This window comes from Lytechinus variegatus, chromosome 12 (assembly GCF_018143015.1).
Source record: "Lytechinus variegatus isolate NC3 chromosome 12, Lvar_3.0, whole genome shotgun sequence".
NCBI classification, from domain to species: domain Eukaryota; kingdom Metazoa; phylum Echinodermata; class Echinoidea; order Temnopleuroida; family Toxopneustidae; genus Lytechinus; species Lytechinus variegatus.
This window is the reverse complement of record NC_054751.1, coordinates 18,596,386-18,740,564: the sequence shown is the minus strand read 5'-3', so window position 1 is coordinate 18,740,564 and position 144,179 is coordinate 18,596,386. Positions and strand designations below refer to the sequence as shown.

General features: G+C 35.9%; 3 protein-coding genes across 13 annotated transcripts; 1 reads left to right on the top strand and 2 right to left on the bottom strand.

Moving 5' to 3' along the window:
* Nucleotides 1–41,356: 41,356 nt before the first annotated feature.
* LOC121424647 (ribonuclease P protein subunit p30-like) lies at nucleotides 41,357–59,282 on the bottom strand. The gene is given in 10 exon segments (XM_041620378.1): nucleotides 41,357–42,744; nucleotides 45,154–45,233; nucleotides 46,631–46,668; nucleotides 47,394–47,435; nucleotides 47,438–47,542; nucleotides 47,858–48,013; nucleotides 49,214–49,288; nucleotides 49,724–49,774; nucleotides 50,525–50,583; nucleotides 59,144–59,282. Coding segments are annotated over 10 exon segments (960 nt in total). The 3' UTR covers nucleotides 41,357–42,529.
* A 60-nt stretch (nucleotides 59,283–59,342) lies between these two features.
* LOC121424645 (kinesin-like protein KIF20A) lies at nucleotides 59,343–102,878 on the top strand. 10 transcript variants are annotated; one of them, XM_041620368.1, is made up of 36 exons: nucleotides 59,345–59,493; nucleotides 63,268–63,527; nucleotides 64,081–64,339; nucleotides 64,964–65,172; nucleotides 65,633–65,777; nucleotides 66,459–66,686; nucleotides 67,119–67,230; nucleotides 67,709–67,780; nucleotides 68,372–68,521; nucleotides 69,198–69,363; nucleotides 70,065–70,379; nucleotides 73,141–73,289; nucleotides 73,727–73,895; nucleotides 74,460–74,549; nucleotides 76,682–76,798; nucleotides 77,553–77,666; nucleotides 78,050–78,166; nucleotides 78,953–79,069; nucleotides 81,079–81,195; nucleotides 81,905–82,021; nucleotides 82,551–82,667; nucleotides 83,039–83,155; nucleotides 83,331–83,447; nucleotides 85,266–85,382; nucleotides 86,634–86,738; nucleotides 88,751–88,861; nucleotides 89,609–89,800; nucleotides 90,450–90,560; nucleotides 91,112–91,180; nucleotides 91,831–92,021; nucleotides 92,559–92,673; nucleotides 93,414–93,527; nucleotides 93,905–94,031; nucleotides 95,902–95,913; nucleotides 100,290–100,534; nucleotides 101,694–102,877. In XM_041620368.1, the coding sequence occupies exons 2-36, from the start codon at nucleotides 63,291–63,293 to the stop codon at nucleotides 101,790–101,792; spliced, it is 4,959 nt and encodes a 1,652-aa protein (XP_041476302.1). In that variant the 5' UTR covers nucleotides 59,345–59,493; nucleotides 63,268–63,290; the 3' UTR covers nucleotides 101,793–102,877. The 10 variants fall into 10 exon arrangements, with proteins under 10 accessions (XP_041476307.1, XP_041476308.1, XP_041476310.1 ...); XM_041620367.1 differs by having other exon boundaries at nucleotides 63,265–63,527; XM_041620371.1 differs by having other exon boundaries at nucleotides 59,346–59,493; nucleotides 63,265–63,527; nucleotides 100,341–100,534.
* Nucleotides 102,879–110,921: 8,043 nt separating this feature from the next.
* Nucleotides 110,922–141,625, bottom strand: LOC121425424 (AT-rich interactive domain-containing protein 5B-like). Of its 2 annotated transcripts, XM_041621471.1 has the most exons (9): nucleotides 141,577–141,625; nucleotides 140,990–141,247; nucleotides 119,697–120,003; nucleotides 118,379–118,615; nucleotides 117,448–117,548; nucleotides 116,315–116,540; nucleotides 115,758–115,908; nucleotides 114,699–114,882; nucleotides 110,922–114,182 (listed from the first exon to the last, which is right to left on the bottom strand). In XM_041621471.1, exons 1-9 carry the CDS (start codon nucleotides 141,595–141,597, stop codon nucleotides 112,224–112,226), a joined length of 3,444 nt encoding a protein of 1,147 aa, XP_041477405.1. In that variant the 5' UTR covers nucleotides 141,598–141,625; the 3' UTR covers nucleotides 110,922–112,223. The 2 variants fall into 2 exon arrangements, with proteins under 2 accessions (XP_041477405.1, XP_041477404.1); XM_041621470.1 differs by lacking the exon at nucleotides 141,577–141,625 and having other exon boundaries at nucleotides 140,990–141,525.
* Nucleotides 141,626–144,179: the final 2,554 nt, after the last annotated feature.

Below are 144,179 nucleotides of genomic sequence, written 5' to 3'. Positions count from 1 at the left end.
CACATGTCATGAAAGAAAAGGGAAGCTGTGGTGTGACTAATAAGGGGGGAAGGGGTGTACGACAATTCATTTTTTCCCCTGTTTCGTTATATTCATCATGGTTACTGACACGCATCATTTCAAGAATGGATATATACTGAACGCATTTGCGCGTAATCACCAATAGTATTGTATTGGAGCTTTCATCTCCGCTCTATTCTGAGTTCTAGTTTACCAGTGTTTGAAGCTTTTTATTTTTGTTCGTGTTGTCGGTGTATCCACAATAGTGTCCATTCATCATTCAAGTGTAATGAAAGCGCCTTTTCATGAGAGGCAATAAAATGCATTTTAGATGCAATGGGCCGTAAATAATTTTCTGTGACCTAAAAAAGTGACGGGCCGTTCGAGGATGAATGTTTTGCCTGATTCGTTACCCGATGGATTTGGGTCACTTGGAATTAATTCAGCTTAATCGACCTGGTTTAGATATCCTGTGGTTTTCTTGACAGATGAAAAAAGTAGAGCGACGCAGAATCAATGCTGAATGAAATAGAAGACATTCGGATTGTATTTTTTATGTGCCGAACATTCGAACATATTGAATAAATATACCATTTGCTACGGCGACGACTGCTTCCGTGGTAAATCCGCACGTTAAGCCACACCTAAAACCCAAATTCCAAAACTAAATAAACCCTAATTATTACATATACATTATTCTGAACCAAAATCCTTTTTTCTTATCCTGCACCCTTTCAGAAATTAAGACCGGAACAAATATCTCAGGAGCATGCATGACCGCACGCAGATTTTTATTATTTCCTAGGGGTGGGGGTAAGACGCAGAACAAAAAAATCGATGAAACTCGAAAGCGAGGGAGTAAAGCGTTTTAGCTTGTAATGGGGGCGTCTTTAAGTTCATTTTTAGTGATTTTCAAATATATATTTTTAATTAAAAAAAATGAAGATTTTCAAATATATTTCGTGGAAGGGAGTACTGCCCTGCCCCTTCCCTCCCGCTGCGCACGGTAGGGCTTCTGCGACAAAAGCATTAGACGTGTCACCACTTTAAACATAATTAAACAGCTTAATTTGCAGAGTGAGGAACACACTACCCACCTTTTTGTAAGCAAGGGAGAGATAGATAAATGATTAATAATGAGGACTAATTGAAGTACAAAGAAAACGAAATGGCAGATAAGACATGGGTAGTGGTAGAAAAAAAATAAAGAACGAAAGAAAGAAAGAAAAAATGGAAAAAAAGAAAGAAAACAAGGGGAAGATAAGAAAGAAAGAAAGAATGAAAGAAAGAAAGAAAGAAAGAAAGAAAGAAGGAAAGAAAGAATGAATGAATGAAAGAACGAAAAAAAGAAAAGAAAGGAAGGAATAAAGTCATGAAAGAAAGAAAATATTGAATGAATGAATAAGAAAAGAAAGGAAGAAAAAAGAACGGAAAGGAAAAGGAAATTTACAAACATCAAACATACAAATATACGAAGAATAAAAAAGTTTCGATTTTTCAAACTAGTATTTAGTATCTTTGATTGATTACATACTTGTACTTTTTCTGATTAAAAAAAAAAGCAAACTCAGAATAGTGCAGAAAAGAGTAAAAAGTTGTTCCTGTGGCTAGAAAGAAGAGTCAGTGACAGTAAAATTTAGAATGGGGCTGCATCAGAGAGGGGAAAAAAACTAAACCAGTGGTGGTAGAGAGGGACAGTGAGAGAATGCGTGAGTGGCAGTCGGAGGGGGTGAAAAGGGGGAAAAGAAAAACTTTAAATCGAAAAATATATACAGAAATATGACTGTATATATTCACTGTCGTATTCAGAAAGTCCGCCCAAAGATTCAATAACACTTTGTGACCTCAGACTATCTGGGGTTTTCAAGGATTCTAGATTTGAGACAGATAATCCCCCGGGATTAGGGAAGCATGATGAAGTTATAATTATTTTTGTTTCGGGTCATACATAATAAAAGCTGAAGAAGATGCCCATTTTCGCCTTTTCTTCCTCATGTCTAGATTGCTTTGAAATAATTTCCATGACAGATCACCCGTGTGAGTTCAAACATTCACCGACGTCTATAAATGAAAAAGTTGCCCCAAAAGAAAGATCAGCAAAATTGAATACGGTGGCGGAGAGCGGGCAATAATTCAAAGTAAAAAAAAATAATCCTTTTGTTAACCATCATATTTTCCATCTGTTAAAGGAGGTTAATTACTTAAGGGAACATCCACCCTGATAGCAACATGATTTTATTTTAAATAAAATACACAGACTTGTCAATGAAATTTGATAAGGTTATTTTAATTTGATTAAAAGTATGGTATCCATATTTTTAATATTTCAAGTTCCGCTCAATCAGACGAAAACATCCCAAGAGGTCGTATTTCCCTAAGTAATTCGTTCCTTCATTTTCCTTGGTCTACAACCCCCGTAGCGAATACAAAAAAATATATATATACTCGGTTGGCGATGATCATGCAGTAAAAGAATGTAAACTTTTCTCAACCTAGGTATTTGTGGGCTAGCTTTTGTAAACATATAGGAAGAGATAGTTTATCTTCAATATGTTACAGTGATCACAGGAAATCCCGCTGCACAAATCCTGTGACCGGTCACTCGGCTGGAGGATATTCACAAGGCTTGCCCGTAAAACTTTTTTTATTCAAAGTTTTATTATTAAATATTTTATAGGCAAAAAAATAAACTACTAAATGGAAAATCAGTTGAACGTCTTGTGTGGTCTCATTGACTTTCATCGTGAGGATGGTTCCAATTCAAGATACTCCCTTTGTATGTAAAATCGATTACCTTTTAATGATTGCACATCGGATGGAATCAGTATAGTGAGCAAAAAAAATCTGAAGGGGTGGGGGCAGAAACATTTCATAAAAGATGCAATCGAGCGAAGTGTACGAGCAAAAAATTGACCCTTTTTAATACAAAAAACCTATTTTTTAATAGATTGTGGCATAATATTCAGGAAATTATATATTTTTACCGTATTTTACCTTTCTTCTTATTTTTTCCTCCTTTTTTTCTGGTTTGGAATAAAACTGGGGGTTCCATTGCATCCAAGCCCCCCCCCCCACAAAAAAACCCGCCAGTGAAAGAAATTAATAATGATGGTAAAATGTCGACCTTACAATAATCATTCACTCTATATGCAATTGTGCTAACCCCTTTTCCAATGTTTACTTTTTTGTGATTTCAAACTCTTTCTCCTATCTAAATGAGAAAGAAACGCCTAATGATGAAATGCGAGGTGAAGTAACTAACTCAAAATATGAGAACAATTTGTATATAGTGTATATGCGTTCGTTTTTGGACTTATTTTCATCGAGCTTTGCTACGAGCAACACGTTTAATTAGCCGATAGACAACCAACTGTTGTGCGACGATACTCCGTGGAGGTTTATGCACACTACTGGAAGAAGAAGAAGTAACAGTTGCACAAAAGGAAGATTGACGAACCGCCCTTTCGACGATTAAAAAAATCCCAAAATTTGCATGATGATTCCAGTGAAAAATAAGGCTAATGACGAATATTTAGCACGTGTGAAACCAAACTAGAACATAATAAGAATCACGAACGCTAATCACAATCACGAATTCAAATTCTACTCCGGAGTGAATTCCAGTTAACTTTCCCTCAAATTACGGTTAGAATTTTGCGTGTGAAACATTTTTTCGTTTGCGGAGCTTACAAGCACTTCCGAAGATGTCATGCTCATCATAGTTAGTATTTGCGATGCAGTGCTTTGACAAGTCACCAAGGACACATACCGCCTTTGCTCGGGTATTCGAACTCAAATCACAGTTTTCGAGTGAGCGTGTGAAAGGTCCGATGATTCTAAAGAAGAATTGCAAATCATTATCACAATGATTCGAATCACTCGCAAAGAATGAGAAACATTTCAAACCGTTTTATGAAACTGGGGAGATGTCAAACCTTCCATCTCATCAGGTCTTCTGTAACAACCCCCATAGGCGCTATTATAGCGTCTACTTGGAGGTTGTCGCAGAAGACAGTGTGAGTGAATCTGGACGGTATATTATATCGTCCTTCAACTTTACTATATAGCCCACCCCAGACAATGGCTAAGCAAGATCAGCCCATCAACACGAATTGGTCGTTGATATAATTGCGATTAGCAAATTGGCATAACAACTTGAAAGCTTTCTGGATGAGGAACTGTCCAACATCATTACAAAATGAAAATTTAAATCTATTTTTCTTCTTGATCAGACTGCTTCTTTGCAGTGTCTTTCAGACAGTGACATTTCAAAAGGTCAACGGTTTGATCTAAAACTTTCTTGACATTCTAAGAACATTGAAGAAAGGAATGTGCATTCACAATTTCACTTTCTTAAAACTATAAAGACAATATTCGTCATGGTATTTTGAAACTTTTTTAGGAGTCAAAATTGATATTCTTCAAGGCGTACACCTATCTGTTTGGCCTTTGATCATATTCCTCCCTCTTTCCCCCTCCCACCCCATTCTATCGCAACCCCCCTCCACTATACTACCTCTTACCAATCATCAGGGGCCCGTTGCAAAAAGAGTTGCAATCAATCGCAACTCTAAAAATCATACGCAACTGGATTTTCAACCAATCAACAGCGCGCATTTTGGACTTGCGTTTAAACGCAACTCTTTCTGCAACGGACCCGATACAAACAAGAAATGAGTCAATACGACAATAATAATATGTAGTCTTTTTTACGTCCAGCATGTTCTGGGACCGTAAACATCACATACACCAGTTGTTTAATTGACACTAATCTTCTCTCATCCCCTTCCTCTGATTCCTTGATCTCGATCATTACATGTTACCAATTTTACCAGATATCCTTTATATTTGCCGCAATTTTTTGGCCTTAGACCAATCTTTAATAGTCTTGCTTCGCTAAAGATGTCATGTTTTAATGTGGAAAGGGCAACATTATTCCAGCAGATGGTAGGGGGCTCACCATGCTTACCGGGATGGATGAACAGACTGATTCCTTCCGATACACTCCCTTTATTTTCCCACCAAAAATAGTTTGCTAATCGTTTAAGCATGTTTATGTGGAGAGAATGTAAAATGCCCCTGGGCACAGATTGAGACACCAACCCATGACATCCATGACAGAGGTTGTTAACATTCGTTATGAGACAATCTCGTTATAATCTCAAGAGATCACAGATTGCCTGGTGAGGCTATATACCCGGGCGGCTTGGTGTAGCCAGTGATGGGTGGGGAGGAGAAAATTGGCGCCGTGGCTGCATCCATGTCAACAGTTAGCCATTTCGTCATTCAGGGGCCCGTTGCAGAAAGAGTTGCAATCAATCGCAACTATAAAAATCAAGCGCAAGTCCCAAATGCGCGATGTTGATTGGTCGAAAATCAAATTGCGCATGATTTTTAGAGTTGCGATTGATTGCAACTCATTCTGCAACGGGCCCCTGGTCATGAAAGTCATGCATGGAGCTAATGTTACTCCGGTCGGTTTGGAGTCGGTTTTGTTGATGTGCCGGTAGCATTCCTTTTTTTTCAATAGCGAGTTTTCGCAGTTGTAACGGGGACGGATTCTAGAACAAAGGAAATCCATTGAAAATACCCGTCAAATCACTATGAACAGCTGAGATGCATGTATTTGTCGAAAATTGGTGAACCGGACCCGGGGATAGCAAATCGTCCTGAGATCCGAAATCTATGTCGTTCGTCCAGATTCACTGACGAAAAACTGCTGTATTTATTCACCAATGTTCGACAAAGACTGTTTTATCATAAAGGACTTTTGACAATAGACTATGTTCTAGAAAGCGTCTGTGTGGTGGTTGTGAAAAACTCCTTATTTTCTTGACCAACGACGTTACATGTACGCAAGACTGGTTCCATATAAGTCATAAGTGTTCCCAAGATGCGGAGCGACCTTCAGACAGATGTAATTACTACCTTTAATTCAGTGTTAAATCTCCAAGGTTCGCCCACTTCGGTGGACTGGTCACGCTAGATGACTGGATAACTCACGAAGCAGATGGCAATAACATACGGGTCATTGATCGAGGATGGCATTTCATACGTAGCAACTCTATCGCGGTATGGACCACCTCTTACAAAAGACAAAAGCGACGTAATATTTCTTCAGATTGGAAGAAATAAAGGTAAAAAGGTTGAATACATGTAATAGAGGGGGAAATAAAATTGTAAACAAGTGGAATGCCTCTGGCCGTCTCACCTGCATCACGCGATTCAATATAGCAGCAGTGCTGACTTTGACTACTACTATAACTCGCACAAGATGTTCAGTGATACTTGGTTACTTTTATTTCGACGTTTTGTGAACCAGACCAATACACTTACAGAGATATGATGGTAATTCAGCAAATATCCCCAATGTGGCCAATTAAAGTTCATTGACCTAACATGACCTTTGACCTTGATCATGTGACCTGAAACTCGCACAGGATATTCAGTGATACTTGATTACTATTATGTCCAAGTTTCATGAATCAGATCCATAAACTTTCAAAGTTATGATGGTAATTCAACAGATACCGCCAATTCGGCCAAAGTTCATTGACCTTTGACCTTGGTCATGTGACCTGAAACTTGCACAGGATGTCCAGTGATCCTTGATTACTATTATGTCAAAGTTTTATGAATCAGATCTATGAACGTTCAAAGTTATGATGGTAATTCAACAAATACCCCTAATTCGGCCAAAGTTCATTGACCCTAAATGACCTTAGACCTTGGTCATGTGACGTGAAACTCATGCAAAATGTTTAATGATACTTGATTAACTTTATGACCAAGTTTCATGAACTAGGTCCATATATTTTGTAAGTTATGATGACATTTCAAAAACTTAACCTTAGGTTAAGATTTTGATGTTGATTCCCCAACATGGTCTAAGTTCATTGACCCTAAATGACCTTTGACCTGGGTCATGTGACATGAAATTCAAGCAGGTTTTATAGTCATGCTTTATTAATCTTATGGCTAAGTTTCATGAACTAGGTTCATACTTTCTAAGTTATTCTGTCATTTCAAAAACTTAACCTTCGGTTAAGATTTGGTGTTGACGATGCCGCCGCCGCCGTCGGGAAAGCGGCGCCTAAAGTAAAAAATGAAGACAAAAATGAAGTGCTAATATAGTACTTACAGTGCCTGTATGAGTGCTGATTTTTTAGTTAAAATTTAAACTAGAAAATCAGCACTAGTAGTACAGTCACTATTCAAGCACTTTAAGTTCTAAAATAGCACTTCATTTTTTACAGTGAACAAAAACCTTGAGAACAATGTGAAAATAATTTCTAACCTATAATTGCCATGATATTGACCGCAACTAATCAGCTGCCAAACTTTTCCCCAACCCCGCTCGCTTACCTTTTACTTTCAAATCTCACAGAACTTTTAAGACCAAATTTGCGACACGGAGTTACGCGGTTTTAAAGTTAACATTTAATGTAACCAAGGGCGCCGGAAGCGGGGGGGGGGGGGCAGGGGGGGCACTTGCCCCCCAAATAAAATTTTGGGGGGGCAAAACGAGATTTTGCCCCCCCAACTTGCCCCCCCCCCCCCTGAAAGATGAAAAATGATAAATTATTTAAGGACAAAAGTAAATGAAGGCACTTTTCTGCCTGAAAATTGTCATTTCCATTGTCAAAAATGAAATTTTTTTGGCAAATACATTATCTAGTAAGCCTCGCTTCTTTTGACGAACAGTTCCTCTGTGAAACATAGCTTTGATAAGCCACTTTTCCATCTTATTACAGTGTGATAACGTTTAACCTTTTAATGAATACATTTCAGACTAAAAGCGAATGGCAAATTGATAGTGGTCCACCAATGATTAGGTTTATAATTCTATGATGCTGGCTGTGTCGTCTAACAAACGCGCGGTCGCCCAGAAACGCTCAGACCGGACCCGATCATAGATTAGGTTTATATAACTCTATGGACCCGATATAACTAACGCGCGTGAACCCCGGTGGGGCATACATCTCGATGCGGTGGGGTCACTCACCCGCAAAGGGGGACGCGTATGACCGTTACCACAAATGCAAGCAACCCCCTATTGCAGTCAATTTCAAGGAAATTTTGTGAAATTTACCCCCCTATTTTCACGCAAAACAAGAACAAAATTGTGGTTAAATGGTACCTTGAAACACCCCTAATTATAAGATTGTAAGGACACTTTTGCCCATTTCGCAAACTTAACCCTATTTACCATATTTCAAGGACAGGGCACTTACACCCTTTCCTCATTAGAGCAAATTGCAACACAGGCGTCAGAGTGCTCATTCCTTAAAGATGACCAAGAGCCATACATGTATACTGATACAATAATCCAGAAGAACTTTATTTTTCTTGAAAAATAAGAAAAGTAGAATTCTTTGTAAAAAATAAATGTAGAATTGTACACATAAAGATACAGAGCATGATGAGCGTGCCCTCTATCTGCAGCTGGTGACTCGGCGACGGATTTTACTTCTCGTGATCGTTCTCCCCTTTTTCCTGACCCCTATTTCCATCAGATCGAGGACGGTGAGCACCCCTATTTTCACTACTTCGAGGAGTGTTCTGTCCGCGGACATTCCGTGAAATTGACCCCTTTTCCCGCGATTTTGGTAACGCTCATGCGGTCCCCAAATCATATTGAGTGACCCCACCGGGGCGTGAACACTAGTTACTCGAGCAAGATATGGAATCTATGTCATAGCTGTCAAGCCCAGAAACCATAACATCTCGAGAAACTTGTTTCAATTATTTCATTTTCAACTAAATATAAATTGAGTTAATACAGTGATAACAATTAGAGAGTCGTGTTGGCTCAGTCGGTAACGCGTCTGCCCGTCGAAGTCGAACCAAAGATCGTAGGTTCGAGTCCACCCTGGGCGGATGACTGAAGTCAGTGCGTTGTGTGTAAACGTCTCTCCCATGTTTCATAGATGCAGGCTATGTTACAATGGAAAACACTCCGTCCCTCGTCTAGGACGTTTAATGGAGGCCCCGTGTAGAGGAGAGTCACCACCTTTGCAAGTTAAGAACCCACTGCACTATTTGTATGAGAGTAGGGGGAAACCCCGGTGTCGAGGTCCACCTGCACCCCCCCCCCCCCCAATCAGTTATATCGGGAGGAGAGACCTGTGGATCATAGTGATTCAGTTCGCTTTTCGCCTCCCAGGCACAGGTGACGCCAAACAAATAATAATAACAATTCAGTGCCCTAAAGAAAATACCAAGGTCATTTCAACTCAATATAGACATGTTATCAGAAAATTACACTCAGAATAATCATGTGTAGAGGATTATAATTTATAATTTGTAAAAATGGTGAATCCCATTCGAAAGCAACTTAGAAATAATGTTTAGACATGAAAAAAATAAAATCATCTAAAAAAATAAAAGTGTCTTCTTGAACGGACTCATATTATCCGAGATATGAATAAATATGTAAAGAATAAAAAAAAAATTAGCGTTACAGTAGTACTCTACTATAAAAAAAAATCTTAAAGATATTTTCACAGCCCCGTATTTTCCTCTATTCCTTTTCATTGGCATGATTGGAAGGCGTTTTGTCTGATACTATTTCAGCTCATATATAGCACTTATGTATTTTAGATTCCAAAACTTCTTCCCATGCATTACCTGTTACTAATCAGATCGAGATGGCAGCTATGTTCTCTGGTTCATCCCAGCTTTTGTTATTCATGGACGTTTCAGCAAAAATAAAAAAAAACAACAACCCGGGAGTGGGTGGGGCTGCAAGACCTAAATTTTCGAAGAAACGTAAGAGCGAGGGGATTTGTGATGGGGGAGCTTTTGCATTTTCTAGAATGAAATTGAAGGATTTCGTGCACACTTTTGGTGAATTTTGCCCTCTCGATCGGCGGCCCCCGGCTGCGTACGGTCATGTTTGTCATCTTAAAGTCTTTAAAAGGCCTATATTACACTGGTTTGAAACAATTTCGTTTGCAATAAGGCTCGTAATTTGCTGGAACTGCGACCCTGGTCATGAAGAAACACCAGGCTGGGTCAGAAGGGAGGAAACAGAAGGAGCAAAAAGAACTCCAAGACTGTTTAATTCTCAAGAAATTTATTTTTGAATGCACTTAGAAACGCAACTTTTATACTCCATTTTTACACAAAATCCTTACCGTGGGGGGGTCCCATAGCCTCTCCCGCTCGATCGCTTCGGTATCTCACGCTGTCAAAAATATTGTGCCCCCTTCGGGATTTTGCCCCCCCAAAACTGAAAGTGTTCCGGCGCGCCTGAATGTAACATTTTGTCAGTTCAGACCCAAATTTGCTCAAAAACGTGATTTCACCTACAAATCCGATGCAAATTATTCATGTACCTAAAAATCATAAATATATCATTATTTTTTACTAAAAGCGATAGATATCATGTTATTCATGACTGAATAGTGTTGCCGACGATTTCCAACCCAAAAATACAAGGAAAACATTTAATTGAAAAAAACACACAAAGATATACAACAAGGGGAATGCCTCTGGCCGTCTCACCTGCATCACGCGGTTCAATATAGCAGCAGTACTGACTTTGAACACTACTCTAACTCGCACAAGATGTTCAGTAATACATGGTTACTCTTATGTCCACTTTTTATGAACTAGACCAATAAACTTACAGAGATATGATGGTTATTCAACAAAAAAACCCAACATGGCCAAAGTTCATTGACCTTACATGACCTTTGACCTTGATAATGTGACCTGAAACTCGAACAGGATGTTCAGTGATACTTGATTACTCTTATGTACAAGTTTCATGAATCAGATCCATAAACTTTCAAAGTTATGATGGTAATTCAACAGATATACCCTATTCGGCCAAAGTTCATTGACCTTTGACCTTGGTCATGTGACCTGAAACGCGCACAGGATGTTCAGTGATACTTGATTACTCTAATGTCCAAGTTTAATGAACTTGACCAATAAACTTTCAAAGTTATGATGGTAATTCAACAGAAACCCCCGATTCGGCCAAAGTTCATTGACCCTAAATGACCTTTGACCTTAATCATGAGACCTGAAACTTGCACAAAATTTTCAGTGATGCATGATTACTATTATGTCCAAGTTTCATGAATCAGATCCAAAAACTTTCAAAGTTATAATGGGAATTCAACAGATATCCCAATTCGGCCAAAGTTCATTGACCCTAAATGACCTTTGACCTTGGTCATGTGACGTGAAACTCATGCAGGATGTTTAGTGATACTTGATTAAGCTTATGTCCAAGTTTCATGAACTAGGTCCATATATTTTTCTAAGTTATGATGACATTTCAAAAACTTAACCTCAGGTTAAGATTTCGATGTTGATTCCTCCAACATGGTCTAAGTTCATTGACCCTAAATGACCTTTGACCTTGGTCATGTGACATGAAACTCTAATAGGATGTTCAGTAATACTTGATTAACCTTATGGCCAAGTTTTATTAACTAGGTCCATATACTTTCTAAGTTATGACGTCATTTCAAAAACTTAACCTCAGGTTAAGATTTGATGTTGACGCCGCCGCCGCCGCCGTCGCCGTCGCCGTCGCCGTCGGAAAAGCGGCGCCTATAGTCTCACTTTGCTTCGCAGGTGAGACAAAAATTGAACTAAACAAATACAGAGAAAAACGTTGATATTGCCCATTTTTATTATATACATTCGATGATTATGCTAAGAAGAGTGTCCCCACTAAAATCTGGAGGTTTGGGGGCTATATTTAAAGATATGCAGCCAATATACGATTTTATGCATTAATTAGCACATTTTGATAAGAAAATGGACAATTCCATGGAAAATGATCACTTTAGAGAAAAAATGAAGTTTAAGATTTCACTTCAGCAGTCAAATTTTCTTAAAAAGTAAAGTCTCAATTTCCAATAGAAAATTCGCAATATTGATAAATTTTGTAGTTTTTTCCATCATAAAAAAAATAGAATAGTAAATTGCAAACTGTAAAAAATGTGGCTATTTTTAAAAAAATTCATCTTTCCTGTCTTTACTAAAAGCAAACAAGGTCCCAGAGGTCTCTTTTAACTTTTGAATAGTTGATTAATGTTTAAATCAACAGAAAATAATCGTTAAATTTTATGCCATTCATCAATTTTAGAGAAATCTGTCTTCAGATTTGTGTGATTTCTTTACCATTATCAGTGTCATGTCCGTTACGTTTTTCACTTAAAGTTTTCACAGCTTACAGGAAATTTGTCTAAAGGTACTGCAGATTCAGATTCTATGTTAGAATTAAACCCCCTACCATGTGTAGCAATCATTTTCCCTTACCACTTCTCATTTTCATAAAAATGGCGTAACGGACATGACAATTCGCGTAACGGACATGACGCCTTATATATGGAAAAGGCAGCATTCACAAAAACAAAATATTAGGCTCAGTGTCACAGACTGAGGTCAGCCTCAATTGTTTGAGGATAGCTGAATGTAATATTTCCTAGAATCTGCATGTCTTTCAAGCTATTTTTAGAAGTTGGTGAATGATGAAAGTTCAGCTCTTGTTCTGGTAGATTTTTTCTGAGAATTAACGGTATGCCACATGATATTAGGATAAGATGCAGCTAGATCTGGCAACATACTCAGATCACAATCTGCATCATTTGTGTTTGAACAAACATTTGATTATCTTAGGTTTTTGCACTGACAGTTTGGAGCATTATAAAACTCCAACTTGTGAATTCATGATCATTGATGATATCACTTCAAAGTATCTGACTTTCACCAACCTCGACATACTTCTTCAGTGATGGCATGGGCTCACATTTAAAAGCAAGTTTGTATTCGGATATCTGTGTTACATGATGTAGCTCTATGAATCCATGAATCTACAGTGGCACTTCTTTGCAGTATCACAAAGCAAAGGGGCCGTGGAAAGAATGTGGCGCGATCAATAAATTATGTCATCATAGTAGTATTTTGGTCAGCCATAATCAAGATTTGAATGATGTATCTTCAATTGTACACAAGCAGCGCGGACAATACAACAAAATTAGATACAGCCACATTTGTCAGCAAGCAAGATCGTACGATTAAGAACATCCAAGATTTGATGAAAGGATGATTATACTCAGGATGATAGTTATTTTGAATGAAAAAAAAATCCCAGAAGCTATTTACAAACATTCTGATTACCTTTCAACTCATACATAATCGATAATGAAAAACCGGTTTCCAGGTACTGCTATTAAATTTTTATTAAAATACCTTTTAATACCATTTTTTGTAATCTTAAAACTGACATTAACACTAGTACATGTTCTTTATCATACAATACATTCCATAATATGTTCATCTTGGATTTATACAGGTCTGGTATATTTTGTTTTCTTCTCACAAAAAAATGAGATTTGGTCTGCTCAGTGTGCAGTAGTGGTATGATAAACATTGTATTCAATATAAAATTATCACTAAGGCTATAGCTATTAAATTAATGATACCTGCTAATAATATCTACATATTTTTCTTTAGAGTGTTAGTAAAGGTACTTTGCTGTTACATAATTACTTTCATTATTCATATTTCTTTCATTTTCAAACTAAGAAGTGCTGGTGAAGTTCACTTCATAAGGGTGTCATGTCCGTTACGCTAGTATACTATCAATTATTAAGGCATGAATGAAAAATAATCATTTCTACCAACTTTTTCTCCTTTAATTAGGTGTGGTGGATGGTAGTAACTTGAAAATACTCATTAACTGTTGTTAACCGGTGTAAAATTAATTTTTCTAAATATTTTTTTGTTTTATAAATATTGTACAAAAAGACCCCCTCTCAAATTGCAAAATAATAGGAGATATTACAGATTACCAGTTATCTCTAACCTCTAGCCTTAACATGTAAACAATTAGACTTGTACCATATCTTGTAACAAAATAATTATATTCGCTTACAAAAAGTGGACGAAACTGTCATGTCCGTTACGCTTCGTGTGTCATGTCCGTTACGCTACATTTTGAGCTAGGAATACAGAATGCACTGCAAAACTGTTGTTAAACACCATTTTATGGATAGATCATGATCTTAAGATTAAATTAACACCAACGTCAGGTGCATGCAATCTAAGAATTCACAGGAATTTTGATAAGCAATAGGAGGTAAAAATGCTTCGTCCATTTCGTGTCATGTCCGTTACGCTCACGGAGAGTGCAATTTCTCCGCAACTGTTCAACGAAACGATTTGAAATTTAATGTGTATGTAACAGATACTTAAATGTGTCTGATAAGCTTAGTAACAATTATCAAAAGACTGCTGATTCTACTGTATAACTCTTTGAATTACAAAAATTTGTCTGAACGTCATGTCCGTTACGCTGGAATTGACCAAATATATATCGTTAATTTTAGTACAGTATATAATTGCATTGTGGAGATTACGTCATGGGTGACGTGCGTGCAAATTTTCGTTGCGATCAACGTCCGAGATCTCAGGGAGGAGCTGTTTTGCCTCCCCCCCCCCCCGTCTATGCAATCTCAAAATAGCCAGGGTGTTTCATAACGCTATTCGTCTTTAAGAACGACTGGTGATCCTTTCTTACGCGCTTTGTCAACGCGCTTTGTCAACGCCAATATACTATACCATTTACCACCAAGAAAGGATCACCAGTCGTTCTTAAAGTCGCTCTTAACTTACGAACAGCCTTATGAGACGGCTCCCTGGCTATACAGTGCGTATAAAAAAAAACCGGGACAGATTTGACAAGTCTATAAAATTTATATTTCAAACTATGATCTCTATATTTTGGTGTCAATAGGTGCTCTGAGGTCTTATCCTTCAAATGCCATCAAAATAATTTAGTTTTGTTCATGCTTGAGCGAACACGAAATGTTTTTGTCTGGGGTTAAAAAGGAGGTTTGCGCCAAAATGGCATAAAATGATAAATATGATGGTCGGTCGGACTTCTTGCCAATCAGCAGACTTCCTCTTAACCTTTTCATTATCTTTGCCATAATTTTGGAATTATGCGGTCAAAATTCGTTTTCAAAGCTACTTAATTGCTTGAATAGTTATGTTGTTGTTCGTTTTTAATGTTATCTTTCAGCTTTGAGCAAAAACAATTTTTATTTCAAACGAAGTATGGGATATAATTTTCTGAATATTATGTCAAAATCAAAAATTGGATATTTAATAAAAAAAGTGGAAACTTTTTGCTTCCTCGCTTCACAACTTTTTAAAACATTTTAACCGATCTGCCTTATCTTGCTCCTTCAAAATCGACTCAATAGGCTACACCATTGCCATTGAAAGACACGAATCCTATCCTGTTTGTCCTGCCAAGCACATAATTAAATTTGAAGGATTTAATAACCCCTTGAAAATATGATTCATGTCTTTTATAGGTATCATAACATAATTTGTTTCACATAATAAAAGGATTTGAATAATTACAAATTCTCCCAATTAATAATGCAGATCTTCTTACTTGAGTTGACAAAAAGTCTTCTTTTCTTACTAATGAAGGAAAATTCAAAGGTAAAAGAAGTTTAAATGAAAAACAAAATAATTCAGGTAAATAAATAAATTTGCAAATGAAATTTGACAGCATAATTCGAAAATTATGGCAAAGACAATGAAAAGATTAAGAGGAAGTCTGCTGATTGGCCAAAAGTCTAATCAAGTTTCTCATTTCTGCCATTTTGGCGCAAGCCTCTATTTTTTTGCCCCCGACAAAAACGTCCCATGTTCGCTCAAGCATGAACAAAATATATATTTTTAAATTGCATTTCAAAGATAAGATATCAGAGCATCTATTAACATCAAAATATAGATATAATAACTTATAACAATTTTAGTATAGACTTTTCAAAACTGTCCCTTTTTTTGATACGCACTGTATAGAGCTTAAAGATAAAAATAAAATAATTACGCAACAACGATTATAATATCAACAAAATCCTTTTGAAAAGCCATCAAAATGCATTGCGTGTAGCAACTATAAGACCTCTATACTTTTTACTTGATAGTTAAAATTCAAATGTATTAGATTATTATCTCACAAGAATTTGACAAATGAGTCTCTAAAACACACCCTACAACCATTCCACCATCTCCTAAATGTTAAGTCCATATCCCTGAAATGCTTTAATGGCTTATCGCCAAACTTTCATTGATATGTTTCTTACATCCCTCTTCTAATCCAACTTGATGTCAGAATGAATTTCTCCTTGAAGTATTTTTCAGTTGACATGGTAGATACATCCCTCAAATTGATACTGGATTATTCATCCACGTTCCAAGGAATAAAAGCTCCATATGTCGGAAAGCTGAATATCAAAATAAATGTCTTCGTTTCCTGGATTGTATTCGATGCAGTGTTACCGAGGTAGTTGACTCTATCTTCTGCTCGCTGCCTTAAAGGCGATTTATCCTTAATGTAATACAACTTAGACAAGAATCTTATCTACTATAGCTGCATACATCATGTTGGCATTTAGAAAATATTTTTCATATGAACATGCCCAAAGCACATGTATAAAAATATCGACGATTAGTTCTCCCAAGTGTTTACAATTTATGAAAGGATGTGCAAACGATGAAACCAGTAAATTGAATAAGGAATAGACATTTATTGACCCCCCCCCCCCGAGATTTCTCTCCATATTCCCCCTGCCTCACAGACGAGAGAGAGAGAGAAAAAAAAAACTTCAAATTTTCACCAAAAGATAGAGGGCGACATTACAACAAGTGGAACGTCTCTGGCAGTCTCGCCTGCATTCCGCGATTTGATATAGCAGCAGCGCTGACTTTGAAAACAGCTATTGAATAATTATTCAGAAACGAAAACATTCATAATGATAAAAGAGTATGTCCATGGACCCAAAATGACATTTGACCATGATCATGTGACCTAAGACGTGTGCAAAATAGTCATTCATACCTGATTACCCTTATACCTATGTTTCATGAACTATAGATCCATGAACTTTCTAAGTTATGATGCCAAATCAACAAATACCCCAACACGGCCAAATTTGACCTTAAATGACCTTTGATCTTGGTCATGTGACCTGAACCTCGCACAGCATGTTCAGGGATACTGATTCCTCTTATGTCCAAGTTTCATCAACTAGATCCATACAATTTCAAAGTTATGATGACAATGTCACAAATACCCACAGCAGAGCAAAAGTTCATTGACCCTAAGTGACGTTTGACCGCGGCACTGTGACCTGAAACTCAGGCAAGATCATCCGTGAAGCGCCATAACCATTATGTCTTAAGTTTCATGAACTAGTTCTATACACATGATATACTTTCTAAGTTATGACGATATTTTAAAAACGTAACCTTGGTTAAGATTTCGATATTGATTCTCCCAATATAGTCTAAGTTCATTGACCCTGCATGACCTTTGACCTTATTCATGTGACCCTAAACTCAGGCAGGATGTCTAGTAATACTTGATTAGCCTTATGTCCAAAGTCTATAAACTAGGTCCAAATACTTCTTAAGTTATGAAGACATTTCGAAAACTTAACCTTGGTTAAGATTTCAATGTCAACGACGCCGCCGCGCCGTCTGAAAAGCGGCGCATGTAGTATCGCTCTGCTTTTCAGGCGATACACAAATTGAACGGAGTTTTTTTTTTTAAATCACGGACAGGATATCAGTCAAATATCGCCTAGATTGTGCTTTTTCTTCATCTTCTTAACGTTTCCTCACTCTTGTCGGAAATGCCGTAAGAAACATTCTGTCAGATATCTCTCTGATGGTGCGGAGTTCAACTGAGCTAACATACCATTCTTGAAAAACGGAGAAGCAGAAAAAAAAATCAAATTATATTTTTTTTATGTTAGTAGAAATCTACCTGAGACCAAGCCTTAGCTACTTAACTTGATGTCGCCCACCATTATAGTCAATTTTCTTCCGTACAAAATATTTGTTTGCTTCCGGATAAAAGTATATTGCTTTTGACTTTAACCTACCACAACAGTCTTAAGGATTTAGATATCATAATGCATGACACGCTCATAAGACCTGTGTCGTTACTGACCTTTTGCTTAGCTATACGAGCAGAAAGATCTATATCAGCTAGCAGTAGCTGCATGGAATGTAATTGCGCGGCTTAAAATTCATGTAGTCGGTAAAGAGACAAAAAAAATATCATCAGGTGTTGCAACTGCCATAACTGATTGGAAAATGAATATTTAAAAACAATCGTCTGACTGAAGCCCTAGGGGGAGCTTCCACCATCTACAGACTTTAATCATTATTATTTCACGCTACGTTCAATAATGCCAAACTTCAGTAAATGAGCTCAGAAAAGGCATGCGGGGGCAGGTGCCCTTCTGCTTAGAGGGGCATTGAACTGTCTTCAAATATGGTTATGGTATTACACACTCATCTGATTAGATTTGATGATTGAGACAACAAAGGCGAAATGCTGGATGAACAGCTTTTGAGATTTCTTTTTGAATTCGTAATTCACATTCTTATGTAATTCTCATATAATTCGCCAGACTTTTGACTTGTAAGCTGAAAATTTTGTGTACTGCTCCAAACATGGGAATGACGAAGAAAACGATTTTTTTAGGTATAAGCTATGGGTGGGTAGGAGAAAGGTAATTTTCATCGCAAGTATAAAATAAAGACCTCGGTGAGCTTGTTGGGAGTATTGAGTAAGCTTCTAATTTCACACTCATCTATATCAGTGGCGTACCGTGGGTCACGGCATTGGGGGGGGGGCACAAAAATTTTTGAGTCACTTAGTGAGCGCGCGAAGCGTGCTGTTGCGAGGTATACTGACCTAATATAAACACTTTAAGGACAGTGTCATTAATTAATGTATCTCACTGATAAAATAATGTGAGCGCGAAGCGCGAGTTTTTTTAATATATATTCAGACCTAAAAAAAGGACATTATAAGCAAATTTTTGTAATCATGATACGTGTCTCAATTAACAAACAATGCGAGCGAGAGCTGAAATTTTTATATATATTGACCCCAAACAGGGACATTTTAAGGACTATATTTTAGGAACATATCTCACCATAGTCATTGTAAGTGTGACTAAGGCATGTGCATGTGGGCTAAGTTCAAAGGGCCATTATGTAAGCGGACCACGTAAAGTACATCAACTGGTAACGTATGCTAATTATCCTTTTCCATCGACAAGCCTAAATTTTTCAGCAAGGTTTACATCATCGGCGATGTCAAAGACTTCTTTTGATCGATGAACGTCCTTCCATCCAACTCATGCCCCCCCCCCCCCCGCCCCCTCCACCTAGGCCGGCTTTGGATGGGAAAAAAGCTTCTTTCGCGGTAAGCAAGGTGCAGAAATCAACTCGTCAAACAGAATGCCGAATTAGACATGTTAGAAGGCTGTCGTTTCATTGACTCTAATGTTACAAACGCATGTAGATTTCTATTATGCACTGGCAGGTAATAGAGGGGAGATGTACTTTCTTTACATATCGACAACACCCCGGCAGCCAGACGTAGGTGGACGAGACGCACTCATCTTCTGATTTGTGAGACTAAAAAGGTGTGAAAACTGTTGAAGTGGACATTGTTGAATAATTTATTTCTAACATCAGCGAAATCTCGTTCTGTCATGCCGGTGTTTACCAGCTGAAGGAAGCATTTCAGTGTATACCATGCATGTAAATTGATCTTTTGAAGTGCTTTGAGTCAAAAGGTTTTTTTTTTTTTACTTTTTTTGGATATATCCCATTATGCTCTCTTGCCTTTTCTGATCTTTAAAAGTGAGGGTAAAAATCGAGGACAGTTTGAATTACAAATACAAAACCGATGTCCTTGACATGGGTATGGGGATATTAATTGCTGAATTTAACTTGCATGATTATGATTATAATTAAACCAATAATAAAATTATCATCCCGAAATTAATATAACAGTGATAATGATAATATTTATAATATCAGAAACGGGAATGCATAGCAGAATAAGAATGGATAAATCATTCTTAAATCTCTGATAAGGAAAAGTTGGTAGCATCATCCAACATTTGAAGAATATATTTTTCATCAGGTTCATACTTACAACACATAATTATTTCAGCGCATTCACTCTAAAAAAACACTGATTAAATTTTACCCAATATTGGGTAGAAAGGGAACATGCATGTTTGCCGCTTGGTATTTGTTTACCCCATATTGGGCAAGGTGTATGTTCAACGCAACATTGCGTAAAATCTACAAAATATTTGGTATCTTTTACCCAACCAACCTTGCGAGGTGCTCAATGCGCTCCTATATTACCCCGGCGAAGCTAGTCTACCAATTCCGGTGCTCACAGCCTTTGGGGGAATTGCTTCCTGCCGGTACCCACGTACCTCACCTGGGTTGAGTGCAACACAATGTGGATGAATTCCTTGCAGAAGGAAACACGCCATGACTTGGAATCGAACCCATGTCCTTCAGATTGAAAGACGAGAGACTTAACCGCCACGACGCCCCCACACCTATATATATGCACAGATCCTTCCCTCAAAACACCCTTTCATACCCCGCACACACACTTACAACGAAGACTTATACATACCTAATACTCGGCAGAATAATGCAAGTGAAACATGTCTTTCTTCTTCTTTTCTATTCGTTGGAGGAAAGAAAGTACCACGGGCAAATGGCTCTAAAAATGGCTGGGCTATTATTTTTCTTCCAATTCTTAAACAAAAATATTTGTTTAAAATCCCGGAAAAATCATAAAATCTTCCCATGAAAGCGTCCGCTCGGAAACAAAAATGTCGTCAAAGCGGTTGATCGCATACAGCATTATGATTATAAATATCCCTATTTTGATTTGTCATCTATTTCAGTACGAGGCAAAAACAACGAGATAAAATATGATTTATTTCGTCCGTATCATAGTTACTTAGGGATGCAGTTTTCACGGATGGTTGCAATAGTGTTCAGAAAATACATTAACCAGACGTAAATTCATCACAAAAAACCATACCAAATGTCATTTTAATAGCGTTGCTTTGATAACTTTCTCTGTAATGACTGTGATGAAACTGACAAATGATGATAATCCTGAGGATCTTAAGTTTTTATTCATCATTGGGTTGTTTTGAAATCGGCTAGTGGGTTGAACATCGCATTAGCATTACGAATTGCTCTTACCTGCAGGTCTAGCTATGTCACCTCATACGGCGATGTCATGATTTATTCCCCATAATGATGCCAAAAAAGACAAATTGTGATCCTTACAGGAGTGTCCTTAAAATTGGGCCAATGGGTTGAGCTCGTACTGGGGAGCTCGTATAACTAACTTAAAACATGATTAATCTGTTGCGCAGTCGGCAAAGTACGTGAAGCGTATGCACATTATGGGTGAAGAAGGCGTTTGTCAACATCATTTCAGTCCGTGACGCAGGTAAGATCACAAAATATTTTCAATTATGCACAAGTAGTATCATGTTGTAAGTCTTGAATTGCAATCAGTTGTTCTGCTGACAAACTGAAGGCAATGTGCGACAAAACTTGTTTGTTAAAAAAAAAATCCGATCCACAATAATAATAATAGCCAATTTTTATAAAGCGCTTTTCCCAGAATGACCCAAAGCGCGTTGTACAGCATATTATTACCCCGGTCATTGGATTCATTTCTATCAAGCACGAAAAGTGCACAATTTCCACTCCCTGGGGAGCATTCCTTGCATTCGTCGCAGCCACATTATGGTAGAAAGGTTAGCGATTGATCGTACGCTTGATTTTGACAATTGATTGCACAATGTAGTCAATGGAATCAATCGTAGAAAAAATATTGTTCTACGATCATTGCTAAGCTTTACGGGACCCAGAGGTCGCTGGAGTAAACTCATGGCGAAAATCGACTTTTCATATCCTCGCTTGCCCCCTCCCCTCCCTCCTCCCAGGCTCTCGCTCTCATTCTTTCTGTCTCCTCCCACTCCCTCAATTACTCCTTCTCTCCCTCATCTTCCTCATCTTCACCTCGTCTTGGTTCATTCGATGTGTTCACTTCCTGGGACTATGTATCGACAGTCTCGTCTACCTAATTTCAGGGGGAAGTGTTGGTTGTTGCTCTGAATAATGCCCAGTTCAACAACACAAAGTGCAGTTCGCCTCCTCACCATCCTCTAGCTCCGTAGCTCTTCAAAACGCCATCCTCCGATTTCCTAAGGTGGTAACGACTTTCTTTATTCGCGGGGGAGCAGACGATAAGCCCTTTGCAATCGCATTTAATCAATATTGACCCAAATAAGGGCGCGAGATTGATGTCGAACCAGCCCATTTCGCGTTATTGATTGACGGGAACCTTATTCCCTGAGTGGATGCAATCCCCTAAATTGTACGCTGCCCTGTTTCGGTGAGAGGAAGCCATGACCAAAGAACTAAATCATATTTTTATTTTATATCTAGCTGTACTATTCAAGATCGAATTTCATGAATGAACATTTCTTAACTGCAGATGTCGATGGCAGGACACCGTGGCAATAAATTGGCATTAGTGTACACGACCAACACTCCTAGGCCCTTTCTAGAAATGTCACTTATGTTACTTGTTACCTTTTAGCAAATAAAGGCAGTATAGTCTCATCATTTATGACCCTGAATGTGATATTAACTTGTAAAGCACATCTGCAAGGTCGGAAGTCGATATAAAATACCATGTTGAACCTGACCCTCATTTAGTAAATGATGTTACAACTAGGTCACGAGTCAAACTGTAGAAAATACACACCTTAGGATATGCTACACGCGGGAAATAAATAGTGGAGTCAAAACAAAGAAGGGGATTTTTTTTAAGTGTGATGCAAACGGATCTCGGTAATCGGTAGCATGGGCCCTGGAAACGATTTTTTTACCAGGAGGTGCTGGTTTCAATTTGACAAGCAAAAGAAAGTTTTATTTCACTAAAAAATGAAGGTTAATTTGTTCAAGAGAAAAAATAAAGGTTTTCATTAAAAATGTAGGTCACTTTTGTTACATTTCTTCTATTCATCAAACCTACCAGATTTCCAGGGGGCACTGCGTCACCTTTGATTCCCAGTCCCATGATCATCGGGTAAATTGCATATTCGTCTATTGCCATTTCGTCTTCTCATCACATGGTCTAACCTTCGTTTAGTTTAATGCCATTTCGACCATCAACATTTCGCCTCACAACCATTTAGTTCAATCACCACTTCGTCTAATCACCGGTTCGTCTAAGACCATCTTAACCAGTTGGTCTAATGCCCACTTTATTTTCATTCATTGCGCCCTATTAACACTTAATCCTATTACACAAAACGGTATGTGGAATAACTGGCTATTGGACCATTTTTTATGAGACGAAATGGCAATGATCCCGTGTGGATAACTGATGGTAGACCACACACTCTATAAACACTGAGTAAGATTTTACCCAATATTGGGTAAAAAGGGAATATGCATGTTTGCTGGGTATTTTTTTTACCCCATATTGGGCTATTTCAAAGCAATATTGCGTAAAATTTACACAATATTTTTACCCAACCAACACTATGTTCCCAGTTTACCCAATATTTGGTACACCCACGTTAGAGTGCAAATGAAAGGGATGAAGTTAAATATTTTGTGCTTCTTTATTGTGTTGTCTTTTACGAACTGCATATGAGCCATGGTTGGACCGTACTCGTTTATGGGGTTTTTGTCGTTTATGTTCTCCGTTTTTGGTTGCATTTACAAATAGAAGACACGATGAAATAAATTATCATCAGGTAACACAGTGGGGAGGAAAAGGGATTCTTGCAATGTACCGTGCTAATTCCCAAAACAATTATTACAGATAAAGGCTTATAAATATTTTATCTGAACATGGTAAAAGCCGAAACGCAATTATACACTCTAAAAATATTTGGTAAAAGTGCTTCATGAGGGTAATGATGTGTCCAACATTGGACAATTCTTTGGACAATTCTTTGGGGCATTTTCATTTATCCAGTGTGATGAAAATTTTGCCCATTCTAAAGTAATTGTTGCTTATTTTCCAAACTTACCGGACAATATGCTTTCCGCATTGGGTAAAATACTGCCCAAACTTGGTTGGACACATAATCCCAATATTTTTTCATTTTATCATTTCATTTCGTTTATTTCCACAATAACAGCAAAGATAATTATTTTACAACAGAAATGTGAGTATAGAGTAAATTAACAATTAGAAATATTGAAATAGTTCACAAAGGTCCAGTACACAGATATAATGTATAATTGAATTTTAGAAAGTTCAGTTTTAACTTAAATGCTAGCTGTATATTGTGGGGGAAACCTTGGAAAGCGGAGCTTGTAATTCAGGTTCCCCAAAATAATATTACAGTATCATTAATTAATGAAAATGGTATAAAAAGATACAAACTAGACGGGACGATACAAGACTACACTAAACGGGACAAGTACATCAGAACAACTCGAGCACAAACATGGGACAATGAACAGCCTCCTGCAGGAAAATCATAGTGTAACATTATAGTTATTTATCAGTGTAGTCTTAAGCTTATGTTTGAACGAAAATAAGCTTGGTGTCAGTTTTAAAGATTCATCTAGAGAATTCCAAAAATGGGGACCAGTATAAACAATAGTCTTCTGTTTGTAAAAAGTTCTGAGCTTCGGAAGATGGAAAGATGACGATAATCTGGTGGGGTAGCTGTGCAAAATCTCGTTTCTTAAAAACAGTAAACTTAAGGAAGTTGGCAGCTCTCCTTGGTTTAACTGAAACATAAAGCAGCCCAGGCCAAGAGAGTACAAATCCTGTATTTTTAAAACTTTATTGGAGAAGAACAATTGATCTGAGTGAGCTAATCTGTGTTTATGACAAATGATTCTCATTATTCTTTTCTGTGTAAGTAGTAGTCTATCCAACTGATTTCTAGAGGAACTGCCCCAAGCTAATATCCCATAATTTAAGTAAGAAAGAATAAGGGTATTATACAAATTTGATAAAACGTTTGGAGGCAAAAAAGTTTTTAGTTTGTTTATGACGCCAACATTTCTAGATAAAAGTTTTGATAAATACGTAATGTGCGGCTTCCATGAAAATTTGTTATCTATATATAGACCAAGAAATTTCGTTGAATCGACAATATCGATTAAAATATTATTAAGAAAGACGTTCCTGGGTAGAGCTGTGATTGAATTACTAAAAAGCATGCACTGGGTCTTTGCAACATTTAAAGAAAGTTTGTTACAACAGATCCATTCATGAATACATCTGAGTTCAGTATTTACTATGTTTACAAGAGTATCAGGATTTTTATGTGAAAAGAAAACACTGGTGTCATCTGCATATAATATGAAAGACAATGCCTTTGATGAATCCTGAAAATCGTTGATATATAGAATGAATAATAATGGCCCCAGAAGCGAACCCTGGGGTACTCCGCAAATCATGTCATTATAATCGGAATTAGAATTGTTTATGAAGACAAACTGCTTTCTTCCAGTAAGATAACTTCTGTACCACTCCACGGCCTTCCCCCTAATTCCATAATGTGATAGTTTAGACAATAAGATTTCATGGTCAATGGTGTCAAAGGCCTTGGAGAGGTCCAGAAAGATACCAAGAGTGTGAAGGTGGTCGTCAACAGCAGTCGCTATATGATTAATGAAATATAAGATTGCATGTGTTGCTGAATGCTTTTGCCTAAAGCCAAATTGTGATTCTGATAAAAGACCAAAACTCCTCACAAATCTAATTGTACGAGTGTATATAATTTTTTCTAAGACTTTGGAAATAGAAGATAAGAGAGATATAGGTCTATAATTACTTATATCGGACGGATCTCCCTTTTTGTAGATAGGAACTACCTTCGCAATTTTCATTCGGTCGGGAACTATACCATTAACAAGAGATAAATTCATGACGTGTTCTAAAGGAATAATAACAATTTCGTTAATGATATCTTTTAACAAGTCATTACTTATTTCATCATAGCCTGGACTTTTTTTTACTTTTAAGTTCTTTTACTATCTTTATGATTTCATTAGCATCGGTTGGAATAAAAAATAGTGAATGTGGGTTTTGGTTCTTTAGAAAGCATTCAAAGGTTTTATCTGTGTGTGGTATTTCGTTGGCAAGATTTGGACCAATGCCTGAGAAATAATTATTAAAGTTCATAGCTATATCAAAATTATCATCAATAACTGAATTGTTGATCTTCACATGTTTTATAGTAATGCGATCTTTTTCTTATTTAAGACATCATTGATTACTTTCCATGTATCTTTTATATTATTTGAACTCGCTGCAAATTTAGAACAATAAAATTTCTTTTTTTCAGATCTCAAAAGAGTTGTCAAGGTGTTTTTATATTTGACGTATTTTTCACGAGCAGCATCTGACGGGTTTGCACGATACTTGTAATAAAGGTTATTTTTTCTATTGATAGATATTAAAAGTGATTTACTAACCCAGAGGTTTCGTGGTGTCCGTTTGTTGTTTGGTTTATATTTTACAAGAGGGATACATTCATTAAAAGAATCGAGAAGGATAGTCATGAAATTATCATATGATTCGTTAACATCGTTTGTAACTAATACTTCGTTCCATTTGAGTGAACTTAGCTTATCCTTGAGTTTGGCAATCTTTTCAGGGGTAATTTTCCTAACCATTTTTACATGAGAAGAGTACGAGTTGTTATCAAAGAGAGATAGTATCCTAGCGAAAATAAGAAAATGGTCAGAGATGTCAGACAGAATGACACCAGAATCAATTTCTCTCTCAACGTTTGAAAAAATATTGTCAATTAAAGTTCCTGAATGAGAAGAAAATCTTGTGGGTCTGGTAATCAACGGAATAAATGAAAATGAAAATAAAGTGTTTAGAAAATCTTGAGAGAAATTATCCTCTCTGCATTTTAAGAGGTCAACATTAAAATCGCCCATCAAAAAGCAATGTTTATTTTGAAGCAAAGGATTAGAAAGCAGTTGTTGTAATTCATTTAGAAACGTATTATGATCGGAAGAAGGTGGACGATAAACTGTACCTATAACTACGCTACGTTTTTTCTTTTGGATAATGTTATTTCGATAAAAACCGTCTCTATCGTTTCATTCATCAGATTTAAGTCATGAAGTACAATGTAATGCAGGTGTATTGGAACGTACAGTGCTACTCCACCACCTCGCCTATTTACTCTATTATTAAATATAAGGTTATGCTGAGACAAGGAATGTATAGTGTGAGGAACATCCGTAAACCAGGTTTCGGTCAGGCCAATAACAAAATAATCTACTTTAGTATTATCTAATAATAAGCTCAGTTGTTCGAAAATTTTATTTGCACTGCGGATGTTAAGATGCAAAAGGTTCAAGTCATTCTTTCCAGCTGACTTTAAATTGTTGACAAATTGGTTCTGGGTGTAGTATTGAGATTTAACAAAGGATTTGTCATTGACATCAAAAGTATATTCAAATTCTTCTACGTTGTTGTTCATAGTGTCAGAAATATTTTGTTCATATTGTTCGTCAGAAATCGAAAAACTGCCAGCATTTTGCTGTAATTGAAAAAGAAGGTTCAAATCAAAGTCACTGACATCACTAAATGGAAAACTACTCATGCCAAGTAAAACAAGACTGAAAAATGAATATTTCCAGGTGAAGCAAGACTACATAATCAATTGAGGTTAAACAAATAAGGAGCACCAAAGAAACTTCAGGCAACAGCTGCAGAAGGCCACATAGAACGAATAAACAGAACATGAATTTGAACGGAAAATTTAAGCACATATAACTACAACGATAAGCATACGTGTAGATTTTCCTCTGTAGATGGCAGCTAAATCAGCTGTGGCTTTCAGCCTATGCCCTATACATGTATACAAAGATCAATATCAATTGCAATTAAATCTTGTAATAATCTTGACTGAATGAACTTAACAATTATGTTATACAGTACCATCACAGTGAGCATGATGAGAGAAAAAAAATAGTGAGCACATTGTAGGTAAGCATTCCAATAAAAAATTCATACTTTTCATGGTGGAAAGGAAAAGAAGAAAGAAGTAAATTGAAAGAGAGAGAGAGAGAAAGAGAGAGAAAACCACGCATACGATCTGTTACATAATTATATACAGCATTAAAGCTATAATCTTTCGGTGTTGATGGAAATTCAAACGAGTGTTGTTAGCGGTATCATTCCCACCATGATACTAAAATTATTTTTCTTTTCTTACTCTCTCTCTCTTCCTTTTCAAAGACAGCAACTAGAAAAAAAAAGCTCATTCCCAATACGGAAACACCCATTCTATATACTTAACATTAGCGTTTGACTAACCAAAACAGATCTGGCTGTGTGCATCAAAGTTCACATGTTTACGAATTTACTTTTACACTCCCCGAGCAACCAACCAAGAAGCCACCGAGTCGGCCAAGGGACGAATCCGTCACAATTTAGTACACTGTTCTACTCAATTCTTCATGCTTTAGTTTCCAAGTCGGCAAACTCAACCCCAATCCAGCCTCACCGTGGGCTTATTTCGAAAGGGTGGGTGCTGTCGCGTTAGGGTGCGTCAACGCGAACGCGAAGATTCGTCCAAAGCCCCCCGGTTTGGCCGAAAGGGTGCGTTGGGAGCGCCACGTCGCGTCGCGTTCACTCGAACGCGCCCTTTCGTCCAAAGCTCCCCCGGTTTGGACGAAAGGGTATGTTTAATAATAATGAATAAATAAATACAAATATTTATAAGTCAATATGCTTCTCGCGATTAGAATTTTCATTATACGTTTTAGCGAGATACACATACCGCGTGTTCATAATTTTCATAAATCAAAAGCTTTCAGCTCGTGCTACGCGCTCGCAACACTATTGTTTAATCATATAGTCATCCAGTTATGATTACAAAAAGTGCTTAGAATGTCCAGTTATCATCTCAGGATATCAAACATTTTCAGATCGCGCTTCGCGCTTGCATTATTTACTTCAAATTATTTGTTAACATTCAGACCATGACACTGACGTTTTACAAAGCACTTTTTAAATATCAATTCGTAAATCGCACAAAATAATGAAAGTTCGATTTCCAAGATGAAATATGTTTTGTATATTGATTTCCAAACTTGAAATCTAAACTCCATATTCAACAAAATATGAAAATCACCTAATATATGCGAGCACGGAGCGCAAGCGAAAATTGTATATTAACATGAAAGATTCTTTTTATTTCCAAGTCTTCCCCTCATCTTAGCTTATTCACTTGTCTTCTTTCTCTTCTTTGTTCTCCTGTCTTTTCCCTCCTTTTTTCTTTTTTTCCTTTCTTTCCCTTTTTTTGCTGAGCCAATGGGGGGGGGGGGGGGCTCGCCCCCTGAATCAGTGGATCCGCCTATGCATTTACTGTTAGTTCCCAACAATTTTTGTCATTAATGACCTGAAAGATTTATGTTAAGGGCTTATTTCGAAAGGGTGGGTGCTGTCGCGTTAGGGTGCGTCAACGCGAACGCGCCCTTTCGTCCAAAGCCCCCCCGGTTTGGACGAAAGGGTGTGTTTAATAATAATGAATAAATAAATACAAATATTTATAAGAAAGCTGAACAAACAAAAAAGACGAGTGATATGTGAAATTTGCATAGGAACATAAATCATCATATGGCACACACATTCTTTTTAAGGTAAAAAAAAACAATGACGGCATGCTGCATGAGGATTTTTCGGTGGAAATGTTTTATGGTGTAATATTGATACATGTAAAAATTATGACTGATTTCAAGGTTCTTTCAAATAAAAAAAAGTAACTTACCTTCAATTTTATACTTTGCAGGTGTGTATTTATTACAAAGGAAAACATTCGTATACCTGGAGATATTTGGTGTCCCCCAAATTATAAAACTTACGGCAGATGTGTCCTGGAAGGGCAAGGCCAAAATTGATGTCGGGTCAGCACTCACAACGTTTAGCTCTTCAGACCCTACCTTACTATATTTTACACTTGAGACCTTGCCTCAGTATATTTTGTGAGATGTATCTGTTGTGTATGTGTGCGTGTTGTGTGTATAATAATAATAATATATACGTGTTGTTTGTATAATAAAAATAATAACAATAATAATAATAATACTTATAATAATGATAATAATAATAATTTCACCCCAAAGAGTGAATTTATGGAAATGAATTTGGAGTGAAAAATTGGCGCCAAGTGGCTTATTGCAAGGGTGGGTATCTGATTTTATTATCATTATTATTATCATTATTATTATTATTATCATTATTATTCTTAGTTGAACTTTTCTTTCTTTTCCTCAAATTGTCAATGCTTTAAATGATTGAAAATCCACTATTTTACGTGCAAATTGGCAATGTTTGACAAAATACCTTATATTCAGCTTTCTTATAAATATTTGTATTTATTTATTCATTATTATTAAACACACCCTTTCGTCCAAACCGGGGGGGCTTTGGACGAAAGGACGCGTTCCAGTGAACGCGACGCGACGTGGCGCTCCCAACGCACCCTTTCGGCCAAACCGGGGGGGCTTTGGACGAATCTTTGCGTTCGCGTTGACGCACCCTAACGCGACAGCACTCACCCTTTCGACATAAGCCATCCAGCCCGACAAATCCCAGCCAATTGCTCGAAGAGTGTGACATTGAAAACTAGGCCTATATGAAAAAATGAACATGTTATAAAGAAAAAAAGAAAAGGCAAACAAACAGCCTTGTAAGGCTATTCTGTAAAGAATGTACAGTGTACAAAGCAAATTAAAGCAAATTTAAGCTTAGAACATCTCACTTCTCTATTTCAATTATAGTTTTAGTTGAGGCTCTGTTATTATGGTTATCGGTTTGTGGTGTTCGCAATTCAGACCTACAAGGTCCATGCAGTGTTTGGCCTCTGTGTCTTGTTTTATTTGCGTTTAATGGTATTCATGAGATAAAAATGATATAAGTCCTGATATAAAAAAAAGCTTTAATAGAAGTTGTGTTTAATGACCAAAAACTGAAAAGGAGACACTTGTTCATCATAGATGTCCTATAACCTAAGAACAACTTCGTTACTTATTATTCAGCGGGCTGACATGATTTATTGTTTGCAGTTAAAACAATCTTCCATGGAGAAAATGAATTACGACAGCCGTGAATCTAAAGACAACTTTATTCTTAGAGCATTTTATTGATCCTTGTGTTCTGAAAGCGGTAACCAAATGAAGGAAGCGTGTCCTTTTACATGGGCGCACTTGAATGTTGCCATAATTATTTCGCGCTCCGTGCTGTGTGGGCGACTTTGCGTTGTTTGCTATGTCTTGTGAATTATTTCTCGTGGTCGTGGATAATGAGGGGGGAAAGGGTAACCAGAAAAAGCCCGTAAAATGACGACGTGAGCGACAGATCAATTGCAGCTACCCCGACTTTTAACGACTTCACTGATGACGATATTTATCTATTTGTAAAAGGGGAGGCTTGACATTTCCCGTTTTGGATAAAGGCCGATTCCCCTTGCCCTCTCGGATATGTTTTCTGCAAACAAGTTTATTTTAAATACTCTCCTCATGCTCTTGGTGTCATTAAAGCAAGAATGACGTCATTATCACTTCGAAACATTGTTCGGTTGCCAATGGCTGAGTTTACATTACACCTCGAAGTTCGCATTTTTAAGCACTCGTTATTCTTCGTTAACATTTTTATAACTAGAAAATGATGTTGAAAATATCTAAATTGCACTATAGCATGGATAGGTAGCGATTTGATGGAAACGCTTGACATTTGCGTTTTTCCTTTAATAGCTTTTTATCAGGAAGTGACGGTTTTCATGGTTTTGAACAAATATAATCAATAAAATAATGGTAATATGAACGTGAAAAATATACACCCAAGACCATTGCTCTGCTTACACGTTCTGACCCCTCCCCCCCCGACAGTATGGAGTTTATGGCACAGACCTGACACAATCGCAGGGGAAGGGGTCATTCGCCACAAAACTACCCACCCATCGATCGACTTTGGGTATGCAACCTAAATGGCGGAAACACAACAAAGGGGGGGGGCGGCGGCACATTATCCAAAGGAAAAATTTTACAGGCAAAAAAAAAATGTGCCTCTCGAGGGGGGGGGGGGGCGGGGCACGGGCCGACTATGCCCCCTCCCTACATAACTCCCCAAAATGAATACTTGACAATTCATAACTAATTCTATTAACACATACCAAACGTTAAATTCTACGGCTAAATGGTGGTAATCTGTACAATTAAATAAGCACACCTAGGTGGCACAACGAGTGAAAAAAAGGCGTTCGTAAGTAATTGCAGGAAAATCATGAGATTATGCTGAAAAAACCGCTGAAAAAAAACCTCTCCAAAAAAGACAACGACGTGTGAGAGCTAGAAGCGGGGGACCCTTTCCGTGTACGTCAAAGTGTGGACAGTGATACCACACCACCTGAATTGCTATAGCACCCTCCTCTTGTCCTGAAACATGTGTTTACCGTGGCAAAAGGCAAAATTTACATATAATATGAGGTATGAAAATATTAGGAAAGTATTACCCAAAAACCATTTATAGCCGCGTGAACATTATAACTGGTGCAGATACATATAAAAAAAAACCAACTCATGAGAGCAAAAAGTTGAACAAATATTTAAAAAAGGATGGACATGACCTCCTATCATTTGACCTTATAACCCCTAGATGACCTTTGACCCCATGATCCTCGTGAACACACATGTGATATTACACAATTGATGTAGAAATAAAGAAATGAGATCAAGACAGTGAACAAAAAACTTTTTTTAACAGACAACGGACAAACAGACCAACAGGAACAGTGATCATGATTACTAGGTCTCTGCTCAGGTGAGACAAAAAGGCTCTAATGTGAACGTCCCTCTGGCCGATTAAGTGCCACTTACATAAAGACTGAATTTGCTCATATAGCCAGGCGGACACTCGAGTCTGATGCCATTTATTTAAGATAACAAGCAATAAATCCTTATATTTAATTCAGTCTCAAATACATTAACTAAAAAGAAGTGGTCTGTTTGTAAGATAATCACTTGATAAGACTGAGTGGCGGAACCAGGGATTGAACATAATTTTTAAAGGAAATAGAATTGAGTGTGAAATATATCCTCTTGTTAGGTTTATGAACTCAATTGTCATTTGGCAAACATTAAAATAATAAGCAAAGACGGAGTAGAAAATAGATACCAAGGCAGGAGAATAAATGTCAATTAGAACAAGTGAGTAATAGACCAAGCAAAGTTGTATAAAACCTGATAATTGCTATTTGTGGAAATGGAAACTAAAATGTCTTGTTGCTTGCATATTAACATGTCACATGATACTCGTTGAAATCAAATCAGAGGAAATAACACGAATGAATTATTCATCAACTGAACTGATAATATCAACGGTTCAACGGTTCAATAACTCCAGAATCCCCCGACGGATAACAGCACATTTCATTTTTACGTTGCTATGGTTATGGATAAATTGATCCTGGCCATATTTCGGAATTACATGTGCACATTCGTTTAGCGTGAAGACTATGTGCATTTATTTGTCAGCTGTTTATTTATTCGACTGACCTAGAAAGCGCTATCCAACGGGTGGAGCTCATTACACCTTCAATTGATAATTAATATGCTTGGGTCTTTATCCCCAGGCCTATAAGCATGCGTTATAAAGGGGTACCTACAGGTGACTACTTCTGTCCTTTCTTATTCTTCTTACGATTCCTCTATATGCAATTGGAACATAGTGTAATGTGAGGATTATCAAAATCATCTGCGAAGATGTTTTTTGTGATATCGGAATTGTGATCAGAATCCTCCATTATGCCCAGTTTAATTGCTGATCTCAAATAATCAAAAGCTTGTTTAAAGTAGTGAACCGTAATCCAATCAGTCCAAAACGGAATTATAAATGCACAAATATGCCCTAATGTTTTATTTTTCTATTTTGAAAGACACCACTTTACCGAGGACCAAAGGGTATAGGCCTATTTCTCTTTGTAAATGGGGCAAAATTCTTTATACATTTAATACCATCTCACAGTAACAGTGTAGCGGTGTATTCACGTATCTCTAAAATGTGTTGCCCCCCTCTCTATCTATCTATCCACCCATCTCCATGATCTATCTCTCTCTATATATATCTATCCCCATGATCTATCTATCTCCTTCTATAATAATTCATGATCTTTAATAAACAATCTCAACCGATCAGTGTAAGACAAGAGCTAACCGATATACACATGAGAGACTTAACATAATTACCCTAAATAATTTTTCTACAATCATTTTATTGCGGGCTTCCAAGTACTGTCTGCCTTTGACCGCGGGTAGGTATTAACCCATATAAAATAGGTTTATTCCCCTGGCACATTCACTTATCTAAACCAGGTTTGCTTAAACTATTTTTACTCTACCTACAGCGTTCTCTTTTCTTTTAACCCCCTCCCCCTCTTGAAATAATAAAAAATATGTTATCCCAGCAAGAAATTGTGATTATATTTGACAAAAAGGAGATCATTCATTTAGAAAGGTGTCGAGAGTTTGATAAACATATGGGTCGCCATTGACCTCCGACTAAAATCAAATAATCGGCGGGAACGTACACTAACAAGATAACGTGGTTAATTAAATATATACATATATCTAAAAAATAAATGCTAAAAAAATTACAATAGTGCAACCTCTCATGTTGAGGTGACGTGGCACCCATGCACATAAAGCATATTTAAGAGTTAACGCGCTTTTTACGCTCTATCACATTTTTATGACAAACCTGCATGGGCCCGTAACACAAAACTTAGCAATGATCGTAGAACATTTTTCTACGATTGATTCCATTGACTACAATGTACAATCAAGCGTACGATCAATTGCTAACCTTTGTGTTAAGTTATTTTATTTCAATTTATATTGATATTAGTGAAACAATATTGTTGAATGAAAACGCATTTACAGATCGAAGTGCATTTCCATTTTCGTTCCGTTTTATTTCAGAAGCGTAAAAATACACAAAAGGCAACACAACTTTTTTGGAATATAATATGCAGGCGACCAGAAAATTTGTAAATCGGACAGTTAATGACACATTGGGCCTATAGGGAGCAAAAAAATGGAATTGATGCATTTCTTTTCCTCACTGGTTTCTGACGATCCGAAATTTTCTTGAAAACGTTTGTTTATGAAGTAAAATGCATGCATCAAGTTAGTAAATACACATATTCATGCGCTTTGGATGTCATGCATGATTTTAATTTTAAAACCCATGATCGCCCGGGTGTACAGCAATATAGTTGGGTGTCCATAACACCCCGGGGACTAAATAGACCTAGGAAAATTGAATTTAAACGGGAAAAAAACTTTCTAGTTTTCTGACATGTCGATTATGGTACATCCATGACAAACAGTTTCCGACAGCGAGGGAGATAGCGGTTAACCCATTCCTGAAAGGAAAAACCCCAAAAGAAAGAAAATGTCATTGCAAGAGAAAACTGATACATTGATCATTCCATGTGGTTTTTGACAGTCGATCCAACCCCTTCCGGATTGGTGCGTCCAGTTGAGTGTTGTGTGTGTGTGTAAGGGGGGGGGGCGATTGTAGAAATCGATAGCTTAAAAAAAAATTGAAATGAAATACTAAATATAGTCCCTATTTCATATGTAGAAATTGTTCTCTTTGTTTACGAAAATCCCCAGAAAATTGATATCCACACTTTCGATGTTATTATCTTCCGTAACACTCTCCATAATTCATGTAATTATCATTGACCTCCTTGTTCTCATTATTATTTTAAGAAACTGCAAATAAGCGTGAACAATAGCACCATCGGGCATAAAAAGGCTGTACAAACAGCGAAAACACACTCAATGTATACTTGCATATACAAATATATAAAATAAAATAAAAATCGGTCCAGAGTGTGCCTAAATTATGTCCACGTATACAACGGTGATGAGGGTTTTAAGATGATCTTTTCTGGGTACACTCCATTTCAATTTAATGATTATACGTTAGAATGTGGCATCCCTCATGATCAGGATGTCTCCTTTGTCCTATGCATTATGCTACCACCAAATTTTGGAACTTGATATATATACCGCATCATGAATTCCTAAACATGATTATGTGAAACCCACAAAAACAATATCCATCATTCCTGGTAAGCATCCTGTAATGGCGCTGTCTTCTCCTCAGTGGGGGCAGGGGGCGGCCGCAATCCTACGATCTTTCAAGTTTTTTAGAGAAGCGAAAAGGAGGGAAGATTAACATGAAATAGACAGCTAGTTCTGGGTCGTACTGTAAATTTATCAAAAATTACCCGACTATTCAATGGAGAAAAACTATGACGCTACCATTTCATAGATTTTCTTGCCCACTTTTAAAAAGGTCCGGTGCCACCTATACTCATGCAACGCACACTGAGACGGCGCCTCTCGATTACCTTCGTATAGTCACGATTATATTCGTATTTTGGTTTTGATCAAATGGCGTATCAAGGGAGCAATAAAAACAACACAATGAGGAACCAAGCTCAAAACCGAGTTGCCGGCGCAATGAGAAAATAGAGGTAGGAGATGATGGCAATTGGTAATTAAAATACCTTAAAAGCGATATTGCAATAAATTGTTTTTTATATTTATGTATTTATTGGAATAAAATCAATCTCAAATCAATCAAAATATTTACGAGTGATCCATAATTGGAAACAATCATTTACATGTACATAATTATACAAAAAGGGGGTGGTTGTGGCAGAATAAAAGCAGCATTACAAAATATTGTTCAGGCACGAAGGACTTCAAGACATACAGTAAAAGTTATAATCATGGGTAGGGGATAAACATACAAGTACATGTTACATTCTACTATGATCGAAAGATGGTCCTATAAAATAACAAGGGGGTTCAAATCTCAAAACGCCATTTCTTAAAATGAGTACACAGTTTGTGATTCTCCTTTGCTAAAAATATTCTATATCTTTCTGTTTAACAAAGGATTTAAATTTAACAATATTATGGAGACTATTATTGAATTTGCAGATATAAATATGATATTTCAATAACAAAAATAAATATTAACAAACCTGTCAGTACAAATCCCAAATACTTTTTCGAAGTTGGTATATTGCAATAAATCATTGGTCTACTACTTACTTTTCTTTACCTTTATTATAGAACAATGGGACTTTTTTATATTTTTTTCAAAAATTACTAGTAGACCCTCCCCCCCCCCAGGAAATGCATCTTTACCCCCCCCCCCCCGAAATTAATACAGGCTACAAATTGAAACATACCAACCAACTTTGGCATCAGTCATTCTGCGAACATACAAAATGCATGAGAGCAATCTGTCAAACTCGATTCAGGACACAAAATGATCCGATGATAATCAATGCTCACATGTTTGAATAGACACGACAGCCTGCTTCGCCAGCGCAACATATGATCATAACGAGGAAGGATGCAAGAGAGGGAAGGTGTGGGAGCCGAATGCAGCAAAGTGGGCTAATACCTGCCAACCTTACTAATGAGCCACAGGTCTTGTGTGATGGAATTGTGTTAAAGAGTAGTAGAGTTACTCTCTTTTCTGCAGTATCATTTTTATAATTTCACCCTTTCATACTTTGCTGCAGTTGGATTGGCGACCAGAGGATGCATCGCGCTCCCGTCCCTTTTGCTTCACCCCATAACGAAACTACCTCCTAAAATACTCACTTCCCCTTTCGCTTGCTGTTCTTATTTTCCTCAACTTTCAGTTTTGATGCGTTCACTCTGATCAGGTATCTGAAAAGATTGGCCCGTTATCGGGTCGATCTATCATCATGCATATTCAGTTGGCTTACAAATCTCTCTGCTCTTCAATAAAAAAGTAAAGAAGGAAAAAACTAAATTAAACGAAGCGAGGAATTGAAGAATCTCAAGTTTCCTTCCATCTTCCAGTCTAAAATGGGACGATAGGTTAGGTTTTGGTTTTATCTAGATTTCCGGAAGATGGATCTTTCTTGATATTTTGGCATGACTATAAAAGACAATATACATCAGAAAAGGAGGAAATAAGGGAGTCGATGGTATAAAGGTGAATATTACATCGCTTTCATAAAAATAAAAAAATATATATATCTTGTAATTATTTATTTTCTATGTTATTTTGCTTGTCGAATTGCCAGGATAAAAAAGTACCTCCTTCAAAATAATATTCCGGATCCACGGGTGATGAGGACTTTAAAATGCAGGAACTAATGATTTTCAACTTTGGATTAGTTCAAACTAAATTTGCGGTTGTCTAAAAAAGTCTTGCGAACCTAATAGACGGATGCATACGATACCATAAGAAAAAGAAATGTGATAAGGTCTCCATGCAGATGGAATCTTTTATACACGTTCCATTCTTGACATTAATTGAAGTGTATGTTCCTAGTACAGACGATTATTAAATTAACTCCTCTCTCCTTTCTTCTCACCCTCCCCCTTTGTCTCCTTTAATGTTGTCTCGTCGACCTATACCACCCCGCACCTCGCATGTTGTCTCCTCCTCTCTCTGCTTTCTTACAATTCCATGAAAGCCTCTGTTGGATATTTATCCCACGAAGTCTTCTTTATTTAGCAGTTACCATTGTACCAGTCAAACACACATGCTTTTCAACCACTTGAGGAAAATTGTTAGGTGACAGATATTGATGACACTTTCACATCAATAGAAAGTACTTATGTACTTCAAATTCTTTCTTAGAAAAGTTAAAGAGTAGTATGCAGAAAATACCCAGAAATGATAAATAAATATTGATAATTCCCATTATGTCAATATATTATAGCACATGTATTGTATTACTTTTTAGTTTCAAACGAAAGTAAATTTGAATTTTGGTGCAATATAAATAATGCAGCAGCTTAAAATAATTCAATTTACACCAATGTAACCATCATACTTTTAAAACCGTCTGTAGAAAACATTATAAAGGAAACAAGAATGACAATTTAACTCCAATGACATCAGACTTTGAAAAAATCAAAACCACATGTACACACACCCTCACACACACACAAAAAAACCCCAAGCACATGACCAATAAGCACAGATTGTAAAAGTTGTTTTTTCATTTAATAATAATCTTTTATTTTTCTTTGTATGTTTTATCTGTAGGCCATCTATATATAGGAATCTACATTCCAACAAAACAAAAAGAAAATAAATTCAATATTCTTGTTATTGCAAAAAATGACATATTCTAGCCCCAATAATTCACTACCAGTTTCAAATCTCTTCACTGCTGTTAGGAAACCTTTGTCATCCTATGCCATCGACCCAAAACTTCTGTTTCCAAAATAATTTCTCTCTTTGAGTATCCTGTAGCTCAGCACAGAGTTTCAATTCCCATTTTGCATATCATCTCATTATTCGATACATATATAACAACCTTTAAATGACTTCGATACCTCTGTGACATGTAAAGCGATTGACTTTTGTCACATCACTTTTCTGACAACTATAATCCTCTTAGCTGATAAGTTAATCCAAAGCCACAGGAAGAAGCAAACAAGATTTAAGAATTAAAAAAAAAGATTTATGCATATTTGATCCCCATCTGCACTGCTACAAGCGACAGGTGACACTCGATAGCCAAAGATAGTTTCTACATGAATATTATGCTAGATAAAGAAGACTTTGTGGGATAAAATATCCAATAGATGGTTCCATGAAATTGTGAAAGATTGGGTAAAGCTTTGCAATAGATAAATTCATAAATAAAATAAAGGGGATGGTACAAATTTAGTCTCCTTCTAGCAAGAAGGGAATAACAGAGGATTGATATTTTCTTATTACAAGGCACATTTCAAGGCAGAACTTGGTTAGAACCAGACTGGTTTGAACTAGATCTTTCTTTGTGAAACAGTCCAAATCAAAAGGTTGAGAGTATGAATCCCAGTCACTGTGTTAGTTTCCCTCAGTTAGGGATTTATCCACAATGTGCTGCACTCAACCCAGGTGAGGCCAATAGGGATCTGGCACGATTCATTCCATGGATACGTATGCTGTAAAAAGGATGCAGACTCAAAAGCTCTAGGGTAATAGTTATACTATCAAGTGTTTTGGAAACGCATAGGACATGGTAATGTGATATGTACTTTTATAAAACGGGTTCAAGGATGTAGCCAATGGTGAGTGCGTATTCAAGTCACGTGTTCATGCTTTAATTATGCGCAACCTTCCAGTCGTGCATTTTTCGTGCAGCACTGTGCATTTTTTGTGCAGCATTAGTTCCAATAGCACGTAAAAACTGATACGCCTTCAGTAAAAGAGGCTGGCAAGGATTTTGACGCGCTTACTTAGGCGCGCATAGTAGATACGCCTGTGATGTCATAATTGACAGTCTTGTGATCTCCTTGTCTGTGCGATCGTACACAAGTTGGAGGGATTGGAACAAGATTTCCATGAAAAAAAATCATTTTGCCGACCCGTTTTATAAAACAATTAATGCACATTTTAAGATTTGTGATGTTGGTGACGATGCGAGCAACTCTCGGGCATTCACAATATTATGCAAAAGCACTCGGCGCAAGCGCCTCTTGCTTTCGCATAATTGTAAATACCCTCGAGTGTGCTGCATCGTCATAACACACTCATAAATGTGCATTAATTGTATAATACTAAGCTGGTTTATTAAAGTTAAAACTAAGAGAGCAAAATTTGCAGCAAACAATTATTTTATGAGAAAGCTTTTAAAAGCAAGGTTAATTATCATAGATCTTTATCCCGTACATTGAAATCAACTCATCTTTGTGAAGTCATCAAATCTTAGTTGAAAACCGATTATTCTGATAACTAATACAAAGGCATATGTGGGACAGTGTATCATTGCTTGCCCAACATTTTATGGAATTTTGTGCAATTTTACTCATTTCTCAACAATTACCCATTTTTTCCGGAGCCAATTTGCACAATTTTTTTATTTATACATACATGTACAAACACTTGGTTGGTCATTTTATTGGATTCTTTTCGAACTCATTTTGAGATCATTACCACAACAGGTATCTATCTTCAGTATCATTATTATTGACAAGTGGAGCGCCTATGGTAGTCTCGCCTGCATTACATGATTCAATATACATGTATATAGATTTTTTAATATTCATTAATGCATATAGCATTTCCATTTATTTTAAAGCGGGATAAAAGCGAGTTGTAGATTAAATGCCATGCTCAAGGGCATAGGTGCCGCGGCCGGGATCGAACCCCGGACTTTCCATGTATAGCCAGACGCCTTAGGGCCACCGCACAGCTTACGACCCGACTGGTCTGCGACTGGCTTGCGACTGAGGGGAGATGAATCGCAAGGCAGTCATAAGCCTCGACACCACACACCTTGCGATCCGATCTGCGACTCAGGCCTGTCAATGAAAGTCTGGAATCCAATATTAATCCAACATTTTTAAGGAGATATTACAATGAACATCAATGTATAGCAGATGTAAGTTTTGTGGTTGTTGCAGGTCTTCTTTAATCAGAATCGCTCGGATATGAGTATGAGCAATCAAGGGGCACTGCACAGACTAAGGGCACCTTACCACACATTTTTGTTTTCCATCATGCAGTTTTAAACTGTCAAAACTTCTCTGCACTGGGAGTATATCAAATATTGATCTAACATTGATGAATACAGTGTCAATTGATCTACCTCGAATACAAAGATATGCCAGTAAAGTCTCATCTGACAAATATCATTACTTTAGATGAAAGTGTACTTCTGAAAAGTATGAAATATAGTTTATCATGCGATTTAAATCTGAAATCCAGATTATTGCATAAAGCTTTCTGGCCGATTCTAGTGCATTGAAATTAGTCTCGGCAAGAGCAGATCGATTGCATATTGGATTAATGAAGGTTAGAATTACATTTTTTATGTAAGTTTTGGATCCTCTTATTTCATAAAATTGACCACATAAATGGATGAAGTTTACTTACTTTCCGAATACATTTTACCTTACAGTTTATTAGTAATCGATTTAAGAGTAGCAATGTAAGACTTGTCTTATCTTGTCTACATCACGAATAATTAAAATATGTATGCACATGTACTCAGTATTGAGGGCTTATGAAAAATCTAAAGCCACGTTGCCCCCCCCCCCCCACTCACTATATATTTGTATTTTCTGATTGAAAATCAGTCTGCCTCTCGCATGACAATGATACAGCACTTTGTGGTTTGGCTCAATTTCTTTAGAGTGAGACCTCTACATCCATCAAACACATTCAGATTCCAATATAACTTTCTACTCTCGGGTTCCAGGGAGTGTTTCACAAAAGAATTATGTCTGACTAAATGAAGTGATGCATTACATACAACATGCAACACGCAAAGGGAACTTAAGTGTGATCTTTTATAATGAGGCTTGAACCTTTGTGAAACATACCCCTGGAATTATATCTGGCCATGAACATGTCCCGACTCGTCTGATGCAAGGTGAACGTTACCGTCTCTGACATTGGATTAGGCTAGGTGTAGATTTACTCAGATTGGGTTATGAATCTGCAACCAGATCATACTGCACTCTGCTTTCGCTATTTCAATAAGCTTTCACAAGTAAAAGCTAGAAATTCAAGTCTATGAAGTGCATCTATAAAGGAATGTCACCTCTGCTTCTGTCTCTTCTCTTTAGGCTCCTCCCCAGGAGTTCTTTCCTGGCTCACAGGCTTTTTGGCAGCCTTTGCCTCCATCTCTCTGAGCTGCTCCACCGATAAACCACTGGCTTCCAGGCTAGCCTTCACCTTCCAAAGTTCACTGGGAGCTAATTCTGTTACTTTCTGCACAGACATCGCAGACCTCACTGTGCAATTCCTGGTAACTGAAATAATGATTAGAGTACATTAAACGTATGAAATGAATAAATGAATAATTAATTTGAAAAGTAATCATAAAAATAATTCATCTTCTCATTTCCTATTTCATAATATTTTTCGAAAAGAATAACCATGATACAGTTCCATGATGAACTTTAATTATAACAGAGGGTATCAAAAGAAAACAATTCCCAGGACTTATAACAAGATTTTAGGCAGATCATTCATGTATTCCATCGTAAATGTGGAGTAAAACAAATATCAATCATAAATATTGTATTTCTAAAAGAAATCAATCAAGTTTATAAATTCTATATTGGCAAGAAAGGAAGACTGCCCCCCCCCCCCCAGCCCCCGTGATGCAAAATTTGAAATTTCAAACATTATATCACTATCTGTTTAAGCAAAGTGCCAATCGAATATATGTTTTTAAAAACCAAACTTGCTATTTAAAGAGAAATGCCAGTAGTTGCAGTAAACACTAATTTCATGAGAAAGTCTGTAAAACCGGGCTTAATTGCCAGAATATCATCGAGAATCTAGATCTGGTACAGTTACATAAACTGAACTTTGGGAAATCATAAGATCTAAGCTGAACAAGTGGAATGCCTCTGGCTGTCTCACCTGCATCACGCAGTTCAATATATAGCATCAGTGCTGACTTTGAAAACTACTCTAACTCGCACAAGATGTTCAGTGATACATGGTTACTATTATTTCCACTTTTTATGAACTAGACCAATAAACTTACAGAGATATAATGGTTATTCAACAAAAAACCCCAACATGGCCAAAGTTCATTGACCTTACATGACCTTTGACCTTGATCATGTGACCTGAAACTCGCAAAGGATGTTCAGTGATACTTGATTACTCTTATGTCCAAGTTTCATGAATTAGATCCATAAACTTTCAAAGTTATGATGGTAATTCAACAGATACACCCAATTCGGCCAATGTTCATTGACCTTTGACCTTGGTCATGTGACCTGAAATGCGCACAGAATGTTCAGTGATACTTGATTACTCTAATGTCCAAGTTTCATGAATCAGATCCATAAACTTTCAAAGTTATGATGGTAATTCAACAGATACCCCCAATCCGACCAAAGTTCATTGACCCTAAATGACCTTTGACCTTAATCATGAGACCTCAAACTTGCACAAAATGTTCAGTGATGCTTGATTACTATTATGTCCAAGTTTCATGAATCAGATCCATAAACTTTCAAAGTTATGATGGGAATTCAACAGATATCCCCAATTCGACCAAAGTTCATTGACCCTAAATGACCTTTGACCTTGGTCATGTGACATAAAACTCATGCAAAATGTTCAGTGATACTTGATTAACCTTATGTCCAAGTTTCATGAACTAGGTCCATATACTTTCTAAGTTATGACATCATTTCAAAAACTTAACCTCAGGTTAAGATTTTGATGTTGATTCCTCCAACATGGTCTAAGTTCATTGACCCTAAATGACCTTTGACCTTGGTCATGTGACATGAAACTCTAATAGGATGTTCAGTAATACTTGATTAACCTTATTGCCAAGTTTCATGAACTAGGTCCATTTACTTTCTAAGTTATGATGTCATTTCAAAAACTAAACCTCAGGTTAAGATTTGATGTTGACGCCGCCGCCGTCGGAAAAGCGGCACCTATAGTCTCACTCTGCTATGCAGGTGAGACAAAAACGATCACACTGTAGATCGCCAACACAGATAGGCACAAGTGGGACAGTTTATTATTATTGCTGGAATAAAGACCCGAAGGAAGAGACTGAATCCACGCTTAATATTTTGCTTATTTCTCAGCAATTACACAATTACACAATTTCTATTCATACAAACAGACACTTTGGTTGTCATTATATTAGATTCTGTAAAAAGTCATTTTGAGATCGTTACCAAAACTGGAATTTATCTCAATCCAAACAGGTTTCCTCTAAACATTCATTTGTCAAGGGAAATAAAATCATTACATCCAAAACTTAGCCCTAAAAAGACTACAGGAGGAATACACTCCATGACATTTTGCCAGGGGCTCTTCTTACAAAGAGTTGTGATTGATCCGATCAATCGCAACTATGGAAAGCGAGCAAAGCCAACATATAAAATGCATGTTTGCTAAAAAAATTCTCTACATATGAATGTATATCCATACCTTCCAAGATTTCTTGACAAATTGGTGTGATCTCCTTCCTTTATAAATAAAGGACATTTCTCAAATTTCCTGCAGAAAAAACTAGGTTGGAAAATGCTTATTCCAATCTTGAAATGAACCATAACTTGTTCGTGAATATTGTTTTATGGTGGTGGTTCAAATGATTATGCCTACTGACACTCTTTCACTTAAACTGGTAAAACATGACAACCATAGATGGCCAGGGTATGAAATGTCATACATACATGCATGGACGAGTGCTGAATGACAGTTGATAGAGATGGCAGCTTTTGCTTTGTCCTCACTCAATCCAAACAGGTTTCCTCTAAACATTCATTTGTCAAGGGAAATAAAATCATTACATCCAAAACTTAGCCCTAAAAAGACTACAGGAGGAATACACTCCATGACATTTTGCCAGGGGCTCGTCTTACAAAGAGTTGTGATTGATCCGATCAATCGCAACTATGGAAAGCGAGCAAAGCCAACATATAAAATGCATGTTTGCTAAAAAAATTCTCTACATATGAATGTATATCCATACCTTCCAAGATTTCTTGACAATTTGGTGTGATCTCCTTCCTTTATAAATAAAGGACATTTCTCAAATTTCCTGCAGAAAAAAATTCTGACACTGATGGATTTCCATAGTTACGATTGATTGGATCAATCGTTACTCTTTGTAAGATGGGGCCCAGATGTCCACATCCGTGAACATAATGTTTCATTACATTTGGAATTTCCTGCATATTTTGAGACCACATACAATATTGATTGTCAACTTTGAGTTGTACATACATGTAGAGAAAAAAAAGGCTTTATGAACCACCCCCTCAAAGGTCATAAGAAACCATGAAAAAAACTGACAACAAATTACAGCTACAGAATTTCTGTTTGCTGATCTAAAACATCTCAAACTTCTACAAAGGCTTTACTATTTCCAGGAAGTATCAGACATAATAATGATGAGCTCCCCCCCCCCTCACTCAAAAAATGGGATTTTCTTTTTTCAAAGGCATATTGATTGCTTTAATCCAAAAGTGACATATACAGTTTTGCTTCTTTTCATGACAATTTTGCACCTGATACCTTAACTAGAAATAATGAATAAAAAAGTGCTGAAAGGATATAAAGAAATAAATATTCCTCCAACCTCAGGTGCTTTTTATAATAGTCCATACAATTTAACAGGAACACAACCTTTATGCAGTAATAAAAATAAAAAAGCAATATAATCTCATGTATCTCTTTTCAAAAGCATTGGCTGAAGGAATATTATTGATGTGTCCTAAGGCAAGTTTCTTCTTAATGGGTTCAAAACTCAGAAGTGTTATATTTCATCAGTTTTATTGTTGCTCATATACCCCACAGCATTCATTTTAAAAGCTTTTCAGTTCTTGCGCCTAAGAAATCAGGTTCAAGATAGGATTCAGGTTATATGAAGATTCAGGATGTTCACTGATTTTAACCTTTTGAATAAAAAATACATCTAACAGTGTCATTGTAGATTTTATTTTTCACAGAAAAATACATAAAGAACACTTGTTAGTGGTTGTATTTTTCTTTACCAATTCATTTCAATATCTAATTAAAAATGCAACATGATCTGACAATGAGTTTCTAATCACAGATTATATTCTGGATACTCAGAATAGATGTCATGTGTGTTCTTTTTGACACATCAATCAATATATTCAAGAGATCATTAAATTTAAAGGATACAAATTGGCAACATCATGAGGTCCTCGTATCTCCATCGCCTATTATCAAACAGATAAGGAAGTTATGACAATTCATATTTCACAAAAGAAATAGATTCACAACATTGGCAGTATTAAAATAAGGGTAGGGACAGTGATTTTCTGTTTTACCGGTAAATAAATTAGAAATTTTGTTTGGTTCTTATACTTTCATGTAAAATATCATGGAATTCATTTTTGCAAAACAGAATTCAGGTTTTTGCTGTGTACATTTTCAGTGACAAAATAGAATTTCCATTTTTGATCAAGTTGAAACAGAATAACAGATTTCCATAAACGGAAAAGACAAATTTTTTAAACCGAAAATCACTGTCTCTTTAAGGGGAACTGATAATGTCACATACTCAATGAATCCATTGTATCTAAATGATATAAATGTATAAACCACAGGGTCACTGCACCTTGAAAAGTTGGTTTTGCTCTTATATTTGCTCTTATTGTATAATCTAATCAAGGGCTTCATATTACTTAATAAAAATATAATATTCCATAATATAAAAAGTACAAAAGAAATAGTGTGTGACATCATTGATTCTCTCATTTGCATATCAACCATGTTCATTTTTTATAAATCACATAAAACTTCAGAATGCCACATCTTCCTTATTTTTGATTGGATGAAATTTTCAGTGGTATGCATGTTTGACTTTCTCTTATTCAAATAAACTTGTAGTAGGGTTGAACTTGAAATGGATATAAGGAAAAAGAAAACATCAAGAACTCACATTTTCAACTGCACCGCTCAAGATAATATTCTTGCCTTTGGTCTAACACTAACAAGGTCCAAAGCGTTATGGAACAGATATCTTCGTAAACTAGTGTCTCGAATAGCTGGTGAGTAACATATCTCAAACTTTACTCCTCTCTCAAGAGCCTTTATAGTGGAAAGAAAATAAAAAGGTTCATTAGGCAGAGTATGTGCAAAAATGTGGTCTCAATATTCATACATTCCCATTATTTATTCAGTGTTTCTTTGATTTTCTGTCTTTATGCCATTGAACTGGTTTCAGGGAGATAGGCTTTATAAGATTAAGTACTCATATGGATTATGCATTATGGAATGCATTTATTATCTACTATATTCAAATATATTTTTAATGATTTGAAATGCATTTATATGATCTTACATATGTCTTGTTAATATGTAAATTTTTCAATGATTTGGAAATAAACATTTGCATGGACTTACTGGTTTTATGGAGTGATATTTGAAGTAGAAAGGCAGCTTTGTAGTCATATCACATGAGATGATATCAATCTCAAGCTCTGTGCAAGCCTTGTGAAACATCTTCTCAGTGGTGGGCTCTACTGCCAGAATATCGTAGGTTGATGTGCTGTCAGACCGCTAAAGTAAAGAATTATTGAAAAGATTTGTGTACATTTAAAAACATCACATCCAATCAACTGGTAGACCCATAGTTTACCCTGGAAGGGGGGGGGGGTGATTATCTAAACTGATAGCACTATCACTTGGCACTTTCTGGGCTCAGTTACATGTAATTGGTTTATTAAACTGCTGCAGAGCTTCGATCAAGTTTACCATAACACATGGATATTCTTGACCTGACTAAATAATAGACTTAACTTACTATTTCTTTTTAACTATTGGTTTATTGCTAAAGATCACATATTTCAGCCATCTAATAGTCATCACAAAGTTTCCAGAAGTAAAACAATATCAAGTGGAAATACACAATTTATACATACACATTTTCAGAACCGTATAACCAAATGGGCCTAGCATCGTTCTGTGTATACATGTATCACTTTACATCATAGGTGAAAATTATTTGGTTGTCTCATTTGCTTTTTGGAAGACTATGTCTACGACAAAGATACTCATACTCCAGGCTATTTTAAAAAACGCAATGCAGGTTAATGGTCAAGTCCACCCCAGAAAGTGTTTGATTTGAATAAATAACGAAAAATCAAACTAGCATAGGGCTGAAAATTTCATCAAAATCAGATGTAAAATAAGGCAGTTATGACATTCTAATGTTTCTCTTATTTTTCACAAAACAGTGATATGCAAAATCCAGTGACATGCAAATGAGACAGTCGATGATCCCCTTCACTCACTGTTCTCTTGTTTTTTGTTTGTTAATAGACATTATTTCATTTTTTATAGACTTGACAATAAAGGTCCAACTTGACTGAGACATATTTATAATATTAAATAATGCTAATTCCACATGTTCAGGAAGGAATTATTGTTGTTTCGCTTGACAATGAGAAAATTAGAATATTTCATATAATAAAATACAAAAGAAATAGTAAGTGGATGATGTCATCAGTCTCCTCATTTGCATGCCAACCAGGATGTGCATATAAATTTTTTGTGTAATTAAAGCAAATTTTACGACCAATTTTGATGAAATTTCCAGTGTTATTCTTGTTGGATTTTCCTCTTTTTATTCAAATCAAATTTTTGTTGGGTGGACTTGTCCTTTAATAGAGTGTATCATGGAAAACTGATAGCTCTATTTGTTATATTTCAAATTAATTTTATTTGCATTGTATCTCTGATGAGGATTGATCAGCTTACCAGGACGATGGTTTGTGCAGAGTCATCTAAGGTCACAGTTAATCTCGAGAGGACCTTCAGTTCCTTCCCTTGAGCCTGTTTAAAAATTGGGGGCAAGAAAAAGAGAAAGGATCTTTGAAATGTGACCCGTGGTATGTCTGTACATGACATATATCAAGCAGGCGATTCCCATTAATTAAAAAAGAGCAATCCTGAATTGAAGACCAAAAAATAACTAAGGAAGTGAGTGAGTATAAATATATAAATAAATGAATAAATAAACTTAAATGATCAGTTCATTAAAAAAAAATAAAAATTTGGCTACTTGAAGATCCAAAATGTCCAAGAGCTTTAACAGTCAAATTCATGAGCACTGTGGTCAAATGAAAAAAAAAACTTTGTTCAAAGTCCTATATTGTGAAAGAGAAACAAAACAAAACATAAAACCCAAATGAAACTAGAAACTAATTGATTCATATTGTTTGTTTAATATGATACATCACTGGAATCAATATTCTCATATTAACCTACCTTTAGCTGGTCACTTTCAACATGCTTTGACCTCTCAGGGGCACTTGGGATCTACGGAGAGATGTTTAGAATTTAAAAAGAACCATTGTAAAAAATAAATGAATACCACTGGGGTCGAAGGCCAACCAACCGCTTCTATTATTCAGTGTAACCCCACCAAAAAGGAAATTGAGTTTCTCCTTTCTTTTTCTACAGAGTTAAGTTAATTTTGATATTTTATGATACATAAATTACCTTCTTTTTTATACAATTACAGATGAGCAAGAAAGTTCGTTTTTTCGATGTCAAAATAAAGTTGAGCTGAAAAACTAGTCAGGAGACGACATCTTTGGCAGGAAAGGGATAGCACTACTTCGTTCATGTTTTGCTGGGGATGCGGATTCAAGCATGAATTTCTGTACAAATCGTTTTTGCCAGGCATCAGTCTTAATCAAATTTTTTTTAATCCCATGTGTGACAGATCCACTAAGAATGTGGACTCAAACTATTAACACAGGAGTATTCACTGATTCTACCAGGATTTGATTTGAAATACATGTAGAATGTGCTTGATGGTTGGGATACCTACCCCTGAAAATGTGTCATTTTGCTGGGAAACACTGTATAGTTGAAATACACAGTGTCTTTACTGCAATGAATGCAACCATACAGTTTGTCATATGACACCAATGGAATTACATACCAGAGGATTAAAAAGAAGTCATGTGATACATGTATGCGCTATACAAGAGCTGTTTATTGTTTTATTAAATTGTAGAGTTTAAGTCTGATATATTATTGGATTTCAAGAACAGAACTCACCTTTGATTTGCGATCCAGCTTCTTCTGCCTATGATCAATTGCAACCACTTCATATCCCACTGGAAGGGGGGGGGGGAGATGATCAAAATGAAAAACAATTAAAGAATGCAAAACAAACTGCTCTTAAATCAAGTCCATAACCACATCAGGAAACTGTATCTCCAGATATTTGTAAGATTATGGTGAAACATTATTGTACCGGCACCTAATTTGCAACCCATTCTTTCAGACTGTTCCCCATGCATGTCCCCTGTAGCAGAAAATGCATAGTGTGGACATTTGCTCGGACTCTCCACCCAAACATGTTGGGTCTTTTTTTATTGGGGAGGTGACCCTAGAGGAAACTCAACATCTTAAACTTGTTTATATCATAAGAGCTCACTTGCAAAATGCAGAAACAAAGAACTTCCTTTTAAAAAGTGGGTATTATTTTCATGAAACAAGCTATCAATTGGTTAATTCCTCTTCGTCTCATGCCAATTGGTCCAATTGCCAAGTCGTCTACTATCATTTGGTCTACCATCAGTTCGTCCACTCCCCACGTGGTCTACTTTCATTTTAGTCTAATGCCATTCCGTCTAGTAACCAGCTGGTCAAATAGCCATTTAGTCAAAAATACCATTTGGTCTAATTGGATTAAAGTATTAATTGTGCAAAAGGAATGGAAATGAAATGGATATTATATCAACTGGTTATGAGAGGAAATGGTCAGAGACGAAAAGGTGATTAGACGAAGTGACAATTGGACCAAATGGTTATTAGACAAAATGTTGGACGGAATGGCATTAGACTATTAAAATGAAAGTAGACCATGTGGTGAGTGAATTAACTATCAATTAGAGTGAGCATATAGGTTAAGAGATCCAACAAATGAATGGATGAATTTCACACAATTTCATTCATCATTGAACCGTGTACAACAGGCAGATCAATTTACACAACGAAAAATTGTTTTTTGGCCCGCTACATATAGCACAGAGGGCTGGATGGTCATGATGTTGGGGTTTTTGAAGAGAATGTGGATGCTCGATCTTTAATTCAAGATCTCCACCCAGGGCTTCCCCCAAGAAATGGAATAAGGTTGAATGCCATAGCAATTTCACAAAACTTGAACAATCACTTCTATAACTTGTTGCTACACGATGCTAATGTACTTTAGCAATAACATTAAAATGTAATCATTTTTTCTGTGTTAAAAAGGGATTTTTTGAATATGTGCCAAATAAATGATTTTGAGGAAATGTTTAATAATGAAAAGCCATTGAACTCTTAGACAAAAATGAGGCAAACTTCTGGACTCACAAAATAACATTTGCGCAATTCCACAGGTTGGTGGACATGAGCTTAAAAATTAAAATTCAATATTTTCTTGAATTTTTTAATACTTTAAGTCCTTCATACATGATAGTTTCAGGAACAAGAAATAAAAAGTTTATTTTCATATGTATACTTTGGAAAAAAATGGTCAAAAGTTGTGTCTTCCATTGTGTACCAAAATACAAGAAAAATAGTGAAAAATGAAATATGCCTTATTACCATTTTGTTGTTGCAACAACATACCACTTTATATATTTCTGAAGTTTAGAAGAGTCAAATTACTTAAAACACACAACCGCTTTTCAAGTAAATTTGTTGTACTCATTCAAAAATAAATATTGCAACCTGCTCAGGTGATGTAACGTGAGTAACCGAAAAAACTAACTTTGTTTTCTGAGAGAAAAATTCTTCACAGTTAATTGGTGGGATTTTAAATTCTCTTCCTTCAAACAATCTTTGACACAGTGATGACTATCAAAATCATTAAAAAGTACAATTTTTTATAAAATTGATGAAGAAAAACTGTAACGTGAGTAACTTTGTAACGTGAGTAACCATCATGTAATGTGAGTAACCAGTAAAAATTATTCAGTTCGGTAACATTTTCTGTGGGATGTCAAGTTTTAAGTCTCATGGTGAGTTGTGAAGTTATTTTTGATTAATTTAAAGCAAAATGAGGGTACATCTCTTTGATGCGACTCTTTGTTCATCAAAATATTAGTGGTCATACAATCACACAAAAAAATTGAATATTAGTAGAAGTATTCACAATGCGAGAGTGCATTAGTAAGACTTGGTTTTGATTAACCAAACTTTAAAGAGTGTTTGAACAGCACATTGAATGCCCTTACCTGTAACCCTATCTAGGCCGGGGTATTTTGGGAGTTGATATGGCCCGGGGGGTGGGGGAGGGGGGGGCTCCCAGGCCCCCCTTGAGATCTCGGCCATTGGCCGCACGATCACGCCGAAAATTTGCGTGCAGGTTGTCTTGGACATAATCTACAATACTATATAGTAATTTATTTCATGCAAATTGGTATTAAGCGATTATGCTAATTTATGCATAATTAGTAAGCGAAATCATACTTTTCCCTCCTACTCCCTAATAAAGCTCCAATTGTTCCAATTTTTGGTATAAAATCTCTTTTAGATGTTCCTAGCAATGAATTTTACACACATTATTGAATTTTTAATGACATGTGTGTTGTAAACCATACATGGACAAAATGTAACGTGAGTAACCGTAACGTGAGTAACTATATTATCTGCACCCCAAGTAAAAACCATGTGTTCTTTATTTTTTTAATTATATACAAAGTTTGTCTCCCTAATATACTTCTTTTAAATGGATATAATCAACTTTCATAAAAGCCTTGTATGAGGAGACTTTTCACTTATGTTGACTTTTCATTTTATGCATGTCCAAATCATGTAACGTGAGTAACCGACACATTCCAAAGATTTGCCAGGAGCATAATAGAATTTCCCAAGTTTTGTTTTTATACGAAGGATAGTCAGACTGTGTACTTTGTTGTGATAAGGAGATGTTTAGTTCCTATCAATATTAATGGAGTTACAGCTCCAAGTATGAGTCAAGGTGTCTCCAAATGTAACGTGAGTAACCGTGGAATAGCCCCTTTGCACAAAGGGGGAGGGTGGGGAAGCTTTGCTGACTTGATTGCGTAATCACAGTGAAAAAGTACTGGCATGCACGTCACTCATGCAGGGCCGTCACCAGCTTTTTTCTAGGGGGGGTGCTTTTTATGAAAAAAAAACACAAAAACACAAAAAACTTTTTTTTTTCAAAAGAGCCCTCAAATATCCGAGCCCTCAAATATCCCTACCCCCCCTCCGGTTTTGTTGTTTTGTTTTGTGTTTTTGTTTTTTTTTTAATTTTTTTTTTTTGGTTCTGAAGGGGGGTGCGTTCGCACCCTCCGCACCCCCCCTGGCGACGGCCCTGTCATGACGTAAACTCCCATTGTCAAAATTCATACCCCAAATTATTCAAAGTAATTTTTAATTAATTATGCAGACAGACCCTAGTATGAGGTTTATAAGTAATATTAGTTTACCCTTATCTCATCTGTCATGTCTCTACCTCAGGCAATAGTTCGTGTAGGCTCCACTACACCTGCCTACCACTACCCTCTGCTACACCTACATGTACCCGAACTGTCGGGCGATAAATTACTAGTACTCGCTCTCAAAACCAGTGGTAAGCTGTGTCACTTTTCGCTAATAAAGGCAACATGTCATGTAAAAAAAGACATTAATCCTATTTGACTTGGCTATAAATTCAGGCAACATATATCGGGGGGGATTGTCAATTTGACCCCCCCCCCCCCCAGATTTTGGCCATGAATTATCTCCGTGAAAATTTGCTTGTGGGTAATGCCAGATGTAAATTTCACGACTGTATAGTAAAATTTTCAAAAATCAATTGCTTATATTATTGTATTAATTAATTATGCAAATAAGCATATAAAATTTGCCCTACTATTTTTCTTTTGTGTATGTTTTTGCCTTTAACTCAATTTATATAGTAGAATGCTAATTTTTGTTTAACATATAGATTTTAACATTTCTGACAAAAATCAACAAACAAACTGTTGAAAAATAATCAATTTCCTTTGTATCTTATTGTTTTTTTGTTTTTTTATGTATTTCTTTGTTTTTTTCAAACCTGTTTTTTATTGTTTTTTATGAACTTTGTCAGGGACACTTTTGTGATCATAAAGAACATAAAATAAATCAATCTAAACCAACAAAAAAAATGATCATATATTCATGAGTTTTGGTTGAAAAAAACAATTTGCATTGACTTTGTACATGAAATCACGTCTTTGAGCAATTTTGGGACTGACATAGCGCATAATTTCGGTACCGCGTACCTGGGAATCGCAAATTTGGTCTCAAAAGATGCACAGCACTTAAAAGTAAAATGTGAGTGAGCAGCGTGGTCAAAAAAAATTTTGCGCGGTGGCGTAGCATCGAAATTTGTTGAGGAGGGGTCAAATTCACCACCCCTCAGTTTAGCAAGGGTTCAGCGTACTCTACATTGACTAAACTTAATATTGGGCACAGACTCACTCCTTGCCCTTTCTTGTAAACGTCATTTGAAGCCGGTTCGCAGTATGCCACACGTATAAATTTGCAATTAATTCACCACCGAATCCAAAATGGCAAATGCGAATTGCGTATGACCCCTGTGCTTAAGAGGATGATCTCATCTGCCTATGAAGGGAGCTGCTGTAATGTTTATTGGGAGTGGAACATCCACAATTTCATAATAGATCTTGAAGAGCATTGTTGATTGTGCAAAAAGACGGCAAGTGGATTAAATCAAGATTGAGGGTGGAGGCTATTTGTGAAGATGTGCTCTTCCAGTAATCTTGGTTGATGAAGAATGCAGTGCTCAGCCTTCTGTATCCTTTCCAGATTTCAACATTGGTTGTTGTGTGAAGGTTCAATACCTCAGCTCCATTTTAGCTAAGGTCTCACAAGTGCTTGGTATGGTAGGCTCTGGGGACGGTATTCTGAAAACGTTCTTATCTTGCTTTCCATCCTATGCTCAGTGCGTTAATTTTTATTCCTCACACAAAAGCTTGGTAAAAAGATGAGAACAAAATAAAGTTGCATTCTGAAAATGTTCTTATCTTTTATATTTCTGATAATATTCACGATAGCAAGAGGGTTATCACATCTCACAAAGTTTGCCTTTTTTCTTGCTCAAAATACATTTAGATGGCCACTGCAGTAATAGTAACAAGTATTCTTTCCACCCTTTCTTACATTCACCCTTTATTTCATTATTCTCTTTTTTTCTATCCTGACTTTTTTCTTTGTATATTGCAGTGATATGAATTACAAGAGCAAGTTTAATTCTTGCCTTGCATAGAGCCTGAATGAATAAAAGAAAGTTATGTAAAATACTAACAGGTGCAAGCTAAACTCTTGGGCATAGAGCCTGAAGTGAATGATAGAAAGTTACAGGTCACCCTGTATTGTATGCCTGCACCAGGCAAGGTGCTTATTTGGTTTGGTTCTTAGGGCATGTCCTGGGGCCTGTTGCATGACAAGATGAGCGATACGTAGGAACGTCCTAGGACCATTCTTCCAAGATAGGAAGATTGGCGACAAATCAGCGCTTTCCGTTTCACGAAGGCAATTTTGTCTTCCAAGTCCGCAACATCGTTTTATATCGATAGTATCGGAGAAATATTTAGTCTTCATCGTCACCTGTACCTTTTATTTCGGAATGACGAGTTTTCTTAAAATCATTTATTTCAATAAAAAGAGATCAAATGATGTTTTATTTATAACTGATTGTAGAATTGATGTATGGAGCTTACTTGAGGTAAAAAGAGAAAAGACTTTAAAGATTCACAAACATAACTGAATAAAATCTAAATTTTCATTATTTCCCTTATTTAGAACACGGTGTCCTTTTAAAGACACCTTTCATTGATATTTCAACGAAAGAGACCCTTGCCCGATATAAAAATTGATGTAACTTAGTAATTTAGACATTTTAGTAGTTCAATATTCTATATTTTATAGAATACTTATATATGATGACAATTTTGCAAATTATGCGTTAATATGTTATTTGTTGAGGTAAAAATAGGGTTTGAATGGTGTAAACAAAATCAACAGTGTCTGATTGTATGAGACTAAAAAGGAAAATATGAGAGGCTGCGTGTGAAATATGTAATTTATTTATTTCATTTGTTAGATATAACGCAAGAAATACAAATGTGAGTGTTTAGAGCATAAACATACCTCAGTTGCATGATGAGTATCCAAAGACAAGGAAAATATGAACATTGCTGCAAACATGGCCAAGTGAATAAAGTAGTGCTATGCAATAATAATTAAAACATAAGATAGAAAAAGCTGTGTAATCCGCAATGGAAAAAATACCGTTAACCGGAAATAATGCTAAAAATCACAACGATCATAAACGTTGGTCATATTTAAAGTTGATCACTGAATTAATTTAAATTTTAAGAATATACAAAATATATATGACAAACATGATTCTTTTGGAGCCTACCCTGCGATTTGAAATGCGCCTCTTCGTATGGACTTTTCATCTTTTCTTTGTGAACTTATCTTCATTTATATGATTGTGATGGATTCGTAAGATATGGGCCTAATCTGTATCTTAAATTCAATTAGCTATTTCTGCAGATCTTTGTTTTGTTACATCTCAAGTTATCCCAAATCCATTCAAGAATTAATTTTCATTGATTATAATCAAGCTCATCAAAAAAAATAATTATAATGAAAATGAATAAAAATAAATGATTTAGCATGTATAACATCTTTGTGTCTTTTTTTGCTGAATGTTATAAACACGTTTTTTACTTACATAATTACTTTTTAAGAAATTTGTTTTCATGTTGTTTAATTATCTATATTGAGAAAGCATAAGGAGTCAGAGAGGGAGTGCAGCCCATTTCATAGTTCGAGTTTATTTATTTCTTTAATAGAAAAGGGGTGGGGATAGGACGTATAGGGAGAATAAAAGAAAACATATTTTGAAAATATTTGGGCTTACATTACCCTCAGAGAAGTTGAAATGACTTCCGTTTTGGTCGTCTTGTCGACCTGAAAAGTGATGACAACTAACCCCCATGTAAAAAAATAACTTGGTGCCATCCCAGATAAAACGCACCCGGGAAAACGCATCAACCCCCTAAAAAATATGTTTAAATGTGATATGTCAGTGTGGCTTGCCGTAACCGCATTTTCTCTCATTGCCGACGGTGGCGGGCGGTGTGCAAAGAAGATCATGCCTACATAGGACATGTCTGGAGGTGTCTTTCCAAGGACCATTCTTCGTATCGCCCAAATCGGCTTTGTGAAACAGTTGAGCGATATCTCGTTCTTACGTAGAACGGTTCTACGAAAGACCATTTCATGCAACAGGCCCCTGAACAGGACCATTGATACATGTATTATTGAGAGAGTAGACAGGATGTACCATGCTATAAAGCAACCTGGCAGTTGACTCTTCATGCTCTTCAACCTTGTACTTGTAGTTGTCTGTGAACTCAGTATTTGTGAAGTCTGAAGACTATTGGAGTTAAAAGCTGAATAAAGTGAATATCGAAATGATTTTCTGATCTCTATACCCACGTCTTTATTTTGTACCCCGTATGTTTTATATTTTCTTTTTCTTACCTTCTGTCTTTCGACCTATCATTCATTTTAATATACATCTGTAGTTTTATTCTTTTGAATTTCTTAATTTCTTATTCTTATTTTGCTTTGTTTATTCTTCATCTTTTTCCTTGTTTATTTTCCCTTTATTTTTTTCCTAAGTCTTTAATTGCCCCCCTCCCCCTTTCCTCTGTTTCGTCCCTTTTTTTCTCTCTTCCTTCACTTTTTACATTTTCATTCCTTCCATTTCTCTTTTTCTTACTTTCTTTCACTTGTTTTTTCTGTTTTCGGTTCTTTATTCCTTCCATTTTATCCTTTTCAATCTTATTTTGTCCTTTGTTTTTTTTTCCTTCAAGATTCTTTCTAATAAAAAAAAAACTTTAAATTTTTCCTCAATTTTTCATTGCTCACTTCAATGATAATCATATTTCTCCTCCTTTTTATTTCTTTTATTCATTCTTTTAATTTTTATTTTCTAAGTTCTTTTTGCTTGCTTTCTTTCGTTTTGGTCCTTTCATTTTTTTTATTTCTGCTTCATTCTGACCATTTTCTGGCTTCTTACTTTCTTTCTTCCTGCTATATTCTTTATCTGTACCTGCTTTAATTTACTTTAATATTTCTTTACTTTCTTTCTTTGTGCATGTCTAAAAATAAGTCATTGCATGCCTATTTCGCGCAATGCGTCAGAAACGGTGTCACGCAGCACCCATATTCTCTTGACAGAAACGCTTCTATTGGTTAAACTATCATGAATTTAAGCGCATTTTGATTGGTGATATTTTAAAAATGGGCGAGTTATTTAGTCATGGTTAACTTCTAGGAGGCAGTCCTTTGCACAGCCAACAGCAGTTGCAGTTACAGAGATTGACATGATAAAGAATGCATTGAGAACATTTTCAGATTTTGTGTCAAACGCGAACCTGCCGCAATCCCTAATTTGATTTTGACTCAAAATGTAATTTGTTAATGTTTCTGTCATCACATCAGGCCAGCGCGGCCCGCGGCCCGGCTTCACGAGCGAGCCGAGCGCGATCCGCCGCTTTCGGCGGGGAAGTTCCCCGTGCCGAGTCAGTGGATGGATGGAAGGATAACCTGCACGCGCCTCAGGAGAAAATTTTTCATAATAATACTTACATCTTGCTGCTCTAGCGATTGCTCTTTGTTTTCTCTTCTCGTCAAACCGATTATCTATCAAATTTAGGTCAAAAAATTGCGTCATGTTTTCGATTGAATTCGACTTCCATAGACCATATACCATACATGTACACGTCATGCACGTGGGTGAATAGTGTTTATGTTACAATATTCTTACATTGCGTCGAAGGCCAAGGCGATCGACCAATCACTTTGCCCGTTACTCATCGCCGCAATTAATGACAACCCGGTGTTTTGATTGGATAAGGTACTCCGCGAGCGCTCGAACCCGTCAAATTCGAAGAATCGCCAAGTCCAAGACAAGTCATTAGTTTATATCATCTTATATGGTAAGCCTGTTCATCTTAACACTAAAGTAAGGCATTGTAATTTAGTCAAATAGTGTGCGGTGAGTGAAGTGTAGTTTCTGGTTATACCGTTTTTATGTTTGTGGCAGATTTATTTTCGCCTGGGATGCTGTGTGAAACTATTTGCGAGTGTACACCTTAGTCCTTACACTTGTACAGAATGCGATGGTGATTTCGTTCGTGTGCTATATGAATATGTGTATCAAGGAACCATGATATTAACGATTTAGTTGTGTGTATAATAATTTACTTCAGCTTGTATTTCAATTGGCCACTCTTTGTGCAATGCTTTTGTGCGAGGTTTTTAGTGTGATGAATTTGTGTGTATGTCTGATTCCATTTCAAAAGTGTAACTATTTTGATAGCTAGCTCATAGAAAATACAAGAGAAATAATAGTGGAAATATAGCGGGGTGGAAAATAGAGATTTGTTTATAATTTGGTAAACATGGTCATGGATGGTATGGTAGTGGATCGTATTTATTACCGAACACTTTTCATGAATTTGATCATATCAAACACATTATTCCAATAAAATTCACCAAACTTTCACCATAAATACACGAATACCTACAAAATATAAATATGCAGAAATTTTGCCGAAATTGTTTTTTATTTTTACGACATCAGCTTCCAATCGGACCCCTCTTCGCAAGTGAAATATTTTGGTCACTTGAAAAGGTATCGTATTACCGAACGTGTGTTTTCTATGGGAAAAGTTGGGAAAACAACAAAGTCACTCATGAGCTATTTTGACCATATTTTATTGTTTTGAGGATATAAAGACTTCGAAATTGTGTTTTTGATAATTTTTCATCATTTTTCTATTTAAGTTCCCTTTGGAAGGAAGTTGCAAAGGTTTGAGCGTATTTGATTATTTTCTGACGCATATGATGCGCGCGTTCGGTAATACAAGGCCCGTCGGTTATACAATCACTCACTATACTAAAAAAGAGTTTGTTCATGTTGTTTGCCTTCTTTCTTAATCTTGGAGACTTGCACTGTTAAAAAAATGTGTAAATTTCAGTAGTCAACTTTCTGGGTCAAGTTGGCACATTTAAATGTAGAAGTGAAAGGTAAAAGAATGCAAACTGGCTTGGTTAATTGTTAGGCTGTCTGGCCTGGATTTAGAATTAGTATTTTTCGGGGCTCAATGAATTTGGAAGAGTTGAATTGAGTACTGAATTAACACAGCTGCCAAGTAGTCACTAGTACTGATTTACCATATTTAGTACTGAAAATAGAGAAGAATACTGATGGTTTCATACTTTCATGAAAAATACTGTTTTCGTAAGTTTCAGTGTTAATATGTGTTGTCCAGTCCTACATGTATGTTCCTGTGAAAATACTAATCTCACCAAAAATACTGAAATGTTCTTGCTCAGGTTGGCAGCTCTGAATTAAAATTTATGGACAGTCCAGCTGAACTTAAATATTTTTCTATTAATAATAATGCTTCTCATTTCCTGGGGTGGTATTCTGAGATCCATTTTATCTCAGATAATAATAAAATATTTTATCTCCATTAAAAATCAGTGAGATAAAATACCCTTAAAATCTCTCCGAATTGGTATTCTGAGAACAATTTATCTTCATTATATCTCTGTAAGACACACCTATTTTCAATCAATATCCAATTAGAAACACGCTTTTATAGCTCTCTCATATCACTCAACCAATGGAAATCCATTCTACTAGAAGGTTTGACGAAGGAATGAGATTGCGTCAATTTATTGACTTCAATACGCTTGCACGTCTTTACAGAGATTTCTTTTTAACAAAAATGGCAATACTCTCATCTTTTTTCAAAGCCTATATCACATCTTTTCAAGCATCATTTCAGAGACAATATTAGTCTAGAAAAGTCTTATGAAATGCTTCCTGATTGTACTAGAATAACTTTAAGATGTTGTTCTCAATGAATATATAGCTTTTCTTAATTTTCATGCCAACATTTGGAGTTAATTCACCTAGAAATATTGACAAAATCAATGTCACGGAGATAAAATAGCCCCTACCCTCTTTTAAGTTTATTTCATTTTTTCTTCAAGAAACGAAGGCGCAAGCACATCATCCGGGTTGCAAAGGCCAGATACGCAATGGGTACATGTATGTCTACGCAGCCACTGCTCTGTTGCGTATCATCATAGATACACAAGATAAAATTTTAAATTTTATCTGAGAGAAAATGTCATCTCAGTATACCAATTTCATTTTAACCCTATCTAGGCCGGGGTATTTTGGGAGTTCCTATGGCCGGGGGGGGGGGGGGGGGGCGGGGCCTCCCAGGCCCCCCCCAAGATCTTGACCGTCGATCGCGCGATCGCGCCCAAAATTGGCACGCGGGTTGCCTGGGACATAATCTACAAGATTGTATAGTAATTTATTTCACGTGAATCGCTATTCAGTGATTATGCTAATTTATGCGTAATTAGTATGCGAAATCATACTTTTCCCTTTAACTCCCTAAATAAAGCTCCAAATGTACTAATTTTTGGTATAGAAACTCTTTGTGGTGTCCTTAGCAAGTGTACATGAAAGAAATTGTGATATCAAATCATTTTCTTATGTATTATATTGTTTTTTGCAATTTCTTATGTATTTCTTTGTTTTTTGACCTTTTGTTTTTCATTGTTTTTTCAATGAAATTTGTTGGGGACTCTTCTGTGATCATAAAAAGCATAAAATGAATACATTTAGACCAGAAAAACTAAAAATAATCATACATTTATGAATTTTGGTTGAAAACACAATTTGCATTGACTTTGTACACGAAAACACGTTTTTGAGCAATTTTCGGTCTGACATGCACTTACATAATGTTGCGTAATTTCGGAACCACGTACCCAGGTGACGGAAAATTGGTCTCAAAAGTTGCGCAAGACTTGAAAGTAAAAAGTCAGCGAGCGGCGCGGTCAAAAAATTTCGCACGACTAAAATATCGCGCGATTCGTTGAGGGGGGGGCCTCAGAGGCCCCCCCCCCCCGGCCTAGATAGGGTTAAGAGATAAAATAAAATATTCTAAAAAAGACCTCAGAATACCGCCCCTGTTCTACGGCTTGCTTGCATTCTTCAGCGGCTAGAGAGAGAGAATGAACAGATGGGAGAAATAACTGAGTTGTAGCCTGCACATATTATTTTATAACTTTTTTTATCGAGACACTGTACATAAACTACAGACACCTGCACATGAGTAGAAAACACCAGACCAGGGGGGCGTTTCATGAAAGGACTTGTTGGATGTTTTATCCGACAAGTCCCATGTTATCCGACGGTTACCATAGTAACAATGCCTGTCAGCCAATCAAAATCATGGAAAGATGTCAGATCTGACAACTTGTCGGATGAATTTATTGATGAAACGCTCCCCAGGGGTCTGTTGCAGAAAGAGTTGCGTTTAAAGGCAAGTCTAAAAATCAATCGCAAGTCCAAAATGTGCGCTGTTGATTGGTTGAAAATCAAGTTGTGCATGATTTTTAGTGTTGCGTTTGATTGCAACTCTCTCTCTGCAACAAGCCCCTGTACTTACAGCGAAGAAGAAGAGTGATGTGCATGTAAAATGATGTTGAAAATGTTGTATTTTGATTTTATGCATTGTTTTTGTCACAATTTATTCTTTCAGAATAGCTCTAAGGCTTCAAGGCCTAAATTTATATCACTGCTTGAATTCAGTTTCAACAAATATAAATGCCACCTCCATGCAATTTAACATGCAGGTGTATCCTTCTTTTTTAACTTTCAATTTAAAAAAAAGAAGCAGGGACGGACATTAGCGGCAACATGAGTGATTTCCCAGCCTCCAGTAACTTCTCAGACACTGAGGAGGATGTAGTTGAAGAGGAGGAAGATCTGCTAGCCTTCCAGGAGAGCATCAAAAAGGACCTCTTCACAGAATTCACGTCGGCCACGCCCATGAAGATTGCCAGGGTTAGCGTCGCTCACAATAGGGAACCGATGAAGGTTTATTTGAGAGTGAGGCCTTTCACTAATGCTGAGGTTGAAGGAGGCGAGTCCCAGGTACAGTACACTTTCAGGCCTCCACCAGCTGTACAGGTGGTTGCTGGCAACATGTTTTTTGGTAGTGCATGCATACTGTTTTCCTTCTTGCTATAACTAAGAGAACTTGCTCTAATTGGAATATCACACGCAAATTAAAAAATATTCAATTAGATAAAACCAATCTAGATTTTTCATTTATTTATTCATTCTTTTGGTGTGTTTTTATTTCTATTCTGACAAATTAAATATGGTCCTGAGAAAAACATTCAAGAATTTGTGTGTTCGTTTGCACCGACTCCGCTTTACACATGCAGATCCAATAGATGAACCAGAATTAGACTTGGTACATGAATGTATTTGTGAATCTGATTGGGCTCTCAATATATTTTTTTAACACTTAAGAAGGTTGTTCTGCCATATACCTCAGACCTGTAATGTAGGGAACATAAAGTTTTACCACTTTCCCTGCAATCTCCAAGAGACCACCACCCTCTGTATAAATTGCCTTTAGTTTAAGAATAAGGTTCTAATTTCCCAATTGACTTGTGTATACATCGTTTTTTTTTTTCAGGAATGCATGGACCAGGAAAACAACACCACTCTTCTGATGAGGGCTCCCAAGAACAGTTTTGCCTTTAAGAGCAGCCAGCGCGGCTTTGGAGAGATGAACCACAAGTTCACCTTCTCCAAGATCTTCAATGAAGATACCAGTCAGAAGACGTTCTTTGATGAGACCATGCTTGCAACCGTCAAAGACTTCATCGATGGCCACAACTGCCTGCTCTTCACCTATGGTGTAACCAATGCTGGAAAGACATATACCATCCAAGGTTGGGTTGCTTTTGAGTTGACCAATCTGGTCATGCACAATTTATATTATTGTTATTCTCATTTGAAGAGTCTCTATGTCATTAATTATTGCATTGCTGAAATTAGTGTATGATTTGCTTTATGAGCCGTGCATAATGTCTGTGAACTCTTGCAAGTTAACTCACATCAAAGTGAATTGTCAACAACAGAAATTATAAAACAGGGTGAATGATGAGAACAGAGATTGGTTTATTTCTAGGAAGCTCATTAAACAATGTGATCGTCTCCATTGGGGCCCTGTGACAATGCACATATCATAACATAACAATTATAACAGTTCATTTACATAAAAACATCGGCATAAATAAATAAGCAAGTTCATGTGAAGGAATCTTAAAGCTAAAGTGGTAAGTAAAAACATACAATTTACAATAAAAGTAAAATGATGTAAAAAAAAAGTTGTGTATTGCTACAATTAGCTGAAATATGTAAAAAGTAACCAAGTAAGATTTGTACATTAAATTCATGATTATGGGGGTGGGGGTGGGGAATGTAAGAAACCGGAAAATAGGCAAAGGGACACAGTTTCAAACAGGGAAAGAGATGGAATATTTTACATCTTCACTTTATTTCAATGTAACCAGGTGTTCCACAAGATGGTGGGATTTTACCCCGCTCCTTGGACGTCATCTTCAACAGCATTGAAGATCGCCAGTACCTATCAAACAGAGTGAAGCCTCGCTACTTCTGCGATGTAGTAAAACTCTCTGAAAGGCAGCAGAAGAAGGAAGAAGATGTCAAATCAAAAGTGCTTGCTTTGGGCAGTATCCCTTCCACTGGAGCAGGAGATCAGGTAACGGGTCGTTTTCATCAAGCAAAATGTCAGAGATTTTGCAGACAACTGTTAAAAGCTGCAGAAATTCATGCAGGTTATTGGCTGAGGGAAATTTCTCAGTTTGTTTGTTAAAGGTTAATTTGACCACCCTGTCCCACCTCCCTGTCCCTAGTTTACTATGTAATCTAGTTAATAGCTTGCAGTTATTTTCATGAAATTAGTAAACATGAAAATGCATTGAACAATTTGAAGTTGCATAGGTTATCATTTTTTGTTTTGCCAGACTCCTAATCTGTATTAAAAGCAGGTCTGCTCTAGGTCAAAATGTGATTGTTTACTATTAAAGATGTGAAAATTTGGTAATAAATAATCTCATTTTAAATGTTTCCATGCCTTTTCCATCCACCCTGTTTTTTTTTTATTGTACAACAAGTCTATCACAATTGTTATTACTTATGAACAACTCTTTTCTATCTAGACAACAATGTTAGAAGGTGAGAGCATGACAGATGATAGCCTGAATACGGACATATCACATGCATCCTATTCAGCCACCAATGATGATTCCCAGGACTCCTCAAAGCTCTCAGAGAGTAAGATGTCCACTACCAGAGATATTGAGGGTAAGACTGAAATACAGTTCTAGTCATGAATAAGGATATAAAGGTTGGGCAATGCCTACCTGAGACATTTATTTAGATGACTGGCTCAGCAAACAAGAAAAGAATTCTTTATGGAGCATTTTGGCCCAGTGGATTTGTCCTCTGACTTTGAAACAGACTCGTGGGTTCGAATCCCAGCCATGGTGTAATTTCCTTCAGCAAGAAATTTATCCACATTGTGCTGCACTCAACCCAGGCAAGGTGAATGGGTACTTGGCAGGATTAATCCCTCGAATGCACGAGTGCTGAAAGGCAGCTCGAGTTATAGCCGTGGTAATAATAATAGTAGCTACAGGCATCGGAATAGAATATTTCTAGATAGATGGCGCTATATATTAGAAAGCAAGAAGTTTTAGTAAGTAATACATCTAAAAATTATATTGCCATTTTATACCAATTTTATTTTTGTATATTTGTAAACCCCCGACTAGTGAGGAGACCTTCATAACAGAAACTAGTTTTTCTTGTAGTCATCCTCAGGCACTAGTCGGTGGTAATTTATTCCTCTTGTATATATTCTTGTTGTCTTTTGCCTGGAAATAAAATAAATGAATAAAAATGAATATATAAATAGTCAAATTAGAATTGCCTTGTGATCTGTGTCCATTGTGGTTGTCCTTTCTATAAACCTTTTCTCTACAGCTATGGGCAACCAGACCTTCTTAGACGAGGTCAACGCACGCATTCCGGATGATACCATGGTCAACGTGGATGCTCAGGGCCCAATTAAGTTCAGTGTCTGGGTGTCCTTCGCCGAGATCTACAACGAGTACATGTACGATCTCCTTGAACCCCTACCGAAGGAGAAGAAGATTAGGCGACAGGCGCTCAAGCTTGCCGAAGATAAAAATGGGAGCATCTATATCAAAGGTACGATTTTCATCCTTCATAGTTATTTGTGTGGGAGATTGTAACTGTGCTCAAGTACAACCCATTTTCCTCTTCATAATTGCAGCTTTTGTCTCATAAACAAGTATGAAAAACAATGTATGTAAATAATTTCTGCACTGATAACCCTCCCCCTCCCCTGTTTGATTGTTATTACCTGTGTCAATATCATAGTTATAATGAGAGTAAGTACATACATGCATGTAGATAAATGAAATAGACAAACTGATCTAACTTCACAAACTCTCAATAAAATGAATAATAATACACCAAATTGGATCAACAAAATCAGCAATAGGAAATCTCCATAGATTTTTTTATATGGAATTGGGTTATTGGCTGACCAAAGACCTTGTTATTTTAGATCTGTAGAGATTCAAAATGTTCAATTCATTTATCATATCTTGTGTGAAGGACTGAAGCAGATTCAAGTCAACTCTGCAGATGAGGCTTACAGGATTCTGAAGATAGGACAGAGAAACCTCAGCATTGCAGCAACCAAACTTAATCATTGCTCCAGCAGAAGGTATTGATGTCATGCTATTTGTTCTCAAAAGATTTTGGGGACCTTTACATTGCCTTTTATATTGTCCTCATTCTAAAAGCCTCCTAGAAAAATCATTCACCTCTATAAAGACTGGGCTATTTTGATGCCTAAAATGACTGAGATTCTTGTACAGTAGCACAATATATGCTTATGAATTATTTACGAGAGTAAAATACTACGTGTTTTTACAACTCTAGCTTATGGAAAACATTTAAACATGAAAATTCTAAACTCATATAAATGAAATTAAACTATGGAAGTGGCATTTGCAAGTTTTTATTTTTCATTTTGTTATCTTGGTTTATCTGTCTTTTCTGCCTACCTGTTTTGTCAGTTAGCATATTGTTATAAATCTAATTATTTGTCTCTGTCACTGTAGTTATATGATTCTGATGTCTGTTTTGTTTGGTTGTTTTTGTTTTTTACTCTCAACCACTATATATATTTTGATTTTCAGTCACTGCATCTTCAGTATAAAGGTCCTGAGAGTAGTGGATGTTGATGATCCTCATGTTGCCAGAGTTAGCCAGTAAGTATCTTGGTCACTCTTCTATGCTATCTATTTAACAGAAATTAATATTCTCAATTTAGTTCATATATCTTGATGAATCATCCAACATTCATAATCAATTTCGAATCCTAGCCATGGCGTGTTTTCCTTCAGCAAGAAATTCATCCACACTGTGCTGCACTCGACCTAGGTGAGGTAAATGTGTAGCAGCAGGAAGTAATTCCTCAAAAAGCTGTGCACACCAGAATCACTAGACTAGCTTAGCCGGGGTAATATAGGAGCGCCTTGAGCACCTAGCAAGGTGGTTATGTGTGCTATACAAATCCTATATTATTATTTATTTCATAGTTTGGCTATGTATCCTTCAATTGAGGCTTTATTGTATACGTGATGTAAATATAAATGGTTGTCATTTGTAAGCTTGAAGGAATAGGAGTACAGGTCATAGTTTTGAATCCAGTTTGTCCCAATGAACATTGGTGTCCAAATTGACCTCGCACTTGCATTGATAGCTCCTGAATCCAATATCTACTTTGTCTTTCTGATAATATGTGATAATTTTCTGTGACACTTTGAACAAACGCTCTTCTCATCTTGTCTGTATTCCAGCCTATCATTCTGCGATCTTGCCGGATCGGAACGTTACACCCGTACACAGAATACAGGAGAACGTCTCAAAGAGGCGGGAAACATCAACACTTCTCTCTTGACTCTAGGAAAGTGCATCCATGCACTTCGCTACAACCAAAACCATCCAAAGTAAGTAAATATTATAGGTGGTGCTAGGATAGCTACCCTTGAGAACAGTTGGCCAGGGGGAGTTGTCTCCAAGGGAAGCTTTTCTTTGGGAGGAGTAAACTTGAAGCTTTTCTTATTGGGAGATGCTTAAGTTTTTTATTCCTAGTCTAATTTGTTTAAAATGTTTACAATTTGTTTCTCACTTTCTCTTGTTTTCCTCTTTCCACAGTTATTTTATTACCAAGGTTGTGAGTCCGTTTTAATTTCACTTAAAGAAAATTGTTGCACAATACATTAATTGCATCAGTGTTCTTTTGTAGCGCAACTAATGTACTACAATGCCTTGCACTGATTTGGTGTTGGGTAAAATCCTAAAATTATTTACCGTGCCTCCTCATCCCTGTTTAAAAAAAATTACTGAATATATCACAATCCACTAATGAATAAGAAATTAGTGAATGAATAGTCTAGAATATCAAAGCACTTTTAGGCTTTCCAACACCTTGTTTGGTTGATGTGCTGTTATAACGATCAAATAGCATTATTCAGTGGTGTGAGATTTTAGCTATTTAGCTGATTTCAGCTATTTTAGTTCTCCTTTGTACGAAATTATGGGAGCTCTGTCAATTCAATTATTCCTGTTCTATTTTTATTTAATCACTACCCTGATTTTTGTAAATATTTTTATTGCTTTCAGGGCGCATCCTAAGATCATCCCATTCCGTGAGAGCAAATTAACAAGACTATTTCAGAGTTTCTTCCTTGGGAAGGGCAAGGCCTCCATGGTAGTCAATGTTAATCAATGTGCATCAGGCTTTGATGAAACCATGCATGTTCTTAAATTCTCGGCTATCGCCAAACAGGTGAGATGCAAAGATTCATACCTAATGCAGTGAAATTTATGTTTTTAAGGACTAGTGCTGGATGATATTTGATTTCAGTGTTAGTTGATTATCACCAGCAAGATATCGCAGTCTTATAGAACGTTCATTATGAGTTGCAATTCTATTAAGAGCAAGGATGGGGAAATGAAAGTAAAGATCTTGGTGCTTTTCCACAAAAAACCGGCATTTGAGTATCAAATTACTGACTTCTGAGTTGGTTGAAAGCAATACAGAGCATCATTTTTGGTCAATGAATAGTGATTTCCATGTACTTTTCATAATTGCCAATATTTTGGGCATATCGTCTTACCATAAAATATTAACATAATCATGAAACCATTATTGCATGATATTGCCAAGCACTAGTAAAGACTACTGGATGTGAAATACAGTGAGACCTACATTAATATGGTTGTCTTTTTTTCTGCTGTTAATCTAGTCACTTTTATCTGAAGGTAAACTTTAATTGCCATGGTTGCAATGCTCAGTATTTGAAATAAATGTGAAACATCAGTTAATTATATTGATAACCCTCATTGTCATAATGATAATTTTGCATTTCCATGTGCTAACCAGGAGATATTTCTTCTCGATACAAAAGGACAATAAAATATATTCATTTGATTAGACGGAATTCATTCAAGTGAAAAGTAATGATTACCATTCAAACTGTACTCCAGGTTACTACTGTCACCTCCAAGTTGGACAACAGATGGAAGGAGCCTCCTCCAAAGAAATCCAAGCGATCTGTACGGAACGTCTCTCTTGCTCTCAACCAGGCCCTCGACTGCAATGTTAAAGGTCAAAGGCCATCGATACCTTGGGCGACCCCTGGCACCATCGCCCAGGTCATGAAGGAGACGGGTCATGTCACCTCTGTTGAGGATACAGTCTTTGAAGTGGATGAGGAGGAGGAGGAGGAAGAAGAAGAGGAAACTATGGAATCAGAGGTGGAGGATACTCCTGTCGCTAAGAAGGATCAGAATGCTATCAAGGTGAGACCTGTAGGGACAGTGATTTTCCGCGATCGCGGAAAACGGACGGAATTCACGGAAAAGGCCTTTTGAAACGGAAAGTGGCATTTCAAACGGAAAATTTTCCCTCAAAATACACAGAATAGCAACAGAAATTACTCCAAAATAACAACAAAATGAGAATATGAAATGGCCACTAAACCCCAGAAAACACGATCTCATTTCGCTACAATCATGACAATTCACACATCGTGACTGCTGTCGACATCAGCAGACTCGATAGTACCCCGTACCCAGCCGGCCGGGTTGAGCTTCACATCGCTTCATATCGCTCAACTGCACTGTCGTGTGTTGGTGCCATCTATGTTTTAATATGTAACAGCACGATATCGTGGTCTTAAAATCCAAGATGGTGGATTGGCGAAAGTCGTTGACTGATGATAACAATTTAAAAAAAAACCAAAATTATCGATGAAATTTTATTTCACCGTAAAATCATGCTAATAATGAGAAAGGTGAGGATGTATGTATGCTAAATTTGTTTGAAAAATTATTAAATGCACCCGCATAGATCCGATTAGAACGGATTCTATTGTGTTGTTGGTACAGTTGTAGCAGATACAAATTTTGGCCAGTGCGAGTGTACGCGCTGTGATTTTGCTATTCAGTGTGTAAACGGAATTGTCACTTTTCCGTGTGTACAAAGTCTATGGGGAAACAGAATTTCTGTTTTCTGACATGCTGAAACGGAATTTGACATTTTCTGAAACGGAAAAGGCCATTTTTTGAAACGGAAAATCACTGTCCCTAGACCTGGATCCCGTAACACAAAGGTTAGCGATTAATCACTTCAAAGGACAATTCTGATTAGTTAATAGTCATGTAAGTCTACTTAGCAAAATGCGCATGGAACAATGGTCTTGATTGGTCATTTCAGTTAGCAATTAATCGCTAACCTTTGTGTTACGGTGCCCCGGGGCCGGTAACACAAGGCTTAGCAATCATCGTAGAACATTTTACCATTGATTGCTTTGGCCACAATGCACATTGAATCGTGAAAATCAAGCGTTGGATCAATTGCTAACCTTTGTGTTTCAGGGCCCATGTTGAGTGTTTCATGAAGTATTGTGTTCTGTGAAATCACAGACTAATTTGTTCTGAGTCGATCAGATGCAAGGACTCATTGTTTCAAATACCCCCCCCCTTCCCATGAGGATGTGAATAGATGGTGATGGTTGCTGTGTTATATAAATGGAGGGAATTAATGTTTTGTTTTCATTGGGTTTTCCATCTTTCTTTAATCTGTTCATCGGAAATTACATTTTGAATTTATCCTGACCATGCTTTATATAGCCTTGCAACTGACCAAGCAAGATTGTTTAACTTGTAACATATTCAAAGCAGATATGTATAAAGAAAAGTTTATGACATTTGCATGTCAGAAAGGCAACACGATTCAGTTGGATTGTGTTATGCAGGCAAGACCTTTCAGGCATTCTTGTTAAAGCTTCAGGTCTGAAGTAGACTATCAATTCATGGGGTCAGAGTCCAGGTGCATGTATTCAGAGAAGTCATGAAAATAGCTTGTTCTTCCAGTATCTTATTTATTGTCTGTACGCATGGTTTAACCCTATATAGCCCGGGCTATTTTGAAATTGCATAGCCCGGGGGGGGGGGGGGCTATTAGGTCCCCCTCAGATCTCAGCCATTCATCGACCGATTGCGACCAAATTTGGTGTGTGGGTGTCTCATTATATATTTTACAAGAATGCGTTGTCAAATTTGTGATATTTATTATCATTTTTTATTTATCTATTTAATTATGCAAATATTCAAATTTTTTCAAGGAATTTTCATTTTTTTTAGTTTTCCCCTCATTTTTTGAGAAAATGCAATGGAATCAAGCATGTTAGTAGCCAGTCATGTAATCTAAAAGACAGCCCACTCAACTGTATTGAAATTGTATAATTATTAGATTATAATAGTAATTGATTATGCGCATTTGCTAATTTTTCCCGATAATATTCTCGTTTCCTTCTGTGTTTCCAAATTCTTATGTATTTCTTTGTTTTTAATTTATTATGTATTTCTTTGTTTTGAAATCTCTATTTTTTATTGTTTTTTAAATCTAGAATAGTTCGTGATAGCCCAAAAGAAAGTTATGTGAGGAAAAACAGAAAAAACATTCATCTGACAACACTTCTTGTAAAACCCATACATTGTACACACAAAAGTCAATGGAAATTGCCATTTTCGGTGACATTGGTCACGAATATGTGCTATATCTCCGCAAGTGTACCCCCGATTTTCGCAAACAGGGTCTCAAAATGTGCGGGAGATGTGAAAGAAAAAAGTCTTGAAATTTCAGCGTATTATTTTTTTGCATTTAGAAATTATCGCGAAAAATGTCGAGGGGGGGGGCCTTTTAGGCCCCCCCCCCCCCCCGGCTATATAGGGTTAAAGCTAAATGAGAGTAGTTGCAGTAAAACACTTATTTCGTGAGAAAGTCTGTAAAACCGAGCTGAAATAAGATCACACTGAAGATTGCCAACACAGATAGGCACACGTGGGACAGTGTTTTATTTTTGCTGAAATAAAGACCCGACGGAAGTGACCGAATCTGCGCTTATTTTGCTTATTTCTCAGTAATTACACAATTTCTTCCAGAATCCTTTGGAACAAATTTTTATTCATACAAACAGACACTTGGGTGGTCATTATAATAGATTCTGTAAAAAGTCATTTTGAGATCGTTACCAGAACTGGAATATATCTTTAACAGATCCAGAAAGAGCTTCTTGCTGTGATTGAGGTACTGAAGCAGAAGCTGGTTGATGAGAAAGCAGAGAAGTTCTACTTGGAAACCAAGATCAGGGAGGAAGTTTGCCAGGAAATGGCTGAACAACTGGTAGAGATCGAACAAGACTACAAGTTAGTTCAGTTGAAAATATTTTTACTTTTAAGATTGCCATGGTCGTAGAGGATCAGTCATTCAAGTTTGTCCTAAGTCTTTCACTTCTGCACCTCAGAGTAATGCAGTAGATCAGTGGGTTTTTTTTTTAATAAATACATAATTTTCAGTTATCTTGCCTGTAATACAATATGTCTTATAAACATAGGTTGTATTTTAAGAAATGTACAGTATGCTATTTATTTCTCAGTTTTTTTTATTTCTTATATTTTATTTTTCACACATTGGTCTCTTCATGTGATTCAATTACTTGCATGTATTGCAGGATACCAAAGGATGACGTTTTTTTAATAATTATTTATTAAGTGTTGTGTTGAAATATTTTCATTAAATGTAACAGAAAATGGATTCCAAATGCTACAATTATAAATATTTCATTTTATTTTGTATAACTTAGTGAACGTCTCGAGGAAGATAAGCAACGAGCCGAGGAGGTGTATGAGAAACGTCTAGAGCTCTACGCCAGGTCCGTCAAGAAACCACATAAGAGGGGGCAGAACGACAATGATGGGGCTGATATCCAGGTTTCCAGCTCCCTTCTTGCCGCTGAGCAAAACAGAGTCAAGGTAAATGAAAATAATGCTTTGTGTTCTACCACTATTAATTATTTTATCAATTTTGGTATGGCTGAGTCAAAGCAGTTGGACTGCTAATATAAAGAAATGGATGAGAAATTCAACATCACCAAGGACAGAGAATATCAACCACTTTATTTCCTTATCTAGACCTGTACATCAAAACTTTCACACGATGCTGTATTTCTTTAATCAACCAACTGGACCTATGGAAACAATAGTACCTAGCAGGATTTCACAGTTTTCCTATTTGAATTAATTGGCGCGACAGCCTGTATAGTTATAAAAATCTCAGTGCTTGGATGCTGCCATTCTGTTCTGTTTGTGAGATGTCAAACCTATATTACATAGATACCAATTTTGATACTCCCTCAATTATGTACGCGGTAATTTGATCACTTCTTCCTCTGTAATTTTCAAAGTTAGTCTGTAATAGTTCACATCAATGGGTTTCCTATCATATTGATATTATTCAAAGTCATGTAGTTAAAGCATTCTCTTGGAGCTCCATTCATGTTTGAATAACGATATATTTTTGGTCTTTTATATTTTCAGGATCGTGATGCACAGATAGAGTCATTGAGGGCAGAACTAGAATCAACTGAACAATCTCTCAAAGAATTCGAAGATCGGATGCACAATGAAGTATGCTAACAATGTTAAAGGACAAGTCCACCCCAACAAAAACTTGATTTGAATAAAAAGAGAAAAATTCAACAAGCATAATACTGAAAATTTAATCGAAATCGGATGTAAAATAAGAAAGTTATGGCATTTTAAAGTTTCGCTTATTTTCAACAAAATAGTAATATGAACGAGCCAGTTACATCCAAATGAGAGAGTTGATGACATCACTCACTCACTATTTCTTTTGTATTTTATTATATGAAATATGAAATATTTTCATTTTCTCGTCATTGTCATGTGAAATGAAGTTTTATTCCTCCCTGAACACAAGGAATTCCATTATTTTAACATTTTGTGCTTCAGGCAAGGAGGTCCTAATTGTCAAATTCGTAAAAATTGAAATATCGCATAATTCAAACAATAAAAAAAAAAAGAAATAGTGAGTGAGTGACATCATCGAAACTCTCAGTTGGATGTAACTGGCTCGTTCATATAACTATTTTGTTGAAAATAAGCGAAACTTTGAAATGTCTTAACTTTCTTATTTTACATCCGATTTTGATGAAATTTTCAGCATTGTGCTTGTCTGATTTTTTTCTATTGATTCAAATCAACATTTTTTTGAGGTGGACTTGACCTTTAAGAATTTTTTTATGATTTAATGAAATTATTTTGGGATTCTGGTCTTTCTTGTCTTCATGCATGTATAGTCTTGTCAATTTTAGGGATGCCTTCCCTACCTTCACTGAAAAACAGTTGATTTTTTCCCCCTTTCTATTTAGTTCATTGATACCATGCTTAATTATTGTTTTGATTTTAAATATATTTGGTTTGTAAATCTGTAGTATTAATTTTCCACTAAGGATTAGCCCCATCCATATCCTTATTTTTCAGAAATTTAGATGATGAATGATCAAGTTCTTTGTGATTCTGAAGACTCGAGTCTGTAATGAATTAATGTGGCTGCAAAAACAAACTGAATTCCATATCCAGTGAAATAAAAACGATAAAGAAATATTAAGAGTTTTCACAGTAGTCTGGAAAAATAAACTTCGTTTTCTGAATTCATTGTCTCACCTGCATAGCAGAGTGAGACTATAGGCGCCGCTTTTCCGACGGCGGTGTCAACATCAAATCTTAACCTGAGGTTAAGTTTTTGAAATGACATCATAACTTAGAAAGTATATGGACCTAGTTCATGAAACTTGGCCATAAGGTCAATCAAGTATTACTGAACATCCTTTTAGAGTTTCATGTCACATGACCAAGGTTAAAGGTCATTTAGGGTCAATGAACTTAGACCATGTTGGAGGAATCAGCATCGAAATCTTAACCCGAGGTTAAGTTTTTGAAATGTCATCATAACTTAGAAAATATATGGACCTAGTTCATGAAACTTGGTCATAAGGTTAATCAAGTATCACTGAACATCCTGCATGAGTTTTATGTCACATGACCAAGGTCAAAGGTCAATGAACTTTGGCCGAATTGGGTGTATCTGTTGAATTACCATTATAACTTTAAAAGTTTATGGATCTGATCCATGAATCTTGGACATAAGAGTAATCAAGTATCACTGAACATCCTGTGCGAGTAGTTACAAGTCACATGATCAAGGTCAAAGGTCATGTAAGGTCAATGAACTTTGGCCATGTTGGGTTTTTTTGTTGAAAATAACCATCATACCTCTGTAAGTTTATTTGTCTAGTTCATAAAACGTGGACATAAGAGTAACCATGTATCACTGAACATCTTGTGCGAGTTAGAGTAGTTTTCAAAGTCAGCACTGCTGCTATATGGAACTGCGTGATGCAGGTGAGACAGCCAGAGGCATTCCACCTCTTTTAAAATTTGCTCTGCAGCTATATGTTCCATTTCTTTTCATGTTGTTTGCCCTTTATGTGTATGTTTACTTTATATCCATCATGATATTTATTAAATTATCGTGATTCATATTCAACATGTCTTGACTGCGAATGAAGGCTTTTATCTCGTGTTTTACATTACAACATATTTTAATTACCATATTCTTTCCCTCATTCCAAAGTTTCATCACCCTTAGCTTCCATTCTCAGTGATATGTGGGGATGTTCCCTTTCATCATTTTTTTTTCTTCCAAGAATGTAAGAGCATTAAATATTTCATTACAGGTTACTGAACTGAAGAAAACGATTGCAGATCAAAAGACATGCATAGAAGAAAATGAGGCCAAGTCTGCTGAGCAAGAGAAGACATTCATGGAAACTAAAGAAGCTCTTCAGATTAAGGTACAATAGGGGCAAAACTAATCAGTTTATATGACAGTAACAGGACTGTATCTTTTGGTGAATAATCCACTGCCATTTAAAAAGCCACTTTTGATTTTGTGACTTTGAGAATAAAAAAGACAGAAATGTGCCAAATTTAGTTTAAGAATATTCCTTAAGATCCATTTTCACCTGTAAATGTGAAGTTCTTAACATGAAATAAGGACAGGATCTTTTTTAGGAAAGCATTACAAAATTAATGATAGTTAAGCTGATATTGAATCACAAGATTTTGAGAGGATTATTTTAATTAAAAAATCGAACAATATGGTTATATTGACTTTTAAGTATTCCTACTTTTGTATTTTCAATAATAACTTGCTAAATCTTTGTTTCACTTAGGGTGCTTCTATATATTAGATGCACCCCCCCCCAAAAAAAAAGAGATACAGTATCTTTCGTTTCAGAGTGGTGATCAAAATGTAATATATCAGCTATATCATGTATTAATTAAAGCAAATGTAGTAGTGGTCTTTGTTTCAAGTCTTTGTGACGTCATCTACATGCATGTTGCTAATTTGAAATTTCCAGTGGTCTAGTGATTATAAATTCTTAAAGATACTAGAAATTCATAATTTTTACTATTGTTTGCCTGATTCTTATACAATCTTTCCCCTATCTGTTCTCTGATTTTTCTTTTTTTTTAAGACAAATGTATTTTTTTGTTTGATTCCATTTATTTCAAATTATTGGTTTTTCCCTATTTTGTTTTTAGATCGATGAATTAACGAGAACCATCGCAGAGCAGAAGCATAGATTGGTAGAACAAGAAAGAGAGATTACCTCCCATGAAGAAATGAAGGGGGGTAAAGATGTCCTTCAACAACAGGTTTGGGTTTTTTAACTTGCTTTTTTAATGCAAAACTGGCGGGTGCCACAAATTCTGCAAAAGTTGTGCAATTAACGTTGCAACCAACATAATGAAATGCCAAACCCTCCCAACCCCCATTAATTGCGTATTCCTATGTAAATTTCACCTAAATCAAACATATTTCTGTGGTCCAAGGTGGTTTCACATCACATATCACCCATTCACCTGTACTTAAAATGAAAATAAACATTATAAAAATACTTCCATTTATGTTGTGAATTTTTTTTTTTAAGTATACATATTTGAAGAAAAAAAAACAGATATTGGTGATTGAGGAAGCAATTCTATACTTGCTTTTGAAGAGGATTTGGACAAATCTTTTTCTCCTATGAATTTTCCAGATTGCAGAGCTGAACGAGACTGTTGCCAATCAAAGGAGAGATCTTGAAGAAAAAGAAGATTTGTTGAGTCGTCAAGAGAGCCGTCATTCAGAAACAATGGCAAAAATGGACAACAGAGTATGTGATGTGATTGTATTAAAAAATTTAAATTTGAGTGGTAGCCCTGACTAGACCCAAAAGTGAAATTGACAAATCATTTATCAATGAAAAAAAAATTTACTTCATAACACTGCTTTCCAACTAAGTACTACTTTAAAATAGCTCCAGTTACCTGGCTTCGAAAATAGGCTTTGTTGTGCTTTAACCCTAATAAGACGGGGGGGGGGGGGGGGCTGAATAGGATAAACCTGCCTTGCAATTTTTTTTTACCGCGTCGATCGCTGACTTATTATTTTTAAGTCTCGTGTAGCTTTTGAGACTAAGATTGCGACCCCCAGGTACACGGTTCCGAAATTTTGCAACATTTTCGTAAGTGCATGCAGACCCGAAATTGCTCAAAACCATAAATTTTTGTACAAATCCAATGCAATAGTGTCTTTATCCAAAATTCACATATATATATATACATATATGATAATTTTTCCCTTTGCTGATTAAAATCAATTAATTTTATTTGTTTATGCTCAAAATAAAGTCTCTGATAGTTTACCCCTAAAAAACAATAGAAGACAAACATAAAGAAGATATCCAAAGTGCTTTTGAGTTCCTGTCTTGAAACAATTCTGTGAAAAATGTTATGTATATAGGGTATTTAGAATATGCATTGTTGGTGAATACAATCAAAAGTCATGTACCTTTTGACATTCTATGCACTGATGTGATGCAGAAATGGGATTATGTCATATGCAGGATGAGTACGGAAACTGTAGCTTTGTACATACTTTCATTTGCTTTCATGTGTAGATTGAAGAACTGGACCACATTGTTCAAGAGCAGAAGACGACATATTCACAGGCGATAAAACGGATAGACACGCACAAAGAGGAAGAAGCTGAAGTCAAAAAGACTTTACAAAACCAGGTATGTATCATTAAGCTCTTTGGAGAAATCATTGACACCTAAAAATAACAATAGTTAAAAGTAAATGAATAAATTAACCAATAGATAATTTTTTTAAATTGAATAAATAAAAAAAAATGTCTTGGACATTGAACATGCACTTTCTATGGAAAGGAATTCAATATTAAACATCTATTCTGCCTGATATATATCAATGTCTTTTTTTTTTTCATGCATCTGATTTATATCCCGTTCGCAAAAAGGAATAGATACTGTTGATCTATACCTCTGTTTGGCAATAAAAGGGGAATCAAGCCTTGGTAATAAAATGGTTCATATGAGAAGAAAAAATAAAAACAGAATAGTGAACTTTTGGAAGGAATAAGAGAAGTAATATGACAGCTAATTGTTTGAAAAATTAAACGGGAAATTCAGAGCGAAGATTGTTAGTAGAGGTTGAACTGCTCTCATAGTTATTGTCTCACCTGCATAGCAGAGTGAGACTATGGGCGCCCCTTTTCCGACGGAGGTGGCATCAAATCTTAACCAACTTAACCAAAGCTTAAGTTTTTGAAATGACAGCATAACATAGAATGTATATTGGCCTAGTTCATGAAACTTGGACATAAGGTTAATAAAGTATTACTGGACGTTCTGCCTGAGTTTCAGGTCACATGACCAAGGTCAAAGGTCATTTAGGGTCAATGAACTTAGAACATGTTGGGGGAATCATCATAAAAATTTTAACCTAAGTTTAGGTTTTTGAAATTTCATCATAACTTCGATAGTATTTGGATCTAGTTCATGAAACTTGGCAGTAAGGGTAATCAAATATTACTGAAACATGCTGCTTAAGTTTCAAGTCTCATGACCAAGGTCAAAGGTCATTTAGGGTCAATGAACTTTGGCCATGTTGGAGGTATTTATTGAATTACCATAACTCTGAAAGTAATGTTCTAGTTAAAAAACTTGGACATAAGACTTGTCAAGTATCACTGAACATCTCGTGCGAGTTTCATGTCACATGACCAAAGTTAAAGGTCAACTTTTAAGACCAATTTTGCGTCACCCGGGTACGCGGTTCCGAGGTTACGCAACGTTCTGTAAGTGTATGTCAGACCAAAAATTGCTCAAAAACGTGATTTCGTGTACAAAGTCAATGTAAATTGTGTTTTCAACCAAAAATCATAAATGTATGATTATTTTTAGTTTTGCTGGCCTAAATGTATGTATTTTATGCTGTTTATGATCTTAGAAGAGTCCCCAATTAATTTCATTGAAAAAACAATGAAAAACAAAAGGTCCATAAAACAAAGAAATACATAAGAAATTGCAAAAAAACAATATAATACATGAGAAATCGATCTGATATCACAATTTTTTTCATGTACACTTGCTAAGAACATCACAAAGAGTTTCTATGCCAAAAATTAGAACAATTAGAGCTTTATTTATGGAGTTAGAGAAAAAATTATGATTTTGGACACTAATTACGCATAAATTAGCATAATTATGAAATAATGATTCACATGAACTAAATTACTATACACTTTTGTAGATAATATTCCAGACAACCTGCGTGCCAATTTTTGGCGCGGTCGACGGCCGAGATCTCAAGGGGTTCCTGGGAGGCCCCCCCCCCACGGCCATATGAACTCCCAAAATACCCCGGCCTAGATAGGGTTAGTATGAAATGTAGACTGACTAGTCTTAGGTCACATGATCAAGGTCAAATACCATTTTGGGTCAAAACGTGGTATCGTATCATTATGTGAATGGTGTTTTGTTTGTGAATAATTATTTTATATTAGTTTTCAAAGTCAGCACTGCTGCTATATTGAATTGCGTAATGCAGGTGAGGCTGCCAGAGGTGCTCCACTAGTCTAATTCTACATCAAATTTTTATGATATTTTCAGTGCTATGCATATGTATTTGTTCAAATCAACTTCTAGTCCAGGTGTATTTTGCCTCTAGCCCATATGGTTATGCAAAAGGTGAACTATTTCTCATACTCTCTTTATTTATATAGATTTCTGAGCTTGAGGGAATAGTTGACGAGCAGAAGAAATGTCTTGCAGAGAACGAAGAAAAATTCAGTGCACAGGAGAAAGATCATACCCTCCGCAAAGAAACCATGCAACAACAGGTATTTTATGGCATTTGCTGACTTTTATTTTAATTGATGCTCATTGTATCATGTAATGTTTGTTGAAAATAGATATACTACAAGATTGTGATGAATTCGATAAATACTGCGCAGAATGCCCGCTTTAGAAAGCGTGTGGTTTGAAAATCATGAAAAACATAAAAGGGTGCGTTTGTAATATTTTCATAAATTTTTACCCTAATCACGTAGCCTTCCTAGATTCCCTTTTTTCCATTATTTTAGCGTTTTTCACACCCTTCTAACGTTACGTATGTAACGTGCCCTATCTTGAAAAGACATCCTTTTTACATTATTTTTTTGGTCGCGCATGGTATCCACTCGTCAATGTAAGTGCCCCCCCCCCCCCGGGCCGTAGAATAGCCTAACCTCCTATCATCTTCAATTTTTCTAACGACCATAAATTGCTATACAGTACAATGTCATGCGTAATATTCTTCTTATAATAAGACTAATCCTTATTTTGCTCTGGCTAGTCTCTAGTTTTTAGGGTTAAATGTGGAGCAAAATCTTACAATTGAAATAAAATGGGTGCACAGGCTCAGCAAGATTCATAAGATATGAAGGTTGTCATTTCCAGCTTTTTATCAAAAGGGTGACACTCCAGACCCATTGCACACCGTACAGATTGTAGCCAAACAGAGGTTGGATGCTCATTTATGTTGTAAACATGTGTGTTATATCTATGTAGATTGCTGACCTAAACCAAGTGATTCAAGATCAGAAAAATGAGCTTGCCGAAAGGGAGACACAAATAAGTGCACATGAGAAGGATGAAATGGATGACAAAAATGAACTTCAAAGAGAGGTTTGTTAAGACGATGATGATGATGGTATGGTGGTGGTGATGACTATGATGATTATGATGATGAGGATGGTGGTGATGATGATGATAATGAGGATTATGATGATGACGATAATGATGACAATGAGGATAATGATAATGATGATGATGATGAGGATGAGGATAATGTGGATGATGATGATGATAATGATGATGACAATGTGGATGATGATGAGGATGATGATGATGACAATGAGGATGATGATGATGACAATGAGGATGATTATGATGATGATGATGATGATGATGATGATGATGATGATGATGATGATGATGATGATGATGATGATGATGATGATGATGATGATGATGATGATGATGGTGATGATGATGATGGTGATGATGATGATGATGGACGACAACTATGATAATAGTGATGATGATGATATGATAATGGTGCTGATGGTGGTGGTGGTGATGATGTTGGTGATGATAAATGTGTATCAATGACAATGGCGACTGTGACAATGATGATTCTGATTGTTCATTACAGATTTCCGAGCTTAAGAAAGCAGTTGCTGATCAACTGAAATGCATAGATGAGGAAAAAGCTAAATCTGGCACTCTTGAGAAAGAGATGGTTGAGAGTAATAAGGCACTGCAAACACAGGTATGTAGTGATGAATGAGTTAAAACAGACAGATTTATTCATAGAAAGCACTGATATATATTTATTTAGTCTGATTTGTAAGGTATTTCATTTATAATCCTGTTATGTTATTGTTAACAGTTATAAATTATCAGGTCTGATTCAAACATACAGATGTATGTTCCATTGCATTTCATCATTTAATTAAGAGATAGTGGAGATTTATAAAAATGCCTTCTCCCCCCCCTCCCGAAAAAACAAAGAATAAAACGCAGTCAAATAATTATTTATTTTTTTTATCTGAAAATATACACCTGATGGAAGGGAAATATTGTTCTGATAGATTCATTTACCTAAATGCATCTCTTTTTTTTTCTTCTTGAAAAAAAAAGATAACTGAGCTTGAGGGAATAGTTGAAGAGCAGAAGAAATGTGTTGCAGAAAACGAAACGAGATTCAGTGCACAGGAGAAAGAACATACCCTCTGCAAAGAAACCTTGCAAACACAGGTACATTTCTTTATTTTCTACTTGACCCTATCTAGGCTGGGGTATTTGGGGAGATCATACGGCGCAAGGGGGATTGTTTTTTTTGGTGCATAGACTGATACTGATGTACCATTGTAATATTTGATCAAGCCTCTGCCTGTTTATTAATTTGTTTGCCCTCTGTGTAATGTTTTAGATTGATGGCTTGAACAAGAAGCTGGAAGAACAGAAACTAATGCTGTCACAGAAAGAGACAGAGGTAAGCGCACACGAGAAGGAACAAGCAGAGGACAGGGAGGCTCTACAAGAAAAGGTATGTTTACTATTCATGATGCTTGCTCTTTCGTTGTTAAAGCTAAACTTGATTATCACCCGTATCAGACATGTGAGCTGGTCATTTACAAAAGCGTATTGCCCTACATTTTCTGAATATCGGGAAGGGTAGGTATATTGTTTGTATTTTCCTCGGTCTCAATGCGCGTATTTACTTTGCATGCAGAGACGGTGCAAAATATACCTTTGTATTTTCCCTGGTCTCACATCCGGGCATTTGAGGATGCGTATAAAGAGATACGCTTCATAAGGATCCGTGCACCAACAATATATGTCATAATAAAGACATCACTGGATCCGAGCGCTTGCAAGTACGTCATAATGGTAAAGTTCAGAGCCTAGACCCTTATATTAACAAGACACAATAGAACTCTATTTTCAAAATAAATATCACCATTATCATGATTTTTGCTCTAGATATCTGATTTGGATGATAATAAAAATATTGACTGGCTCTTTCAGGGAACATCAAATATATTGCCCTTAAAGACCCATATTGCCCTCGTCTAAAGACTCGGGCCAATATGATTCTTTTGCTGGCAATATTTTTGATGTTCCCCTCAAGGCCAGTCAATATTATATAAATATTCACAGCAAACTATGGTCTTTGACCCAAAGAAGACTGGGGGTAAGGGGGGTTACTGATTCAGTCCCCCCCCCCCCGACATTTTTTGCGATAAATCCGCCGCTCTAAATTTTTTGTCCGCGTCGCTCGCTGAATTTTTACTTTTAAGTCTCGAACAACTTTTGAGGCAAAAATTGTGACCCCCAGGTATGCGGTTCTGAAATTACACAACATTTCATAAGAGCATGCAGACCCCAAATTACTCCAAAACGTGAATTTGTGTGCAAATTCTATCTAGAGTATGTGAAACAAAAATTAGCATTTTAGGGGCATTATTTTAGTGATTAGAGCAAACTTCTAATTTTACACATAAATAAGCATAATTAATGAGCAATGAGATATTTTTGCAGAATTTGGTATTATAGTTTTGTAGATAATGCCATGGGTAAAGCGCATGCCAATTTTTGTCACGATCGTGCAATCGACGGGCAAGATCATAAGGGGAGCTGAATCAGCCCCCCCCCCCAGTCTTCTAAGGCGTCAAAATAGCCCAGTCTATTTAGGGTTAAAACCAAGGTCAATTGTGAGCATATCATAGAGCTATTGTGGATCAAATAAAATCATGTAGTGAAATCATGAAGTCACAACTAAAAAGCTTAAAAGTGAGAACAATGAATGATGTTTACACATGTGGGACCTTGTATTATTGTTTTTAGATCATTACCAATGCTGGCATTTAAGTTTTAAGTGGATATAAAAATATAGAAATAGGATTGATTTCTGTATATGTTCTTTGGTCGTGAATAGTTATCGATTTAGCTTTGAAATTATATAGTTTGGAAATGGTTGTAGGCCAAGTGAATATAAGTCTTGAGTAACAATGCTTTCAATATTACCCAATCTATGGGTTACAAAAATGAATTGAAAAAATTGTTTTAAAATGCATTTCACTTCTTGTAGCCTGCATCTAGCTTGTGTGTATTGTGAATTCAATGTGGAAAACTTTTCAACATGCGCTGATATGATTTGACTTTATTTTACATATTTCACAAGACAAACGACAATATGAAAACAATATCAGAAAACTCATGAGAATACAAATCAGACAAGGCTTAACAATTAATTCAAATTAAAGACAATTTAAAAGAGTGAAATATGAGGGAACCTGCGTAATGAGAAGGAGAGGACAGATTGATTAATTCTCAACTGATATGAATCACAATCTTTGTTTAGATTGATGAGCTTAAGACTGTTGTTGATGTTCAGAAGGATCAACTGTGTAAGAAAACTGACATGATAGACACATTGGAGAAAGAGCTGGAAGCCAGGAAGATTGTCCTCGCTGAAAAGGTAACAACATCCAGCTCATTTCAGGGGTTGGTGGCTCTGTTGAAGAAAGCACAGGAGAAGTATAAGTAATAACTTTTAATAGTTAAAGCAGGGTTAGGAATTCCTGAGAATTTTCGCAATGGAAAATTTTCTACAGGAATTTTGTGGGAATTTTCAAGAAATGGTAGGAACAACTTTTATGATAACTATAGGCCAACACTGAATAAGAAGGAGTGCCCAGTCAGATATTGCTCTGTAAGCTAGGTTCAAACCAAATGCTCAAACTGTCAGACAAAGCAGAATTGTAACAAAATCCATGGAAATGTTTTCAGTGGCTGAATAGTTCGCATGATGGCAGTACACTGCACATGCATTGCACTCGAGATACTGCTCCTAGAATATTAAAGGGGAAGTCCACCCTGATAATAAGTTGATTTTAATAAAAGCAATAATGTTAAAGAAGCATATTGGTGAAGTTTTGATTATGAGAGAGTTATGATTTATGAAAGTTTTTAAATGAGAATGAAACCTTTGGAACAAGGTAGCGTGTGTGAAAACAGAATAATCAAAGAAACAGATCAACGAAAGTTTGAGAAAAATCGGACAAATAATGAGAAGGTTATGAGCATTTGAATTTTGTGATCATTAATGCTATGTAGTTCCTCAAATTAGCAATGCGACAAAGATGTGTGATGTCACTTGTGAACAACTCTCCCCATTACTTTAGTATATATTTCACTTAAATTGCCTCTTTTATCACATCTATCAGTAGATCATGTGTTCTTTCTATAGGAGGGCATGTAATACAGATTTTTTTTTTAATATATCATGGATAAACAGTTTGTATCACCATAAGAAAAAGCAAAAAAAAAGATACATTTTGAGGGTAATTTATAGTCCATCAAAGGGAAAGTTGTTCAATATGTGACATCACACATCCTTGTCACATTGCCAATGGAAGGATCTCCATAGCATTAGTGATTGCAATATTCAAATGCTCCTAACTATCGAAGGGGGTATGAAATGAGTTGTTTGGTGATACATGTATAATCTCTGCACAATTCAAATTACTTTTTTTTCAAATTGCATTTAAAAGATGGGGGGGGGGCTCAGAGGCCAAACAAATCTGCCTAAAGTATGGCACCTTTCAACATGATTTCTGATGAAGTAATGAATTACTGAAACAGCAGATAATCTCTTTGGCCTCAAGTCGTTTTGTAGAATTGATCAAATATTACATTTTTATTCAATATTTATACTCTCTTATTCTAGGTTGGAGAATTGACAAGTATCATAGAAAAACAGCAGTCTGAAATAAAGAAGCAAGCAGAATGCCTTGATGTGAAGAAGAAAGAAATGGAAGAGCTCACTCTACAGGTATAACAAACAAACTTTGTTTTTTGTGAGATTTTTTTTATATCAGAAGACTGTGAAATTTTGATTGACTTGACTTGACTGGAAGTGAACTAAAGAAAGTAGGATCAGATTATTTGAAAATATGTCACAGTTGATGAATTTTGATGAAGGTTTTTAATAGAGTGTCCGAACTTCCGCCAATATGTGTTGATGCACTGCTGCGCACATAACATGGTCAGCACAGATTAAACATGCCTCCAGTAATTTTACATTACATTTTTACAGAGACTCACAATTGAGGAAATAATTGAAACACAAGCACAGCAGTCATTTTCCTGACCTTACTAACACATTGACCCCCATTAGTAGCATGAGTTCCATTTCATTTAATGAATTTCACTCTGAAAATGCGGTTTGGATCGGTCGCGACGGCGCAGACATTCTTCTTCACACATTTTCAAAGGCATCTCGCATCTCAAGAAAATAGTAAAGATTTTCAGTGTAAAATCACACTTTTAGGTGATTTTACACCATGAACGAAATAAATTCAGGATAAAAAAATATATTCACCGAAAAAAGTAAAATTTTCATTAGTAAAAAAACCTGGCGCCAGATATGAAATTGGTCGTGCTGGGTGTGTGTGATACGTTCTCTGGTAAGAGAGACACTTGCTTGGTGAATGATGTGCTTGGCTTTGGGAGAGTCGATGGGAGACTTTAGTTGAAGTCCGGCAGGGATGATGTGGGAATGACGTTCCATTGATTGATCTGCATCCGCTGATGAACAATAAATTACAAGATACAATCTAATGTAAGTGATTGAGGTTTCTCTGTAGAAGGTAGTGAATACACACTCGATGATTGCACATCACATGCAAATCACAGACACATGCCAGACTCTCTCAGCTCAGACATAACATAACAATGGAAATTTCCATGACTTGTCATGAGCCACGTGTTGCATGTTATTCAGACACACTGTAGATTGACTCTATGAAAATGCACACAAAATCCAGACACATTTCATCTCATCTGTCTCATCTTCTCTCAAATCCCATTGGTTCTGCACGTTATGATTGCATCTTTCACTCTCCTATCTCGAACGTGACATGCCTTGACCTAAATGCACCAGTACGATGCGTAACACAACTTTTGAAGATAGTTGGGGTCAAAGTGATGTATATTCATTAGCCATTGCTTGTGATAAAAAATGGCTCGCTGACGTCATTAGCAACATTCACAGAGACCCCTCCTGGAGACGCTTTCAATTCATAAGACGTAAACACGTATTGTGGATGACTATATTTTGAAAGGCTTTTGAGCTGTAATTGGCGGGAAAATGTCAATTTTCGTTTGTTCAAAATTTTGCTGTAAAATGGATTTACATCATGAATTTGGTAGTTGGTATGAGTGAAATTTTCTCTTTCAAATGAATACAGTCATAGCACATAAGTCTAACTCGATCCAAAGATAAAAATTAGGTCCAGACACCCTATTTTTAATCCAGAATAGAGCTTCCAGTGACTGATGCACAACAAGGAGGGATATCGTTTTTAAAAATGATATTTGGGGCTGGATATTTATCTCAGCTTAATTTCACTTCTAATTCACTAAATTTCTAATAGTCTGGACGAAATTTAAACGTGGCGCATATTAATAGGACAATCAATTCCAATGAACATAATAATTGAAAACCAGCAATATCAAAATAAAACAGCAAAAATGCTTTGATGTGAATATCAATGGCATTGTAATTAACCCATCACAGGTTTTGATCAATATTTAAGTTTGTATTTTTATTGACTTTTTCAGTTATCTTAATTTCAGATCTTATGTCAAAATTTCACTGAAATAACAAAGAACTGTTTAATTTTTAGAATCTTACATTACAGGACAAAGTGGGTATTGCTCTTGTAGGTGTCCATTCACTGTAAAATTCAAGCTTTGATCCTTTGTTTAAACTTGGTATTTTTCCCAAAATCTTAAATACACTCTGTCTCTCTCTCTTTCTCTTTGTTCATTATCAATCTACAGCAACACAAGGATCTTGAGGAGCATGAGACTCTAGTGCATGATCTAGAGGAGCGAATGGAACTCCTCGGAGGAGCAGAGAAACAGCTCGCAGATTCCAAGAAGGAGATAGCTGTAAGTCAAATTTCAATTTTTGAACTTACAAATTAAACATTTGATATTTGTATTGGCCCACTCTTTTCAACTGGCCTTTTCAGATGTTGAATAAACTGAAGGAGGGGGGGGCATTATGCCCCTATTCTAATCCTGGGACCCGTTTCATAAAACTTGTTTTGATAACAAATTACAGTTTCAAGCTACTGAAATCAGTTGATCTGGAATGCGATTGCTGTGGATGTGAGGTGAATCTGGTCACCCCGTTCATGGGGGACAAATCTGGATTGAAAACTTTGGATTGATGATGATGATTGATCAGCTGATACTAAAGTTATAGAAATTTCGCACTTGTTATTATTTGTAACAAGTCTTTTCATAACTCGTAGTACTATAACAAATTATTAGTTACATCAATAATTAGATGTATCTACATTTTCTGGTTAATATTCACCTAATATTCTGGCAGTTGGTCTTCCTCTCAGATAGTCTGATACCACCTGGGCTACATTTTTTTTTATCATGTAATCAAATACAAAATGCATGTAATACATTGGGTTCATAGACATTCTAACCGTACGGACTTTTGGTTTTAGATCTAGCTTTTTTTAGTCTAACTAGTTTTTAGCCCAACTAGACGTTGGACCAAATTGGACTAGGTTGCAATTTGACCAAATAGTTAGTTCACTAACTGGTTGTAGACAAACTTTAATTCAACTCAAGTTAGTAGGTATTGACCAATCAATTTACCATTTTGATGTGTGCTAGGAGCAAGAAAGTCAGATAGCTGATCTCTACAAGCAGCTGGAGGAGAGAGAAGCTAAGGTGAAGGAGACGGGAGAGACCATGACAGCTCAGCTTTGTGCAGAAATCAAGATGCATGAGGAAGCCCAGAAGGAAATGCGTAACACCATCCTCAAGAACACACAAAATGAAACAGAATCCAAGAAAGTTATTGAGGTATGTCAACACTTGAGCACAAGTGGATTTGGTGCTTTATTTATGTATATAACATTATTATTATTATTTATTATTATCATTATTGTTGTTGGTGTTGTTTTTGTTGTTGTTATGAGGGAAGCATCAAGGGTCTATTAGAAAATGTTGTGCCTTTGTTTTATAAGAAAGTAATATTCGTTCTTGTTTTTTGATATTCAGAAGCTCAGAAAGTGATTGCGGTATGTTCATGCTATATTTTCTTTTTTATGGTGATGATGACAATAGAGTCGGGGATCAGTTGCATTCCTGAAGGTGAAAAGTGATGTCCACACTGTCCTTATTGAAATCATATACACAAACAGAGCTGCCAACTAGTACTGACATTAGTACTGAGAACTTAAGAGAATACTGATAGCTTCATGCAAATTGATCATTTCTGAAATTTCATTTTTATGTGTTGTCCTATAATGGCAATTCTTTGAAATTGCCTATTTTTCAGCTTTTAAAATACTGAAATGTTCTTGTTCAGGTCGGCAGCTCTGCACAGAAGTTTTCTAGGCATCATACCGTGAATAATCCGTTTCACAGATCAGTGTTCAATTTGATAGTGATATTGGGTATTGCCTTTGATACTTTCACTGTTGTATGTTTGCCACGTTGCACTTCACAGGACCAAGAGGCATCTATTGAAGAACTGAAGGGTGTCATTGAGACCAAGGAGAAGCAAATTGAAAAACTCAAAGAATCCCTCAGTTCTAAAGATGAAGAAATCAAAGAAATGGTAAGAGCATTTTTGGGAAAGAGATTTCCTGTAAATCTAACAAATTGTGTTCATGAATATTTGGATGAAAAAAAATGTAAGGTCCCAATCACAAAAAAACACCTGAAAAGAAAAGTTCATTCTTTTTCACCTCAGTTTTAATAATAATAAGAATAATAAATAATATAGGATTTTTATAGCTCACGTATCCACCTTTCTAGGTGCTCAAGGCGTTCCTATATTACCCCGGCTAAGCTAGTCTACCGATTCTAGTGCGCACAGCTATTTGAGGAATTACTTCCTGCCAGTACCCATTTACCTCACCTGGGTCGAGTGCAGCACACAGTGTGGATAAATTTCTTGCTGATGGAAATCATGTCATGACTAGGATTCTAACCCATTACGTTCTGTTCAAAAGGCGAGAGTCAGAACCATTAGACCACGATGCGCCCAGTGTTGATGTACAGAAACAAACAAAAAACAGAGTTTTAATAGGTGTCAATGAAAGAGCATATGACACTGACTTACGACTTACATTTTTATCTTGAAATGTTTCTTTTCTTTCCATTCAGGGTATGAAACTTGAAGAATCTTCCCAAAAATCATCCTCTGTTGAGGAGTCGCAGACACAGACAGATCAGGTAATTCTTTTCCCACCGGGAAATTGACAAAAGTGATTGTATATTTATAGTTTGATTCTGACAGAGGAGAGTCTCAACCTTGAATTGGATGACCCTTGCAAGATTTACAAAGAAAAGAATGTTCACTACCATATGTTGATGATGCTCTTGGAGAAAATCTGAAGATTAAATTTCACCAGCCTGTTGATGATACTGATAGTAGTAGATAGTCATAAATATCATGGAGAGTTATCAGAACTTTTCCATCATTTCAAACCTTCCTTTTCATCATATCTTTCCTTTTGGAGAGCACAATAAGCAGCACGTTCTCAACAGGCATGAAAGTGGGCAAGTGCAACCAACACAAATCTACAAAGGCCAGGTATCCAAGGGTCCGCTCAGGCCCCTGGAATGATGATAACCAGCCATAGTGAAGAAAATCTGACTACTTTAGACAGGTCATGAGAGCATTAGAATATCAAATTTTTTGTATTATCAGATGGAAACTTATTTCTATAGCTTTACTTTATTTTTCCTTCTGTAATGAAAATGTTACCAAGCACTTAAGCAGCATTCATGGAGGAACATGTACATCCATGCATCAGTCTTATAGAAACATTACTGTAGATAGTAAAATGATGTGCACAATCAAATTTTCTCCTCCTTTTCAGACGGAATCTTCTTACTTCACCTCGTCCTCCGAGAAAAGCGAAGATGAGCAATCTCGCAAGAAGCTTACCGGGATGCCGTCTACTACCTCCCTGGCCTCCACCATCTCAACCACCAGCACTGAAGACGATGATAGTATCATCATCATCGAGCCTGAGGATCAAGCGGGATACAAGGCTGGTCGCCTGTCTAGGTACGCATACCTACAATCTCTGTCCATTCTAAATGCGAAAGAAAAAATTATGTATAGTGGAAATGGATTGATCATATGACCAGGGGTCCGTAACATGAAACATTGCAATCATCGTAGAAGAATATCTTTGTGATTGATTGCATTGATTACAATGTACAATCAGTTGTGGAAATCAAGAGTACGATCGATCGCTAAACTTTTTGTTACAGTACCCAGTGATGATGGAGCTTTCTCAACATATGTTACCTAAGAGAAATCATTAGACTCCTAAAATAATCAGTTGTTGCTACTTGTTTTCCCTTCATTACATTACTTGTTACTTATGTGCTCTTTTGCTTTTGTTTAGGTATGTTTTAAAATCTTATTCATTACCTCGCATGTGCATTTATCATGATGAATAACTGCACATTACAAGTGTACGTATGTATATAAAGAGTTATCATTTCAGCATGTGATTTATTCCTTAGAACATGAACTAAATAAATTATCTGGTAAGTTACAAACTTTTTAATCGTATCGTTTTCCATTCCTTATCAGAGTTGAGATAGATGCTACCCCCCTTCAGAAGAAGCCGTCTCGTAAGGGACGTGCTGCTAAGGTCACCAAGACATCCCTAAGGTCATCAAGAAAGAGAGGAGGAGGTGGAGACGATGTGAGTTTTCCTTTACTGTTTCCTGCTTTTGATCTCCATACTGTTGTTTTGTTTTTATACGCCCGTCCTAGACGGGACGTATTATTGTATTACGTTCGGTGTCCGTCCGTCCATTAACTTTTCCTTGTAAACGCGATAACTTCAGTTTTAATGCTCATATAATTTGTTGTGTATGATACTGGCATGGATCCCAGGAAGCCTATTGATTTTGAGGTCAAAAGGTCTCACTGACATGATTTCATCTTACCCTTCTGAAGTCCTTGTAAATGTGATAACTTCAGTTTAATTGAACTTTATAACCAAGGCTCATGTAACTTGGTGTATGATACTAGCATAAATCCCAGCTCTCTATTGACTATGAGGTCAGAATGTCAAAGGTGAAATCGCCACCTTCCACTTTTCTTACTTGACCAATAACTCAATTTTCCATGTTACAGGCGGGCATAGTTTGTGCTCGCCTTAGCGACACTCTTGTTAGTGATGCAAAGAATTTTACTTTTCTTTTAGTTAATCGTTTTTTTTTAATTGCGTAAATATGTTAATTCAGAATCACAATTTGATATGATCTCCACACTTGCAACATAAGAATCTAACTACAAAACAGTGGTACGATAATTTATGCCTTTTAGGTTTAACAAATTCAATGGAACGACTACCTTTACATTTTTATGCGTTTTGTTTGCTCTTCTAAGAATATTCATTTTATTAAACCATTATTATTTGACTTACTTTGAACTCAGGACCAGGACGTTGAGTGCTCCAAAAAGCTCAAAGGAGATGATGGTGTTGGTGTCAAACCAAAAGGTCGGCTGCGTCGTGCCACAAGGGCATCAAGCAAGACTAGTCTCCATGAGGTAATGTAACTTATGACAGGGTTCATATGGATCAGAGAAGAGACATTTGAACTTCACAGATATTATCGAAGCAAAAATTTGGGAGTTTCTAAATTTCTTCTCAGAAAACAAAAAGAAAATCATTTCTTATCTGTAATACTTCTGACAAAATTCAAATTTTTATCTTTTTCTTTGTGCATATTTACCTAGCTCCCCCTTATTGTTTTGGTGGGAAGGAGAGGGAGTATTAATTGTGCTAGTCAAAGTCTTGCTTTAATTTTTATGCTTTTAAGAATATCTGTAAATTGACTGTTCATCCTGAAAAACCTATAATTCACCTGTTAATCATATAATTTCCTCCATGTCGTGACTCTTGTCTTTTTTCTGCTATTTCACAGGAGATTGAGAACCAACCAGAGGATGGTAAGTCCCCTTCGACATCATCCCACTCGGATAGCAGTCAAAGGAGAGGCCCATTGGCTAGGATCAATGAATACTTACAGAACTCTCCTATTGGAAAGTCTGGTGAGTGGGAAGTAATGGGAGGTACCGAAGGCCCTATGAGATATGCCCGCAAAAGTGTTATGATAGATGACTATTTCAACGAAAATCATGTAACCCTCTCATTTTCAATCATGATTCCTATCCATGGTTCAGTCCCAACAGCAATACAGTGAAATCAGGGTTCCCAGCCCATCAGGAAAATCAGGGAAAATTATTTTACTTTTCTCCAGTCGGAAAAATAAGGGGGAAATGCCTCAAATGAGGCCCAAAAGTCGAAAGTACAGTAGTCAGTCAGACTGTTACTAGCATATTTCGTTGCATATCAAAATTGCATCCATTGAATGACTGGTTATGGTGGTCTTTTAGTGTCGCCTCTTTGACTGCTGTACACTTTTTATACTAAAAATACATGTAACTCGCTCCAACAACTTAGAAAACTTGCAAAACTGGGAATGGGTTTGAATAACTATTAGGGAATATTTAACCCTAAAAAGACTGGGGGGGGGGGCTGATTCAGCCCCCCCTTCGACATTTTTCATGATAAATCCGCCGCGCGAAATTTTTTGACTGCGTCGCTCGCTGACTTTTTACTTTCAAGTCTTGCGCAACTTTTGAGACCAAAATTGTGACCCCCGGGTACGCGGTTTTTCAAAATTACGCAACATTTCGTAAGTGCATGCAGACCCAAAATTACTCAAAAACGTGAATTTGTGTACAAATCCAATGCAAATAGTGTTCTTAGCCAATATTCACAAATGCATCATTATTTTTCCTTTTACTCCTTAAAATCAATTAATTCTATCTTTTTTATGGTCAAAATAAAGTCCCCGACAATTTCATCGAAAAAAAATAAAAAACAAAAAGTCAAAAAAACAAAGAAATACATAAAGAAATTTAGAAAACAGTAGAATACATAAGAAAATAAATGTGATTTTGAAATTTTTTTAAAATCAATTTGATCAGATGCCTATCTAGAGTATGTGAAACAAAAATTAGCATTTCAGGGGCATTATTTTATTAATTAGAGCAAACTTATGATTTTACATATAAATTAGCATAATTAATGAGACATGAGATTTTTTGCAGAATTTGATGTTATAGTTTTGTAGAAAATGCCATGGGTAACGCGTCTGCCAATTTTCGTCGCGATCACGCGATTGACGGCGGAGATCATAAGGGGGGCTGAATCAGCCCCCCCCCCCAGTCTTCTTAGGCGTTGAAATAGCCCAGTCTATTTAGGGTTAAACTTCATCAGGGAAAAATAAGGGAATTTTTCTTTCTTGAAATTCTGGGAACCCTGGAAATGTGCATACTAAGACCACCAAAGAGAGACATGAAACATGGTCTTTATTGACAGATTCCTGTGATACATGTGTCACATCTTGGAAAACTATTTGAGGGGCAAAAAAATGTCTTTATGGACAGAAACATGTAGGCCTTCTTTACATGTCATTGATAAAACAGGTTTAACTGTATTTGATTGCTTCAAAAGTCATCCATAGTCCAAACGATTTTTTTTTCAGGAATACTTCGTACGATTAGTTTTGAATTAAAAGCCTTTTACCATCTGCATGAAACTCAGATTCATTTTTCATTCATTATTCATGTAACTCTCAAAGTAAATGTAAAGGTTTTTCTCTCTATTCATATCTTCATAACGTATTCCACTATTAAATAGTCATAAATTTCATAATGGTGTTGATGGAATTCATAACATTAACTTCAGTACACAACATATCTCTATTCTGGAAAATCAATAGGTAATTCATGTAGCTTGCCTCTCTGTAAAGAAATGAATGCAAATTGCAAAATATGAAGTAATTATGCTCAAATATCATATTTTTGTCTTTCCCCTTGCTTCTTCTCTTATAACGCTCTCCCTTATTTATAGTTTATGATACTGGTGAGTAAATGTGTATGATTTAATGTTTTTTAGAAATCCATACCGCCTGAATTTGATGTGCTGTGTTGTAGCACTTCCTCTTGCTTTTCCTTTCTCCATCTCCCCTCCCTCCTACCTGCTCTTCCTGGTTTTCACCCCCCCCCCCCATCTCTCTCAGCCTGTATTTCACTCTGACCACCTTACTATCTGATCTCTCTACAGCTGTCTATTCAATATATCTATCCATTTATTTACCCTGTATTTATCTCTTTTGATCTTGATCAAATTCTTGTCGCTGTTTCACACAGAGAGTTGGGTGTGACTTAGAGTCAGATTTGATTCCTAATTATGAGCCGTACCCGACAATACTACATTGACCAGATTTTTTTAGAGTATGCATACCTCTCCTCTCCAATGGTCATCAATGAATCCACACATTAGTATCATGTGTGCAGAAATCTAACATTTATTCATTTTCAAAGTTGGAATTCATTTGCAGATGAATGAAAGATTAAAAAAAAATCGTATGTGAAGGATGTGATCTAAAACAATTTGAAAACATTTGAAATGCCTAATTCAAAACACTGGGTTTCCAATTTTTTCTTCTTTGCATGAAGCCACTTCTCTTGCATGGAATGCTTTTTGATGTAAACAAAGCAATAACTAAATAAGATTTGTGTGTAAGTTTTTGAAGGGCATCTATTTTATTAAGAGAAATGATAAAATCACCAAGTCCGGTGTGGCTGTTGCTCTATAAGGAAGCTGTTCTTCCCAAAGCCAACATAGAGTGATACAAGCACAAGTCCGTGATATATATGAAGGGAAAAATATCCTGCTATTGCTCCACTTTTTTAAAAATACTGCTATACAAAAAGTAGCTTATTTTTACATAGGAATGTACAGAACTTTTATTAGATGAGGTCTTTTCCCTTCTGACCAAACAAACTATTAAATGAAATTGGATAAGGAAAGTTATTCCCTGCAATGTGAGTATCATAAAAAAAGGTATCTCAAATTTAATAGGGGCCAAGCAAGTCAAAACATCAGAGTGGGAGCTAAAAATCATATACAATGCTCAAATTCATATTTTCACAAAAAAGTCAATCATTGTCTACATTGATTTTTTTACAACTTTTGGATAAAGTCACACTTTCCTATTGCTCTTTGTGAATCAGCCGCCTAGACTTTGAATAATGTAAAACACAAGTGCTTAGCTCTACATGTAAAATCTTGTTTATAGAGAGGTCTATATAATCACACATAGCTAATTAATTTCAGCTTCATACATGTTGCTTTCTAGAAATTAGAAAAGTTGCTGTTCTCTGTTCTTTACTATTCTTTGTTTTTCTTTTTTCTACTCCTGTATCCACCAATTATTATTAGAATACTTATGTATTCACAGAGTGGGGGATATCATATTCTAGTATATATGAAATAAAGTAGAATTTTTCTACACTAATGAAATCTTCCTTCTTGTTTATGTGTTCTGTTCATATAACAAAGCTATATGATTTAGTAACTACTGTCTATTGATTTGTTTATGACCTGGCTGAGTTGCTAAATGTGTGTTCAATTTTTCTCCTCTTCTTCCCTTGCATGATGTCTCATATTTTGTTTGTTTGCATTATTTATTTTCTTTGCGCCCATTGATCTTATTTTTCAAATGCATTGACAATAACTTGTCCGCTTACACACCTATAATGGGAATGTTTACTAACTCTTACAATGGAAGAAATATTTATTTAATCACATCTTATTTCTATTGCATTTTGATGAACTTTCTGTTCTGTTGCATTTTTAATTGTTTTGCTTTATCATATGTTCAATTTGATCTTTTGATTTCATGTTTGACCTCCCTTTGTTTTTTAAAACACTTTTCTAAATATTCTTAATCCCTCATACTTGCATTTCACCTCTTTTAATCTCTTTCTTATTTCTCTACCGTATACTCCATCCCCGCTCCTGCTCTGGGCAAACCTTTCCTATTTCATCACTGCGTACTCCACCCCTCCTGCTCTGGGCAAACCTTTCCTATTTCATCACTGTAAACTCCACCCCTACTCCTGCTCTGGGCAAACCTTTCCTATTTCATCAATGTATACTCCATCCCCGCTCCTGCTCTGGGCAAACCTTTCCTATTTCATCACTGCGTACTCCACCCCTCCTGCTCTGGGCAAACCTTTCCTATTTCATCACTGTAAACTCCACCCCTACTCCTGCTCTGGGCAAACCTTTCCTATTTCATCAATGTATACTCCACCCCCGCTCTTGCTCTGGGCAAACCTTTCCTATTTCATCACTGTAAACTCCACCCCTACTCCTGCTCTGGGCAAACCTTTCCTATTTCATCACTGTATACTCCACCCCTGCTCCTGCTCTGGGCAAACCTTTCCTATTTCATCACTGTATACTCCACCCCTGCTCCTGCTCTGGGCAAACCTTTCCTATTTCATCACTGTATACTCCACCCCTGCTCCTACTCTGGGTAAACCTTTCCTATTTCATCACTGTATACTCCACCCCTGCTCCTACTCTGGGTAAACCTTTCCTATTTCATCACTGTATACTCCACCCCTGCTCCTGCTCTGGGCAAACCTTTCCTATTTCATCACTGTATACTCCACCCCTGCTCCTACTCTGGGTAAACCTTTCCTATTTCATCACTGTATACTCCACCCCTGCTCCTACTCTGGGCAAACCTTTCCTATTTCATCACTGTATACTCCACCCCTGCTCCTACTCTGGGCAAACCTTTCCTATTTCATCACTGTATACTCCACCCCTCCTGCTCTGGGCAAACCTTTCCTATTTCATCACTGTATACTCCACCCCTGCTCCTACTCTGGGTAAAACTTTCCTATTTCATCACTGTATACTCCACCCCTGCTCCTACTCTGGGTAAACCTTTCCTATTTCATCACTGTAAACTCCACCCCTACTCCTGCTCTGGGCAAACCTTTCCTATTTCATCACTGTATACTCCACCCCTGCTCCTGCTCTGGGCAAACCTTTCCTATTTCATCACTGTATACTCCACCCCTGCTCCTGCTCTGGGCAAACCTTTCCTATTTCATCACTGTATACTCCACCCCTGCTCCTACTCTGGGTAAACCTTTCCTATTTCATCACTGTATACTCCACCCCTGCTCCTACTCTGGGTAAACCTTTCCTATTTCATCACTGTATACTCCACCCCTGCTCCTGCTCTGGGCAAACCTTTCCTATTTCATCACTGTATACTCCACCCCTGCTCCTACTCTGGGTAAACCTTTCCTATTTCATCACTGTATACTCCACCCCTGCTCCTACTCTGGGCAAACCTTTCCTATTTCATCACTGTATACTCCACCCCTGCTCCTACTCTGGGCAAACCTTTCCTATTTCATCACTGTATACTCCACCCCTCCTGCTCTGGGCAAACCTTTCCTATTTCATCACTGTATACTCCACCCCTGCTCCTACTCTGGGTAAACCTTTCCTATTTCATCACTGTATACTCCACCCCTGCTCCTACTCTGGGTAAACCTTTCCTATTTCATCACTGTATACTCCACCCCTGCTCCTGCTCTGGGCAAACCTTTCCTATTTCATCACTGTATACTCCACCCCTGCTCCTACTCTGGGTAAACCTTTCCTATTTCATCACTGTATACTCCACCCCTGCTCCTACTCTGGGCAAACCTTTCCTATTTCATCACTGTATACTCCACCCCTGCTCCTACTCTGGGCAAACCTTTCCTATTTCATCACTGTATACTCCACCCCTCCTGCTCTGGGCAAACCTTTCCTATTTCATCACTGTATACTCCACCCCTGCTCCTACTCTGGGTAAAACTTTCCTATTTCATCACTGTATACTCCACCCCTGCTCCTACTCTGGGTAAACCTTTCCTATTTCATCACTGTATACTCCACCCCTGCTCCTGCTCTGGGCAAACCTTTCCTATTTCATCACTGTATACTCCACCCCTGCTCCTACTCTGGGTAAAACTTTCCTATTTCATCACTGTATACTCCACCCCTGCTCCTACTCTGGGCAAACCTTTCCTATTTCATCACTGTATACTCCACCCCTGCTCCTGCTCTGGGCAAACCTTTCCTATTTCATCACTGTATACTCCACCCCTGCTCCTGCTCTGGGCAAACCTTTCCTATTTCATCACTGTATACTCCACCCCTCTTGCTCTTGACAAACCTTTCCTATTTCATCACTGTAAACTCCACCCCTGTTCCTGCTCTGGGCAAACCTTTTATATTTCATCACTGCGTACACCACTCCTCCTGCTCCGTTTTCCACTATTTACCTACCCCCAACCCTCATTGGTAACTAATCTCTAATAACTAATATCCTTCCCCTACACCAAACCCCAACATTCATTGCCATGGCAACACCATAGTAGAATCATCAGCATGCTTTGTAAATTTAACTCCATCTGTTGTCCGTCCAGCCAAACGACTGGTTGACACTGCTACAGGTGCTGGATCACCGTCCACAGAGGTGGAGAAGCCCCCTTCCCCGTCCCCTCCCAAGGCCGTTGAGATGGATACATTTGTCCCATCCCTGGCTCCAGAGAGGCAGAAGAGAAAGAGGAAGCTCTACAAAACTGATATTTCTGCTCCATTCGAAGCTTCCCCTCATGAGGTAAGATTTTCTTTATTTGAGAAAATCATTCTCCCCACCTACCTCTGATCTACAACTCCCTCCTTCACCAAATGGCTCAATCCAATTCTTACAAAGAAAAAAGTTGATAAACTTGTGTAGGAACTAGGGAACTTTAAGCAAAGTTATTTTGCTAAAAAAATAATAATTGAAAAAAAAAAGATAGCAAATTTGATTTAGGTGCTTTATTTCACAAGATCTTTGAACCATGAATAAAACGATGTAAGATCTGTTACAATAAATTTAGATGTACCGGTATATGCAGGTGAATCTAGGTAAAATCTTTTTGAACCATAGTAATCCGTTTGACGTAGGTGAAATTTGACTAAGTTGTTATAGTAACACATTTGTTACATATTCTGGTCTGAACTAATGATTCGAGTGAGGCGATTATCTAACCAAGGTCGACTTATGCGTAGTCTACTGTAGGTGCGGCCTGTTCAGTTATGGACCCTTTCTCTTATGATTGTAGAATTATTTCTGTCATTCAAGTCTCTATCTCTCTGTTTTCTGAACATGCATGTTAGAGAAGAATGAAACCTTTGGAACAAGGTAGCTTGTGTGAAAACAGAAAAATCAAAGAAACATATCAACAAAAGTTTGAGAAAAATCAGATAAATAATGAGAAAGTTATGAGCATTCAAATATTGTGATCACTAATGCTATGGAGATCCTCACATTGGCAATGCGACAAAGATGTGTGATGTCACTTGTGAACAACTCTCCCCATTACTTTAGCATATATTTCACTTTAACTGCCTCTTTTATCATATCAATCAGTAGATCATGTATACTTTCTATAGGAGGGCATGTAATACAGATTTTCAAAGAATACATCATTGATAAAGAGTTTGTATCACCATAAGAAAAAGCAAAAAGAGACATTCGGGGGTATTTTATAGTACATCAAAGGGAAAGTTGTTCACATGTGACATCACACATCCTTGTCATGTTGCCAAGGGGAGGATCTCGATGGCAATAGTGATTGCAATATTTCTTTGTTCTTATTCTTTGATTTTTCTGTTTTGACACAAGCCTACTTGTTCCAAAGGTTTCATTCCCCTTAGAGATTGTTTTTATTGTCTCATTAATAATGCATATTCTCTGTCTCTTCTTATTTCCCCCATTCCCTACCTTACAGATGATCAGCCGACAATATGTTGGCGAGGCCAAACCATCAGAGGGCTCTACAGTTACCGTTATCACACGAAAACTTCGCTCTCGAACCAAGAAATACTAAACCATTTAGTACTATTCTTGTATCATGTGCCTTAATAATAAGGAAGCGAAAATCTTATCAGAGTGTGGATTCAACGGTATTAACATTGTCTGTACATTAAGACTACCGTGTACAAGGTTATAATGTCTGATATGAATGCATTAAGTGTGAAGCTCATCGATTGAACACCGATTTCTGTTGTGTTTCTTTTCATGTCCATTTATATGTCCAACCTTTTGGAATATCTGCCGTATTTCAAAGTACTTTTGCCTGTACACAGTAGTGACTAGTGAGGTCAACTGGAATTTGGGAAGTGGCTTCATCTGAGATGGATTTACACCAGCAGGTCCATAGCATGATAGAAACAAGGCATACAGAGCTGTATATTACATGATGAATGTGTCATTTTGTAATTTGAATATTCATGTTTAAATTCAACATCCATTTTTAGGGCGTATGTTTCAATGTCAGGTTCTTATCTCTGGTGTCTTTTTTTCCCCATCTTTTCTATGTTAATTCACTTTTTTGTTGGCATTGAATAGTATATATTGACAGATTTGTGAGACTATAAATTGCAATGGATTGTCCCAGAATACTCGTATTGTTCGGTCAGTGGAAATCTAAGCAAAGTCTGAAAAGAAGAATTTTCAGAAAATGCAGTCAATAAGTGTTTTTTTACTGTGGAATAAATGAATAAAAAAGGTAAACTCACAGAAACTTAATGTAAATATGTTATATATATATGAGTAGTTTGTATTTAACCGAACTGAAAAAAAAACAAATATAATAGAAATGAGATATTTGGCGAATACATTGTTTTACATGTGCCCCCTTCATTCCTTCCAAACTTCTAATATTTTTTCAAAAACCTAATAACTGATCAAAATTATATAGACAGGACTTTTCAGGTCTTGAGAACATAGACAATTTCTTTGTCAAGTTTGTGAATAGTGAATATTGCAGCATTTTTACAATTGTTGTAAAGATCTGAATTCTCTTATGTCTTTCTACACCTTTAAGATATTTTTAAAGGACAAGTCCACCCCAACAAAAAGTTGATTCAAATAAAATGAGAAAAATCCAACCAGCAGAACACTGAAAATTTCATCAAAATCAGATGTAAAATAAGAAAGTTATGACATTTTAAAGTTTCGCTTAATTTCATAAAACAGTTATATTCACATCCTTGTTAGTATGCAAATGAGGAGATCGATGACATCACTCACTATTTTTTTTTGTATTTTATCATATGAAATATTCAATTTTTCTCCCTGTTGTAGTGTGAAATAACGATTAAATCCTCCCTGAACATGTGTAATTAGCATTGTTTAATTCTATATGGTTCAATCATGTTGGTCCTTATTGTCAAATCTGTAAAAAATGAAATATTGTATAATTCAAAAGTTCAATAAAAAACAAAAGAAATAGTTAGTGACAGACATCATCGACTGTCTCATTTGCATGTCACTGAGTTGTGCATATCACTGTTTTTGTGAAAAATAAGCGAAATTTTCAAATATCATAACTTTCTTATTTTACATCCGATTTTGATGAAATTTTCAGCATAATAATTATTTGATTTCTTTCTTTTCATTCAAATCAACATTTTTCTGGGGTGGACTTAGCCTTTGATGGTTAGGAAAGAGTCAACTGCAATACTTTAAATTCATTTGATGTAAGATACCCTTCCGTATTTGATAACAGGTTGGTTTCACTCAGCAATATGCAGAGTATTTAGTGACAGGGAAATAAATCAATAACTGAAGGGCTGTATAAAGAATAATGTCCGAACTATGAGCTTGGCAATTAGTTGTTGCTCCCATGGAACAGGCATTTATCACAGATCATCAAGCTCGGACCAAACTCTGGCCAAGATCCTTCTTAGATTTAACCAGAAAATTATTGAACCCGCAGTTATATAGTAACTTTTCCCCTTTTACGGATGAACACACTGCAGATTCCACATCCAATTTGAGTTGGCCAAAACATCATAAAACATACTATTGAGGGACTGTGAAGTGTAGCTGTTACCAACTATGTACAGTTTGTAAATAGAAAGCAAATCTTATAAATTTCGTTTTGATAAATGCTTACATGATGAGAAAAATCATGGTATATCCTGCAAGTTCGATTTCATTGTAATTGATGAAAAAGAGGCATATATGTGTATGTAAAACATGACAGGGAATGTTTACATGTGATGTACATGTACTAGTAATAGTGATAATTGTGGTTTTGGTGAGAAAGGAATAGACAATTTTGTCCAAAATTTTGTACTAAACTATAATACTATTTTTATTATGAAAACAGCCTTTAAAATGAAAACATTGTTGAGGCAAGTGCACTAGCTATTTGCAGATAGTGTCTAGTTCATTTGCATGGTACATATTATTACATCTACCAAAATGTAATTAAATTAGATACTAAAACCCTCTTATGTATGTAAGGCATAGACCTACACAGTACTTTGTATTCATATTGCATTTCTATGCCAATACATCATTTTCTGTAAACAGAGAAAATTGTATGAAAAACTGAAAGTAATTGTATGCATGTCATGAAATTCGTTATCTGTTTTAATAGAATGAAATCTGATATCAAGTTTGAAATTAATGGAATAATGTGCGAAGTTGAAACCACAATTGGACCCTCTTGCATCGGGTTCCTTACAAAAGATTTGTATTTGACTGAGATTTATTAATTTCTGAATGGCTTCAGTTACAGTGCCTGAATCTCTTTTGGTCCCATTGAGGGCTTTACTATGATAGCCTTCAGGATCATGAAAATTGCTGTTTACTATACAGGGGCCTTTTCATGAAAGTGTTCAATGACTGTACAGTGTAATATGTTCTTTGAGCTAAGCCTAATCATATTCCTCATCACTTCCATTCCTGTCAGCTAAGGTTGAAAACATTTGAAACTGTATGTAAGATTTCATTTATTAGACACTATACATTCCCACTTTGTTCAAATAGGGTATCTCATTTCGCTCACACAAAAAAAAAACGTGTTCCAGTCATTTGAACAGCTTCAGGAAACATTTCCAGGGGCGTGTTTCACAAAGAATTAAGTATGACTTAAATCGCACTTAAATTCTGACGCGTATCTGAAATACAACGCACAATCTAATTGATCAATACGTAGTAGTGCCCGTCCTCTTTGCATGATCTGACCAGTGCGGTTATGCTTTTTATACCGCATGCAACTAGGCATTTAGGTGTGACTCTAAGTCATACTTAAATATTTGTGAAACACCCCCCAGAATTTCAAGTGGTATAGCATATACATGTCAAAGCAACTTGGCCTATGTCAAATCTTTTAGGACAACTGAAATCTGTTAGAATTACAAGAAGTGTATAACACATGCTTAATCTTGGTCCCATCTTGCAAAGAGATGTGAATGGTCCGATCTGCATGTACCTGAACTGTATGGAATCCATCAATCTCGTAACTTTTCCTACAGGATTTTTTGCACAATGTCTTTTGTAAACAGAGGAACATACCAAATTGTCAAGAAAATAATGTATGAGTATACAATATTCCTATACATCGTATTTAGAAAAAAATTTGAACAAACATGCGTTTCAGATGTTGGAGTTGCTGACTTTCCAGAATTGTGGTTGATCCGATCTAGCACAACTTTTTGTTAGACAGGGCCCTTGTGTAAAAATTACTCTGGCTTAAGCATGTTAGATGAATAGTCAACTTAAGGAAGGTCGACTTTTCTCCTGTTGACCTGATTTTGGAGTATGATAGGCTGGAAAATAGAATTGGTTGCTTTGTTTTATCAGAAATATTTTTTATAGGAATATCAAACATCACCGAATATATCTTGAAAATAGAATTCAACAGAGAGCAAAAAGAAAAAAATGGTTGCCTTGTAAATTCGGGAATTGATTTTTAATCTCTTGTACATTTGGATTCTGCTGCAGCAGAATGCAAGAATCGTATGTTATGTGGAAAGTTAAAATCAGTTGTTGCACGTTAGTATAAGATGTGTTGTATAATCTATATATATATTATAATATTGTTCCTAATGTATGCTCTTCAGACTTCTATCTATAGGACTGCAGGATGCAAGTGTACTTTGTAAGCAATATGATATTGTTATATGAAGAAGCTTCCATTATTAAAAGCAACATAAGTTTGCTTATCTTGCAAATTTTCTGTCCAATTGTTTTTTGTAATTTTTTGGTGTTTTTTTTTGCTTGATATTTATTCAGTGGCTTGTGCATTTCTCATCACAATTTAAATGTCTCTTTTTTAGTATACCCCCGGGAGTTATACCATTCTCTGAAGGGAATCATCATGATAAAAACAAAAAAAACTATAAATTCAAACAAAAATGTGGTAATGGTCATATGACATGACTTATCAAACCAAATTCAACAATGTTAATAATGCTGCAGTCACATTCAGTGAGTCGAAAACGGTTCATTTTTCTTCAAATCACCTATATGTAGCTATGTAGCTGATTTTTCTGTTTTTATCATGCTAACATTTAATTCAGTAAGGGAATTCTCATGAAATCATTGCTTAAATCTTTTATGTAATTAATTCCAATTTTCTTGCCCATATTGTTTGTCCAAATTACCAGTAAACAAAATAAAATACACATTGTTTCTGTTGACTTTGTATGCAAATACTGCATAGTTTTATTTACTTTCATAATCAAACATGATATATAAATAGTACATCAGTACAAGTAGGGGTATCAAAACTACTCCCCACCATAATTTCAATTTCTGATATTTCTTCCACACACAATAAGTAACAGATGCTTTATGGGAAATAGAGTTTTTCATACAAAATTAACACAAATGCCAGTTCAGGAGCATGTATATTTCAAAGCCAAAAGCAAAATATTTTTTCAAAGTGAAAAACAGAAAAATTGTACAGCTAATAAATCTATTTGAATTCAAATCAACACTTAATCACCTACATTTATATCTGGAGCTGTTTCCTAAAGCCATTTGTAAAATACAAATGAATAACTTTACAAGGAATGCCACTTTTCAGACTAAGTCTGAATTCTGACTTTTTCAACAAATTTTGGGCAATAGAAAATGCTTTTTCTTGTAGGGTCATTCTAGATGATTTTCAAACTTTTTAATCAACTCTACAAGGCATTTCTTCTTTACACGAGAATGTGCTCAATGATGTATTCCCATGAAGCTGACTTGCAAATGAAAAACGCTCCAGTTGTTCATACAGTCATGTGTAATTTACAAACAGCTTTATGAAACACCAAATTACCTGACCAATATGCACCATGTTACAGAAGATGTTGACAGTTTTAAAAAGCTACTGTTTTGCAAAGTGTTTACAGGTTAACAGAGTATTGACCCTAATTTGCAGTCATTTTGAGAGTAAATCGAGATTTAAAAAAATTCCCTAAGTAGATCTTTAAAAAAGAAATCGAGATTTTTTTTGTTTTAGAATTCAGATTAGTAAGAAATATGTAATGTAATAACATAATTCAGGAAAAATCACAAATTTGCCCTGGTTACTTAAAATGACGTCCTCTTCAAATTATTTTTGAAATGTATTTGTCATTTTCTGAGGACATATCATTATGTTCAATAATTATTATCCACCTTGAAAGTTGCAAACATAGCTTGACTCTTTATCTGGTAATTGTTATTGAACCCCCCCAGGCTATTGACAACATTCAAAATATGTATAAGATGCAAGTACAATGGTCTGTATTTTAAATTTTATATAATCTTGAATTTCAAAAAGAAAACCAATCATTTTTTTTCTTTGAGACAGTCGGAAAATTGTAGTTGGAGTTTCATATAAATACACATTTTGACTTTGAAAACACTTGATAGAATCAAATAGACACTTGATAGAATAAAAACTTGATAATTTATCTGTTCCCAAACTGGCACTTATGTTGCATACATTTTCACACATAACATGTATTTCTCACTGTACAGTCAAAATACTTCTTTACCTTTACAGTATTCACAAAGATTGGATTGAAAAGCATACAAAAGACACAAATAATAAAAGTAACATAATAATGATGTCAAAGACATCCTCCTTCCCAAGTCTTTTAACCAAAAAAAAAACACATCGCTTAACTAAACATATTTATTTCATGGTGAACTGGTGCTTCATGTGGAAGACAAAAAGTACAGTAAAAAAAACGTATAATGTAGGAAAACGAATTGCACATCTGCTCACTTAATAAATTCAAATGTTGACTGAACCAGATAGGAAAAACAGAAATGTATTCAGATGATGAATTGGCGACAAAGGCATGCAAATAAACTTTTAACTGGATTAATCACTTATAAATACTTTGATATTTTTTTTCATATTAAAGTCATTCTTGTCAGGGATCATAGTTCAATGGTAAATGGATTAGTTTGCCATTCTTTTTATTTTGTCATTCTTATTTTTTACAAGTGAAAACAAATATTGAATTATCAACTATTTACTGTTAATCATCAACTGCCCAGTGATTCATTACAATATACATGGTTTAAAAATCATTTTGTCAAATTCTTATCGTTCATTTAGTTGACGTCATAGTATGAATTACAATTCAAGATATTGCAGCTTTTTTTTATAGCAAGAGTCAAGTTTTCAAATGAATCACCACTTTAAAGCCATACTTTTACACAACACTAAGATATTTTTCATCACAAATAATTCATTACGTACGGATAAACCAATTACATGCTAGCACTACGGTAAATCGGCTTGCTTTGACTAGATTTTATTGGAGGATAAACATTACCTTATTTTTAAGTGCCTGGCACATTCTTACACCATTAATCTTTGACATTCCAAAGTATTTTGCATTACTTTCAAGAACAGACAATTTTATAGCAGAAATGTGAATCAGCTCCATGTCTAACGACCTAGCGATGACAACACTTGTATGAAACTGTTGTTTCATACAGTGTTATCTATGATTTATTTATGGATGTGTGGGAACTAAACTAATGATGAAATCACAATCATTTTCATGCAAAGAGAGCCATTACAACATGTCAAGTTAGTGGGCATACATGTAAAAACAACATGGCAAGACAATGAGAGTGAAAATAATATTCGATCATTCCCATCTCACTGATACCTAAACTATAATAGTGTAGAACAAGAGCCATACTGCGATGCCATAATGACCAAACTGTAAAGACTCAATAATGCTGCTTTCGAACAGTTTCGTGGTCGAATTTGGAGTTGTTTCATATGAATAGATGTCCAATACCGATCGATCGCTTATTAAAATTTGCAAGGAATTCTTTCCAAAATGTGACTACCATATTGCATCTCGGCTATGCCACTAGCATATCTGTGGATTGACCAAATGCCATTTTATTATTATGGTTAAGAATGCCATGAGGGTAACTAACAACATTATAAGGGCTCATGAGTCGATAAAAAAAATCAAGATTTGTTTTTAATCAGGTTTAAATTCTTGCAAGGTCATGGCTTTGATTGCTCTAATGACCAGTGTCTCTTAGACATTTGCTCTTTTACAGTTTTTTTTTCATTTCTGCCGTTACCTAGAAATCTCTAAAAACATACAAATTTAAGGCCTGCATAATTGTAAGTCTTGATGAATCCTAGCCATGGTGTGTTTTTCTTCAGCAAGAGATTCATCCACACTGTGCTGCACTCGACCTAGGTGAGGTAAATGGGTAGCGGCAGGAAGAAATTCCTGGAAATATGTGCCCTATACAAATCCTACATTATTATTTTTATTAACACTATCCTAGAAAATGGATTGGACCTCAATCGTACTGTTCCAGTTCAAGTCCTTGAACTATATAAAGCACCCGTTGTTATCTGATAGCACAAAAGTGAAGCATTTTCCTAAACCTTAAAAAAGGAAATATTTAGAAATGCTTTAAGCCCACTGCACACTTCAAGATCCGATACAACGCAATTTTTATAATTAAGTATAAAAGTTTGAAGTTCGGCATATATCGATGAATACTAAAATCATAATTCCGTTTTTCTGCAAGCCTTGTGGCTGGAGTAAAGTCTAAACTGGCTTCAAGTCGCAGGTGATGGTGATGATGACGTCATTGCAATTTGAAATTGAATTTGCCTTTATTCCTACAGAGAGGTTAGAAATTCACTGGATTTAGATTTCAGTATTTATACAACTATTCAGAACCTTAAAGGTCAAGTCCACCTCAGAAAAATGATGATTTGAATCAATAGAGAAAAATCAGACAAGCACAATGCTGAAAATTTCATCAAAATCGGATGTAAAATAAGAAAGTTATGACATTTCAAAGTTTCGCTTATTTTTAACAAAACAGATATATGAACGAGCCAGTTACATCCAAATGAGAGAGTCGATGATGTCACTCACTATTTCTTTTGTTTTTTATTGTTTGAATTATACAATATTTCAATTTTTACGAATTTGATGATTAGGACCTTCTTGCCTGAAGCACAAAATGTTAGAATAATGGAATTCCATGTGTTCAGGGAGGAATGAAACATCATTTCACATGACAATGACGAGAAAATCATAATATTTCATATTTCAAACAATAAAAAACAAAAGAAATAGTGAGTGAGTGACATCATCGACTCTCTCATTTGGATGTAACTGGCTCGTTCATATAACTGTTTTGTTAAAAATAAGCGAAACTTTAAAATGTCATAACTTTCTTATTTTATATCCGATTTTGATGAAATTTTTAGTGTTGTGCTTGTTGAATTTTTCTCTTTTTATTCAAATCAAGTTTTTGTTGTGGTGGACTTGTCCTTTAATTGTTAAGATTTTAGAGGTTGGAATGCTCAAATCAAGTGCAATTACAAGTTCTTTAAAAATAGGATTGTAACAGATAGTATAGTGTGCTCTGGGGTTTACACATGTAGAAATCATTTCATGATTAATTCTTGAAACCTTGATATTACATTCCAAGCAGCAATAGACTTGATGTAGGAGTAAAATAATTTGAAAAGTGATGAATAGTATAAACAAATGGCTAGGTAATTTATCAATTACCATTTTGTTTTATTCATTTGCCTACATCTATCTAGAAAAAATTGTCTGCTGATTTTAACTTTTTATTTCAGAGGTAGTAACTGAAAAATATTTCCAAATTAGTCTTCCTACTTTTTACTTTAACAGAGGTAGCGTGTATTAACCTGAATTAATTAATCTTGAAGTAATCGTTCGAATCTTGATCATTTTTTCCTCACATTCATAATACTCTTCCAAAAGTCAAATACATGTACACCAATAACACATTTGACTACTTTACAGTCTATTATGTTCATTTGATGGTATAACCAAAATCAAAGTAGATCTACTTTAAATACTGACCTCGCTTTTATATACTCTCTTATGGTGAACTATTTATCAACATGATTATCTATGAATTTTTATTTAAATGCCACCTTATACTGGAAATTAAGAGAGTAAAATGGTAATTTTTGCCATCCAATGTAAACACAGAACGTGCCTGCCCAAGTATGTTAATTACTGGTACTCGTAGATGTACTACATGTAGCTGTTTTGATTCCTCTCTCAATATATATTCCACTTAAATTGCAATGATTTAACTAATGACAGGAGATAAGAGCAAATTTTGCATAAAAAAATGTCAATTACTTTTAACGATAAGACATACACCTTTATAATACCCAATACTCATATCGCAGCAACATGACAAATATGACAATTGATCAACAAAACATCAGAGGATGACACATACATACTTTACAATGGCTATGACATGAAATGTCACCTTCGAACACACACATACAACACAGATGGACCAACCACGATACCCAAAAATAAACTTTCAACGAATCAAATGTGAAACAAAATATGAAAAATATTACTATCAAGTGAATGAAGAAGGCTTTGTGATAATGTATAAAATACTCAATTTTTTGTGCAAAAATATAAATTTTTTACAAGGCACATGATGGAAGACTTACAAAAATAAACAAAAACTGACCAATGAATAAACCAACTGGAGAACGGACATGACAATATTGATGCGCAATTGACCAAAAGATGTTGATGAACTTATGGCAGTGTTTCGCTGTACTGTACATTCGGCCCATGGCCAAATACAATGAGGACAACAGTAATTAGCAAAGACATTAACGTACAGATGGGATCAACCCGTTGACTACTTAGTGCTCCCATGGAGCATAAGGATCGCAAAGTTCACTTTAGACAGATTATCAACTTGACCTACAATGCCAGTCAATGCCTGGTACCCATTCTGAATTTCCCATGTCATGCACAGGTATCATCAGTTCACTGGTCACAAATGAAAATACAAGATAACGATAACTTATCAGTAAACTTCTGCCCACAATAGTTCAGAAGAATATGTACCATATGAATCTGCAAGAATGTGCAGTCAAATCCTGTTTTCTCCTCAATGATTTCCCTGGAGCACAGTTGTGATCCCCACAGCTTGATTCAAGATGTACATAGGGCTACTATTACTAGCTTCTGTACAAGGATGCCTGGGTGGAGTCTCGAGGAAGCTGTGCAGTACTATAAGGCACCGATGGCGCAAAAGGGAATGGAGGGCGAAAGAGTAGCCCCTGCTGAAGCATACTCTCTGCCTGACTGGTCGGTATACCTGGGACAAGCCCAGGAAGCAACGGTGACCCAGCTGGGAGGAATGGAGGGCGTGGAAGCATGGGGTAGTAAGGGAGCATTGGGAATCTAGCAAAAGGATTGAGATCGGTCAGGGGTGGGAGGGGCTTACCTGTGCTGTCTACAGCCATTGGAAGACTCAGAGCTGCAGGGAAGTCCAGAGGCAAACGTGGGGGGGCAAGATCATGGGCTGAGGATTTTGGAGTGGGGGCATTGGATGGGTCGATGGCAGGTTTGTGTAAAAGGGAAGGATGGGGCTGATTGGTGGCTGGGTCAATGATACCCTGAGTGATGGAGCCACGAGGATTAGGTGTCATCTTGACTTTGGGTGTCATACCCAGTATTGAGGATGAAGCCGTTAGGGAAGACGGGTGAGACAAGTGTGGTGATGCGGAAGAATGCAGTGGATGCTGCTCGCGTGACTGAGACAGGGGAGATGCAGATTGCTTGCGGAATTTCTTATCAGAAGTTCTTAATCTGTGTACCGGAGAGTCTCTCATCACATTGGTGGTGGAATGCAAGTTCGCATTACTAATTACACTTGGTCTACGCTTCTCGTGAATCTCATCATCATGAGTATCTTCAGGATGCCTCCTCCGCTTTTTCGGCATGCTGAGGTCACAAGGTTCCTCCTGCTCTGGAAAGGATTCATACTTGACAGAGCGAGAAGAAGATGATGAGGAAGAGGATGAAGATGAAGAAGAACGTACCGGCGGCAACAAAGAAACTGGTGGTTTGACAGGAGTTGAGTCCGGTAAATGAAATTTGTTTTTAGAATCATCCAATTCATGCTGGCTTAGTTTATTTGTCACCTGAGTTGGAGCTATACTCAAGATAGTTTGGCTATTGAGGTCTACTGGAGGGCGGAAGAGGAGAGGAGATTGTGGAAGGAAAGTCATGTAGGGCGATAGCAATCGTGGCCCAGCCCCTAGCAGGCCTGGCATTTCTGCAACCACTTTCTTGTAGTGGTCGTGCTCAGCTGCAAATTTGTCTTTTGTCATATTACGTAGGATGAGGTCATTGGGTTGCACAGCACTTGGAAGAGAGTTGATTAACCCAGATGGAACATCTCTTTCAAGCTTCACCTTTTTGTGATGTGTGTGCTGTATCACTGATGGCCTCGAAAGGAGGCTTTCCTGACTGCCTATCCTCGGTTCACCCAAGGTGACATTGTTCAGATTGTTCACAGGGTTTGCAAGAATACGCTTACTATCAATTCCTCTAAGATGTCCTGACTGGTCAAGAGCACCAGGTTCTTCCTTGACCACCAAGTTATTCATAGCTAAATGTGTTCCCTCACTTTTAATAGCCACTGCTTCCTCTCGCTTCACTGCTGGTTCTTTCTTCTTCACCAGTGATGTCCCACTATTCAATTTATCTAAAACTGTTGATGGTTGCGAATGAGGAGCATTCTGTTGCTGCAAAGGTTGTTTCTGATCCTCTGTAGCCTGGTGGCCTACCACTGGACTCTCCCTCTCCTTCTTAGGTACCGTTGTGGCTGCTATGACAGGTACCTGAGGTATGGCTAGGATGACTTGACCCATGTTCTTCAGACCTAGTTGATGAGGGAACAGGTGGCCTCCTGGAAGCTGAACTACTGATGTCTGAGGCATGATGGGTGGCATGGTCATGATGGGTGTGCCGTTGACAGTCATTGGAGGCTTCACCTCTCTGCCGACAATCACAGATGGAGTTGCAGAGGTTGTGCTTACAGGCACTGTGGTAGTTACTGTTGACACAGACGCACTTGATTCTCTCATAACGACACTGTTCAGTCCCGCTTGTTCTAGCTGCCGATTCATCTACAGGGAAAGGAAAACAATAATGTCACCAAGTGTAAGGGCAAAATACATCTATGGATAAAATGAGAGACATACATGTATCATGGATAAAAAAAAACCTGATCAGAAAATGACAAGTGAAGAATCTCACAAGGGTATCATACTGGATTACAATATACATTTGGGGAAAGATCTATAATAGTTATCAAATTTTTTTTTTTGTGGGGGGATACTTAACAGGAAACCAAGAGCAGTAAATGACTATTTTTTCTAGCATGCATTGACAAACAAAATGTAGATGAATATGCGGCTGTCACACTAGCATCGCCAACTCAAGAACCAGCAAATACATTATTCCAGATGAAAGAGTATTGGGTTGGGTGCTGTAAGTATCCTTGCATTGACTGCCGCATCACTAAAGATTTACCACAAATCAAAATATATATAATATTTTCGCTTAACAAATCTACCAAATTATAATGAATTTCCACTACCATTCATCAGTTAGCTATAATACTCTTGTTATACTCGACTTACCTCCTCTTGCGCTTTCCTCTCTGCTGCTCGCCATGCCTCTAGTTCTTGAAGTTGTTCCCGAACATGTTTTACTCTTGACTTCTTCTTCTCCTTCTTATCTTTCTTCTTTTTCTTGTCCTTAAAAGCATACTGTTCTGCAGGTTTGTCTGGCGTACGAAGGTGTTGCTCAAATGGAAAGAGCAATCTGAAAAAAAAAGAAAATGAGAGAAAATGGTGGAATATGCTCCTGCATTTGTGGTAAAGACAGACTGAGTATTTATTATTCAGTATTTAATCCACACTACTATTAGTCTCGATTATTCAGCAATTTCTAATGATTAAACAAATTGCTTTTGAGTCCCAAAATACCATGTAATTGTGTGGATTATTAAAAACATAGAATGTATCTGCACACTAATGCCATCTTATGGTGTGTTTCTACAGAGAATTGTTAAAATCAATTTATCTTTTCCGGAATCAAAAAGCCATATTGCCCTTAAACCAACCTGTTTCTACAGAGCGAATAAACAGATTAACTCACATTCCACATCGCAACTTAACAGATTAACACAGGAATAACCACCTCCCAGAGGTGGTTATGAGAAACCGTATTTTGCAGGATGCGGTTTATCAATAAACCGCACCATGTCTGTTTCTACAGGGAAGTTTTCCGGAATTCTGGATACTTACGCTGCGGGGAAATACTGTTTAATGGTTCTCTGTAGAAACACACAGTTTATTAGTATCTAAAACTTTAAAACAAAAATGACAATTTGAATAACCCTCTTTGATACTCAGCTCAGATTTGAAAAAAATTAATAAACTTTGACTTCTCTCTTGAAATATTGTCACTGTTGAGTATACAAAGTGTATATTTCATGGAGTATACTGCAAAGTGCCTTGAAATGGCAAGAAAAATGCACCATTATAAATGCTCCCATTGGATTTGATTGATAGGATTAAAATACATATATAGTCATGAAAAAAAATAGATTTTCCCCACAATTGAGAAATGAGGCCAAGTCACTCAAGCAATAAAAATAAATTCTTTAAAGCTTTAAAATGATTATCATCGCCAACCTTTCATAGTGTTTCCTGGTACAAGTTGCAGCACTGGTACTGTTAGGATTACCACCGAGGCGATCATAGATGACTTTCCATTGTTTCTGTGATGTGATACTCCTGTATCCACCGAGTTTAACTGCTAGCTCAAAGAAGGCAAACAGATCAACTGCAGGGGGGAAAAAAGGCAGGAAAGATAACAAATATATTGGAAAGTCAAGCCCAAATCATAATACAAGTACTGATACTCCAATAAAATGAAGGATACTTTTCTTTGAGGTTTCACATTTAGCTTCAATACATCATTTAAAATTTACACTAACATATTACTCTCTTTTACTTTTGCATAAAAAATCCTTCGTACCATTCAGTTTACATGGGTTATTTACAATTACACATATAAAGTGCATATTTCTGGCAATTATATACTACTTGTTTGTATCAATGGGACAACTCAGAGTTCAATCCAAAACACAACCACTACTTTTGTACATGAATATTACATTAAACATCTTTCCTTCCACTCCTTTCAAAGTGCAAATTTGAAATTATTGAATTCCTAAACTTCATCTTACGCTGTTTGAATCCGAGATGTGGCACTCTGTCGATAGGAGTGTTCCTATCCTTCATATACTTGTACAGGTGCGTCAAGAAGAGCTCCTCACTCGTCACTTTACCCGTCCTAAACTCCGCCTTCAACTGAGCAAGGGTGTCCACACCACTCAGTCCAGGATCTAGCCGCTCTCTTGACCTCCGTGACCCGACCCGATGTGACCTCTTGCTAGCTAGCAGGAGGTTGTTCTATTTCAGTCAAGAAAAATGATGAGGATATTACATGTATAATTATATTAAAAACAGAATGCAGTATATTTGATTACATACACATAATTATCAGTAAACTATAACAAACTATTATAGATCTTTACAAAGAACAACAATGCAATGCAAAAGAAAAAGAAATCAAGTCACTGCTTTGAAAATTGTCAAATATATTACAACTGTGATTCAACACCACAAACTCACAAAATGTGGAACTGTTTGATTTTAGTTGAAGCTCATAAAACTGTATTTGGGCCAGAAAATTTAAAGTTTTAAACACATTTGATCAATATTTTAGTTTGCTTTACAGTAATATACATCTTATTTCAGCTTTAATATGGTGTGTTTTCTTTAAGACAAAATTAACTGTCAAGATTGGATGAAATCATGATGAACCATACATGTATTTTTTTACTGTTTTCAGCAAATTAATTTTTAGAGTCTTTGTTATTATTGTGCAAAAGTTGCTCTTTATAAAGATATAAAATAGCTTTTCTCACCTGAGTTATACTAAAATAATGTTTTTCTGACTTTAAAATCACACAGGGTAAGCCATTGTGTTATAACAATGAACAGGATATGAAATTTGAATGCCCAGATTGAAGGTAGTGCAACTTCTTCCATGATTATTCTATTAAATTTTAATCTCCTTATTATCACCAATGCACACTGGAGTGCTAAGATGTTTCAATAGACTGGCAGACTTTAGCATTATATCAGTGATTTTTTAAAAATATATATTATCATATATTGGCCTTGAGATCTTCTTTAAGTTTTCCATGATTTCAACACAAGAAATCTCCTCTTTCACAATCAATTCCAAGTTCAAACCTTATCTGGCAAACTTGTGTGGGTGTGTGGGTGTGTGGTCTGGTCTGGTAGAGATTACCTGTATATTATTAGAGCTGGTGTGGTTTCTAGGAGGTTGGTAACGATCATCATCTTTTAATTTGACCTTCTTTTTCCTTGGTCTTCCTTTAAGCTTGGGAGCTGCAAAATACAATAAAAATTGTGAAACATCAATACTAGAATATCATACAATTCCGTGGATTCGCAACACGGTGCGCGATCTATCAGTTGCATCGAACAGGCCGAAATTCGCAATGCATCATGGGAATAAAAAGACGACATCTGTTCCATGTGAAAGCACTAAAGTGAATACATGCATGCGATCATTCAGCGCTGGCCGATGCAGCTCGACCAGCTATGCTGTTTATCAGGGACCAAGAGGTACGAGAGTAATTTTCACGCGTATGCGAAACCTAGACCGTTTTTTGGTGAATTCTTGCCATATGGTTCTCATTTTTGAAGCACCAGCACTGTACCTGTTAACTGCAACCAATAGATGGTGCACCATATTGTAAATCCACCAAATTGAATTTGGTATGGAATTACAGTAAACTGCATCAGTCAAATCTCTTGGCACAACAGAACGCTGTAAGACTTTTTCAACATGAAATTCAACATAGGAGATGAAAATAATATTTTCCACATTTTGGTCTAAAATTGTGTTGACTTTATGGATGATTATTGACTAATTGACAGTTGGCCTATGCAGGCTACACTGTATGACATCTTTCAAATATTGTCTCTTTATGAAGGGCTCCCCATTATCATCAGGGTTTGAAAAGTCAACAGAGGAGGTTGACAATACTTGTATCAAGAAACAAATATTTCCAGATTTTCTGTTAAAAAACCCCCACCCCCATATTTCATCATAGGGGCCCTTTGGCAACATTCTGGTATATTTTGACATTTAATGGGGGGGCAACACTTGATGCCTGTTCCATTACACTTCTCAATTTCAAAAGACTTCTTACCTGTATATTCACACAACCTCTCGTCCTCCTCCATAATAGGATGATCAAACTCATCTCGGCAGAATAGCAGCTTGGTGTTAGGGTGGGGCATGGACAGGAGCCCTAGGGCCTTCAGGAGGGGGTTACTATGCCACTTGTCTCCTTGCTTCTCAATCCTCTTCATGTTGGCATGGTAACGACAGTAGCTGGGATAGCTGACGACCATCAGATTCTGTTTCTCCGCCTCCTTGCAGGGTTCTAGAATGTTTGGATTTGAAAAATATACTAGTCATGATTCATAATTTTTCATACTGTATTTGTTTTTCATTATTCATAGATTTTCAAAGAGAAATGCTCAATAATTTTCTGTGGTAAAGCATTGCCAATGTTTTGTCTCTGTGTCTATTTGATCACAATGGAGTTTCGAACAAGTATCATGGTTAAACAAAATCAAGTATAATCACACGTTTTTACTCATGGGAAAATGTAAATCTAAGTGAAATCTACAATCAGTATAGTCAATAAAGGAATGAACATCCCATCCCATCCCAGCCCCGTTAATTCATTATAATTGCAATAGTATATTACAATACTGCATGGATACTGTACACCACTGAGTTATTTTCATACATGCATGTAACTTTCACACTGTACATTTTAGTATAATACATGTTCATGTTTAGCTATATGTACACACATAAATTGACCTATCAAAACTCATTTTATATACATACATGAACTGAATGTACATCCTGCAAAAATGGTACAATGATTTTCACTTTTCACTTTCATTTCTCTATATGTAGTACACAGAGTGCATTGAAAATGATAAGCAAAATAATCTGTAACTGTGTGTACATGAACATTTATGTACCGGTATGTAGAGCTGCATACTTTTACAGGTGGGTGTTTCATGAAGCTGTTCATATAAAGATATGAATGATTTTACGCATGACTGGTGATCCTTTCTTGCACTAAGTGGTACAATGTATCCAATTGGGTTTGCAGACATAGAGGTGTAATCACCTCAATTTTGTCAAAATCAATATCAATCATAATTTCAAAAATATAAATTCAATGGTTCTTACATGATGTAAGTCCATTAATCATGATATAGCCAGCAAAAATTATTAAGAAATGCGAAATCTGGTCAGCTGTAATACTACATATCTGCAGAGTAATCCCACCAACCATTGAGACTGATCAAAATCTTAAGTTCTCATATAAATATAAACTTTACAGAATTTTGCTTTTTAATTGAGACTACATGTAGGTGTACATGTAATGTACATTCACATACAATCAATTTCATTCTTGCAAACAATGCATGACCACTGACCATTTAACTTTGAGCTGGAGTCGACTCTAGTCCGCAACCTGCTCGATGGTCCGTCTTCTGATGCATCTCCATCCTTAGCAACCACACCCTGGTCCTCACATGCCCCGCCCTGGTCCTTCGATGCCTCGCCCAGTTCCTCTGTAGTGGCTGTGGAGGGTGCACCCTGTCCCTCATCGGTCCTTGAGGGAGGTTCCGAGGGGCAGATCGTCGGGAAACCATCGATCCACCTGACATCTTCCATGATCACCCAGTCAAGAAGGTCTTCAATGCTCATGATGGCTTTGCCGTTCACCGCTATTACCTCATCCTGAAAAAGTTAGATTGTACATCAAAAATAAAAATTAAAGGATGCAAACGTATAATTGCAAAATTGTCAACACTACATGTATGATATTATGAAGGCAACACAGTTTCTGACACCAAAATATTTATTCTTGCATAATTTGGAAAACACTTTACCAATGTTCATTGTGTGACGAGAGAAAAGAGAATTATCTGTTTTGTATCATATCTTCCCTGCCCCCCTGGGGGGGTGCCAGGTTGATTTTCCCTCTTTTGTCACCATTTTCTATTATGAATACTTGCTGTGATTTTGAGAATTACAGCAACTTAAGCAAGTATTTAAATATCAAGGAGGTTCAAATGAGATGGAGTAACAGCAAACAAAATCCCTTTGAACAAGCTTCGAAGCTGCCAGCAAAAAGTATGTCAGGCATGCACTTTGGTCAACACCTCTTGCAATTGTGTAGACAAAAGATTCCCGCGTCACTCCATAGCTATAGGTCATATATACAGGGAAATATGCTATTGTGATGATAATTACTTTTTCGCCGCATCTGGTCTGGTTATATGTGTAGTACATAATTTGGAGGCATGCGAAAATAAACTATGCAACATGTCCTGAAATATGACTCAAATTTCCTCAACTGGGCATGTGCGGGCACTCATCTGGCATATACAATAATGAATAGCAATATTCCATCGACCACATTTGAAATTTTCCTTTGCCGCAAACGATCGGAAGTGTTAAAATCGGGTTTCAGTAAAAGTCAAAGTCTTACTTTTTCCCTAATTAAAGGTAAATTGATATAATCTGGGCAAATATCTCAGCGTAATAGTGCTTGGTTGTTGATGTATTGTCATGCGTACAAATTTCTGTTTGTTTATTAATAAAAAGATGGGAAATTGATCCAAATGGATATTCGTAAAATTTCGTTTCGGATTTCTTCACTGAAACTGGCGGCTTCGAAGGCGGACATCAAAAAGGTCTTAACTGCCGTTCTTTCTTTGTGCTTCTTTAGAAATAAACAGCTGCTTGAATAAATCTGTTGCCTGTTGGAACTCCAGTCATAGAAACTTCTTGGAAATATTAGGGGTTTTTTTTGTGTGTGTATGTGATCCATTATTCTGCAAGCATCAATACACGGAGTGCATGAATCCTGTTCCTATCTTAGATAGCGCCATCTACAGTTGTAATGGCCACATGCCAGATATCAATTTTGGTTAATGTTGCACATGTACATCATAGCTCCAAATGTGTATATCAAACCCCAACAAAAAATTGATTTGAACAAAAAGAAAAATCCAACGAGCACAACACTGAAAATTTCATCAAAATTGGATGTAAAATAAGAAAGTTATGACTTTTAAAGTTTTGCTTAATTTCACAAAACAGTCATATACACATCATGGTGGGTATGCAAATGAGGAGACTGATGACGTCATCTACTCACTATTTCTTTTGTATTTCATTATATAAAATAGGAAATATCCTATTTTTCTCCTCATTGTCAAGCCAAACAACGATTAATTCCTTCCTGAACATGTGGAATGTGCATTGTTTAATACTACATGTATATGATTCAGTCAAGTTGGTCCTTATTGTCAAATCTCTAAAAAATGAAATATTGTTTAATAATTCAAACAATAAAAAACAAAAGAAATTGTGAGTGAGGGACATCATCGACTCTCATTTTAGTTGTGCATATCACCGTTTTGTGAGAAATAAGAAAAGCTTTAACTTATTTTACATCCGATTTTGATGAACTTTTCAGCATTTTGCTAGTTTGATTTTTCTTTATTTATTCAAATCAACATTTTTGTTGGGTGGATTTGACCTTTAAGCACTGCACATTATATACATTTACACTGTAGTATGAATCTCATGACCCATATAAACAGCCTTAGAATTGTATATTAAACTTTAATCTCACAGATTTAACCTTTTATCTCAAATATTTAACCTTTTAGTGGCTTTGGCCTATATCTAGTGAGTACTATCAACATGATATAGATCTACAATAATAAATGTTTCCACATTATTATTGCACACCTATTAAAGCCAATGACATCAAAACTGTTAAATGAATAATAAATTGAGATACATGATTCAAGCAAAAGTCCTACCAGCATAAATTGCTCTTTATTAACATGTATCCAGTCGTGCATGTATCGGACTATGAATGACATATCAGCTACATTATGTGAATAGAACTATTTTATTTAAACGTGAACTGCTTTCATAAATATGGATTTATTATGTTCAAATCTGGAATAAAATTTGAAAGAAAAAAAATCAGAAAAAAATGCATGTGATCACATCCTACTGCTTCAGAATGTGCATTAATGTGTACTACATGTATTTTTTTCTATTCAAGAGCATTTTTTTCAGCCATTATTAATCTCCAGATGTGCAAAATATGAAAACATTGAGTTTTCAAGTTCTTTTCATGTTGTTTAGAAAGGCCTTTATGGGAAAAGGATCCACTCAAAAAAAGTTATTGTTAGCCTAGTGTCCCAGTCAAATGTGTAAAGAACTTCATGTGACTATCCACAGCAAAATAGTGTCAGATTCGATGTAATTTTTGTTTGTATAATTAATATTTCCCTTTCTTGTACTTGATTCAATCTAATGACCAGAACTTTAAAGGGATGGTCCGGGCTGAAAATATTTATATCTTCATACATAGAGTAGAGTTTACTGAGCAAAATGCAAAAAATTTTATCAAAATCAGATAACAAATAATAAAGTTATTGAAGTTTAAAGTTAAAAAAAATTGAATAAACCTAATTTCATATAATAAAATACAAAAGAACAAGTGGAGATGTGGCATCATCAGCCCACCCAATGAATATTATTCACGACTGTTTTCATAAAATATTACTAAACTTTAAAATTCAATAACTTTATTTGTTATCCCAATTTGATGACATTTTCGGCATTTTGCTCAGTGAATTCTACTCTATACATGTATATTAAGCTATAAATACTTTCAGCCAGGACCATCCTTTTAACATTTTACATCACATCATGAATTTATGTTAAAAAAATATTATTGAAAAAATATTTAGGCACAGCTTTAATGAAGTAACAAGTGGAATGCCTCTGGCCGTCTCACCTGCATCACGCGGTTCAATACAGCAGCAGTGCTGACTTTGAATACTACTCTAACTCGCACAAGATGTTCAGTGACACATGGTTACTCTTATGTCCACTTTTTATGAACTAGACCAATAAACTTACAGAGATATGATGGTTATTCAACAAAAAACCCCAACATGGCCAAAGTTCATTGACCTTACATGACCTTCGACCTTGATCATGTGACCTGAAACTCGAACAGGATATTCAGTGATAATTGATTACTCTTCTGTACAAGTTTCATGAATCAGATCCATAAACTTTCAAAGTTATGATGGTAATTCAACAGATACACCCAATTCGGCCAAAGTTCATTGACCTTTGACCTTGGTCATGTGACCTGAAACGCGCACAGGATGTTCAGTGATACTTGATTACTCTAATGTCCAAGTTTAATGAACTAGACCAATAAACTTTCAAAGTTATGATGGTAATTCAACAGATACCCCCGATTCGGCAAAAGTTCATTGACCCTAAATGACCTTTGACCTTAATCATGAGACCTGAAACTTGCACAAAATTTTCAGTGATGCTTGATTACTATTGTGTCCAAGTTTCATGAATCAGATCCATAAACTTTCAAAGTTATGATGGGAATTCAACAGATATCCCCAATTCGGCCAAAGTTCATTGACCCTAAATGACCTTTGACCTTGGTCATGTAACGTGAAACTCATGTAGGATGTTCAGTGATACTTGATTAACCTAATGTCCAAGTTTCATGAACTAGGTCCATATATTTTCTAAGTTATGATGACATTTCAAAAACTTAACCTCAGGTTAAGATTTCGAAGTTGATTCCTCCAACATGGTCTAAGTTCATTGACCCTAAATGACCTTTGACCTTGGTCATGTGACATGAAACTCTAATAGGATGTTCAGTAATACTTGATTAACCTTATGGCCAAGTTTTATTAACTAGGTCCATATACTTTCTAAGTTATGACGTCATTTCAAAAACTTAACCTCAGGTTAAGATTTGATGTTGACGCCGCCGCCGCCGTCGCCGCCGCCGCCGCCGCCGCCGCCGCCGTCGGAAAAGCGGCGCCTATAGTCTCACTTTGCTTCGCAGGTGAGACAAAAATCACTTCCTATTCAAGTACTGAGTACTTTTACAATGTAAGTGTATGATGTACAAGTACATATTTGTGATAATTCCTTATTTGGACAAAACAAAAACATGTATGGGAACAAAAGCAGTGTGGATGACATTTGTCATCAATAAAAAAAGCCTTGTCTGTTATTTTAAAAGATAGCTTTGAGATACATGTAGTTCATATATATTTGGCAGGTGTTTTTCTTTTATTTTGCAATATCATTTATGGCTATTACAATAGACTATCATACATTGTCAATGTCCTAATGTTCTCTTGTATGTACATGTACAGTGTAGTCTCACAAGTTCATCCCCCCCCCCCACCACCATGAAAAAAAATACAATAGATTTTCTTGAACTGCATACGGTTTAGGTGTACATCTATGTAATAGTGTGACTTCACCAACTCAATGAAGACGGGGCCAATATTCAACACACTACAATTGTTGTATTGCATGCCAAAACAGAGGAAAAGAAATAAGAAAAGACAAGACTAAAGAGCCTCAGGGGCTAGGGCGCATTCTTATAATTTCCAAAATTAATTGTAAATGATTAAAAGTTTAATCTTGAGTAGATGAATTATTGCCAGTGATTAGAAACATGTTATTGTTGAAATTTAATAAATTCAAATTTTCATCATCCACATTTGCAGTATATCTCCTTTTTTTCTCTTTTCGATAATCTAGCAGCAATATCATACAGCAATGATATCATCATATCCTCAAAATGGGTCTTGGGTTTCGTCAAGTAGGGTGAGTCACCAAGACCTCCAGTGGCAGAATTTTAATTGGACTCGAACCAGGGAGGAAAAGAGCAGGTTTAGTCACAAACAAAATAAAACTTCACTCCCTCTTTCATGAACTCAAAGTCATGGAGTAGATAGAGCACCAAAACTGCATTGACTGACTCACAGTGGTCATATAATGCACATATCCGTTGTCATGCAGGAAAACTAAACATTCATCCCCAAGTTTTACTGCATTTTTTTTTTGTTCTTGACCCCAGGTCCCCTATAAACTGCATGTGGTGTTCAAGCTGGGTCGATGTCAATGTCTTCTTCAGTGTCAGGGCAAACAAACAATAAAACAGAGTCATGTGTACTCCATGCATGTTTGCAAAGTACATGTAAGAAGTAAATGTTTACAAATTTGCATGGTACACTATGTCTGTGCCCCCCCCCCCTCCATCAGGGTCAAATGAGGTCCCTGAGGTGACTAGAAAAATAATATCTTAAATTTTGGTAAACATCACTTTCAATTACATCTATCGAAATAATGTCCTCACAAATCACAACTGTACATGTATATATTTTTTGTAAATTGATAACATTATGATTACTGTATGATTTTATGTACTGACATAGCAAAGAAAAAGGAAAGTGGGGATATCATCAGCCTTATGAATATTCATGACGATGGCAAACATGTAGAAAATTTGATGTAATTTTCAGCATTTTGCTCGGTGAATTTTACTTTATTTTTCTTAGTCAGATAAAATTATTCTGAGCCCTGAGTTTCCCTGTATATGTCATGTAAATGAGGGGAGATACTTGAGCATACATGAAGATGATGTAGATGTGTAAATTGTTAATGCACAATTTTGTTTGCCCTCTCCTTTATGAGATATACATGTATTGCCCTTGCATCAGCAATTTAGATTAGGTATAATGTGAAAAAAGTGAAAATTGAACCCAGATGAAACAATGAAAAATAATGAAAACCAATTTCAATTATTTAAAGTTTTTTTTTCTTCTTTATTTCATGGTTATCATCTTGTAGGCCTAAATATTCTGTAATTATCTACAATGTAATTATAAAATTTATCTCAAAATACAAATAATCCTCATTGTACGCCAACATGTATCAAATGCTTATCAATAACTGTCATAAAAAAATGAACTTTGTTCTTTGTGAAGCTCTCACATTTTATTGAGAGTACTGATAGCTATCAGAGTAATCTCATTATGTTTCCTGTCCGAAATTAAATATCAGTCACCATTAAATATCAGTCACCATCAAAAATAAGAGATTTTGAAGCTACTGTGTAGGAGATAGGATTTCTGCTTTGAGCTTCAATCATCTTCTCAGTACAATTTCTACTTGGCTGTGTACTAGTCTTTGCATTAGGCCTACACTGTACACAAGTACAGTGTTAATGTACATGTAGATGTTTATCCTGCATGATGATTGAAATATTTTCAAAATCAAATTTAAATCATATAATAATAATAAATAAATGAAAATTACATTAATAATAAAATTAAATTTATACAGATAAAAATAAATAAATAAATACATGAATAAATAAATGAAATTAAAAGAAGGAAAGAAAGAAAGAAAGGAAAAGAAAAGAAAAGAAAAGAAAAGAAAAGAAAAGAAAGAAAGAAAGAAAGAAAGAAAGAAAGAAAGAAGGAAAGAAAGAAAAAAGAAAGTAAAGTGAATAAAAGACATTGTTGTGACCAAATTTTTTTGTTGGTTTTACTAGATTTTGGTATGGTAAAGATATTAACTATTGTACCAATACCACCAAATATCTTATCTACATGTATCATGTGACAAAAAACAGTGATTTTCATCCATTCTTTGCAACACTAATCTGTCTACTATACTATACACACAAAAACCAATTGTTTTATCATCCTGCTACATGTACATACTGTATTCCTCAACAGGATTTTTTTTCATATTAAGATGCAAAAAGGGGGTTATCCATATTTTTAACAATGCAGGGTCTAGTTTTTTTCTGCAGGACTGTGTTCACCAGACTAGTAATGAACATTTTGATAAATAATCCAGTTGACTCAAAGGTGAAAAAATGCTCGCAGCCCCAGGTTTACAGCTGGGATAAAATCATTATTACAATCAATTAAAAATCAATCAGGAAAAATCTGATGGTGTCGTACATGAAGATACACATATAACTTTAAGGTCTGAATGAAGAGCAAAGCTACATGTATGGAGCATGAAGCATACATGTGTACTACTCGGTGTTATTAATAATTTGTAAAGGACAAGTATGGGACACTGGCACTCTCAACTGCATATTGATTGCTATCGGCATCTATGCGCAATGTTGGACAGCCTGTTCAACCCTCTATCAAATGGCAAATTATAAATACAATGTGTATGTGTATATTGATTGTGAATAACTATAATCTGAACTTCCAATACATGCATTGATAATCCTAGTCAACACACATCCAACATGTACATACATGTATAGCTCACAATCATCATACTAATACCAGTATTTATGAACCATTATCATTGCCTTCATCATTCAAAATTCAAATTGGGAGGAGGGAAGTCATGGGGGGGGGTAGCAAACAATGTACGAACATGTACATGTAGGTCCTGCATTTATGTCTTGTGGGGGTCAATAACGAGTGTAATGAAATAAGGTGATTTTATTTGGTGTGGATTAATTAGGAATATTTCAAAACTATTATTCACCATCAGGTCAAAGAATGTTGAGAAAATCTACAAAGATGCATACATGTACAGTGTACATCTCCATTAATTCACTAGGATGCCTGTACATACGGCATATAAATAATAAAACTGATTTTAACGGATCCCAAATTTGTATTAGGCCCTATATGAATAAGATTTGACAATTTGATTATTCTCATATTTGCAAATGTAGGTTATAATGACAGGAGGCTACAGATGCTTGCTTAATATAAAAATAAAATAATAGAATACAAAATTTAATGAAGGTACATACTGTTTGTAACAAAATCTATATTAAATATGTTGGAATTAAGTGGAAATCATTTAAAAATTGTAGATTCACATGCATACTCTAAATGGGGAGACTAGAGTTAATAAACAATGTCATAGATGCCAGTCAAAAATATCCAAAATCAATAAATGAAAAGTATTATATGAACCTGAAGAATGTGTAGAATACTGTACATGTGTTTATTGCATCCTACATTATCTATTGCATCTCAATAATAGCTACCCTGTCAGAGATGGTGTGTGTCTTTGGGTACAGTACAGTAATGCATGTTCAACAACGTAAAAATAGCTATCAACGCGCTGCTTTATTACAAATCCACGCTTGATGAGAAGAACAGGGATTATGCCATGAAAATCAACTCAGGTCGGATTTCTTTCTGAATCTATGTTAAGTAGCTGAAGAAATTACAAGTTTGCACTGAATATACATTCATTGGCTCTTCCGGAGATCACAAGTGTTATTTATTTCTTCCTTGTAAAAAAGTCAGAGTCCCGACTCCTTAAAAAACTAGAATAGCTTTTATAGTATACAATACATGTACACAACCAGTCACAATTCTTTGACTCACTATTAATTACCTGTTTCAGCCAGAGAACAATAGATTCAGTAGACCGAATCTATTGTTCTCTGGTTGAAACAGGTAATAGTAAGTCAAAGATTTGTGACTGGTACTGTACAAATCAATGAGAAATTCCTTTTTGCTTTTTTATAATGGGGTGGATTAAAAGTTGCATATACAGTGTATCTATCTACCTGTAATTTATTAGATATTTTGTTCACTGGCATCGCAAAGAAGAAATAAATAAATAAAATAAACAAACAAATGAACGAACAAACAAACGAACAAACGAACGAGCAAACAAACAAACAAATAAATAAATTTAAAAAAATAAATAAATACCAGAGAAATGAGCTGAAATGTAGTCTGTATATCTCAAGAAAATTTATTTGAAAGAATAATGCTGAAATTTCAACGAACTCAGATTTTTTAAAATAAGAAATCATTTTATTTAAATTATGCTTTGAAAAAAAAATCACAAAAAGTGTTTTATACAGTGTACACAATCACCAACAATTAGCTATGAGGAACATGATGGCGACAGAGTGAGATACCAACTCATTTTTTTTCTCAAATTATATTCTAATACCAGTATCTGTACTCAAACATGGCAATGACAAGGTATTGCCTATAAAATGAATGCCTATATTAAACTGATTTCAATTCAATATGCAGGCGTGTATGTCCTGGATTGATATGACATTTTACAAGCTGGTTCATGATGCATATGTAATTGAAAGAGAGGGATGTGAGCAGCTCATATTCGCTTTTATAGATGAATGTTATTTCATCCCTTTATACATCGTGTATTCATCATTTATTTAATTGTGTGTGGTTAATACGTCTGTTGGATAAGCACAGCGCCATGCTCACGTCAACAGCATGTATTTGCATCCATTATTAGAATTAGATGATGATGGGGAGATGCAATGATCGCTTTATTTGACAGCTGGCTTTGTGCTAAAGCTATGGTGGAGATCTTCTGCAGGAGTGCCGAGATGGGTGGGGTGCTGGTGTAACCACGGATATGAATTCCCAAGTGAAACTCTCAACCGATTTGCAAGACAGGCAGTGCATTGTAGACTGTCTTTGGGATTTGGAAAATATCACAATTCGCGTATATATGTACAGTTACTGATAAATATCACATGCACCACACATCATATTGTGACAGACTACAGTCACATCGCTGAAGGACTAGCCTACTTTTTTTTATTCACTATTCAAAGTTAAAAATATAAGCCCAAAATATACATTGTAGATAATTTTTAAAAAGAGCACAAAATGAAACCTATTTGATTTATTACAGCGAAAGAGCATCAGCCAAAATCCAATTAATGATTTACATGTAATTCTTGAAATAAATTTTACAATATGACTTTTGCAAGAAAATGTGTGAATATGTTCTAGACTACTTCAAGAAAGATGTGAATGTGAAGGAAATATGATATTTAAAAGGAGAATGAAACCCTTGGAACGAAAGCAGGAAATGCAGACCTCCTATTGGCAATGCAAACAAGATCTAGGACGTCACACATACACTCTCCCATTTGGACAGTGAAAATATCCACCTCCCCCCGCCGAAAAGGGAGGGGGGTTGACTTGACCTTTTTGTTTAAAATAAACTATTTCAGCATGGAAATGTGTACTGTAATAATGTAATACTGTATCATACAGTACATGTACATGTGCATGTCTACATGTAATTCTGTGTGAAAATAAGAAATAGGCCTTTTACAGATCTCAACATTTTTTTGGGGGGGGGGATTGGGAATACATTTAGGGCCTACATTAAAGGCATTTATCCTCATTACCAGGTCTCTCAGAGAGGACCTTAAGCCGTTGGTCCCCTGGTTGCTTGCTCACAGGCATTCATGCTTTCTTTAGCAGTTAGGTATAAAAAAAAAACTCGGTATCACCTCTGTAAAACCTCGGTATAATAAGTGATGACAATATACATGCAGTACCATGCAAACTGGTGTAATGGGTGTACTACTGGAGTATAAAAGCTCAATGTATTCTGGATATTCAATAGCACTGGTTTATTGCACAATATTATGAATAACCGAAATGTGTACACACAAGAGTATTGATTGTTCATTCTGATAATATCCCTCAGAATAGTGTTCATTGAGCGATCATGTTTACAGGGATGTGCACTTGGCACAGATTGGAGATGCCAACTTGACACCAGTAGTCTTAAAACTAGACTACATGGACACACTCCCCTCTGTAGATCTCTCCGTCTCTCCAGTGTACATGTACATCTCTCTCTTTCTTCTATTTCTCTCTCTTCTATTCCTCTCTCTTCTATTTCTCTCTCTGTGACTGGGTGTCTCCCTCCCTCTCCTTCTTTCTCTGATCATAGTAAATACTAACTGGATCAATATTAGGAGGTACATGTAGTTGTTAATTCATATCCCCCCCAAAAAATATATAATAATAATAATAGATAAATAAATAAAAATATGATTAATAAATGAATGAATGAATAAATAAATAAATAAATAAATAAATAAATAAATAAATAAATAAATAAATAAATAAATAAATAAATAAATAAATAAATAAATAAATAAATAAATGAATAAATAAATAAATAAATAAATAAATAAATAAAATAAATAAAATTAATTAAATTTTGAAAAATATGTATCAGCTCATAGTCTGGTATTAAACCTTAAAAGTACTGTAATTTTATTACTTTGTCTATTGTATTCAAAACTAAAATACATGTAGATGAAGAAATGAGGCAGGCATTACACAGGTAGTCCTTTCCCCCAAAAAAAAACACGGAGTTATCACTCCTTCAACAAACTACATGTATACTGGTACCTTTGCCATCGAGGCCTACAGTACATGTACATTGTAATGTAGTAAAACTTTGATCATCCAGAGACTCCAAACAATAAAAAACCATGGATTCAATCGGAATTGTCATGGGCTGGTAATCATGCAATAGGGCCTTGGACGATCAGCAAATTATACTTCCACACCCCCCCAAAAAAAAAAATTACATTATTTGGTACATGTACAAAGCCTATAGTCGAGCAAGCACAATTGGAAGATACATGTAGAGTCTGAAGATAAAGACTATTCCCAGGTATGTATGGCTCATTATAATATCATTGATTCAATTTCAGCATTCTCTATGCATGACCCCATATGATCTCTGTGCTTGAATCTTGCAACAAATCAACTCAATTGCAGCTATTGCAGCTCAAATTGCTATTCCTGCAATTTTCCTTCTCCTATTTTCATTTATTGCGGTCACATTGAATTTAGGAAGCCATCGTGTTTGGCCATTTAAAAACAGTGTTGGTTATTGGCTTTGAAGATTCAAGTGTTTTAATCATGAAAAATCCCCTGTATCAAGGAAAAATAAACTTTATTAAAAAGTACATCCCAAAGTATACAAGTTGATTTGAAGAATTCTTAAAAAAATAAAGCATAACTTTTAAATTTTCATCATAATCAGGTGTTTTGGCATTTCAAAGTTTTTGTATTGATTACATGCACAAAAATATCTAAAAACACAGATGGCCAAAAGAGAATGTGAAAGCCATACATGTAAATGAATATTATAACATTTTATTTGCAATATCAAATATCTAATTTGAGATCAATTTCCATGGATCATAGTAAACCAGTAAACTCGTAAACTAGTATAAAATGATTTTATGGAGTCACAAAATGGACTTTAACATAACAAAGAAAGGGAAAATTAAAGGAAGATATTGCTAAAAAAAATTATGAAGTCCAAATTGCTCAGACTACAAGAAACATTGATCATTATCTACCAAAGGGCAAGATTAGTAATTATAATGAGATACACTGTCGGCATGATACACAATCTTTGTACAGTACAGGGTATGCACTGCACAATTTCAACATGTGTATGTTGTTGGAATGATCATGAAATTGACAAAGACAGATGCACTGCACTTGGTCATGATATTGCTTGTGATTGCATCTTCCGCTCACTACGGCTTTTACATGTATAATGATAAATGTGCAAAAGCATGCCTTTGCTTTCCTAAGGAGAGATCTTCATTTGCATAGATGCCAGTTTTGTACGCTAGGGTACATGTACAGGTATTTCCATAATCATCACTGCAATATTGAATTAAAGAGCACAAAAAAATTCTAGAAATAATTCATAAATGTAATTAAAGTGTACTCAAATTGGAAAAAAATATATATTATTAAATGACAATTTGTTGTGTAGAGCACTTCAATGGGCCTACATGTACACGTAATAAAGAATTTAAGCACTGTGTATCTCAACAAAAAAGTAAAAGTAAACTAAAAGACATCAAAATCAACAATAAACAAACAAGACTGTAAATATAGAAAACATTCCATAGAGTACAGCTTATTTTGCAATTATTTTTTACATGTACAATGTAGTACTACAAAATAGTATTGATTTTATTGCAAGTTTAATGAAATTTTTATCACAGTGCACACAAATGAAAAAATAAAGTCAAGAATAATGTGATGAATTGTAACTTTTCAATTGTAAAAAAATAGTATCCACATGTACATGTACAGAAGGGTACAACAAATTACATTTTAATAGGTCAGTAGGTTCATCATTATATGAAAGGAATCGGAAGTGAAATCTGAAATAACATGACAGAGGAAATTACACTCGTCACTCAGTTTCCTCATTTTAAAACACAATGCACAAAAAGATTAGACATAATACATTAAAACATGTTGTTATGATAAATGATTGTACAGTATGTAATTGCCGATTGCACGATATACAGTTTCTATACACAAGGACATGACACAGGTTTTAAGCCTGAGGACTCTACTCATACATGTACATGTATTTGTCGATGTTTTGTCTTTTTTCTAAGTCAGTTTTCTTTTTATACCTCTGAGTTCCTCTGAAATTTTTGACAATCTGTGAAAAAAAGTATAGCCAATTCAATTTTAGGAATATAAGATATTTGATCATAAAGACGGATAATTAATTATATATTTTCAATTGATTACTTAAAATATGCATACAGTTTAATGTCATAATAGTACCCCATTCATGTATGTACATGTATGGTATACATGTTATATATCTTCTGGAAGTTTTGCAGGTTTATTGATTAAATTGAATGTCATTTGATTATTTCCTTTGACAATTTTAATAACTGCCCAACCTAACTCAGGGCTACCACCAACTCTCACACAATCTGCGTGAGTCTCACACAATTCACCAGATTCTCATGCACTCACGCTGATCATAGGAATTCTCACGCTGAACCCTGAAAATAGAGAGAAAAAAATATTGATTAGCCTGTATCAGATATTCAAAAACATTATAACCTGGCCAGGCAAAAGTTTCAAAGTTTTTAACCGCACAAGCGCAAAGCTAAACCATCAATTCAAATTGGTTTCAGTTTGCTGCGTAAAGAAAAAATAAAATATTGAGTTGCGATTGGCTCACTGTATCCCGTGTGTGAGAGCTAGTGACAACAAAATTTTACTATAAAGCCTAATTTTTGTGCGAGGCACAACGAGCGATCAAGTGACAATGCAATGCCTACCATGGCGATAGCCCGCCAGCCGGCACGGCGCTCTGAATACATGATAGCCCCACATATGCATTTGTGTGTGTGTTGATACAGTAGGTGGTTTCAAATCGCCTCGATCACAAGAATCCCCGTTAAATTACGAGAACTTTTTTTGACTAAAAAATACCCATTAATTATTCCTGCATTCACACCGCCCTGAAACATACCCTTTCGGGATAAGTTCCCGAAGTTACGAGCATGCGCAGTATGGTCTGATAAGCAGGCAAGGCGCGAGATTCAAAAACCACTAGCCCAGCAGCCACCCACGCCGCCGCGCCCAACGACACGCTGGGCTAAAGTTCCCGTAATTTGCTTTCACATCGCCAAAATACCTGCGACCTTGGAAAAATCCCCGCAAAAGTTCTCGTAATTTGGCCAAGTACCTACTATTTAGCGGGTATTTTCTTTCGGGGATATTACGTGTAGTTTGCTTTCACATTACCAAAATACCTGGTATTTTCTGATCGGGGTAAATTTCCCGATCAGAGAATACCTGGAACCGACAAACTTCGAGGCGGTCTGAAACCACCTACTGTCTTGGTTTCTTTCGTAGAGCTTTAATTGAGCCAAAATGAAACTGATGATTTATTTATGATGAGAGTTTTAATAGCTTTCTTCCCCTGTTTTCTTTCTATCTTTCTTTCCTTCTTTTTTTTCTTCCCTCTCTTCCTTCATTTTTTTGTTACTGTCTTTATTTTCTTAGTTTTTCTTTGTCTTTTGTTCTTTCTGTCCTTTAAAAAAATATTTTTCTCTATTTCTTAGGGATTTTTCTCAGTTGAAATCAAAGACAATACCAACTAGACTACCTTTCACTTCCAATTTAACACTTTTAATTTAAACAATCCTATTGCTTGTGCCAACAATTTGTTTCTTCCTGCTCTATTTGCTAGTGAGCAAACGGAAGAAACAGGACAAGTGGTCACCATCACTGCCTTAAACAGGTTTCCTGTTGCTGTCCTTAAAAACGCTCATTTTCAAAAACATTTCTTTATTTCCATGCTGAGTGCATTTTGCATTTGGGCCATTGTTTGCATTCTACGATAGGCAGTGTGATCTTGTCCTTCTTGTACTGTACTTGTATACAATGTACATGATTGTAGATTAATTTCCCGCGTGCAATACTTGGCACAAATACTGAATGATGTTGTGATTCATACTCCAGAGTACACCCTGGTATTTATTGGGAACAATGCAAATTCATGTGATGTATTTTTACCATACTATTCACTGATTTGTTGATTCACTGATCCATTCAGTATTCATTCGATTCTCATTATATCTTCTTTCTATCCTAAACATATGTAGGACTACCATTCTCACAATATTGTGTAGACCAATATTGGTTGTGCTGTGATCTGTTTACAAACTTTATATACAATTACAAAGTAGGGATTTGGGAATGTACAAGTATGTACATGTATAAATCTGAAATGTTCATGTTTGAGAAAAGGAATGTGGTCAGAGTTCCACTCAAAGGCCATGACTGACTCAACATGTACATGTGTATATACATGTACATGTAAATCAATCTACCTGTACCAAAGAAATTGAACAGAGGACACTTATTTACCTGGCCTGATGATTAGTCGTTTAAATGGTTTACATACAATAGAGAGTGTACAAAACAAGACTCACTTGATAGAAAAAACATTGGATTTTCAATACAGGTCTGTACCTGCAGACTAACTTTAATCTAGACACAATTCTGGTTGTCATTTCTTATAGAAAACAATTGGCATTTAAAGGGGAATCCAGCCTTGGCCATAGAATGTTGTGTTGGGAAGGAGAAAAATGAATTAAACAGAATGGTGAAAGTTTGAAAGAAATCGGACAAACAATAACAAAGTTATACCTGCTTTAAAATTGAGATCACTAATACCATGTAGATATCAAATTGGCAACTGGGTAAGTAAATTATGACAAGGGGCAAGGACAACTTCCCCATAGGCCATGTACTTTATTATCAGGGATTTGTGGTTTTCTCCTAATTACCCATTCCCCTGGGGCAGTAATCTAAATATAACCCAGGTAGTATATTGTTTAATGTCCTCATGAAAAAAAAATACAATTTGAAATAAAACTTTTGGGGAAAATGACATTTTAGCCATAATATGTATTAAAGTACATGGAAGAGTAGTCCTTGCCTTACATCACTATGACATCACATAAGCGGCCAATTTGAAGTCTCCATAGGTATAGTGATTACCAATATTTACAAATTTTAAAAATTCATAACTTTCTTGTTATTTGTCCAATATTATTCAAACTTTCACCTATCAACTTGTCTGATTTTTCTTTTTCTTGTAAAAACAAGTTTTTATTTGGGTTGGATTCCCCTTTAAGGCCTGTTTTCATGTATGTATATCTGTAGACCATTATTTAAAATACATTTAGCAAGATTTTATTTCATAATTCATACCTACCATTCACACTTGGAAGCTACATGTATTTATTTGAATGCCTACATGTACATGTACATACTGTACAGCTTTATACAACCCTACTGACTGATTATCCATAAAACTGAAATTTAATTTGAAAGCTGCAAAATGTACATGTAGCTAGCAGGGTTGAAGTCTCTGTTGTGAACAAGCCTTCATGCCTTGGTATTTCTTACCCTCATGAATATTCATATTGTTGAGCCTTGTTCACGCCCCCTAGATGAATACACACTGATCCAGACCATCAACAGTGACTCCCAGTGCAAATACATGCTGAACGCATACACACACACACAGGTTGGTAGGATCATGATCAATAGAATTAACAGAGCAGTATAAAGGTCTATATTTAATGATTGTTTAGTTATAGAAAGCAAGATCATAATACTATCTGCTCAATTTCTGCATTAGGCCTATGAATATACAATAATGTCGAACAGTATTGTTTCACTTATATTAATGTCACGCAGGCCTATGAATATATTATGACTTCGAACTTTATACGTATGTAATCAATTCTGGGGAGTAAAGATATAGTACTATCATCGATCAGCTGCTTGTATTTTTCATTTAATGAAAATCATACCAAATTAAAATCAGAAATATTAATATAAGTAAGCCCTACATGTAGGCCATACTCTTAAATAAATTTCAATTTTTCTATTCTTCATTCACCCTATCCACTAAACAATTAATGGGCCAAAAGCATCAGCATCAAAGTAGAGGTAATGAAATATATAGGCCTAAAATATATCAATCAAATAAGAGGTAGAAAGGTATGAATTATATATTAAAAAGCAAAGTCTGCCTTGGTTTTTAGTGGCTGCAGATCCAACATGTACGTACCAGGAAAATATGCAGATCTGCATAATTGTCGCATATCTCTACAGAGCTAGATACACAAACAATATTGATAGTACTAGCCTCAAAATAGTGATTCCATTGTATTTGTGCACAATACATTTAACAATATGTCTGTGCTGTTTAACAGTTTCTTTTATAGGGCTTTGCCACCAATGTTCTGAATAGACTGCAGTAGATCAGTCAATTCATTTGAGTAGTCCTCATTGTACACAAGCTTTAGTACACTTGTGATTTCATATAGGAGAACCCCCCCCCATGTACATGAACTATATAAGGATTTTTGTTGTTTCATTAACACATAGGCCTACATGAATACTATTTGATCTTCTAAAATTAACACATGTACAAAAAGAGTAGGAAAATAAGATTCCAATGGTTTCATTACCAGTATATTGTAGATTCAATGAAAAAAATGGTGATTAAATTTGTCATGGAGAATTTTGGAAAAATGTGAGCACACTTATTCATTTTGGTGTAGAACACTGGAATTACATGAAATTTATCCTTTCATTACAATAACTAAATTACAAGCATTAAAAGTTAGGTGTGAACTTGTTCCTGTTGAAATGAGTATCAACCCAATGCCACATGATAAAATTACTAGTCCAGTACCAAAACAACAGCAACAATATTAATAATATATATAATCATAATAATAATAATAAGAGTAATAAAAATAATAGTAATAATAATAATAATAATAACAATATTGACATTCAGCAAAGTATAACCAAAGTTGAAAGTGAATGTTGAAACCTATAGGAAATTCTGGATTCTGAGGCCTGGGGCCCGTTGCAGAAAGAGTTGCAATCGATTGCAACTCTAAAAATCATGCGCAACTTGATTTTCAACCAATCAACAGCGCGCATTTGGGAGTTGCGTTTGATTTTTTGACTTGCGTGTAAACGCAACTCTTTCTGCAACAGGCCCCAGGTATGATTCTTATAAAGTGAAGTTGTGGAAAGATTCATGAATATCTCAGAAGAAGGAATAATCTCATAGACTGTGGCTTTTTTATAATGATCTATACATGTATATTAAAATCAATAGTTTTGATAGTGCAAACACCACTTGGTGTTTGTGCCACACTATTATGATACATAATAAAGCTGTGTGTTTCTCTCTCTCTCTTTCTATGAAAGTCATTTCATACAGCATGTATGTCTAAATTATATCAGTAGGCTTTCAAAATTGTTGAGAGATCATTAACATGACAAAGAAGGTGATTCCAAACTCCATACTTCTTGATGCTGTGGCACTAACGGGGAGCTTTGTTCAGTCACACAATGTAATGTAATACTAAAGGAATGCACTGATGGGGCAAACAATTGTTATTGAGACCAACAGGCAAAATAAGCTCACAGGTTTGTTTTTCTCTTATTTTTCATGAGAGTTACATCCTTCAAAAAATTTGTTAAATTTTTAATACGGTGCACTTTAGTACAAATATCTTTTATCATAACTTAGTACTTAACAAAGTACAGTACAATTTCAATAGTGATTGGTTTAAATTTGCAAAGTTCAAAGATGAAAGCTATCAACTAGTTTTCAGTAACCAATGTCAGTGTAATTTCACTATAAAGATAGGTGCAGGTATTTTGAAAAGAGCAAAAGCAACATTTTAGCTTATTATTAAAGTTGGTTTAAAACTTAAGCAACATAATATACATGTATAAAGGAAATCTGCAATTAATAACTTTTGCCACTTGAGACTTATTATAAAGTCTTTCAAATATGTTATAATAGTATTACTATTAATTACCTTTCCTTTCCATAACAAAGATATTCATTTTCATCCAATGACACATGAAAAGGTGTTACCGTCATTATCATAAAATCTTACAAAAGAGATCTCTGAGATAATTCCTCAGAACTTAACTAATTTCGAAAATAAAGTCACAAAAAAAGCTTCAATATCTTCTCTCGGTTTCCCTCTCTCTCTTTATTTTTTTGTTCATTCTCACATTCAACTCAGCTCACATCCAGGTTCACAACGATATGTTGTGACTCACGATGAGTTGGCATGCATCGCTAACAGGCAGAGACCAGATCAAGTCTCACCGGTATTGACATAAAACTAAAAGAATCACAGTCAAACCTCGGAAGTTGCCAAATTAAACTGTTGGAGAACCTAGCACTAGCACCTATTATTTTGAAACCTCCCAATACAACAATATGAGCCTTTTCCTGTCAATTTTTTTTCTCAACTCTGTAATTCCAAGGTTTACTAATTTAGTAGTTTCATATTGCTAATAAATATTGAAGCCAATGCATAAAGAAATTCACTGTGAATAAAAGCCTAGTGAATTATGATGCAGTAATATATCAAACAAAAAATGATGAAAATGACAGACATATTGTCTGCCCTCTCAAACATTCCAAAGTTCCCTTTGTAATATATTAACACAACACTAACAGTCTACAGGTTAAATTATAAATTTTCTGTTTGTTGTAACTCCCGTAGGAACTCGACAGGACAGAATTTTCTGCTGGTAAACGCCAAGCTGGTATATAACCAATTACCTTGGAAACATTTTACGTCTAGGTTAATCAGTCATAGTGGCTGACGTAATATTTTAGGCCTATATATTTCATTACCTCTACTTTGATGCTGATGCTTTTGGCCCATTAATTGTTTAGTGGATAGGGTGAATGAAGAATAGAAAAATTGAAATTTATTTAAGAGTATGGCCTACATGTAGGGCTTACTTATATTAATATTTCTGATTTTAATTTGGTATGATTTTCACCAGGATCAAAGGATAAAAACAATTATTCATTGAAAAGTGGATAGTGAGCTTACTGTAAAGAATTTATAAAACACAGGTTCCATATTTCCCCAGAAAAAATATATATCTTTCATTACAAATTTTGAAAATGTATTTTATCAGCAAACGAAGAGCCAATTTGTTGTAGCATATCAGGATAACACAGATAAACGCAAAAATTTGTTTTAAAAAATTGTAATCTTGAAATCAAACATAAATTAGGGAAGGTATAAATAATAAATTAGGATTCCAGAGCATTTGGTAATAAAAAATTAATCCTATTGCAGAATAAGCTGTAAATGGCCCCACCCCCCCTCCCCAAAAAAAAAGTTAATTTCTCTTTTGCAAACTTCAAATCTAATTCATCATTGATTATCAAAAGATGCTTGAACAACAATAGATTCAATGTATTCAAAGCCAAAGGAGACTGGTGTGTAAAGAAAAAGTCTGTTTAGCAGGGTTATAGATACAAAGGTCAATCAATACATCATACAAATTACAATTCTTATTGTCCAAAACAATTCAATCGCAGGTACGTGTACTGTATGATCATTGTATGTGTGTAAGATTTGTGTATGTATAGATCTACGGATTCGAGACGCACCAGTGTATCGCCTATAAATGGGTTTTCAATTTGCTCACTGTTCCATATAAACAAACAATTCATTATCTGTGTATCCGACACCTTACAATGCTTGTCACATCACAAACCATTTATGACTTTATGTTATGATCGGACTATATCATATTTCAATTTAGAGATAAAGATTTTTCATTTTGTTTTGATGGGTTAATATTTAGTGGAGAAAATAAAAACTCACTTCTCCGTGAGAATGATGTCTCCCATCTGGGGTATGTTCGGGAAGAAAGTAGAGCCGTAAACTGGATAGCATAATTCCTTCCGTGCCCTTGTCTTCCCATAATAATTGCAGTTCGGCTATGCAGAGTGGGTCGTTTTCAGAACACTTGACGAAAAAGAAATCGCCGAGTGATATCGTTCTCCAAATCGAGTTTTTAAGAAATTTGAATCCCTTGAAGAAAGTATAGGGCCCATGTTGGCCACACTTGGACCCAACCCACTGTAAATCAAAATAAATAGAAGAAATCATTAAAATAACGAAGATATCTGAAATGCAATTTAGTCCTAATTATGTCTGGGTTTATGCACACACAGCAGCAACAGCGAGACACACACACACAATTCACCAATATCGTAACATTACACTCCCTCAAATATTCCACCAAGGGTCAAACTTCGAATCGAAACTTCACTCGCGGTCTTTGAATGGTAGCAATATAAAATCACTCTCAATTCACAAATAATGGTACGAAAAAATCCAAACACTACACCACGCTAATATCTCATGTATAATACTTGATTTGGTAAAATATTTTCGGGAAAACTCACCTGCAACCTGTATTTATCCATAATTTATTTTAGCAGTGATATCGCGCTGTTTGAACAGTGGTAGTTGTGTCTTCTCGTGAATACACACTTGTTGTTTGATAGTGACGTCATTCCTTATTTGCATAATTTATTACACTCGTTATATTTGCGACTTGACTTGATTTGCAGCAATTGACACATGAAATCACGTGATTTATTTTTATTGACAAACGTGTGATTTGCATGAAAATAATTCTACTTGTTGGAATATGAGGAAGCTTTTAACAGCATTAGGTCTATTTCATTTCATAATTAAGGATAAGTGAAACTTTTATAGGAGACAAACGGGAAAAATAATATACAATCAATTTTATGGTAGATCAATGTGCTGCAGTCGGCTCTTAATTTGTTTCATTATTTTGAGTTTCCCAAACTTTTTATGCAAGATAATGTAACACCCGGGCTAAGCACTTGGCAAGTATAATTGGCCCACAGGTAGATTTCTCGCGATGTTTAATATCTTTGCCGGAATAAAATCATATCTAAAGGCACGATATAGTGGGTGATTTTACGACTCGGTGAGGATCAATTAAGGAGGAGCTAGGGGATCTAATAATAACAAAAATAATAATAAGAAGAAGAAGAATGTTGATAATAAAAATATTAATAATAATAAGACAATAACAATGATAATAATAATAGCTATTTTGATATATGCCCTATATTATCATAATTATTATATCATTATTATCATTATCATCATCATCATTATTATTATTAATATTGTATTATCATCTATTTTCATTTTTTTATTATTATTATTATTATCATTATTATTATTGTTATTACTTTTTTTTACTACTTTTATAATTATCATCATCATCATTATAATTATTATATAGATACAAGATATGACACCCCCCCCCCCCCGGGGGGGTTGTCATATCTTGCATCTATTATCCTGCAACAGTTCTGCGTTATCGGACCCATATCCGTATATTACATGGGCGAATGCAGAGAGCAAGGAAATATAAACTTTATATATTTCATTTCAAAATGCGCTAAGTATTGGATAGGCAGAAATGTTATTGGATCATCATCAAAATTGCTTCATTTGATGACTTTCCAAGATAGTCTTGCATCTGGTCACCTCGATGATTATTTATCCGTTATTATAACGAGTGCACTGAGCGTTTCGAAAAAAAAAACACTCCTGCATGGGAGCATAAGTTCGTTTTCAAATTACATGTACATGCAGGGGGCCAGAACGTACCTCAATCCTAAAAATATAAACTTCTAAAGATTGTATGTCCGTATATTATCTCTTGCTTGCCGAATCCGTCTTTTTTAAAAATCTTAATATCATCATGAGAGCGAGCGGAACAATCGAGGAAACTGCAAGAAAGCATTCAATTTTGTGAAAGAAATAGTTTTGCTACATAAAACTCGAGGAAAATAGCAAAAATAAATTTCCAATCACCATCTATGCCGAATACTTGCATTTTGTAACAATTGATGCTAGTGAAATGGGCCAAAAGTTTTGAGGGGCCAGATAATGGCGTAACGGGCAAATGTACCGGGTGATGAGTAAAACAAAACTTGACACTTCACAAAAAATCCCCAATATAAGAAAAAATATTTCATAAATAGATAATTATTATATTCCTTAAAGATAGTTCTTCCTGAATAATCTGATATCATTTATGTGGTATGTGTTAACACTTGGATAATCAGGATCATGGTATATGTATTTTTTACTATGATGTAAAGTTTGATTTGCGCCAAAGTTAGGCATGCCTGCAATTAACCAATCTAGATGCTAATGCTGTCAGAGAGTTGGTAAACATATTTTGCAAAACCCTATTCAATTATATTAACTTAAGAATCGATACTAAACAAATGTTTATTAAACAATTATGATGTTAATTGTTGAAAAGATGCTTTGAAATGGATTTCAATGCAACCCCCCCCCCTTGTACATGTAGGATTGTGACATCATCGACATCTGGATTCACTCGATGGCTGCAAAAGCGGGGGTGGGGTGCTTCCAGTTCCACCCCCCCCCCCCCGGCCCACTTTGAAAACCGTTCCGCGGCCCCTGTCATTAATTGGAGTCATGCCTTACTTTGGTGCAAGTCAAAATCTACATCACAGCAAAGAATATCTACCAATTGAAGACAAACCACATAAAAATGATATTAAATTATTTGGGAGAAAATACTCTTTCCGGCCATATAATGATATGTGCTCATGACAATTTAGGATATTTATTTCACATAATGTTCAGAAAATAATATCATATTTTATCATTCTCATTCCCTTTTTCTCCTTTTCTCTTTGTTTTTTCTTGGTCATAAAAAGTTGAAAAGGATGTCGCTGATTTTTGCCATAACAAATTTACCAAAAAAAAGGAGTGGGCGACTACCAAATTATTTTTTCGATAACACGCGTAACGGTGCATTGGATAGATTTTGATGATAATCGGCAATGGCGGATCCAGGGAGGTGGGGGGGGGGGGGGCACATAGTCCGGTCCGTTTCCCCGTGGCTTTGAAAAAATTGTATGGTAAATAGGCCCCTATGCCGTTTTTTACCCAAATGTGCCCCTCCCCCGCCCCTTGAAAG

Excerpts from the sequence above, each read along its gene's own strand:
- LOC121424645 (XM_041620368.1), top strand. The coding sequence starts at position 63,291 with ATGAGTGATTTCCCAGCCTCCAGTAACTTCTCAGACACTGAGGAGGAT. Across the intron at positions 65,173-65,632 it reads CCACTGGAGCAGGAGATCAG|ACAACAATGTTAGAAGGTGA; the intron begins GTAACGGGTCGT and ends TTTTCTATCTAG. Across the intron at positions 69,364-70,064 it reads TCTCGGCTATCGCCAAACAG|GTTACTACTGTCACCTCCAA; the intron begins GTGAGATGCAAA and ends ACTGTACTCCAG.
- LOC121425424 (XM_041621470.1), bottom strand. The coding sequence starts at position 141,277 with ATGATTTCTTCTATTTATTTTGATTTACAGTGGGTTGGGTCCAAGTGT. Across the intron at positions 120,004-140,989 it reads GACATCATTCTCACGGAGAA|GATGAGGTAATAGCGGTGAA; the intron begins GTGAGTTTTTAT and ends TAACTTTTTCAG. Across the intron at positions 114,883-115,757 it reads ACCAGGAAACACTATGAAAG|ATTGCTCTTTCCATTTGAGC; the intron begins GTTGGCGATGAT and ends TTTTTTTTTCAG.